The sequence below is a fragment of the Cydia pomonella genome, chromosome 7, assembly GCF_033807575.1.
Source record: "Cydia pomonella isolate Wapato2018A chromosome 7, ilCydPomo1, whole genome shotgun sequence".
Lineage (NCBI taxonomy): Eukaryota > Metazoa > Arthropoda > Insecta > Lepidoptera > Tortricidae > Cydia > Cydia pomonella.
The window spans coordinates 17,826,563-17,946,948 of NC_084709.1; the positions used below are offsets into that span (position 1 = coordinate 17,826,563).

The 120,386-nt window shown below is 36.7% G+C and overlaps 3 protein-coding genes across 4 annotated transcripts; all 3 read right to left on the reverse strand.

Moving 5' to 3' along the window:
• Positions 1-11,337: 11,337 nt before the first annotated feature.
• LOC133520037 (uncharacterized) lies at positions 11,338-17,680 on the reverse strand. The gene is made up of 2 exons (XM_061854297.1): positions 11,689-17,680; positions 11,338-11,393 (listed from the first exon to the last, which is right to left on the reverse strand). The coding sequence occupies exons 1-2, from the start codon at positions 16,369-16,371 to the stop codon at positions 11,349-11,351; spliced, it is 4,728 nt and encodes a 1,575-aa protein (XP_061710281.1). The 5' UTR covers positions 16,372-17,680; the 3' UTR covers positions 11,338-11,348.
• Positions 17,681-23,897: 6,217 nt separating this feature from the next.
• On the reverse strand, positions 23,898-78,635 carry LOC133520038 (uncharacterized). Of its 2 annotated transcripts, XM_061854298.1 has the most exons (54): positions 78,111-78,635; positions 75,267-75,371; positions 72,363-72,550; positions 70,346-70,678; positions 69,676-69,883; positions 69,063-69,236; positions 65,457-65,579; positions 64,065-64,364; positions 63,511-63,684; positions 62,339-62,461; positions 61,757-62,062; positions 61,287-61,460; positions 55,652-55,786; positions 54,794-55,102; positions 54,350-54,523; positions 53,075-53,209; positions 52,450-52,761; positions 52,186-52,356; positions 51,643-51,777; positions 51,258-51,569; positions 50,870-51,043; positions 50,626-50,760; positions 50,130-50,429; positions 49,880-50,053; positions 49,665-49,799; positions 49,269-49,580; positions 48,989-49,162; positions 48,740-48,874; positions 48,352-48,663; positions 48,095-48,268; positions 47,807-47,941; positions 47,419-47,730; positions 47,166-47,339; positions 46,921-47,055; positions 46,533-46,844; positions 46,280-46,453; positions 45,815-45,949; positions 45,300-45,611; positions 45,036-45,209; positions 42,340-42,474; positions 41,949-42,260; positions 41,680-41,853; positions 41,449-41,583; positions 39,711-40,022; positions 39,280-39,450; positions 38,576-38,707; positions 36,107-36,262; positions 30,259-30,402; positions 27,403-27,533; positions 26,522-27,073; positions 25,937-26,131; positions 24,820-25,082; positions 24,553-24,738; positions 23,898-24,473 (listed from the first exon to the last, which is right to left on the reverse strand). In XM_061854298.1, the coding sequence occupies exons 1-54, from the start codon at positions 78,172-78,174 to the stop codon at positions 24,011-24,013; spliced, it is 11,304 nt and encodes a 3,767-aa protein (XP_061710282.1). In that variant the 5' UTR covers positions 78,175-78,635; the 3' UTR covers positions 23,898-24,010. The 2 variants fall into 2 exon arrangements, with proteins under 2 accessions (XP_061710282.1, XP_061710283.1); XM_061854299.1 differs by lacking the exon at positions 55,652-55,786 and having other exon boundaries at positions 78,111-78,633.
• Positions 78,636-82,374: 3,739 nt separating this feature from the next.
• Positions 82,375-117,581, reverse strand: LOC133520039 (carboxypeptidase N subunit 2-like). Its single transcript, XM_061854300.1, has 8 exons — positions 117,529-117,581; positions 96,260-96,421; positions 94,267-94,417; positions 92,182-92,325; positions 90,526-90,982; positions 89,173-89,432; positions 83,904-84,029; positions 82,375-83,464 (listed from the first exon to the last, which is right to left on the reverse strand). The coding sequence occupies exons 1-8, from the start codon at positions 117,575-117,577 to the stop codon at positions 83,212-83,214; spliced, it is 1,602 nt and encodes a 533-aa protein (XP_061710284.1). The 5' UTR covers positions 117,578-117,581; the 3' UTR covers positions 82,375-83,211.
• Between the last annotated feature and the right edge of the window lie 2,805 nt (positions 117,582-120,386).

Consider the following 120,386-nt stretch of genomic DNA (forward strand, 5'->3'; position numbering starts at 1 on the left):
ATTTAGAAAAAAAAAACGTTTTATTTTTTGTCTGTTTTCCCCTTGATGGCGTAAACAATTTAATTTACGTCGCCGGAACACTATGAAATTTTCTAATTATTTGGAATTTTTATTACGTTGTACACGGTTAGTTATCTACGTTAAGTTTCTTTACTCACATAGTTCAGCATCACATAGTTGATTGCTAAATCGACCAAGTATCATCTACATACCAATAAAATTAAATGCGTACTAAGCCTAAAACTTTTACTTTTCACATTTTTGGCACCAATTGGTGTAATTGTTTTTTTATTTATTTTAGAGATTAGAGCGAAGCAGGATGGTAGTGCTTCGCTCTAATTTCTAAAATAAAAAAAAAGCTTGTCTAGAGTCCGTGTAAGCTAAGGTCTCATTTAGACGGATCAAAAACTTGCATGCGGTTTTAGTTACATTGTAGTTTTGGTTGATCGACTGAATTCATTGACTGTATCGAATATTTAATGCAAGTTCTCGTATCGCGTAAATGAGGTTTTACTTTGCTATGGACAGAACAACGTGTGGGACTGTAGATTATAAACGTAATATTTTCAAATTGCCAGACTTTATCATTGCAAAGCAATGCAGAGTTGGGTTGGTCCGACTCCACGTTCTATTCTGTCGCAGTGACGATATAATCAAGTCCCTTTGCGGTGCCTTTGTGTCTAAGGACTACTCGTAGATCGACCGATAAATATACGTTTTGCATGTGAGTTATACAGAATAGGCTGCCAGATGTTCCTTACAGATTTTGCTCATATGTCTTGAATGATTAAATAATAGTTTATTTTAATTCATATACAAGGTATGTACAAAAATATGTAAAAATACAATTAATCTAAATACAGTTTATACAATAATAAAACTACATTAAACTAAACTAAATCTGAAAAAGGCCTCTGCGGCAAGGTCCCGAAGATGCTCGCTGATCTGCCAGACTGATGCGTTGAGCGAGGTAACTGCCAGCTCCCGGTCCCCAGTTGCGTCCCTGAGTCTCTTTGAAAAGTCTCCAAAGAGACTCAGAGCGCCAGGACTCCACGGACCCCAATGACCATACGACATGTCAAAATTGACGTTGATTTCGATCCCGCTGTGATCCCAACAAAATCTATCTACGATATGTATAACTTCAAAGTGACATTGGTTGCCCGAATCGAGCTGCTTCTGTCAATTTTAGAACATACAAACTATATTTAAATGAGAACTTAATTATCTAAACCAGAACTTACCGTTATCGTATCTCATTCTTCGAATCGGGCCGATAGAAAAGTTAAGGAAATCTAAAGCCAATTTTTACGCTGTACCCTTAGAGACAGGATAATTTTTTTCAGTACTGGGGATTCAAATAAATATGACGGTGTAAATGTACCAAAGTCGTTAACTTTTATTGTATTGGCCACAGAAGTGACCTTTTTCCAAAATGTATTTGACCCATAGCTATTTAAACGACGACAGTGTATGTAAGCTTGATAATAAGGTCGTATTTGCTCCCTTCGGAAAAGGCATCGTAAAAACGGATTAAAATTCCTGTATTTAACAAATGTTCTAATTTTGGTCTTTACCAAGAACGTTGATGAGGGAAAGGGCCCTTTTCGCCAACTACGGTCAAAATATTTATGAGAAGTGCCTTTCCCAAAATATCTTAAACAAAGGAAACAAAGAAAAGGGTTTGGGTCGCATGTAGGTAATGTTATTTATTATGCATAACTTTGCATTTACCCAATTTTGTACAACTTTGCACCGAGCACATTGAATCCGGGTCGCAAAGTTTTAAATGTACATTTGATGAGTCATTTTAACCGAAATTTTGCTAGGTACGTTTCGTGAGGTGCATAGTAATATCATGTAATACTTGCTTTAGGTAAGCAAGTATTACATTATATTACTATGCACCTATCTAAATTTAGAGCGTACGTCAAACCAGCAAAATTAAAATAAACTAAAATTACTATTTAGATAAATACAATAGATCTTTAAATTTCATTTTTTCATAAAATGACAATAACCTCAGAATATAACTTAAAAATTACTAATTACTTATTTTGACTAATTTAAGAGCGCTGGTCGCCTAGCGTTAAGAGCATGCGACTTGCAATCCGGAGGTCTCGCGTAGGAGGAATCGCTGGTTCAAAGTTCTAACCCCGGCTCGTACCAATGAGTTTTTCGGAATTCATGTACGAACTATTTTTGATATTAACCAGTCGCTTTTCGTTGAAGGAAACCATCGTGAGGAAACCGGACTCATCCCAATAAGGCCTAGTTTACCCTCTGAGTTAGATTCCGATGTTTAAACAGAAATACCACAATTTTGTAAGGAATAAATAAGCATTAAGACTTTTCTGGTTAAACGATTTCGTGTATTTTATATTCAAAATAAATGTTTAAACATCAATGTATTTAACTGAAATACTGCCACCTTGACCAGTACAACTCCACTGCTATTTTCATTCAACCGATCAACCAAACCTACTAATATTAAGGCCCCGTAGGATGGTGTTCTTCCTCACTCTCACTGAGCGTAAGCGTGAGCGAGATGGATGTGCTCGCTCGGGACCGCGGATATCTTGTTTTTGAATTTTAATTTGTTGTAAGTTTAAAAAAGTAATCAATGAGTTCTCAAAAAAAATGCGAATTTCTGGAAGCCATTTTCATATTTTTATCTTTTGTGCATAATTGCTACAAATTTTTAAATTGTGTTTTAGCCCTATGTTTTTATAGAGCGACTTATGACTTTTTTCTATAGAGCGAAAGTCAAAAAATCAGTATTCGAATCGCTGTAGTCCCTAGAGGAATCCCCAAGATTGCTTATAAAATTTTTGACAATCGTATTGTTATCAAATAAAGCGGTAACCCCGCTTCCACATCGTCGCTGCCACTTCGCATTCGCGATGGGAACGGTCAATCCGTTATTCATTTTATGAAGGAGGCTATCGGTTGCATCGCCCTTATCAACAGCATTATCGTCATTAATGGGACGGGATGGGATGGGACGCCCCATTAGTGTTGTTAAAAGAGTAGTTTTGAAGACTTTGAAACCTTAAAGACTCGCAAACCTTGAAGGTTTAAGCTTTGGTTGAAGATTTGAGCTCTAAAACGGTTCAGAACCTTAACGACTCAAGCTTTTTACGAGCTCTTAAGAGTAAGTTTTTAAGACTAGGGACTCATACAGAGCTCAAGCTTTAAAAACTCGGGCCTATTGAAAGCTCAAGCCCCCCGAACTTCGAAGGCCTGAGTCGAGCGTTAAGAGCTCAAACAATGAGCATTCTAGGGAGAAAGTATTATTGTGTGTTTTTTTTAAATTATTATGAACCTAACTACGTTGTCACTTTGTAGTCATGTCTGGGTGTAGTGATTAACAGATTGCAAAAGACCGATGTCTGTCATAAAATTGATCTGCAGTCGAAATAATTATTTGACTTTAAGTTTAGAGGTATTGTTTATCCACTCTAATTGATATTTTACAAACAAAAATGCGATAAAGTCCAAATATATATTTTCTTTTTTTCCCTATTTCACAAAAATTAATACAATATTTTTTAATTCTAATGACCCCAAGGTCACGCTATTAAATCAAATATGGCATACATTGATCTAACTTTTTAGAAGATTTTAAGACTTAAAGGCTCCAAACCTTATAGACTTAAGTCTATAAGCTTAGGAGGCTTTAAAACTTGAGGCTTAAAGACTCGAGGTTTCTGTGATCGTAAGCAGCAAAGCAAACTTATTAATTTGAGGCTTATGCGGTCGAGGCTTTAAGGTTCAAGGCTTCTAGACTCAGCAGTCGCGACTCGAGTCTTATAGTTTACGCCTCGAAGCTTAAATTCACAACACTAGTCCCCATACGCTGGGACATTTGAAGCTTGCGAAGCAAATTTCGCGAAAACTCCGCTCTCTAAACCTACAACACCTTAACGAATCTGTCTTTGCTATAAAAACACAGATGACATCATGACATACTACTTTACGAGTAACTAACCACCAGCTAGTCCTGATATTGCAAGACAATGGACACTAACTGCAAAATAAACCAACACCATTAACAGTGTCCCAATTAGATAGATATTTTATATGAATAGTACCTACATACATGTCATACATACTGGACTTCCCTCAATTATGTAACGCCTAAACCACAGATTGCTTACTCATTAGATGGTGCGAATAAGTTAGTTTTCAGTCACAGATAGGCGTTCCCAAACTGCTTCAGTTACTTACTTCAGACTACTGTTTTCAGTTGCAATTTTACACATGTACTTAGAAATATCAATAATATCTGCATATAAGCAAATGATGCAGATTGCCTGAGTATGAAAATGACTTTGATATGAAGTAGATTTTCATAGGAATAGACACTTGTTTCGATTTTACCTTATTCGTACCGTATTTCTAAATTACAGGGTATTAGTAATATAAAATATTCACCTTTAGTAGAGTAAACTTCTCAAAATTTACAAATATGAGCTCTTAATTTAGTGCTTCACGCGGTTTTTCGTAAACGACTATCGGAAAAAAAAACATTACTAATTAAATAAGTGCTTTTTCTAATATTTAATACCGTATTCCTAACTATAAGAAGACGCTCGTACTGGAACAAGTAGTCTTTGTTTCTAATAATGAGTGTAAAGTTCTGAATTTCATCGAAGATTATTATACATTTTACATTATTTCGACTTTTCTTGTGAGAGCGCTCTTAAAATGCGGAGTCTATGAGAGTTCGTTTATGCAAACACCAAAACCCAAAACGGAACTGCGCCTATGTCACGTTGTTTACGATTTGGCCGGCCTTGCCAAACCTAATAACCGCGTGTCAATCCAATTAGCAGTACTTCGATATTTCTACATTAAAAATACTTCAACCACATTGCATTGGTTACTGTGCTAATATTTTTTATTATAGCGAGAACGATTGGTTAGAATGGTGTCATTAAATTTAAATTAAATCTGACTAATAGCATGTCACGCGCTGACCACTCATTTGAGGTACAGTCGCCTGCAAATATAAATAAGCGGCCAAGGTGCTCAAAAGTATCTGAAGACCAACGTCTTGAGCCGCCCCGGTATATCTGTACGGTACGCTAGCAAGATCCGTGCATTCCATGCGACCAACATTTTTTCAATAAGTACAATGGTTGATTGCACATTAAAATAAAATATCGTTCAGGTACTTACATTTCTATCACTACATCAATATTTATTACTTATCACTTACATATCTATTACTTATTTCCTACTATCGGCCCGATTCAAAGAATGATTAAGAGTATTAAGACACGTTTAAGATCTTTAAAAGATCGGCAACTAAAGGACATGTTAAAATTGACGTTTATTTCGATTACACTGTGATCCCAATAAGATTTATCTACGATATGTTTAACTTCAAAGTGACATTGGTTGCCCGAATCGAGCTGCTTCTGTCAATTATACGACATACAAACGATATCTAAATGAGAACTTATCTAAACCAGAACTTATCGTTATCGTATTTCATTCTTCGAATCGGGCCGTGTTACTTTTTCTACTTTTACTCCTTCTTACTACTGCTTAAGGTAGGCTGCTTACTACTACTTTTTCTACTTCCTACTAAGTATGTCCTTTATGTTATTATTCTTTGTTTTTATCTAAGAACTTTGTTTTTATTTACTGATATGAGTGATATGACTGATACTTGATCAGGTGGAAAAGAAAATTCTATGAAAATTAAGCGCTAGTAAACCATAAAGCAGTAATTAATCATTCAATACGTCTGCCATCGGTCGAGTTTTTGTAAATTAAGATTTATGTATTCTGGTAGAACAGGAAATACGGGAAACTTTGCAACCTTTAGCGAGGTTGTACAGTCAGCATCAGAAGTAATTGATTTGACTACGCGTCAAAGGTATTCTATCTATCATTTGTATATTATATCTACCACTCTCTGATACCTTAAGAAACAATAAGCCCCCGTTTGCAGAACAATTAGACTGTGACAAATATTTTAGTACGCAAACTGTAGAGATATATCTATATTTGAAACAGAATTCCTGGGCGGTAGATACTTTCGGAGCGTTGTTTCGTCCGCTATTGTTGATGCTGGCTGTACTTGCGTTTTCAGAGAAGTTGGAAATTTGAAGCCCTGCCCTGCCCTAGGCTGTGAATTTTCCCATTTACCATTTTCTAAAAAATTAATTGAGATTTCTTTAGTTAGCGGGAAGGCTGAGTAAAATAATAATAATTCGTGTATATTGTTTTTAACAGATCTAGGAACAGAGGTTTTTTTATTAGCAAATTATATACCTAATATGTATTAAGAAAAAAGAACTTTGATTTTAATCAAGAATAGTTTTCTACTCCTAATTGTGATTCAATATTTCCGTATTATTTCTATATTGAATAAGGTCCAACGATGGCCAGTTAACATTGGGGCGATGGTATAAGAGTGCCTGTCAAATATCAAAAGTGCGACCAAAATCGGAATGATGTCGAGCGTCACCGGAAGTTTTGAATTCAGAAATAATTAATATCTGATTGCGTAAATAAAATATTTGATTTTGTAACAGTATATTCGAAGATATAACCATCGACCGTATCTCCTGAATACAGATTTTCCAGTCCACTAACCCTACGTTTTGGAACATACGAAGCTTAATAGTGGTGACCTTTTTTTTTTTCTTTTTTTAGTGTGCCTCTTTTGCACTCATGCAATGTTCATAAACGTGATGGCTTGTCTTTTGCACACTTAAATTGTTTTTAAGCGTTATTCTGGGTATGTGCTAAAAATGATTATACCAGCATGTATTCAGTGCTAGGCTGAGCCAGAGTCTTTTTACAACTCGTTATCCAACCGTTCGCGTATTTTGTGGCTCATAATTCACTCCCTGTCGGACTATAGGGAAGCCAAATTAATATTATGTTGCCCAACGGATCTTTTACTAAACGAATTCTTACTTTCGATTCATTTTTGATTTTTACCACAACTGCTTGACAGCAGGCTTATGAATTTATGACCGTTTTTAATGATCCTTTAAGCGGCGACAGTTGGCAGCTAAGCGGATATTTCTCAACTGAATATCTTACCTACCTACCTGGGTATCTCTTCCTTACAGAATATATAATAATAAAATGAAATTGTTCATTTTCTATGTAAGAAAATAATACAACTTATTCTACACACAGTTAACCCTCTTATACATTTAGGATCAGCTATCCGCTATATATATAAAAAAAAGCATTAGGCGTTGTTGCAATAATAAAAACGGGTGTTGTTGTTACGTCGATCTCCTTGATACAATGAGTGACGGATAGAATGTTCTACTCACGAAAGTCATGTGTTTACGACAGCAACGGAAATTTATCAAGGAAATTGTATTTCCCGCTGCACTAAAAAGCGTTACTGATGCAGTCTCAATCCGAATGTAGCCTGAGGGTGTAGATGCTGTTTTAAATAAAATAAACCGTTAGCCGGTGGTATCGCGGTGGAAAGACCGTCAGCTATTCACTGTGAACAGGTAAAAAATACGCGTCTTACCTCTTTATGTCCGCAAAGTATGCGTAATGTGTAAATTGCTGACGTCCATGAATGTTCATCATACAAAGCCGTTAACCACTATACGAGTTTTGGCCCGGGAGGCGATTGGTCATGGTAATCTGTTCCTGGCTCGCAGTCTATGAATATATACCTTAGATATTGTGACGATGTCGCTTGCATACGCATTTATTCGTTGATTATAAAAGATGTATAAAGCTATAGTCTGTAAAAAATCGTAATTTATAATTAAGGGAATAATTAAAAAAAGGTAATTTTCTGCCTGAAACACAGGAACTCCTAAGTTCAGGCATTTATAAATCACTTTTCTCTAATACGAATCCTTAGTCTTTAAGAGTTTGATAGCTATAAAAGTGCCGCGATGTTTTGTGGCAACTGAAGAGGGAGTATTACTGCAATGTTCTGCCGCAGAGAGCAGCACTGTCATATCATATAAACCATTTTTTTTTTTTTTTTTTTTTTTTTCTAGGGGGGAAAATGCATTCCGCATACCACCCGGGTGCGGGGGGCGACCCGAGTGGTTATGTGGGACTCCCGTCCAGGCTAATGAGGCCGATGGTATACCCACTAAAAACCCCCCATATGTCACCTCGCCGCCTTATTGGTGGGGTTACGGGAACGCTTGCGCACTCATCCGCGACCCCACCGGCGGCAGCCGCCCGCGAGCGGCTCCCTCGCAAATGCCCGAAGGCCCTTCACGCTAGGCGCGCCAGATGGTTCGACGCGCCTTCCTCCTCGGCTTCCGTCCTGCAGTGTAGCGGACCCCCCCGAGCCCGCCACAAGGAGGCCACGGGCGCCAGAAAACTGCCAGCGCCCGGCGGCAGATGAGGTCCATGGTTCTGCCGCAAACCACAACTCGGCTGCAGAGGACAGGGAGAACGGCACACCGTAATACCGACACTCCTCTTCCTCTGCAGCCCCACCAACGCCGCTACTGCGGAACGGCCCCGCCAAGGTCGCAGGGGATAGGGAGAGTGGCGCATCGTGATACCATCACGCCTCTTCCCCTGCGATCCCACCTCGGCCGTCGAGGATAGGGAGAACGGCTCACCGCAATACCGACACTCCTCTTCCTCGACGGTCCACCTCCAGCGCGTCACAAGCGGGCTCACCAAGCCCACTTGGAGCGTCCTCCTCGGGCCAGCCCGCACCTCAAACAGGCCGGCCCTGGTTGCCTCTTCGCTTCACCGTGGGTGACCAAGCCACGGCTACTAAGCCCCTCCACCACGACAAGGTGGGCAATCCGCGGGGGGATATCATATAAACCATAGAGTAACTTTTTCGTACTGGCCTTAAACAGTTTTTTGAGAAGTTTTTACAATGACATTGATGCATCAAGGCGGTTTGTGAACAGAGGCCTACCGCGAGACGCGAATCGAAATTTCGTTATTGCTCGTATATGCAAGAGTGATAGAGAGGCAGATAAAGATATTTAGATTTTCATGTTTCGTGGTAGGCGCTCAGTATGTGGTAGAGGCGCTCCCTACACAGTTTTTCATAATATCCCCTATTGTCAAACGTACATTTTTGAGAAGCAGTTATCCTATCATCTACGGTGTACGGAGCCGTACAGCGCCATCTACTATAGTTGTCAAAATACAAGCATCAATTTGACTTTAAAGAGGTTTAAATAATGGTAATGTAAACAAATATACATATACAACCTGACATTTTTACTAAAATTGTTTGCACTTAAACATTAATAATTAACATACATTTTAAGTAAAAATTATATACATAAAATATTTAGGTTTATAAACCGTTGATAAGATCATTGTGGTCCTTGAAAAGTGCGAGAGTAAGAAAGTTAGTAAGGGAAATTGGTTTGTTTACATTATTAGCAATTTCAATTTAACTCCACTTTACAGTCTTTACTCATCTGATATAATCAAATCTTTGATCTTGGGAGCATGGCCTTTACATTTTGTGTAACAAATTATCCACACAAGTATTTATACATTTATCTGTAACTGTAGGTAGGTGATTACGGTTTCTTGTCCTTACATCTTGGTCCAAAGGACCCGTAGTTACGGGAATTTAATTACTCGAATTACGGGAATTTAATTGAATTACTAAGGGATTTGGTAACGTTTGACAAAGGAAGAGTGAAGGTTATGCTTGTTCTAAGTTTAGATACTCTAAACTTCAAGCTTGATGGATTCACGATTCATATTTGAAATTACTTGTTAATCCTCGAAGATTGCGGATTAAATTATAAGGATTTGTCTTGATTACACGGCAAACGCGACGCTATATCCTCTTTGCCAAAATTTGCCAGCTTAAATTTAACTCTGTCAAATTGACAAAGTTACAATTTGATTGGTAACTATGTACTCGTTCTATGAATAGAACGCAGGTTGTCGGGAGAATACAGCGACAGAAACATAATGAAAACTATTTTATCTTATAAACAATTGAGAACGTTGGAATTGTGTTCAACTCCAGCGAACACGTTTCATTGAAAACAAAAGGCGAGACTAACCCCCTTATTCATAAACGTATACTAAAGTTACGATGCCGCTAATAATTGTTTGTCCCTTTCCATCATACCTATACGTCGGAAAGGGACAAACGATTATTAGCGGCATCGTAACTTTAGTACACGTTTATGAATAAGGGGGTAAGTAATTATTGTAAGTAATCGTAATATAAGTATAGTGTAGTAATATGGGCTGTGCTCTGAAGAATTGTTTGACATGATGCCAACGGCCGCTTTCTATCACCGCACCGCTCGCCGTCGGCAGGGTGTTCATCCTCACACCCTAGAACCTAAATGGTCGCGTACTGTGCGGTTTAAGAGGAATTTCCTCCCGCGAACGCGTCGGCTGTGGAATGAGCTTCCTGCCGAGGTTTTACAGGGGGCTACAGTATGGGGTTCTTCAAAAAAGGAGTGTACAGGTTTTTAAAGGGTCGGCAACGCGCATGTAATGCCTCTGGTGTTGCAGACGTCCATAGGCTACGGTGACTGCTTACCATCAGGCGGGCCATATGCTTGTTTGCCACCGTCGTGGTATTAAAAAAAAGTACAGTAATCATATATACTGTATTATAAGTATCTAATGTGTATTGCACCTAGGTAATGTATAGTATACCTACGCGTACATACTTGTCTGAAACTACACACACGAGCCATCACGGAATGTTGGAATACATTTAGCCTCGTACAGTAACTCTAACCACTCACGATAATGGCCATGTTTACAGAGTTAATAACGCAACCAGGATACATTGTGCGATATGATATTAGTCATAAATGCTAATAAGTCTAAGTACTGTTTTGTCATAACATAACCCATGGTAACATGCAAAAATAGTGACATACTAGCTTCTGTCCGTGATTTCGCCTGCGTGGAATGATGGTGATGATTAATAACAACTATCGTACATTGAATGTCCTTCCCTGGGCCTGAAACTTTTTCTGTACCAAATTTCATCAAAATTAGGCTTAGAATAAATTTAAAAGTGGAAAAATTACTGTTTTGGGTGAGACTTGAACTCACGGCCTCTGGATCGATACTCCAGCGCTCTGCCATCTGAGCCACCAAGACCTCATCCACAGGCAGCAAATTTTCCACCATATGGGTCTAGGGGACCCTAGCGACACCTACCGTAAGAACGTTAGACTTAGACGGCTACCGGAGTTCCAAGTCATATTGGAAATTCACCAGCAAAGATGTGCTACCCATACTAAATTAATAAGCTAAATAACATTGTTGACGAAGGTTCGTAAATGATGAAGACGACACCAAATTGTACTTTAAAACCGTATATTGGTCTGAGCGATTAAATTACAGAACCATCTCGCCAAGCTTCAGCTGGCCTCCATCCCTGCGCCATTTGTTTCGGACCTGCAGTTCTGAAATGAATTCTTTATAATACCGCTTCCAAAAATGCGCTTTTAGTGCTTCTATTCTCTGATATCTCGTTAGGGTATGTATCGGCGAGTCTTGCACCAAGGGAGCAGGTATCATAGTGAGCGTTCGGCCTATCAAAAAATGCGCAGGGGTGAGAGGAGTAAGATCTGACGGATCAGATGAAATAGGGGTTAAAGGCCTAGAATTAAGCAAAGCTTCAACTTGAACCAAAAATGTAACCATCTCTTCATAATCTAAGTGAGCCATTGAGGTAACTCGTTTTAAATGATGTTTTACCTGCTTAACTGCGCCCTCCGCCAAACCATTAAAATGTGGGCTATAAGCAGGACAAAATTTGAATTCTATTTCCTTTGTAGCTGAATATGACGTTATTTCTTCAGAATTATTTTTAAGGAACTTTGCTAATTCGTTACAAGCCCCTATGAAACAAGTACCATTATCTGACAAAATGGTGGCTGGTTTGCCTCTGCGGGCTATGAATCTATTTAAAGCGGCAATAAAGCCCATGGCTGTCAAATCAGTGACGAGCTCCAAGTGTACCGCCCTCACTGCCAAACAAACAAAAACAACTATATATGCTTTCTTCGTTTGACAACCACGACCCTTTCTGCTCGCTATCAGGATTGGCCCAGCGTAGTCACAGGATGTGTTAGCAAATACATATTCGGACTGTACCCTTTGCAGTGGCAAGTTGCCCATAATTGGCTGATGAGTTTTACCCGAGTATCTTAAACATGTAATGCAGCTTTGTGAAGTCTGTCTGCAAAGGTTACGGCCGTTAATTATCCAGTACCTGTGACGTAATGTTGCTAGCATCAGCTGTGGTCCAGTGTGCATCAACATTCGATGGTAATGGTGTACTAATATTTTAGTGATGTGATGCGATGCATGTAATAAAATAGGGTGTTTTGTGTTATAATCGTAATATGAACTTGCAAGTCTACCGCCTACTCGCATAATTCCGAAAGTATCTACAAATGGATTAAATTTCAACAGAGTATCTTTGTGAGAAAGTGGGCGCTTATTTAGCAAACGCGAGAGTTGCTCGCTAAATTTGTCAGTCTGCACTTGTTTGCACAACATTTGTAAAGACAGATTAAGCTCTGACACCTTCAATGGACCTGTATTTTTGTTTGTTACATTTTTACAGTTATGAACGAATCTATTCATGTATGCTACAATACGTTGCAATTTACAAAAGTTTGAGTATTTAGAGGTAAAATTATCCTCGCATTGTTCAGTTGAAACGTGACATTGTATTTTGACTTCAGGCAAATTTTCTAAAGTTAAGTTTTGAGGTTGAGTAGGCCATTGTATTTCCGTTTCATGAAGGAAGGGCGGTCCTTCCCACCACAAAAGTGAATTTTTGAGGTTTGATGCGCTCTGACCCCTACTACCTATGTCGGCAGGGTTCAAGGTTGTGGGTACATAGTGCCAATCTATGGGGTCAGAGTTGTTACTGATTTCTGTGATCCTATTGTAGACAAATTGTTTTAATTGTTGTTTACATGTTTTTATCCAGCACAGAACTATAGTTGAATCAGACCAAAAATGCTGTGAATCGATATTCAAGCGCAGTGAATTTTTTACCTTTTTTGCTAGTTGTATCGATAAGAGGGCCCCTAGTAATTCTAAGCGTGGGGTACTTAATTTCTGTTTCAGTGGAGCAATTTTGCTTTTGGCTAATGCTAAATGTACACTAACCTGTCCTGTATTGGAAATTGAGCGTAGGTATATGCATGATGCATAAGCTTTATTACTGGCATCGCTGAAAGCATGTAGCTCGACCTTGACGTAAAAATCACATATTATTCTGCGCGGGATACGAATTTCGACTATTTCTGGTATTTGTTTAGCAAAATTGTTCCACTGAGCCTCGATGTCCTCGGGTAATTGACCTTCCCAAGAAATATTTTTAGCCCACAAGGATTGTAAAATTAGTTTAGCTGGTAGCAAACATGGGTTTATTAGTCCCAAAGGATCAAAAATCGTGGCAATGGTGGATAGAATGCTGCGTTTGTTAGTGGGTTTGGGTTTTAGATTTTCAGTTACAGAGAACAGCAGCTCATCAGATTGACATGACCAAAGTAAACCTAAGGTTTTCGAGTGATTTTCTGTGTCCAATTTAAATAGTTCATCGCTACTGTTGTCTGCAACTAAATTATCTAGTAATGATGGTGCATTTGAACGCCACTTTCTTAAATGAAAATGAGCACTTTCTAGTGTTTTAATGACGCCTCTGCATGTTTCTAACAGAGTGGCTTTGTCATCATTTCCTGAGATGTAGTCATCTACATAGAAATCGTGTAAGATTGTTTCACTTACATTTTTTTCTGCGCATTCTTGACCCAACTGCACAAGACATCTGGTGGCAAGATATGGAGCACTGGATGTCCCATAAGTGACAGTATTTAATTTATATTGTTTGATTGGTTGTGAAGTGTCTGAGCGCCAAAGAATTTGCTGCAGACTTCTTTGACTTTCAGTTACATAGATTTGTCTGTACATTTTTTGGACATCTGAAGTGACTACGAATTTATGCTGTCGGAATCGAATTAATATGCTTAGCAAATCGTCTTGTACAGTCGGCCCAACGTATTGTATGTCATTAAATGATTTCCCTGAGCTAGAAACTGCAGAACCATCAAAAACTGTCCGCAAGCGAGAAGTTAGACTGGATTCGCGACAAATTGCATGATGTGGCAAAAAATATGAAGTTTCGTTGGTATGTATGTCAGTGTTTTCTGACATGTGACCTAATCTTAGGTATTCGTCAATAAATTCTATGTATTTTTGTTTGAATTCTGGATTGCGCTTGAATTTACGCTCTAATGCTTGAAATCGAAGTAATGCTTGTGTTTTAGAATCGCCCAAACATTCAGGAGATTCTTTTAATGGTATTGTGACAACAAACTTACCATCTGGGTGGCGGGTTGTTGTTTGTGTAAATATGCGTTCGCATTCACTCTCACCTTTAGTGTGGATTTGTTGAGTGGATGGAACTGATTCTAGTTCAAAAAACTTGTCTAGTTTTGCATCGAGCTCAATGTTATTGATTAGATTGCAATGGACTGTATAGGGTTGCTTTTGTTTAGAATTTTGTGTATGTATAGAACCTGCAACAAGCCATCCGAGTGTTGTTTCAACTAGGACGGGTTTTTTCTTGCCCAGGGATATGTGATTATATGTAATGCACTCCCAAAAGAGTTCTGCACCCAGCAGCATCTGCACCTCGGATGGCTCGTGAAAGTTCGGGTCCGCTAGGTGGATGTGAGGGGGAATAGTGAACGAATCACAATTTAGTTTGGTGAATGGAATCATATCAGTGATCTCTTGGACAACGAAGCAATTGACTTCTGCTGTGTAGTCTTGCGTACGTGAAGTTATGGTTACATCACAATGTTCGGTGATGCTTGATCTTTTCTTTTCTAACCCTGTGACGGATATGCTAGTGGAATAAGTAGGTAATTTTAATTTTGCTTGAAGATCTTTGGTAATGAAACTAGATATACTTCCGTTGTCCAAGAGAACTCTAACTTGGTGTGTGTGGCCATCATAGTCGCTGACGTTGATGACAGCTGTAGATAACGGTACACGATGGCTACCGAACGTGGAGCATAAAGCAGCACTGTTTGTAATTTGTTGTGGAGCTTGTGTATGCTCTTTTAGAGTTGGTGATGCTACACAATCATTAGGTTTGGATGTGGAAGACTTAGGGTCTGCCTTTGCTTGATTGTTTATATGTAGCATGGTATTGTGTCTTTGTGTGCAAAGCCGGCATGAGCTCAGTCTGCAACGTTGTTCGTCATGTCCTGATCGCAAACAATTTGTGCAAAGATTCAATTGATTCACTTTATTAATGCGGGATTCAACTGGCATTGTTTTAAACTTAGTACATTGATAAATTGAGTGATTATTTTTGCAAACAGGACACTTATATTTATACTGAGTCTGATTTTGAGCATGGTTTACAAGAAATGATTTAGGACGATTGTGAGTAATGTCGCTGTGTCGACGTGGTTTATTTAGTGTTTGTGCCTCCTCCATGGTTTCTAGCAAATCTGCGCGATTTCTTAAGAAAGTGGTAAATTCCGTTAATGTTGGTAGTTTTTTAATATTATTGCGCTCGGTTTCCCAATCGCGCAAAATGGCTGAATCGAGTTTGCTAGTTACCATGTGGATTATGAGGATGTCCCAGTGCTCTGTGGGTAAATTAAGAGTCTTCAAAGCCCTGAGATTTTTATTGACTAAATCTATGGTATTTCGTAAGGCCCTTGAAGATTCTTGAAGCACGGGGTTTATGTTAAATAATGCATTTAAGTGATTATTTACCAATATTCTATCGTTTGTGTAACGTTCACAAAGCAAATCCCATGCGACCTTATAGTTATCAGACGAGAACTCTAGTGATTTAATTACGAGTGAAGCACCGTCTTTCAATGAACTTCGCAAATAATGAAATTTGTGGATGATTGGAATTGATTGATTATCGTGTATGAGAGATTTGTAGGTATCATGGTATTCTAACCAGTCCTGATAGCGCCCAGAAAAGGTAGGTAAATGAGTTGTAGGTAATTTAATATTTGGCCCACCTGTGAGTGCAGTAACGACATTGGAACCCGTTACCAGATTGTCCTCAGGCGCCGCAGAAGCAGCACCAGCCGCGGTGTGCCTGCTGAGCAGTTCCTGCGCAGCAGCCAAGGCACCAAAGTAGCTTGTCTCGAAATTTTCCCGTTCTGTGTGCTCGTCACCTGGAATTTCCGTCAAATTTTCTATATCAGTTTGAACTGAATCAAAATCATTGTACATATCTTGGATTTTAATGAATCTGGTATTCAGCTCATGATTTTGCAAATTATTTAGCGTATGGCATGACAAAAGAGGCTCTAAATATGATTTAAATATGGTAAGCTTTGATTTGAAAGAGGCACGTGTTTTTTTGAGATTTTTTAAATCCATTTTGGCAATGCGTGAAGTATTGAAAAAATCAAATTTTTAAAGAAAACAAAAGATTTGTGATAGAAAGTGAAAATTTAGTTAAAAGTTATAGAAATGGCGATAGAATTCAAATTTCCAGCTGCAATAGGAAAATGTGATTAGCAAGTGCTTAAATTAAAAAAAATGTGAAATAATATAGTGTGTGAAGCGATACGTAAATTTTGAAATTTTGCAAATAGCACGTGTGCGAGAGGCAATGGCGTGGCGTGGCGTGGCGGAGGCAGGCAGGCAAGCAAGCGCGAACACTGACGGAAGCAGGTGTACACGTGCACGTGCACGCTGTAGCTCCGGCCCCGGCACGGCTTGGTTACGTGTAGGTACAAATACGAACACGTGTAGATTTCTGAAATATTCCAAGTAAATATTAAAATATAGCAATGATGGCACACGGTTGGCACAAATGGTTGCAATACAATTAATTAGGCCTTGAAATGTGGTTACTAATTTTAAGCTAATTTTACGGAAACTGTAATAAAAATATCCAAAATATGAACGGGAATGTTAACCTTGATAAGAAAGCTTGTAAATTAAAAAGGAATATTAAAAAAATATTACGATTTAACTAAGATGTAGACTGATTAAGAGTTGGGTGACGTGAAACAGGAATGTGATTTTAGTAGCTAGAAGAGAATTAAATTGAAAATTAAAGAAATAAGTACCAAATAAAGGTGGTCAAATTATACCTGCGCAATAAGAAATAAAATAGGAACGACTCACAAATAAACACTGCAAACCCTTTTCCTGGTATGTGGAGCCGTTCTTGGTTTGTGGAACCCTTTTCTGGTTTTGAATGTCTCGTTTCTTTATTCTCGGGCAGGACGATGACTTCACAAATTTCGCTTTATTGTAGTAGTTGTAGCTTAGGTTGGCTCGCGGTGATTCACTCCGATGTTATAAAAATGGCGATTGTAGTCTCGGCCAGGCGCGCTATCTTCTTTGTGTTTGATGGACCTCGTCGAAACGGCGTCTTTAAAGTTGCTTTGCGTCGAATCCGGTTCGAAACTTGTTGACGAAGGTTCGTAAATGATGAAGACGACACCAAATTGTACTTTAAAACCGTATATTGGTCTGAGCGATTAAATTACATAAAAAATAGGTACGTGTATCGCGAGCACTGATTAGCGGTGTGCGCGCGCGCTCTGGCCGAGAGCGCTGGAGGAATGAAATGCCGGCGCGCGATGAGGCGACGGGCCGGCGGTGGCGGCCCGCGGGGAGCGAGCGCGGGAGGCGGGGACCCGATCAGCGAGTCCGCGAGTGGGGCGCGTTAACAAACATCGCTAAGCTTACTGCTTACACTGCTGCATACACGTTTGGGATTGAACCCGGGTCGTCACTGTTTCCACCTGTTTCTAAGCAGCTGTTTGCCAACTGCGCTACTATAGGATATAAGTATCACTGAAATTGGGATACTCAAGTATTTTCGAGAAAGAATTTAAATAAAAGAATATAATAAAATGGGCCGTGAGGGAAAAATCTTACACTTTTTTTCGCCTAGCGTCCGATAAGAAACTTCGTTCCAAAACCAATAATTCTTCTTCTTGAGCGTCTACTCGTTAACAGTCATAATCTATAATCTCGATCACTCTGTGAAGGATCGTAGAAGTTTGAGTGGATAGGTATTAATTCTGATATTCGAATCCAGAGGGATTAGGTAATCATCGTCTCAATGGGTTAAGACTTGATTATGCAACTTGACTGTTAAACTTATTTATTTATTATTATTTATATTATTTATTATTTGACGACCGGTTTGGCCTAGTGGGTAGTGACCCTGCCTACGAAGCTGATGGTCCCGGGTTCAAATCCTGGTAAGGGCAGGTATTTGTGTGATGAGCATGGATATTTGTTCCTGAGTCATGGGTGTTTTCTATGTATTTAAGTATTTATATATTATATATATCGTTGTCTAAGTACCCTCAACACAAGCGTTATTGAGCTTACTGTGGAACTTAGTCAATTTGTGTAATAATGTCCTATAATATTTATTTATTTATAAGAAAACTGAGACATAATTCAGATTCAGATTCATTATTACCCAACATACGATTGCATTACAAATTACATTCATGTCAGAATATATGAATCTGTGTGATCGTCAAAAATAAATTCTAATAATAACATCAGAATCCAGATAGCTTTATGGTAATAATTATAAAATGTTTATTAATAAATACTTACACAATACATAATAAATATACAGGGTGATTCAGGAGACGTGAGCAGGATCAAGCTTGAGCATTCAGTAAGTTATAAGCAACTGTTTAGTACCAGTATTTGTGAGATTAACGTTCTTTTATTTTTTACTGTTAAATGTTTTAATTTATTTACGCCATGTATGGTCACCCTCTTTGTTTTATCCATAACAAGAGACAAATTGAATGTCATCGGAGTCTGGTTACTTTTGAAAAATCGTATCTCACTCAAGTGTGACATTTTGTTTTCTTCATAATCAAACTGCTATCATAACGGTTAAAGAGGTTTTATCTTTCTTAATTAAGTGTTGTAGGGTGTCCATGATTGTAGATTATCAAATTTGTCCTTCCCAAAAAGTTAAATAACAGAAATAAAGCGAGATTATTTTACTTAAATATGATGATGAACGGTTCATTAACATTTACTGATTGTGTAGGCTTAGTCCTGCTCACGTCTCATGAATCACCCTGTATACTCTGAAGCACAGAAGTCGGAACAAATACAGATGGGTGTAGGTAAGTCGGCTAGGTGGAGATCGTTTATTCCTTGAGTAGGTGCAAGTCTAGAGATGGTGATTGTCTAGAGACCATAGCGTTTCGTCTCGTTTTCTGTTCATTTGTCATCTTGGCTAGGCCCCCAGGTCGAACACAGGAAGCACCAATAATTAATTTGAACCGGGTGTCGACCCTACTAATTTAGTGACAGCGATTGATGTTCCTTAATTACCTTGTAGGTACGAGTAATTAATTTTATTAAAAATAGGGGTGTATTTGAATTGATTTAATTAACGAAGTAAAAAAATTGCGGCGAGGTGCGTGTGTCTTTCCAGATCCAAGAATAAAACAAGTAGATAAATGGGCCAAAATACTTTTTGAGCGGAAATATTAGTGATAATTTTCCAATATAAACGTTCTCGACATATTCCTCTGGATTTTGGCCCTAGATGTTTTTTTTTTACGTACGTATAGCTTTTTTTGAAATTCTTGTCCCAATAAATGCGCCGTAAACAGACGCCTAGATACAAATTAGGCAACAATAAACGCAAATCTTCAAACGGTTAGACAGGCAATTTCTTTATTATTCTGTTCCTAAAATTTCAATACGATATGTTAAGTTTTCGAGGAGGGAAATGTCAAGAACAAAACCTCGATTTCTGAGATTTTTACGCAGGATTTTTCGTCTTAGCTGCAGTTGTCCTTATCGCATTCATTTTAGGAGCCGCCTCTGTCAACGCGACGGAGATATTCACCTAAAATTATCAAATAGATTTGAGAAGGGGCTTAGCTGGCAATTCCTCTTAATGTCTAAAATTTTGCCTTTTTCTTATTGAAATCAATATATTACATAAAACACAATAAATTCTCGAAACTTATGAGAAAATGACACTCATTTTCAAATATAATACAATTAACTTATAATGCAATACATAACATTTTAATAAAATTCTATATTTTTCTGTAATTTATCTTTTTTCTTTTTTGGTTTTGGTAAAGTAACGCAGTTGTTGTTGGTAAATCCCATGTTTTTTTTAAATATTGACATTAATAATATAGATATCGTGAAAACTTCGCTGCAGCGTTGATAGTACATTATAGTATAATACATTATAAATATTTTGAATTAAATATAAAAAGTTATAAAATGTTATCTTTTATTAATTCATTTATTTTATGAAACAAAGGTTGTACACAATTTCTATCAGGCATAAAAAGTATTTTGGCCCAAATACCAGTTTATCACTACTTACTCCTTTAAACCACTTGACTACATTGTCAAGCCACGAAGATTTTAAATGGCAAGTAATTTTAGAACGTCAAAATCATCACCGTTATTTATTTATTGTATTCAGTGAATAAACTCACTGAACAACAACAACAAATAAAATTACAATAAATAAATTTATTTTATTGAACAAAGTTTTCAAGGATCGTGGAAAGTTGACTAGGTAGTCAACTTCGATAGCGGTCCATACCAATAAGTAGTAATAACTCGTAGTCTATCCTGAACTCGCTAGGCGGGTTCATATTGAACAGGAATTCGGGAGTTTGTGCTTGTATTTTCGCGTTTCGTATTCACATATTAGTTAGCTGTATATTTATCATATTTGTATACCTGCAGTGGCATTCAAATCTGGTGGTTCTTTATATTTCATGCCTAGTTTGTGTTTCATGCGGTATTCGTTAAAAAGATTTAATTTAGATAGGTACACAAGTTTGCCACTTGGTTGTTTGTTTGGTATGTACCATAAAAATGACTATGAATTTTAATGCAATGTGTTACAACCAGTATTTACTCTGAGGCTATGAAAATGGAATGGGTATATTTAGTTACATGCTAGGCTTTTGTTTAAGGGATTTCATTAGGATAGTTGGTAACGAATTTCCATTGCCTATTCACTAGACTTTTCGGGATGGTTAATGATTTTAGCAGTCTATTGTACCTATATTAAGATATAGGCAAATACTGTTATCTTGATATAGCTATAGGTAAATATGTAGGTATAGCAGATAGGGATATAGCTTCAAAAGAAAAAGAGGAGGGATCACAAAACTGTAGGTAGTCAAGGTGCTTAGCTAACGTGCCAATTTTTAATGCTCCGTAGCGTAGCGTAGTCATCTCCGTCCATAACTCTTGCATTAGCGCGACAGTGACAGTTGCGTTTCGTTCGCTACGGAGCGTTAACGATTGGCACGATGGCAACGCACCCTGGTTAAGATTTTACTTACTTAAATTTTGTTGTTTTGATGTTTGGAGAGTTTGATGCATTAATATTACATAAATAAAAAATTTTAATAGGAATATTTTTACACAAATTGACTAAATCCCATGGTAAAGCTCATGATTGCATGTGTTGTGGGTACTCAGACAACGATATATATGTATAATATACAAATACTTAAATACAATAGAAAACATCCATGACTTAGGAACACATATCTGTGCTCATCACACAAATAAATCCCTTACCGGAATACGAACCCGGGACCATCGAGTTAGTTCACTATCAACTAGGCCAGACTGGTCGTCAAATTTCTAATAAATAATAAAGTATGTGTTTAGATTTAGTAATTCTGTTAATCTTTATTACGACGATTGCGTTAAGAAAAGGCTCCGGTCCGGTATTTCTTTAAGCAACCATAACTAAGCCGCATTTTAACGTTGTTTGTCTTCATTAAATACAAATTCACAAAATGCCCTGCCCTTGAACAAGTTAAGTCCTTAAAAAAATCGACATAATTGCAAAATTTAAACATGTTTCAGATGTTATCAAACGACTGTGACTCGAATAATAATTTAAATGACCATTAAAGCAACCGCCCGAAAGATAACTGTATTCGTCCGGTCATACGGTGTCTAACATACTCGTATTTTGTGAGATAGCGGGCGTGGCTTAAGTGTCATATCCTTAAAATTTATTGAAATAGGATTCGAAAAAACTAAGATAACATTTATATAATCGTAATAATATGCTGTAGCTTCGCCGTTCGATAAAATAAAGATGAGGGTTCTTTTTATAACGTAACAATATAATATTGAAATATCTGTCCCATAAGAAAGGCTTTGTTAGGTCGAGGCCAATCATAGTCACATCCCAAGAGTCTGGACGGGAATGGGGAAACACTCTCGTTTGATTGGGTACGGTTTTATTGTTTGCTTATATCGGTTGGTACCGTGTGTTTTAAATAATCCATGACGTAATACAATAGGTAGGTAGGTTGCTATAACTATAAAACAAGCCAGTCTAAGCTACATACTTACTTACATTGCTGGCGCGATCAGCTAAAATGAGACTTCTTGGCCTCCAACACAAGAGCACGCTACTTTGCTTGGTCCAGAGCGGATTTACGCCAGCTTTCGCCAACGCCAAGCACACTACTCCACTCTATCCGCCCAGCGATATTTAGGATAAACAACAGGACGGGGCGTCCAGTTGGTCGGCCCAAGTAAGCCCTTTTGGCTACCCGATCGTCACCCATCCTAACTAGGTCTAATTATAAAGACTTGGCAAGCAACGAGAGTGAAATTGACACCATAAACGAGGAAATTAAAATACCACATTTATAATGGCACGCTACACTAATTTCGCTAAAAAGTTGCTACAGAGTTACCTTAGACGGACTTTACTATTTTATCGTTTACTCACCAGTACCCCTAGTGTAACTTTGATCGACATCATAACGTGACGAACGCGTTTGCGTTAAGTCTCATTTTGTATAGGATTTTGAGTTTCCAAAACGTCCCGCTTGACGCGCTCTTTCGAAATCCAATACAAAATGAGACTAAACGCAAACGCGTACGTCACGTTTGGAAATCGATTTTATTTACACTAGGGGTACAGTTCACACTGCCTTACGCATGAATTTATTATGAGACGTATTCAGAGGTATATGTACTCCTACGTGGGCCATACTGAAAATTTCTACAATAACCCTCTTAGAGATCACGCAGTGAAAGAAAATGTTTATTTTTGAAGATACAACTCATTGTCTTTTTTGTGGTACAATTTCCAGAATGCCAGCGATTAGGAAATTATATGTCGAGCGTTTTTATCATTTTAATCCGAGAAATTTCTCGTTTCAGAATTTTATACGATTTTCAATGTGCTCTCAGTCGACAACAAAGATAATATATCAGGCTTTACTATTATTTTATAATGAAGCCCATTTCTCGTGCATCTGTTTGTAATAGATTATAATATTATAATTTTAGTCGCTTTTGTATTAATCTTACGGACGATAACCGAGAAGCAAGTCTTTAAAAAACAACGCTCTAATCTCAAACCAAATTCAGATAACCTCAGGTATCATAGTAAAAATAAAACCTACATAGGTACACGTACGTCAGAAAACATGAATCTGAATAAGTATTATAGATACCCCACAACCGCCTGATACAAAAAGTGTCAGAGGAAAAATGGGCCGTCTAATTCATTCATCGTAAACAAAATTTGTGCGCAATATCAGAAAGAGTTCAGAAAAGCGATTACAATACCAAAATGTGCGTATCTACTACAGTTTTTGAGATTATAGGAACTTTCAGTATGACCTAAGTAATAAACAGCATAATAAAATTCACCTTATTTGCCGGCTCATGTCATAATCTTAGTATTAGCTAAATGACGATGTTTGTATTTATAATCTTGTTGACTGAACGAATTATCGATTGAAGTAAGTAAATGATTTAATAAAAATTACAGTGTTTATTGAGATTTAATAAAAGTGATAACATCTGTTAGTCGGTGAGAGGTCGTTGGCTCGAGCTTACTCACGCTTCTGGATTTTAACAAAAGGATGTGCATACTAATGAATTTATTTAAGGAAACAGATTAAACGTTTAAATTATATTATTAAAACATAAAAAGAGTTTAGTAACATTATTTACATGTATTTTTGTATTTAATAGCAGCTCAAAACTTGTATATTTCTAAGTCCGATGAATTATCATCCGGAATGTCTTCTACGTGAATAATTTTTTCCACATTCTCGTTAAAGGTAACTACTGATTTTCTCCGGCTCTTGTTTTTCCTTTCGCCAAATTCATCTTCCTCTCCTGAATGCTCGTCGTCTTTAAGCTTGTCTATGGATTGTATTACTATGGGCAGTGTAACGTCGGTGGCACGTGTCGATGCCATATTTATTACTGTGTCGACTGAATCTTTGGGATCTACTTGCGAGGTTTGGGCTTTCGGTTTAACTTCTTCAACCGGAGCGTCAAGCATTTCTTGAAGCCTCCTTTCACTTCTTTTCAACTCATCTATATTGAGTCTTGGTTTTCTCAAACTGTCAATCTTTTGGGGTGATTCCAACGGTTCATCGCGAGAGGCTAAACTATTAGCGTCACTGAACTGTTCATAATTTCGTGATTTTCTCCTGTAAGCAATGACGTGAAAACGTGATTTAGTTTGAGCTATGATAATACAAGCAAATATGTTAGTAACTGTACTCTTACCATCTGAGGAAGAACCATAAGGCAATAAGCAGCATTAGTATGAAGAGCAGGATGCTCAAGACTATTGTTGCGACTAATAGACCTGTATCACGTCCTCCGCCGTATATCTCGCGGCCTTCTAGATAATCTTCCAGAGATACTGTGCTCGTGACATCAACCCCGGTTATTATATTGTCTGTTATGTCACTGAAATTAAAAGGTATTTTTAATAACGAAAACGTTTTTGGAATAGTGAATCGAATTGATTATTATATCTATATATCTTACTTTGTAAGCCGATCAACGGCCACCGGTTCGCGATCAATTAAGCCGTATACATAAAGCTGCAATGACGCTCCTTCGGTGGTTACTTCTCGTTTGCGTCTTGTATTCGCAGAATCGCTTGGGTCATCGGATATGACCGCGGAGCTGAGGACTTTGACCTCGTACCCCACAGCTGAACTCAGATTTTCCAAAATAGTTTCCTCTTGGTCTAAAAATGCGTTGCGGACAGTGACCACAGCGATATGACTCGTATCTAATAGTTTTACCTAGAATGAGAGAGTTAAATATACTCATAGGTTTTTCCAACCCGTACCTAATGATTGTTTATTGACAAGTGAACATAAATGATTCCATTTATTTTTTCCCAGATGATTAGCTCATAGTGTCAACTAAATCAAACACAAGTTAATATAAAACACAGAGAAATAAGTATATAAGTAAGCTTAGAGTGGTCACTCAATACATGGCTATCCTTACTTGTTAATAATAAGTTGTATGAGATGTATGGTTAAAGTTATTATTAATAAGTCTTGAACTCGAATCTTATCTTATTAGTTTTAGTTTTCGTAAAGCTCGCTTAAAACTTATTAGATATAAATAGGTTTTTATTTATGAAAAGAGTGAGCACTGTAAGCGTACTTATTTATCTATGCTAAAACCTTGCTTTTTAATATAATATGAAGTTATTTAGTTTTTTTTCGTTTGTTCATATTCCACACTAAAAGTGTCACACAATGACAGAGGCGTTTTATGAATGAGCTGGTAAAAGTAACCTATTATTCAGATACTTTAAAACTGTTAATGGGCTTTGGTTTAATAATTAAATATTTAGGGTCTATCTTACACAGATCTACCTAGCTCCAAACTAAGCAAAGCTTATACTATGGTACTAGGCGACGATATACGTATGTACGTATTTAGATAAATACATATGTACTTATATACATAAAAAACACCCATGACTCAGAAACAAATATCTGTGTTCATCACACAAATGAATGTCCTTACAGGGATTCGAACCCGGGACCTTCGGCTTCATAGGCAGGGTCACTACCGAACGACTAGGCCACCGACGAGTTTAACATTAACAATATAGTACCTATATATAAGTAAGAATTACCAAAAGTTCTATAGATGTAGTTAGACCATCTTCCCTCCCGTTAAGATCAGTGACTGACACAATGAGGCGCTGGTCTTGCGACAGGCTGGCTCCATCCCTGAGGTGGACGAAGCCCGTAGTTGACGCAACCGCCAAAACTTCCGACGCACTCCAGAACGACAACGCCGCATTCTCACCCACGTCAGCGTCAGTGGCCTGATGTAATTCAATATCCCATAAAATACATGAACATTCATCCTTGAAACTTGAGATTGGAGTCACGAAATGATGCGTGACTTTTTTGCGGGAGCATTCGCAATAACAGCTTAAACATTAACTCACTGGATTCACATTTGGTATGGAAATTAGTTTTACGCTCAAAGGGTAAATTCAAAGTAGAGATTTAGGTGCGTGCTGATGTCTAAGACGTGGAATCATGTAAATGGCCACCTTTGTATGTTAGGTGCGTATTTTTAATCTCACATTAGGTATTTGTTACCGAAAAAGCTTACCTAAAGTATAAAATTACGTTTACGGTTACGTTAGTATGTAAATCAAACCCAATTTTCATATCAAATATAATTCTAAAATGAAAGTTAACTTTACCTTTAATTCTGCTAAAGCTCGAGGGAGCACAATATCTTCAAGTTCCGGAATAGGATACCCACATATAATGGGCTCGTTTTCATTGCCGACAAATATGGGGTAGTTGTCGTTAATATCGTTAACTATCAAGTTGACGAAGCTTCTTCGTGAGTTATATAAGATTGTGTCAGTAAGTATCCATCTGTTGCTTCCGTATTCGTAGGGTCCGAGCCAGTCTAGTCTGGGGTTTAATGTAGACCGCTTAGCTCGACTCTGTGTGTCACTAGCGCATTCCAATACCAGTTCCACCTGAACTTGCGACAATGCCATGAAAGCTATTCGCGGGTCTTCTCGATCGATTGCTCTTGCATGTAAACCAGTATTGTCAACGTAGAGCCAATCTTGGTCCAGGGGCCAGCGATTGGTCAGCCTGAACTGGCAATCTGCTTGAGCTTCGCTGTCGAGGACGACGAGGTTAGTGTGTGGTTCCTCTTCGTCTCTGTCCAAGATTATGAGTGGCGGGAGCACGTGTTCGTCTCCACAGATTGCAACAGCTTCTACTGTTAGTTGTACCTGCACAGTGACAGTATATTTGTCATACATGCTCAGAAGTGTACAAAAAATAAGATAAAAAAAATAAACAGTCTAATGGACCGGAAAGCAATGACACGAAACATTTTATTGACGTAATGTATAAGTGGTCTGTTTTCGTGGCTATTAAGAGTAGGTATAGATTGAACATCAAAACATTAAACTTGGAACGTGGATGAAGTGTATAATACGAAATAATAAGTTTGTCTTGGCCCCCGATAAAAATGTTGGCACACATTTCGTTTTAGTATCTTATAAATATTTAAGTAATTTTTAGCTAAGCCTTTACTTATTATTAGATATTTTCTTACCGCCGTTGTAGCTTGGACTTGGGTGATAGATGATGTAGCTATCGCTTGGAAGCTATACACGCCAGTATTTGTTGGTGCAGATAAATGTATTTCTCCAACACTGTTAATCAAAACCCGCTCTCGGAGATGAGCTGGAAACAAAGACAATTGAAAATAAGTGTCTTAGTCGTTGCAGATAATGGTTTTAGTGTGAAAAATGCTAACAATTTATTGGCCGCATTAATAACAAAGATAGGGGGATAAGGAAAAATGTTTGAACTTTTTTAAAATAAACTTTCGCGTGAGTCGCTTGACACCTAATGAGCGTGGGAGTTAGGGTCGATGAATTTTGTTGATTTTATTTTCGAGATGCCTGTACTTATTGAATTGTGTATGGGTGGTTTAAAAATATTTTATTAATTCTTCGTTACTGAATCAAAGAGATATATTAAATTGTTAATTGTGAAATATTACTTTTAAGCTGTTTTCATTATTAAGTTAATAATTCGAAGTGCCCTATAAAACCTTGTGTTAATGTTGAACTTGCAATGTTATATGGTGTTGACGACCGGTCTGGCCTAGTGGGTAGTGACTCTGCCTGTGAAGCCGATGGTTCCGTGTTTAAATCCTGGTAAGGGCACTTATTCGTGTGATGAGCATGGATATTTGTTCCTTGTCTTGGGTGTTTTCTATGTATTTAAGTATTTATAAATATTTATATATTATATATATCGTTGTCTAAGTACCTTTATGTCGATTTATTCGTAAACTAATTAGGTAGGTACATGATATACTTGCAACATTCGCTTGATCGGACGTTTTAGCAATGATCAGCGCCACCCGTGGTTGTTTTGAGTAACAGAGAGAACGACGCGCGTGGGGCAGACATTTTTGTATTGAGAATTGCGTGCAGCGAGAAAGACTAGAATAAACTAGGTAATTTTGTCTTGGATAAGTAAGTACCTAGGGTAAACCGTCTATTACTGGCCACCCTCCAATTACTGGCCACCTTATACTGAAATGGCTAAAATAATAATTCCATTTATTTATTTACACAACTCAAGTAAACTAAATAATTATCGTTCTGATGATTCACTTAGATTGTGTGATTATTAAACAGAATCCCTTTTGGTATATGGTGGCCAGTAATAGACGGTTTATTTTATTTACCCTATATGTATTTATTTGAAGGAGTCAAGTTGGAGTCCCTGCGGCTCCATTATATATTAATAGTTCGCACTTGTACTAATCATGGGTATAATTTGGTTGCAATTAGTACGCTAGTGCACAAGAAAAGTCCAACAGGCCAATTCGAATGTACACTGATATCCGAATAATGTTTCATGTTATTTCGTTATCGTGCATTTTGCTCGTACTTGACCGCACATGTATGGGCGCGGGTAAGACGCACGATAAATTAAATAATATGATTAAAATAATCATTCAAATATTAATGTACGTTCGAATTGGCCTGTTAATTGCAACATAATTTTGATATTAGAAATTTTGAAAGTATGAAATAGGGTATCAAAATAGTCTGTACCATCTATACACTAATGTATGTATGATAGATAGATAAAACGTTTATTTGAATGCTGCAGAAACACACAATTTACAAATACATTACGAACAGAATAAAACTAAAGTACCTACACAATTTAATTAACAGAAAAGTTTATATCTATAAATGGATTTGTGTGCATTACAGCAAAAACAAAACGGTTCCGACTCAGCTATTAATGCGCTTCACTCTTTCGAGCAAAGCACTGGATATTCTGCCGAAACTCAGATCACGTTACAGTTGGGCAAATCTAAATATTATGGTAAACAACTAGTACAGAAGTGTAAAAAGGGTGTAGTGGTGTTAATATGTTCCGAAATAAAATATATAAATAAAAAATAAAAAAGCGCCATAAAATAAAAGTGATAATGCATGGAGGTTAACTATATTTCACTAGGCAACATGTTCGCCTAGTAATAGGTAATAAATAACTTTTGTGTGATCTTGCTAATGTGTTACAATCAGGCGCTCAATTTAATCATGCCATTTTGTGTTATAAACAGGTAAGTACTACATTAATTTTATGAACTGAATTTCATTACGATTTGAATTTTCATGTACTTATCGTATGGTTAAACAGGATTACGAATATCGGCTTAATTTATAAGCTGATTAGGGATGGTAATCTGATAACCCAAACGTTTTCAAATAATATATCGTTCGGATTTACACGTTTCACGAGATTATGATTTTATGTTATGCTCGCGAACCTATGTCTGCTTCAATTGTAATAATAATTTAAAGCTTTGCTGCACCGTAGTTCCAAGAATCGAGACAAAAAATAATGCAAATTGTTTTTTTTTTTAGCGGTAAACACGGCCAATATAATAGCAGTTTATTATATTAGATATTAGAGTAACTTGCGTGGGTACCTTAATAGTTTCTAAAAATAGGTTATATTAGGTGATCTTTCGCGATTCCGAATGTCAAAAATTTATTAAAATGGTAATATTGAACAAGGTTTCCCATGGGACCGATATGAAAATCGTGAAAAAAAATCCATACGTTTCGTCTACTTCGGGCCCTTAAGGTGTAAGTACATTAAGTATAATATTAATAGATATTTTTACGCGAATTTGTGGTTAGTTCCATGGAGAAATTTGTTGAGTACGACCATCTTAATTCCGATATGATTGATCTAAAGTTATGGTCTCCCGTGTTTTTTCATTATTCTAATAATTAACATATTGCATATGTACATACAGCTGTAAGATTAAATGAAGATCTCCTTAAAAGACACTCTTTCGAAAATTTGCTTCTATCTGGTCTGCTGGTGGGCGGTCCGATCAATGTTGAATAAGTATATATATATTTACCATCATCGACAGCTAGGGAGTACGTTATACTCTCGCCGTTGCTCGCTGTTGCTTGGACCAGTCCTAGTAGTCCGGTCTGCGCCATGTCCGCGCGCAGCACATATGATGGGGACTCGAACGCTACCGTTGGTAGCTCTGGAGTTTCTGGAAATGTTTGCAATTTGACAAATACTCTCATGACTGTGATGTAAAATAAATAAAAACAGGTGACTTTGTATGGAAACTTGAACAAAAGTGACCTGGCATTTTTGACGAATGTAACAATCTGGACTTCGTTTGTGCCTTCAAGTGAAACACCGGCCAAGAGCATGTCGGGACATGCTCAGTGTGGGGTTCCGTAGTTATCCGTTCGTCACAATATACCTTAAACGGGTGCTATTAGTAAGTATCATGTATATAACAAACAAACGGGAGTACCTTTACAGCGCAGCGCTTTGTACGTCTTTTTCTATGAAGGGAAGACTTTATTGCGATAACTCAAAAACGGCATAACTGATCATGTTCTCTTTAGTTTTAATTGAATATCTATATTAGGCTATTTTTTTACTACGTGGGTGGCAAACAAGCTTTCGGCCCGCCTGATGTAGTGTAGGGACGCCCGGCCGGAAGCAGGCGGGCTGTCGATCACTTCGCGTTCATTCACGGCCCGCCTGATGGTAAACAGTCTCCTTAGCCTATGTACGCCTGCAACTCCAGAGGAGTTACATGCGCATCCCTAACAATCCGCAGTCTCCGCACCCTCGTTGAGCTCTGGCAACCTTACTCACCTATGAGTAGGGTCTAGTGTTATTCTTAATTATCTGCCGTTTTCTGTAAGGTAAGGGACACAATGTTTTTCTTTCGGAGCTATTATTTCAGAAAATATTCACTTCATCAAATAGGTAATATTTGTTGAAGACCCCTATTCGTTTGGAAAGACCTATCCAACGACACCCTACACATACGGTTAAAGCGAGGTCACTTTGTCAGAAGGGGAAGTACCCTACAGGTTTTTTTTTTAATTTTATTTTACCACGTTGTCCGGTTGATTAATTTATAAAGCGTATGGCCTCACAACAAATTTTTGCTTTCTATATAGCACTAACGATCACGGAGCAAAGCCTCGGACAGACAGACAGACATTAGTTGACTACGGAACCTTAAAAAGGATAAATAAGCGCAATTGTAGTTTTTATTCTCATTTAATAGTCATACTCATGAGATCATTTTCCATTACATAATTAAATTGGAAAAAAAAACATTTCAATTTTAAATGTAGATTATATGCCACTTTCCAGGCGGTCATTGCAACGTGGTGTAAAAAAATACAGTAAGATTTAAAAAAAAAAAAACCGGACAAGTGCGAGTCGAACTCGCTCACCGAGGGTTCGGTACTTTTTAGCATTTGTTATTGTAGCGGCAACAGAAATACATCATCTGTGAAAATTTCAACTGTCTAGCTATCACGGTTCATGAGATACAGCCTGCTGACAGACGGACGGACAGCGGAGTCTTAGTCTTCCGTTTTACCCTATGGGTACGGAACCCTAAAAAGGAGAATTGCATTAAAATTGCAAACTTGGTGGTATTTAAAAATAAGACGCTTGACACTTGTAATTAAAACTAAGCCAATTTGCTTAATTTTAGATAGTTTGACAGCGATATTGAATTATTTAGTCTGGCCAAGCCCACCTTTATAAGCCTTTTCAATTTAAGCAAGGGTAGAAGTGTTTGATCTTATTGTTAATTGGTCCCGAAATTTCCATTTGCCTGAGTCCATAGGATTAGTATCGATACTGCAGGTGACCCTCGAATTAATGATTAATGGCAATACCGGGCCCCAAAGCGAGGTTACTGACTGACAGTTTCAGGTTTATTCGTCTTCGATAGGTACTGTAAAAGAGATACGGTCTATCTGAGGTGGGGTGGTATCAGAATCTACCTGGAGCGTTTACATTCCCCACCTCAGATAGACCGTACCTATCTCCTTTACAGTACCTGCTGTAGCAAAATTGCTACATATGTATCGACATCAGTCGATTTATTTTTGAACTTCTCCAATGGCTAGCAGCTTGCTTGCTCAGTTCTCTTTCTGTTGTCTCTCTATGCGGTTTCATAATTCAGGCGTTGATGATTAGATGGCGCTGTATCACATTGGTCGTTTATGAGTTTGTTTTACCTTTTTGGCCTATTTTGAATGTGATTTATGGCAGGCTGAAAATAGAATGTAACTTTTGAGGGGGGCTGATTTTTGAATAGAGAATTGGAAGGTTTTCGAAAGATGGAATTGAGGTTTTTGTTTTGGAAAAAAAGTGAGAGAGAAGGATTTTGAGGAGAAGAGCGAAGTCAAGTTTGTTGATTGTTTGCCATTTTTGGTGTTGTATGAAAAGTATTGGATCATATCTGCTTAAAGTTCCACCGAAATGGTGTGTGTGGCATGACAGTGCTATCCTGTGTTCGTTTTAGTTTACATCTTGAACGCCGGTGTTCCCCTTTTTAACCCAGGCGTTTCACTCAATTCTAGCCACGTGAATTCACCAGCAACAACTTGTGCAATAGCGTGTGGCGTATTTGCCGCCAAGGCTCAGCGGCACGTATTTTTTGGCCCTCCTGTCGATTTCCAAATTCCGGGAGGGCTTCAACGAGACCACCAGCTGAGGACCCGGGCCCGTTTATCACGAGGCTCGCCAGGTGACATCGATTTAACTCATTCGAGACGGATTCAAGTTTTCATCGATATACATTCAATTTTTTTAAAATTCTGATTTAATAATAATATATAATAATCATTCAGCCTATATATACGTCCCACTGCTGGGCACAGGCCTCCTCCCATGCGCGAGAGGGCTTAGGCTATAGTCCCCACGCTAGCCCAATGCCGATTGGGGACTTCACATACACCTTTGAATTTCTTCGCAGATGTATGCAGGTTTCCTCGCGATGTTTTCCTTCACCGAAAAGCTAGTGGTAAATATCAAATGATATTTAGTACATAAGTTCCGAAAAACTCATTGGTACGAGCCAGAATTTGAACCTGCGACCTCCGGATCGAAAGTCGGACGTCATATCCACTCGGCCACCACCGCTTCTGAATTGCCTTCTGAATTCTGAAAAATTCTGATTTGCCTTCTCAAAATTCAAAATTCAAAAAAAATATTTTCTAAATTTCAATACTGCTCCAATAGTCGAGCCATTACATTTTTCGGCGTGAAAGCTAGGTTTCCTTCATACACTTTTTTCAACCATCATTCGCCCCATTTAACATTTTTTTTCCCTCAGCCAATTTTCACCCGACTCCTTTTTTTATTTTATATTTCAATAGCCTTTATGCGGAGAGCAGGGATCATCTTAATATTGTTTAGGATACTGTTTAAATTGTGTTCCGTGTTTTATCTATAGATTTCTCAGTCAAAATATTTGTCAAAATATATAGGGTAAAAGGTTAGTCAATTGACAAGTGTTATATTTTTTGCATAAATGTTTAAAATTAAACGTATTCTGTGAAGTGACCTTGTTTTACTGCACTACCTTTTAAGAGTCCCCGGAAAGCTCGCCCGAATTTCACCTTCCCATACAAACGGAGTATCGTTCTCATTTTAAAACTACGGGTTGGATTGTAATGAAACTTTGCACATATTGAGGTGGCGAATGGTTAAATGTTACATCATCCCAATTCTTATGTATGGTACCTAAAGCTGGACCTTGAAAAATAATTTAGTCAACAAGCTAAGGGCTTTTGAAATGTGGATTTATCGAAGGATGCTCAAAATAAAATGGACTGATAGAATAACTAATATCAGAGTTTTGGAAATCATACAAAAAGATCTAGAAGTAGTATCAACAATTAAGAAAAGAAAAGCAGCGTATTTTGGACATATATATAGGAATAATAAATACAACCTACTGAAATTAATAATTGAAGGAAAAATTGAAGGGAAGCGTGGTCGTGGTAGAAGGCGCACATCATGGACTAAAAATATAAGAGACTGGTTAAAAGTGAAGAGCATAGAATGATGGACTAATTCGCATGACTGAACATAGAGAGACATATAGACATATGGTCACGAACCTCCTGGACGGAGATGGCACGTGAAGAAGAAGACATAATGATTTATAGTCATATACTTTATGTAATTAGTTTATATAGCTCCAGTTTATATAAACAAACCTAATAGAGCAAAAAACTTTTTGTATGAAAAACTTAAATTCGCTGTATTGTTTTACTATGATATCTGAAGCTACATAAACTAATTACAGTAGGGCTAAGATGGTCGGATCTTTATCATTTGTCACCATGCCTGTCACGTTCTAACAAGTATGTGAGTGCGAAAGTGACGGGCATAGTGACAAGTGATAAAAATGGAATCATGCTGCCACCGCAGTCCGGTGATGTCGTTAGCTCTAAGATTTACAATGCTGCTGTAAAGCTACAAAGTGGGTTGATACGTTGCACGGTATCATAGACTAAACGGTTTATTTTTAAATGGTTATTGTCACTTGACTACCATGAGACTGAAAACTTACTTCTAAGGGTAGTTTAAGGTTAACCCTATCTATACTTGTGTTCATTATGAAAGTAGTTTCTGTAAAACTTTAATGTAACGTAGTTTTATTTAGTTGACTACCAAAACAATGTTTGTTTAGGTCACACATATGACATACAAATGCATACTTGGTCTCCTGCTGAACAGTCCTAGCCTAGTGCGGAGACCCCTGGAAACTCCTTTTATGTAACTATGCTATGCACTCATCCGATGTCACACCAATTCTGTATCGATTCTGTATACTGTTTTGTGTGCAATAAACTTATTTTTTATCATTTATCTTTTTATCTTTACCGCAGGACTAGATATACCTTATCCTATTGTAAGTACAAAGTTTCAGAGCAATCTAGCTGGTCGTTTTAAAATGAGAGTGTAACTAACTACGTTTGTATGGACCGTTTATTAACTAAGTTAGGAGTAACGGAGTTCAATATATGAGGAAAATTGAAAAAAAAAAAAATGCTCCTCTGAGCTTTTCACAGATACTTTATATTTCTTTTGGGCGTCGTGCAGGTCCCGTTGGGCGTCGGATTTCTATTAACTCTCAATTTTGGCCATACCTCCCTTATTGATAAAACAGGAGTGTGTTATATTACAACAATTTCATAAACTATTTACTGTCTTCTAATTCTAATCTGATTCCAACTGATTCTTACTCTCTATATTACTGCCTCTTTTTTTTACTGATGTTATGTTACTCTAATGTTATCCTAAGAATTTAAATTCTAATGAATACCCTTTGTATTTGCATACTGTTTAAAACAGTTCGAAAAGGTAAAACGTATTTCTTTTACACTAACACATGTAATTTTTACCCTTTTTCTGCAAATAAATTATTGTTTATTTGTTTGTTTGAGTCCTACTTCTTTATGCCGATAAGGGTTCAATCAGAAAATTAGGCTTTATAGCCATTAATCATAATATAGCTTGGATGCATGCGTCTGATAAGTTAAAGCAAGTAAGTATGAGTTCAAAACTTAAACTGGACTTAGTCCCAAAACCAAGCTTCTTTTTACTAAAAAAACTTTTTACTTTAGCAGCCGCCTGGTAGACCTATAAATGTGCTATGCTGTTATACGCATTTTTATGTTTCATGCTGAAAAATATTCACACAAGCGTTGAAACTGCTGGAAACCACTGGACTTGTGGCCGAAAGGTGAGGTATTTCGGTAGTTCCGTGGCAATCTGCCGAATTCTACCCCAGAACAAAAAATAGTGACGAGATTATTGTATTTATGTTAGTCTGGTATTATATGACCTAAGGTATTATGGGCCTTTGTTGCCTGAGAATAAATGATTGTTTGAATTGATTTGATTGTTCTTACCTGATTGTATAACGTTGAAAATGACAACTGCGCTTGCACTGCCCGCTCGGAATTCGAGCGCGACGTGTGAGACTCCCTCAGGCAGATTCAGAGTGCCAGCCGCTCCGATTAATACAGTATCTCCCGATACAGAAGCTGAGAAAAGCTCCCTGTACACTGCAGGCGAACAAATTTGGAGGTTACATTTATTGCATAAAGTCAGCTTGTAATTTATTAATAACGGACAAGGTTTTCGGAAAATTGTAACGCACCCGCCAATTTTTAGAACGAGCATTTAAAGGACAATTTGGGCTATTTTTTTTTTACTCATGGTCAGAAATAATCGACATGTTACATGTCGCGTTTAGTACGGATCAAACACAGGCCAATGGTATAATACCTATAACCTCCTCCCAACCACCGCCCATGTGGAAATCATACCAAAAAAGAGGTGTTGCCTTACATCAAATGAGGTAGGTCTGTTTTTTTTATATATATTGGTAGTTATGAAATAGTTATGACAAATCCAAGTTTTCCACCTCGAAAGCCCTTCGGATCATTGTGTGTATAATATACAGTATAGCGAGGGAAATCGTTATAACTCGTATCTCTTGTATATCTTTGATGGAATAGGCTTGTGCTTTGGATCCACAGCACTCCTTTTGGGGCCAGCGTGTGTGGTAGCATTTCTTCGTCAACCTGATCAGGCCGGTCGAAATTGTCATGTGATGGTGGATTATCAATGAATGGTTTTTCAATGTCTGCACACATCTCCGGTCCTGTATATTCTCGCAGGATTGACCATTGCTGTAGTTGCAAACAGCTAAGCATTTGAGTCCTGCTTTCCTGCATCCACAAGTGCTGGTACAACCTGTTTTGCAGTAACAGTTGGTTAAATTTTTTGCAAAACTTTGAAAAGCCGTATCTTAGAAACTTTGGCTTACTAAGACTAAATTATAGTCAATTAATTGCAAATATCATCTTCATAAAAGTGTGCATAGTGACTTTTGCCTTAACTCCGCTTAACTAACTTTACAAAAACTGAAAAAAATCCTAAAATTTAATGGATTTTCATGTACTTTACAATGATCCCAAGGGCTTTTGAGGTCGAAAACTTGGATTTGTTATTACCATTTCATCACTATCATCATATTAAAAAAACAGAACTACCTCATTTGATGTTAGGTAAAATGTACCATGTTCCATGGGCTAGAGAGCGTTAACTCTCACGTCTATTCAGGAAAATTTATAGTTTCGAAGAAATCAACGAAAATTAGCTTCATAAATTGATAACCATCATGACAATTTTAAATCAAACCCGGTTAATATATACACACATTTGCAAAAATGCATGGCCAGTGGCCACTTTATGAAAGATTACATTCGTAACGTGCCCATGTAATTTTACAGCTCGTACACAGAGCTGTATAAGTGTGTGGCGACAGATATTTTAATTGTTAATATATTAATAAATAATATATTCAATTAACCATTAAGTGCATACCCAATTATCCATTTTATTAGTGGAATTCATTCATACAGTGGGCATGCCAATCGTTTGCGCTGTAGCGAACGAAACGGTAACGTCACTATCGTTCCTCCTTATAAGAGTTATAAGTGCGACAGTCAGATAGCGTTTCGTGTTGCTACAGCGGCGCAAACGATTGGCATCTTGGTTCCCTTTCTCGTGGCCATTAAATATTTTGTAAAGGCACATAACATTCATATTTTTTAAATAATCTGTTTAAAAATTAAGTTAGCACGGTTTAAGAGGAACAAAAATTGATTTTTTCTCCAAAACCTCATCATCTTATATTTCGCCAACTGCCATGGGGGTCAAACCCTTAGCTCTTAAAAATTATCTTTTATTGGCTTACGTCTGATCAGCACTGAACGCAAGCAAACATTCTACATTGTTATTTCGCAAGCAGAGCCCTCCGCAGTAACTAATACCGAGAGGAAAATTGTACAATAATCTGCATTGCCCGAGTGTGACTGTTCCCTTTTTCCTTAATCATTTTTTTTTCAATATTTTGAACTATTATATTACTTACTATTAGGTAAGTAATATAATAGTTCAAGTGATAAATATTAATTTTTCACATATGGTTGTAATTATAGAGTTAAGTATAAAAAAAAATCAAGTCCCTAAAATAATACCATAGTCATATTCGTAATGTCTATTTTGAACACTTACCGTCACATACAAAAAGGGGTTGTGTAGATTGTTTTACCTATAGGCAGGCACATAAGATTTCACACGCGCATATATAGCATATAAACCGATTATTTACTTAAATATTTTTAGGATATTGGGTCTTTTAAATTTATTTTTTAATTTTATTTCATTTCAAAATTCAACAAAATTAATATTATACGGAAGGTTGTCGTTCGATGGTGTCAGGTTAAGACGAAACAACATAAAACGGACGCAGACATATGTAGACGACACCTGAATCCAAATAAAATACCAAGTACAGCAAAATTTACCTCCAAGTATTTCGATATCGATTCCAGAAGCGTGTCCTGTGATAGTAATCGGTTCATGTTGAACCACGTTGTTATTGATGGTTCCCTCGTACAGGACTTTATCAAATGCCTCATTTATCACGGATCCCGAATCTGTGAAATTGAAAAAAGTTTAAAAGTAACTTATAATTACAACACGGTTTTCCTTATAAACTAAATTAATCCTATATTTAAGAACGAAAACCACAACTATAAATATGTTAAATACGTTGCTGAAAATATGAGATGATTAATGAACAAGAAGGAAAATGATCAACAACAAAGGAAATGCTCCTTAGTAAGAGACAACCATCGATTCATGTGTAATCGAAGATGACGGGCTCGAACATAAATAATGTCAATCCCTCGCTTGATAAGATATCACAAACAAGGTACAAGATAAGGTTGCTATCATTAATGTAGTGGGGAATAATTTATTGTAATCAAACGTTATCAAAAGGAAAGATGTTTTGTGTTAATGGATTATCCATAGCGAGTGCCAGGAAATGAAAAGATGACATGTCATCGATAAAGAAAACAAGCAATCTTTGATCTCCATTCTCTGATTATATCAGCTCTGTTGTGTAAAGTACATCATAATCTTCAAGAGAGAATGTAATTGAATTTCCGATGAAGTATGGATATGGAAATTATTTATAAAATGACAAATTAAAATGATGACTTACCGTCAATTATGGATATGATGATAATTGTGCTCGCAGTGGTCTCTGATTTTGCTGCCGTCACAATCATAATGATCTTTCGAAGATCGATTAATATTGCAGAAGGAATTGGTTCCACCACAACTAGTGTTATCGAATTTCCATTTACAGATAACCCAAACCATTGGGCATTATCTGGAAGAATAATTAACAATCTATGGAATTTTTGTAATTTGTAAACGCATCTTGTGTTCGCTTCAAAATAGATAGGTACATAATTACATAGTATAAATACACAAGAAAAAAAAATCTAAGTCAAATATTCACCTAAAATACTTATGTGCTGGTAAATGAGACACAAAACAAAAGTACTAAGAAATAAGAATCTGCATCCAAGTAAATAGGAAATATCTGGTAAATGAGGGTAAGCTGCAGGATTACTGTTGGAAACTTACCACCCTCCAAGGTAAACGAAACATCTTGGCCGTAGCCAGCGTCCAGCGAGATGGCATTTTCGAATGTGAGGCCGCTGGTTTCGCTGTACTCTCCGGTGTAGTAGGCAGCACTGAAGGCCAATTCTTCTACAACAGCAGCCCGTTGAACCTCGATTACTATAGTCGTCGTAGCAGATACAGATTGGGTCGCTGATGCTTGTAACTCCAATAACAATATGCCGTTGGCAGGTAATGCCTGTTCTGGGATAGTGCTCTGCAAAACGATGTTGACTATGGCACCTTGCTGCTGGAGATTAAAGTATGAGGCCAAATCTGAAAATATTAATTATTGAGGAATATCTGCGAGTGCAGCAAAATACAGTTTATAAATTAATTGCCAAGTCAATCTATTTATTTAAAACATAGAAGATTTTTAATATTAATATGGTCACTATAAGATGTTATTAGGTTAGCTAATTACGTAATGTCCCTTAAGTAAGGACTAAATAAATTAAGGTGTCACATGGATGTCACACCTTTTTAGGGTAGAAAAACTGGTGAGAGTCAGAATGGCGGGTGTACCTAAATAAAATTAAATGAAAACCATACCATATTTTTGTACCCAATTTGTACTATTTAGTACCTCCTTTAAAAAAATTTGTACCTCACGGTACTTAAAGTTATCACCAAAAAACAGGTCACCCGCCATCCTGACAGTCAGAATGGCGGGTGTACTTTATTACGCTATGTTCCCGTGGTTATTGATAAATTCTATAAAAGCCAAATTTTTGTACCTTTTTTGTACCTTCATATTCAATTATAATACGAGTCATTTTATTTTTGGTTTCCAAGTTTTACTCATTTTATATTTTGCTTGCTATTACAATTTTGCAGGCGTTATAATTTTTCAAATTATCGATTTCATTTTTAAGAAAAAACGCTAAGGTACAATGATTTTTATTACGCCAGGATTTAGTACCTTTAATGTTTAATCTGTTAAGTTCAAATAACTCAGTAAATCATGTCTTAAAAAAGGCTAGGCGCCAATTCAAAGAAATCTTCCTAAGAAAAATATTTTTTAAGACATGATTTTCTGAGCTATTAGAACTTAACACATTAAACATTAAAGGTACTAAATCCTGGCGTAATAAAAATAATTGTACCTTAGCGTTAAAAAAGGTTAGGCGCTAATTCAAAGAAATCTTCCTAAGAAAAATCATTTTTAAGACATGATTTTCTGAGTTATTTGAACTTAACAGATTAAACATTAAAGGTACTAAATCCTGGCGTAATAAAAATAATTGTACCTTTGCGTTTTTTCTTAAAAATTAAATCGATAACTTGAAAAATTATAACGCCTGCAAAATTGTAATAGCAAGCAAAATATAAAATGAGTAAAACTTGGAAAGCACAAATAAAATGACTCATATTATAATTGAATATGAAGGTACAAAAATTTGGCTTTTATAGAATTTATCAATAACCACGGGAACATAGCGTAATAAAGTACACCCGCCATTCTGACTGTCAGGATGGCGGGTGACCTGTTTTTTGATCATAACTTTACGTACCGTGAGGTACAATTTTTTTTAAACGAGGTACTAAATAGTACAAATTAGGTACAAAAATATGGTATGCTTTTCATTTGATTTTATTTAGGTACACCCGCGATTCTGACTATCACAAAAACTGAGTTGCGAGACTTTGTTTTTTTTTTACAAGTTATGTTTTTGATGGCATTAGTTATTACCGTACTTACCACCAGATAGAGCAAATGTGACAGCATCTGAATACCCCTCGCTTAGATTAATTGGTTCAATAATTAACGAACTATTTTCAATAGAACCAAGATAGCTTGCTCGTTCGAAACCAAGAATTGTTGCATCCGTGTAGTCTGAAATAATACAGAACACACAATTATAATTTTTAATAAAAAATATACTTCATGAAACGGAAATACATACATTGTAATGTATGATCACATTCTTACCATCAATTAACGATATCACCACGGTTGATATTGCAATGATGCTATTAGGTTTTTGTGCAGTAACACTAAATATCAATTGATGGTTGTTGACTAAAACCGCGGAGGGAATGCTGTTATACAAAGTGAGTGTCGCAGCATTCCCTTCGATTTGCAGAGCAAACCATTGTGCGTGATCTGAAAACAAAAAGAGTCATTGAATATAAATATTTAACTCATTAACTTGTAACACATTTGATCACAAAGTAAGTATATTAAAAACAATTCCATACCTCCTTCCAGGGTGAATTGGATGTTTTGGTCATAGCCAACGTCTAATGAAATGGTGGCACCGAACGCAAGGCCGCTGGTTTCGCTGTACTCTCCTACATAGTAGGCAGAACTGAAGGCCAGTTCTTCTAAAACTGCAGCCCGCTGGGCTTCAATCACTATGGTCGTCGTACCGGGTACAGATTGCAACGCTGATGCTCGCAAATTCAGCAATATTATTCCGTTGGTGGGTAACGCCTGTTCTGGGATAGTACTTTGTAGAACAATGTTTATTGTGGCATCTTGCTGCTGGAGATTGAAGTACGAGGCCAAATCTGAAAATAATTAACATTGAGAAATGTCTTCGAGTACAACATAATAGAGTTATTTAATGCATGCTATCAGCGTACTTACCACCAGATAGAGAAAATGTAACAGCATCCGTGTACCCCTCGTTAAGAACAATTTGTTCTATAATTAAAACATTATTTTCTATGGAACCAAAATAGCTTGCTTGCTCGAACCCGAGTATTGTTGCATCAGTGTAATCTGAAATAGCGAAAAAATAAAGTTTGTGAAAAGGATACAAAATGATGAGAGTGTACTCGATCAATACACATGTTTTACCATCTTATACACGTTTAAGTTTTTTTTATATATATCTGCCACATATAATTTACTTTTCTTAGTTGGTTAAAGAATGTATTTGTAAACTTTTGTTGTATTATTTATTCTATTTGCCATGTCTTTTCAATACATTACATGACTGCAATAATTTTTATGTTCATTTGATGAAGTGGAGCGTTTATTTTAAGATATAAAGGAACAAACAGATGCTTCAATTACTCTTCATGCTCACCATCTACTAAAAAAATCACTATTGTTGTAGACACAATTTTGCTGTTGGGTTTTTGTGCGGTGACAGTGACACTAAATGCGAGTTGATGATTGCTGACTGCTGACTAAGATCAATTTTAAATATTCTTGAAATAGAAGGTAAGGTGTCCTCCCTCTTTATTAATGAAAATGTTCATTTGCAATTGAGTGTTTTATATAATAATTGCTGGTCCTGACGGTATACCTCCCATCATAATTTAAAGTTGCTCCTCTAGCTTAACATTGCCTATAACTTTACTTTTTGAGAAGTCTATCAGGGAGGGGTGTGTACCTTCACTTTGGAAACAGGCATTAGTTACACCAGTACCAAAAGGTGAAGTTAGCTCGGACATAGAGAAATATCGCCCTATATCGAAATTGTGTCAGTTTGGCAAAATTTTCGAGAAGATTGTTAGTGATCAGCTTTCCACTGCGATGCGGCGTCATATCATTCCAAACCAACATGGTTTTCTTAGTGGTCGTAGTGTCGAATCGAATCTTCTATCTTATACAGAAGCCATATTAACTGCGCTAGATAACAACTGTCAAGTAGACGCTGTGTATACCGATTTTGCAAAGGCTTTCGACAAGGTCTGTCATGAGCGCTTACTTATAAAGCTGTGGCATTTTGGTATACACGGGGATCTTTATCGCTGGATAAAATCCTATGTAGAAAACCGTTCGCAGGCCGTAGCTGTAAAGGGGCATATTTCTTATTATAGGTCTATCAGTTCTGGTGTACCGCAGGGTTCCCATTTGGGGCCTTTGTTATTTGTCCTGTATATAAATGATATCACTGAATGTATTAAGAATTCAAACATGCTTTTATACGCCGACGACACGAAAATTTTCAGAGTCATACGAAATCCAGAAGATTGTACTTTACTACAATACGATTTACATAATTTCCAGACTTTTTGTAACACAAATAATCTTTTCTTAAACCCAGAAAAATGTTTTGTCATTAGCTTTAGTAAAAAAAGGACAACTATTAATTTCAAGTATGATCTTTGTAATAAAGAGTTAACTCGTGTGAACCAGATCCGTGACCTCGGCGTAATCATGGACTGAAAGCTTACCTTTGTACCCCACATTGATAATATCTTAAATAAATCTTTTAAGCAGTTGGGATTCATATTGCGCGTAGGTAAAGATTTCAGGAGACCTTCGACGTATAAGATATTATTTAATAGTTATGTCCGTAGTCGATTAGAATTTGCTAGTTCAGTGTGGAACCCGCTATATAAAATTCATAGCGACAGAATAGAGAGAGTGCAAAAGAAGTTTGTAAGAGCAATTGAATATCGCACTGGAAATAAATACATAGATTACACTACCGCTAGGAAAATACATAATATTTTACCCTTGAGCTTGCGTCGCGAACGCACTGATGTTATAATTCTCTATAAAGTCATTAACAACATCATCGACGCACCTGAGTTATTAAAATCTGTTTCATTTAGAGTACCCCGTCGTTGTGAGCGAGCATGTAGAAAGAAGAACCTCTTTTATATTCCTCGTAGTCAAACCGCATATGCGAGAAACGGTTTCACTAGAAGAGCATGCAGGATGTATGATGATAAGTTTCAAAATGTAGATATTTTCCGTGAAAAGTTCGGTAGTTTCAAACAACTTACATTGAAATGTATTAATGGACTTTGGTAGTTAACTTTAATTTAATTGCAATTATTGTTTGTTATTAGTGTTATTGCAATGTACTTCATCTTTGTATTTGGTTTTGTTAGGATGTACGAGCATTATTTGTAACTACGATTTGGCAACTTAGAATTTCAGGTTTATTTTAGTAATTTTATGTAATTAGGTTATATGGTATTCATACTATATTTAAGGAAACTGTAGGTCTATAAGTCTATTACCCTATATTGTAACAATTTATCAATATAATAGACTGTTTGTTTCTAAATAAAGAAAATAAAAATAAAAAATAATAATGCTTACCATCTACTAGCGAAATCACAATTGTCGCTGTAGCAATATTGCTCTTGGGTTTCTGTGCAATAACCCGAAACCAAAAAAAAAATCAGTATTGTTGTAGACACAATTTTGCTGTTGGGTTTTTGTGCGGTGACAGTGACACTAAATACGAGTTGGTGATTGCTGAATGCTGACTAAGATCAATTTTAAATATTCTTGAAATAGAAGGGAAGGTTTCCTCCCTTTTTCTTAATACAAATGTCCATTTGCAATTGACTGTTTTATATAATAATGCTTACCATCTACTAGCGAAACCACAATTGTCGCTGTAGCAATATTGCTGTTGGGTTTCTGTGCAGTAACCCGAAACACGAGTTGGTGATTGTTGACTAAAATTGCAGGTGGAATGGCGCCAGTCATAACAAGCGCGGCAGCGTTGCCTTGAACTTCTAACGAGAACCATTGGGCGTGTTCTGAAAATAAGATTTAATAGATAATACTTGGCATTAATTACTTGCTCAGTACTTGGTTACTAATATTTAATGTCTTTTTGTATTGCATACCTCCTTCCAAGGAGAATTGGACGTTTTGATCGTAGCCTACATCTAGTGCGATAATAGAGTCAAACGCGAGGCCGCTGGTCTCACTGTACTCTCCGATATAGTAAGTAGCACTAAAGGTAAGTTCCTCGACATCGGCAGTTGGCTGGGCTTCGATTACCACAGTTGTCGTGGCGGCTATAGCTTGAGGTGCTGACGCTCTCAACTCGAGTAATAAAATCCCGTTGGTAGGTATCGTCTCTTCTGGAATGGTACTCTGTAGAACGATGTTAACTGTGAACCCTTGGTGTTGTAGATTGAAATATGATGCCAGATCTAGAAACAAAAAATAATCTTACTTTATTTAACGTCTTATATGGAACGTGGCTTCGTGCAGTAAGTGTTGAATTCTAAATAATTACCTATTATGTTAGTAGATATTAGAGCTCAATATCTACTAACGTGGATCCGCGTTCCGGGATTAAAAGGTTAAATATGAGTTCAAATTTATGTATATTATCGTCTACCGATGTACTTACCACCAGAAAGCGTAAACGTAACGGCGTCCGTGTACCCCTCGATAAGGACAATAGGTTCTATAGTTAATACATCATTTTCAATAGAACCAAGATAGTTCGCTCGCTCGAAACCAAGAATAATTGCCTCAGTGTAATCTGAAATAAATAAAGAAGAATAATCAAAATATAGAGGTTTAAGAAATACATACTAGGTAATATGTATGTGTTGAAAATATATTCATTATGTTTCTGAATATCTTCATAAGCAAATATTGTTTAGACACTCATTAGTGCTACGTCTTTCTCTTACCGTCTGTCAATGAAATGATTATGGTTGCTGTTGCAATATTGCTATTGGCTTTCTGTGCAGTAAGATTACATATGTATGGATTGAAAAAATACGTGTATTAATCACATTTATGATGCGATGTATCTTCATAAGCAAATATTTTTTAGATACTCATTAGTGCTTCATCTCCTTCTTACCGTATATTAATGAAATGATTATGGTTGCTGTTGCAATATTGCCACTGGCTTTCTGTGCATTAACAATAAATACTAGCTGATGGTTGTTGACTAAGATCGCCGGCGGAATGGCACCGGACATAGTGAGCGTGACAGTATTGTCTTGGACTTCCAGCGCAAACCACTGTGAATGTTCTGAAAAGAAAATAAAGTTTTCGTTGATTTCGTTTTAGGTTTGCCCTAATAATAAGTTTAAAGTATACAAATCGCGTACCGCCTTCCAATGCGAACTGTACGTTTTCATCGTAGCCTACGTCTAGCGCGATGATAGAGTCAAACGCAAGGCCGCTACTCTCACTGTACTCTCCAATATAGTAAGCAGCACTAAAGGCAAGTTCTACGATATCGGCTGCTTGCTGGGCCTCGATTACCACAGTTGTCGTGGCGGCTATGGCTTGTGGTGCTGACGCTCTTAACTCAAGTAACAATATCCCGTTGGCAGGTATCGTCTCTTCTGGAATGGCACTCTGTAGAACGATGTTAACTGTGGACTCTTGCTGTTGTAGATTGAAATATGAGGCCAAATCTAGAAACGAAAAACATATTTTATGATATCTAAACACGAGTCAAAATTGATTTACACATTTTACCGATGTACTTACCACCAGAAAGCGTAAACGTAACGGCGTCTGTATACCCCTCGTTAAGGATAATTGGTTCTATAGTTAATGCATCATTTTCAATTGAACCAAAATAGTTTGCTCGTTCGAAACCGAGAATAATTGCGTCAGTGTAATCTGAAAAAAAAGAAGAAAAATATAAAGGCGTAATAAATACGTAGGTAATATGTATGGATTCATATGCAAATATCTTTTAAATTCTCATAAGTGCTTCATCTCCTTCTTACCGTCTATTAATGAAATGATTATGGTTGCTGTTGCAATATTGCTACTGGATTTCTGTGCAGTAACAATAAATACTAGCTGATGGTTGTTGACTAAGATCGCCGGCGGAATGGCACCGGACATAGTGAGCGTGACAGCATTGTCTTGAACTTCCAGCGCAAACCACTGTGAATGTTCTGAAAAGAGAATTAAGTTTTAGTTGATTTTGTTTTAGGTTTGCCCTAATAATAATTTTAAAGTATACAAATCACGTACCGCCTTCCAATGCGAACTGCACGTTTTGATCGTAGCCTACGTCTAGCGCGATGATAGAGTCAAACGCGAGGCCGCTGTTCTCACTGTACTCTCCAATATAGTAAGCTTCACTAAAGGCAAGTTGCTCGAGATTGGCAGCTTTCTGGGCCTCTATTACTACAGTCGTCGTAGCGGTTATAGCTTGTGGTGCTGACGCTCTCAACTCAAGTAACAAAATTCCGTTCACAGGTATTGTCTCTTCTGGAATGGCACCCTGTAGAACGATGTTAACTGTGGACCCTTGCTGTTGTAGATTGAAATATGAGGCCAGATCTAGAAACGGAAAAGATTTCTTATAATTTTTAAACTCAAGTCAAAATTGATTTACACATTTTACCGGTGTACTTACCACCAGAAAGCGTAAACGTAACGGCGTCCGTGTACCCCTCGCTAAGGACAATTGGTTCTATAGTTAATACATCATTTTCAATAGAACCAAGATAGTTTGCTCGTTCGAAGCCGAGAATAATTGCGTCAGTGTAATCTGAAATAAATAAAGAAGAAAAATATAAAGGCTTAAGAAATACATAGGTAATAAAATATGTATGTATGGAAAATATGTTATTCATGTTTATGATGCGATGTAACTTCATAAGCAAATATTTTTTAGATTCTCATTAGGTCATCTCCTTCTTACCGTCTATTAATGAAATAATTATGGTTGCTGTTGCAATATTGCTATTGGCTTTCTGTGCAGTAACAATAAATATTAGCTGATGGTTGTTGACTAAGATCGCCGGCGGAATGGCACCGGACATAGTGAGCGTGACAGCATTGCCTTGAACTTCCAGCGCAAACCACTGTGAGTGTTCTGAAGAAAGAATTAAGTTTTAGTTGATTTTGTTTCAGGTTTGCCCTAATAATAATTTTAAAGTAAGTATACAAATCACGTACCGCCTTCCAATGCGAACTGCACATTTTGATCGTAGCCTATGTCTAGCGCGATGACAGAGTCAAACGCGAGGCCGCTGGTCTCACTGTACTCTCCAATATAGTAAGCATCACTAAAGGCAAGTTGTTCGAGATCGGCAGCTTTCTGGGCCTCTATTACTACAGTCGTCGTAGCGGTTATAGCTTGTGGTGCTGACGCTCTCAACTCAAGTAACAAAATTCCGTTCGCAGGTATCGTCTCTTCTGGAATGGCACTCTGTAGAACGATGTTAATTGTAGACCCTTGGTGTTGTAGATTGAAATATGAGGCCAGATCTAGAAACGGAAAAGATTTCTTATTATTTTTAAACTCAAGTCAAAAATGATTTACACATTTTACCGGTGTACTTACCACCAGAAAGCGTAAACGTAACGGCGTCCGTGTACCCCTCGTTAAGGACAATTGGTTCCATAGTTAATGCATCATTTTCAATAGAACCAAGATAGTGTGCTCGCTCGAAGCCAAGAACAATTGCATCAGTGTAATCTGAAATAAATAATGAGAAAATATATAAAAGGCGTCTTGAAAATATAAAATCACATATATATCTTCATAAGAGAATATTTTTAGATATTCATCATTATTTTATCTGCTACTTACCGTCTACTAATGAAATAATTATGGTTGCCGTTGCAATATTACTATTGGGTTTCTGTGCAGTAACAATAAATGCGAGATGATGGTTGTTCACTAAGATCGCCGACGGAATGGCACCGGACATAGTGAGCGTGACAGCATTGCCTTGAACTTCCAGGGCAAACCACTGTGAGTGTTCTGAAAACGGACTAAAGTTATAGCCAATTTCATTACGCGCTTGCATCGTTACAAACTAATTTTAATTATTTTGCTTGTATTGTTACAAACTATGAGAACCAGGTACCTCCTTCCAATATGAATTGAACGTTTTGATCATAGCCCACGTCTAGCGAGATAATGGAGTCAAACGTGAAGCCACTAGTTTCGCTATACTCTCCAACATAATACGCAGCACTAAAAGCTAGTTCCTCCACATAAAAGGTTCTCTGCGTGTCAATAACAACCGTAGTCGTGGCGGTAATGGCAAGTGGTGCTGAAGCTCGTAAATCAAGTAATACTATGCCGTTAGCAGGTAACGTTTGCTCTGGAAGGGCGCTCTGTAGTATGATGTTAATTGTAGACCCTTGCTGTTGTAGATTAAAGTATGAGGCCAGATCTAGAAACGATAAATACTTCGAAACTGTATTCAGTACTTATATTAAAAGTTACACTATTATCCACTTGTTATCAATGAACTTACCACCAGAAAGTGTAAAACTGACGGCTTCCGTGTACCCTTCGTTTAAGACAATTGGTTCTATACTTAATGCATCATTTGCAATAGACCCGAGATAGCTTGTTTGTTCAAAGCTAAGAATGGTCACGACGGTAGATTCTATAATGAACAAAAAAACAAAACTTAAATATTTTATTTGGTCAGTTACGTAATTACAGTTAGGTTCCATAGGTGCTTACCATCAATTAATGATATCACTATGGTTGCTGTGGCAATGTTACTTCTGGGCTTCAGTGCTGTTACACTAAATACCAGTTGATGATTGTCGGCTAAGATCGCAGGCGGAATAGCGCTAGTCATAATGAGGGTGACAGCGTTCCCCTGCACTTGCAGAGCGAACCATTGAGCGTTTTCTGTAAAGAATGTTCAAAGTAACAGTAGTGTGTAATTAAATCACCACTACCCAGATTTGTATGCTAAACTTTATACCTCCTTCCAAGCTGAACTGCACGTCTTGGTCGTAACCCACGTCTAGTGAGATTGTATCGAAAATTAGGCCTTCTGTTTCGATGTATTGTCCAATGTAGTATGCAGCACTGAAACTGAGATCTTCTCCATCGGCTACCTCAAAAACGATAGTAGTAGTTGCGGAAACAGCTTGAACTGCAGTAGCTTGTAATTCAAGAACGATAATACCATTTGCTGGTAATTCTGAAGTGGGGATAGTGCTTTGTAGTACTATGTTTACTGAAGAACCTTGTTGGTTTATTGTGAAATAGTTGGATAGATCTGGAAAAGGCATTTGTGTTTAATTCGCAATCAGATACCGCAATGTATTCAAATCAATACAAAATCAAATATTGTATATTTTTCTAAGGCCTATAACTACACCTTACAATAATACATTTAACTTACAAACACCAATAATAATTATAAAAACAAAAAATGCATTTTGGCGACCCAGTTTTCTGCAGTTATTGTTTACCTCCTTGTAATGTGAAATAAACTTCTGAGCTGTATCCTTGCGTAAGGATTATAGGTTGCAGCGTTGATGTATCACTTTCTATTGTTCCAAGGTAACTACTTCTTTCGAATCCAAGAACAGTTAGTTCAGATAATTCTAGACAAAAAAAATATGGTTATACCTAAAATTGCACTAAACGATAAAGCGTATATTATGTATTCGGTATTTTTGAAACAATAGATATAACTATAAAATATAGTCTTACCTCCTTCTAAAGATACTACTATCGTAGCTAGTGCTGTACTGCCACCAGAGTTGACTGCATTGATGGCAAATATTACTGGCTGGTTGTCAATAAATAGTTCGATTGGCAAAGGAGCAGCTAAACTTATTGTCACCACGCTTTCCGAATGCTGAACGATAAACCAAGCACTGTTTTCTGAAAGGTTTTATAGAATAATGAATAACATTGTTTGAAACTGCGGTGACGCTACGGTGACTGCTTACCATTAGGCGGGCCGTATGCTTGTTTGGCACCAAATTTGTATAAAAAAACTAATGTGCTACTGTTAAACAAAACCTTTAATTAACTTTTTGTACAGATTTATTTTTAGTTTTGGTTTAATTGCATAAATCAACAAAAAAATACCAACCTCCTTGTACAGTTAAGACTATCTCACTATCATATCCAGTAACGATCCGCAGCTGTATATCTGCCATAACACCAGTTGTTGCAGAATAAGAGCCAAGATAGTAAGCTTCATCAAAAGATAGGGCCTCAATTACTTCATTACTTTTAACCAGTTCTACAATAACTGTGGTATGGGCCCTTCCAGTGTCTCCATTTGCTTCAAGAGTATATACCAACATAGTACGTGCTTCAATTATTTCATTTGGAACGTTAGATATTAGCTGCAATGTGTATGTGCCGTCCTGTCCGACCAACTGGAAATATTCCACATAGTCTAAAAGAAACTAGATATTGCACTCCCGAACTAATAAAAGAGTATAGTTTTAAATAATTTAGTCAAACTTTACCTCCACTTAACGTGAGATAGACATCCGAACCGTAACCTTCTACGATACTGATTGCTTCCATGGTCAAAACATTGTCTTCCAGTGATCCCGTGTAGTGATTACGAGAAAAGCTAATAGTTCTAGCTGTGGAGGAATCTAAGAATATTGTATAGAATAATAAAATGCAAGGTTCCATTGCAACAGGTTACGCTTCCGCTGAAGCATAGGTATCGCGTTAATTATTATGTTTGACCGTAGCTTGGGTAGCAAAAAAGCAACGGTAAAAACATAATAACGTTTTAAACAATCGTGCAAATTGTCATCAATATAAAATGAATTTGAAGTAGAATTTTTTTTCTTATTTTATGAATTTTATGATATATTCTTTCCATGGATTAACTTGTAATATAATAATTAATAACTCATTTATCTACTAAAAAAAATAACTACTTCTTACAATGTCGATTTGTGATTTTCGTTCTACTTCTTATGTTATTGTTATTCCTACTTACCTAGCTGGTACCTTATTTGCTTAGGACAGAATAATTCAGATAAAGTTCTTACCCGTATTATGAATGACAATAGCCGCTTGGCCTGAAACACTTCCAGCTTTGCTAGCCACAACAGAAAAAACAAAATGGCTAATGTTTTCTATCCCTTCTAATTCTCCTTGACTGATAGACAGCGATAAACTATTCTGCCCAGTTTGCGTAAGGATAAACCTCTCAGACCCATCTATAATAACATAAAATAACAGTGTATCGTGTATCTTACACATAATAACGAAGTCTTGTCAATAAATTTAGATACCGGCAATGACCCACTCACCTCCGCTGAGAGTAAATGTAACAGATTCATCAAATCCCTGGATCAATCGCATCGTATGCTCAAAGAGTAATTCGCCTTGCTCTGAGATTTCACCAGTATAGTAAGCTTGATCGAAAACAGGTGTTACGATAATGGGTTCTTTGACTATACTTAGAACGAGAGCTGTGTAACCGCTTACAGCATCTGTTTTTGAAGCAATTATATCAAGTACTATGAACTCATTGTTGGTTATTACTTCTGAAGGCAGTTCATTTACAAGCTCAATATGAACGGTGTTTGAATCAAGGGTTACAGTGAAATAAGTTGCGTAAGCTGTAAAAAAATATTTGTTATGCAACTAAGTGTTAAAAGAAGGTGTTGTTATTTTATTTCAATGGGACTTAAATTTCGGTACTTAACTACAGAACATGATTATGATTTAAAAAGCTGGTAACTATGAAAGAATTTTAATTTTTTCTAAAAGGCTACGCACACAAAAAGCACCATTAGCATAATGGTTTTGAATTATAAATAATTTTATATTGTTATCTAAAGTAGGTACTTAGTTATGAAAGTGAAATAAAAGTAATTTTCCTGCAGAATTAAAAGTTTGCTAAGAAGCCTTAATTAAAAATGCACGACTTACCTCCTGACAGTGACACTATCACGTTCTCCGTAATTTCGTTGCTCAGCGTAATTGTCGGCACTTGCAACTGGGATCCGTCTAACTGGCCCTCGTAACTGCTTTGGGCGAAGCGTAGTACTTCTTGTTCTAATAAATCTGCCATGATAAAAAAGTGATAATACTACATTTTTAAAAAATATCCCCGTAAATGAAAAGTAAGTGCCCGATATCTGACTGAAATATACTTCTTATATACGCATGTATCACTTCCGACGAAGTTTGAAATAGTACAAGTATTCTAAATAAATGATTCCAATTGAAAGCTTAAATTAGTGAAGAGGGAAGTATACCACGTGAGTCCATAGAAAAAGAGAAAACGATTTTCTACTTTTAAATATTTCTCATTCTCTATGATTTTTTAATGTTACTGACACAATGAAAAACTAACTTTATGGGTTTTCCTTCTTTTTTTTCAAAATTTGTGATACAAAAAAACATTTTTTTAAACGAAACCTATTTACCTAGAATATATTATCCTGTAGCGATCGACATCAAAATTATGGTAAGTTGTTGAGATTTAGTTACTGAAAAACGTTTTCTTCCAAAATGGAATTTAATAGAAAAAGTATCGTTATTTCGCTTGGATCGCAAAGCTATTCTTGTCTCTTAATAATCGCTTCTATTTATAAGAAAAATGTTGCCTTTGTTAGTAAAGTTTAATATTTATTGCATTAAATAAAAATACTAATTCTTTATTCAATAATCGAATAACAAAAACAATACAACGTGAATCAGAAATAAACTTAATTTTGATTTAACTCTCCAGGCCTGCTTGCGAATCAGAACCTATAAGTGTATTTCAAATAAATAAATTAATTACCACGAATTTAATTCATGGTACAAAGTATGTAAGCCATTACAGACATTTTTATGTATTAGTTGGAATATTTTATATTTTTTGAGGACCGGTGTGGCATAGTTAGTAGTGACTCTGCCTATGAAGCTGATGGTTCCGGGTTCGAATCCCGGTAAGGCCATTTATTTGTGTGACAAACACAGATATTTGTTCCTGAGTCATGGATGTTTTCTATGCATAAGTATGTATTTATCATAGTACAAGCTTTGCTTAGTTTGGGGCTAGGTCGATCTGTGTGAGATTGTCCCCAAATATTTATTTATTTTAAAGGCATACTAAAAGATTATTAAACTTTATCGACAAGGATAGTTATTTAAATATTATAGGTATTATTAATATCGATTTTAATCAGCCTTGTGTAAGCTGGATGAGTCAGTCACCTTTAGGTAATTCGATAGAAATAGCAGCGCGTCCATTGATGGAGTTAGGCTTGTATGCGATCACACCGAAGAGAAGCTGGTGCTGGCTGTCCAGTACATCCTGTGGCAGGGGAGCTGTACTCACTACAGTAACGGAATTTCCATTCCATTCCACCCCAAACCACGCTGCAGATTCTAAAAGAAATAACAAAAGCTTATGTTCCGTCTAAAAACTGTAAAACGCACCACGAAATTGAAAATAAAAACACCGCTTGCCGTAAACACAGGGCTGATATTATCCTATTAAAAGCGGAGATTGTTTCATAAACATTGTACTGAAGTATACTTTGAACATTTTTAATGGGACCTCTTTTTATTTCCGCAAAGAAATTATGCAGGATGAATCTTGACTGTCGGTTGATATCCCGTTGAGTAATGAAATGACTAAAACAATACCATGCTTACCCCCTTCCAACCCAAAAGTAACGGTTTCGTCAAAACCTTGTATCAGAGTAATAGTATCTTGGAACTGCAAAGCATTTTCTTCTGTATACATTCCGCTGTAATATGCTTGGCTGAACACAGGCGCTATAATTTCTGTTTCAACTATTTCAATAACAATTCCAGCGACGACTGACATCGCCCTGTCTCTACGTGCTTCTAATTCTAAAATTATAAATCTGTTATTTTCTAGAACTTCGGCAGGGAGTTCACTTGTCATTGAAACAGTTACTGTGTTGGCTGTGACTGTGTGCGTGAATGATGCTGCATAGTCTGTAAAAAACATTAATAATTCATGGTGATATTTTTAAGAACGTTTTTATTTACTTCGTTCAAAATAACGTAAAAAATTCCAAAGTGAAACATGGATATGTCACAATGAGTTTAATTAATTATGTATCATTTCTCATGCTTTGAAAATGGGTCGTCGTTGTTGTTCTAAAAACTTTGAAAATAATACGTTTCTGCTCTAGAGTACTCTACTTTCAAAGTAGGTTTTTTCTTTTTCTTCGATAAACAATTAAAATTTTGGTTTTAACGGGATTTGTTGTAAAATTTGTTTCTGATAATTAACTCCCCAATTCATAAATAACCATATTTTTTACCTTAATTGTTAATTGAAAATAGCACTGAGATTTATGCTTAGCCGTGTTTTTTAAATGCACGTACTTACTTATATTTTTCTTTCCTCGTATTCCAAATAAAAAGTAGTATTTAACTCCGGTGAAAGGCACCGTTTCAGTTTTGGACTAAACTACCTCGACAGAAATGAGTGCCTTTCATCCCTTGGTTAATAATCTATTATTAACAATATTAACATACCTCCAGAAAGATAAAACTGTGTGCCAACAGCGAACCCTGTCTCGAGAACGATGTTTTCCAGCGCCAATTCGTTATTTTCTAAGCTTCCAACATAAGTATTTTTAGCAAACTGCATAACAGTAGACTCTATTAGGTCTGAAACATAAAAGGTTGAGCTCAATGATATCCAATCATGTTGGATCTAGTAAACTTGAAAAACAAACATGTGAACCTCTTTAATGTACATGTCACAAAAAGTTTAAATCTACCGCGTGTTGTCAATGGCACCCCGTACCAAGACATACCTCGTACCAAGTGACCAGGCGACGATATCGCGACGGAAAAATACATGACCTACAATTTCTAATTTTGTAGGCTATTTTCTCCAAAATTATGGACTTTGGAATATTAGATTCTGGTAATAGTTACTAGAAATGATCTAAAGAATCTCCATTTATTTTTTTCGCCCCGGTTTCGGGCCACACACTGTATATTGAGATTGCCTGGGTATTTCAGAAAGGAAGGGCAATTTATTAATCACATTTATTAATAACCGGCCAAGAGCATGTCGGGCCACGCTCAGTGTAGGGTTCCGTAGTTACTCTTCCGTCACATTAAGCTAAACTGGAGCTTAAAGTATACTAAATTGTTAACCAAGGGATGAAACGGTACCTTTCACCCGAGTTAAACAAATAGGCAAATTTGCATAATCAGTACCTAATTAAAGTAAGTCTTTTTACTATGAAGGAAAAACTTTTTGCGATAACTCAAAAACAGCTAAACTGATCATGTCCGCTATAGTTTTCATTTAATGTCTTTCTTAAGCTCTACTTCCACGATTTTTTCCATATTTTTTGGACCTATGGTTCAAAAGTTAGAGGGGGGGGGACACATTTTTTTATTCTTTCGGAGCGATTATCTCCGAATATATTCACTTTATCAAAAAATGTTTCTTGAAAACCCATATTAGTTTTGAAAGACCTTTCCAACGATACCCCACACTCTAGGGTTGAAGCGAAAAAAATAATTCACCCCCACTTTACGTGTAGGGGAGGTACCCTAAAAAAAATTAAATTTTTAGATTTTATTGTACGACTTTGTCGGGTTTATTGATTTATATATCCATGCCAAATTTCAGCTTTCTAGCACTAACGACCACGGAGCAAAGCCTCGGACAGACAGACAGACAGACAGACAGACAGACAGACAGACGGACATGGCGAAACTATAAGGGTTCCGTTTTATGCCATTTGGCTACGGAACCCTAAAAAAGGCATATGCACCGTGTTTTTTTTATTTCCGTCAATTTCAAGGATGAATTCTTGAGCTTTTAACTTTCTGAAAGAACCGGTATTCCAATTAACTTTATTTCGAAGATAACAATAATAATTTATTTTTGTCTTATAAGGCCCTCACGAGCGTATACACTCGCCTTAGGGCCTGTTTACTTATTGATTAGTATTTGTTACGAGTGTGTAGATTTGCTACTAAACGTAAGTACTATACTCGTATCGGATGATTGATGTTCGAAATGACATTGTTATGTCATAGTTTTCAATTATTTGGTAGAATTAGATGTAATGTCCGTGTTACAACAACGCTATATGCAACATTTAATTACTTTTTATTTTAACCTTTGGGTCCCATTTTAACCTTTGGGTACGGAATCCTAAAAAGGTGATTGTCTAATGAACTGAATAGTACGGTCGCCAAATCTCAAAAGCCCTCTAGAAACACGATTTAATTGACTCTGCTCGGCCTTACCCACAACCGGTATCAATGTGTTCGGACAGTTCTCCTGATCACCGTACATGCGGTAGTAAAGCGGAAAAATGGTGGAGAGGATAGTAATGACGTCACAAAGATGGCGGCCGGACCTATTCTTTTCGGCGGTGTATCTCGAAAACCACTTAACCGATTTTAATCATCGAGGTATCAAATAATAGCTTATATTATGGAGATTATTTCCTTTTCTACAAACATTTACGTGAAACCTATAGGAAAAAAAATAATCACAAAAAACAGTTTTTTTTATAAAATTATTTTTTTTTATTTTGTAAAAATCTCCGTAAATATTAGCATTTCGCAAATTTTGTTTAATATAAAACATATTGCTTCATTATCAAGGAATATAATGAGCCTTAAAACATACAGATCGAGTAATAAACAATGAAGCTACACTCATTTATTTGCGCATGGGTAACGATAACTGGCTTTTACCGGTCGAAACTGTGGTGACTGTTACGATACGTATTGAATGGAATTTATAGAGTATCGGTTTTAATTACTGAAATTATAATGACAATTATAAAAACCAGACACAATAATGTTACCTTACTTCGACGTTTAGTCTCTTTTTTCGTCTTAATCATAGGTAGGTACATATTTCTTTTTACTTAAAAATTTTATACAGGGTGAACTTTTAACCACCAGTCATACTCTGCGCAGCGACTTTATAGGTCATACTGAACAACTTTTACTATTAGTAGTCCCCAAGCCGCTCCGAGGCCAGATTTAATTGACTCAGCTCGGCCTTACCCACAACCGGTATCAATGTGTTCGGGCGTTTCTCCTGATCACCGTACATGCGGTAGTAAAGCGGAAAAATGGTGGGAGGGGATAGTAATGACGTCACAAAGATGGCGTCCGGACATATTCTTTTTGGCGGTGTATCTCGAAAACCACTTAACCGATTCTATTCATCGAGGTGTCAACTAATAGCTTATATTATGGAGATTATTTCCTTTTTACAAACATTTACGTGAAACCTATAGGAAAGTAATAATCACAAAAAACATTTTTTTTTATACATTTGGTTGGTAGGTTTGTCTTATGTTTTAAAGCAGTAAAATCTTTCAAGTCGAAACACAGTATAAATATACATTTTGTTGTCTAATCTAAAAGTATGATGTTCATTGTGTCGAATATAGGTATAAGATGAAATTTTAACCACCAGCCATACTCTGCGCAGTGACTTTACAGGTCATACTGAACAACTTTTATTATGGGACCAATGCCGAATCACGCAAGAAAATTTGGATCTGGAATGACACCCACTGGCTGTGCCCTACCACACAAAGCGAGATGACATTCACAATGCCCATACCTCTCTTTTGGACGTAGTTTAAGGACGTACTAGGGTCCATGACGCATGCTCGCCACACCGCTGCTTAAAATAAGCTGACGCACCGTAAATTGAACTGCGTAAAAATCGCAAAAAATATTACACGGAGATCTTATGGCAGACACCGTACCGGTGACGTAAAAGACGCAACTGTTTTGCGAACAAAAAAGATTCGCGTGAAGCACGTCACTGCGATTCCGTACCGTCACCGTTTCTTAAACAGCGGTGTGGGGAGCATGCGTCAAAAACGGTACGCATACGACGCGTCACTGCGATTCCGTATCGTGACCGTTTTTTAAGCTGCGGTCTGGTCGCACCTTGTATTGTATTGTATTGTATTGTATTCGGGCGATTTTTCCGCAACTCGACGACTTGCGCCTATTTTGCGTGATATGTTGGGGGTGGGCTAGTCCTGCCAGCCCAGCTCCTCGAGGAATCCTATCAAACCTTTGATGTTGAGTAGGACCTCGGGGACGTCTCTCGGAGATCCGAGATGTTTAGCCCTGTATGGAGTCACTCCGCTGCATTCCAGCACCACGTGAGAGGCTGTTTCTTCTATCTCCATTCAACCTCGGCACAGGGGACTGTCTGTGACACCTGTTGTGAAAAGATGTTTGTTAAATAGTCCATGACCTGTTATGACACTGGTTACCATACTCAGTCGGACCTTCCCTAGTTGCAGGAGCGCCCTTGTGAGTTTTCCGTTGATGCCAGGCATGGCTTCTTTTGTCTGTCTGCATCCAGTCTGGTTCAGCCAGTGTTATGTGTGTAGTTTCCCTGTACGTGCCAGCAGCATTGAGCGTACCTTGCTAAATGGTATCGGAAGAATCGGTTCCGGACCAATCGCCCCCGCATTCGATCCTTGCCTGGCAAGCTCGTCCGCAGCATCGTTACCTCGGGATCCACTGTGTCCCTTGATCCATTATAGGGTGATCTTGTTATTATGACATACCTCCATTAGTCGTTCGTGGCATTCGTGTATAAGTTTGGATGTAACTATATGGCTATTTAGAGCCATTAAGACTGCTCTACTGTCGGAGAGTATGCGGATGGAGGATCCTACTACCTTCCTTGCAGTGATGGCAGCCGCCGCGTTTATGATGCCCATGCACTCAGCTTGGAATACCGAGTTATGGGCTTCTAGCGGAGTGGTGATCGACATGTTCAGGTCTTCTGAGAAGGTTCCAGAGCCCGATCCGCTGTCTGTTTTGGACCCATCAGTGAAGATTCTCAGCTCCCGGGGATTGAGTCCTTCATGATTGTCGTCCTCAGGTCAGGTTTAGCATGACCTCCATGGCTGCAGTCGGGGTAGACCTCGTGCAGCCAGTGGTGGCCGCGCATGCGAGCCTTTGAAGTCTTTGTAGTTTGTCTCGTACGTTGCCTAGGTTTGTTCTTGGCCACCAAACCAGAGCACCGTAACAGACTAAGGGGCGGATTATCGTCTTATAGAGCCAGAGGGAAATTTTCGGGTTGAGTCCCCACCTCTTACCAATCATCCTTCTGCACTGCCAGAAGACAACTCCCGCCTTGTCTATCCGTTTGTTGATGTGGTTGTTCCAATTGAGTTTATTGTCGAGAGTTAGTCCTAAGTACTTAACTTCATCGGACAGCTGTAGCTCAGTTTGGAAAAGTGTTGGTCTGGTAAAGTTGGTCGCACCTTTATATGGGACAGTCAAAATTTTTTTCGCGATTTCGGAATTGGTCCCATAGTAAAAGTTGTTAAGTATGACCTATAAAGTCGCTGCGCAGAGTATGACTGGTGGTTAAAAGTTCACCCTGTATAAAATTTTTAAGTAAAAAGAAATATGTACCTACCTATGATTAAGACGAAAAAAGAGACTAAACGTCGAAGTAAGGTAACATTATTGTGTCTGGTTTTTATAATTTTAATTATAATTTCAGTAATTAAAACCGATACTCTATAAATTCCATTCAATACGTATCGTAACAGTCACCACAGTTTCGACCGGTAAAAGCCAGTTATCGTTACCCATGCGCAAATAAATGAGTGTAGCTTCATTGTTTATTACTCGATCTGTATGTTTTAAGGCTTATTATATTCCTTGATAATGAAGCAATATGTTTTATATTAAACAAAATTTGCGAAATGCTAATATTTACGGAGATTTTTACAAAATAAAAAATAATAATTTTATAAAAAAACTGTTTTTTGTGATTATTTTTTTTCCTATAGGTTTCACGTAAATGTTTGTAGAAAAGGAAATAATCTCCATAATATAAGCTATTATTTGACACCTCGATGATTAAAATCGGTTAAGTGGTTTTCGAGATACACCGCCAAAAAGAATAGGTCCGGCCGCCATCTTTGTGACGTCATTACTATCCCCTCCACCATTTTTCCGCTTTACTACCGCATGTACGGTGATCAGGAGAACTGTCCGAACACATTGATACCGGTTGTGGGTAAGGCCGAGCTGAGTCAATTAAATCTGGCCTCTGAGCGGCTTGGCGACCGTACTAGAACGGTTATAACAATAACTTATATGTAATAAAACATCAACATGGACCAACCTTCTGAGAATCTTACGACGATGGCAGCATTAGCGCCTACTGTCAGTGGTTTTTCGGCGAATATGTTGAAAACAAATGTCTTTTCTTGGAATATTACCTCTTCAGGAATACTTGATTGGACAGTCAACGTTACACTATTTAGGTTTTGAGTAATAGAAAAATATTCAGAGTTTTCTGTAAATAAAAAAAAAATATTGGTGTCGGTCTCTATAAAAATACTGCAAAATAAGTGACTTGCAAAGTTAAACAATGTACTGTAAAAAGTTGTACGATACGCGTGCAAGTAGGTAATTCGCAACTTGTGTCGATTTAAAACACTACCTTCGGTCGTGTTTTAATTTATTGCCACTCGTTGCGAATTTCCTACTTTCCGCACCTGTATAATAACTGCTTATGGGAGTAGTATAGGCTCAGCACGGTGTACCGTAAGTCATCGTGTATAATAAATTATTTTATGTTATTTTAAGTACCTCCTTGAATCCTGAACGTCACGCTGCTGTCGTATCCTTGTATTAGGTTTATATTCTCCAAGACAATACCTAATGAACCAAAGTAAGTGCCATCATAAATGGGCTGGCTAAACACAGGCGTCGTTGCGTCAACTTTGATAATCTCAAGTAACACAGCAGTGGTAGTCGGCAGCGCGTTCAGTCCTTCAGCCGACAGCGTCAACATTACGAAATTGTTTTCTGAAATAACCTCTTGAGGAAGCTGTGCTGGCATATTTATTGTCACTTGATTTTGCACGTTCGATACAGCGAATGAGGTTGAGTAATCTGGAACGGCGCCAAGATTAGTTGGGTAGAATTGAAGTCAATAACTGAAAGTCGACAAATATTGAATGATACTGATCTTTATGGGAATCCGCCCGTTTATGAGGCCATTGCCTTGACAATAAAATATCAAGACTACTTAGAAGATAGGTGTATGTTTTGGAGTTTAATAAAGCTTAAAATGCTCATCATGTTTTTAATCCAACTTGAAATATCGTGCCAACTATACTTTGACTAAAAGTTTCTACTTAAAATTGTATTAAAGCAAAGTTTACTTACCACCGGAGAGCGAAAAAGTCACGTCTTCTTCGTAACCGACACTTAAAATGATCGTGTCTAGTGTCAGTATATTATCTTGTATCGCTCCTTTGTATGACTGAGCTTCAAAATGCATTTCCCTTGCTAAAAAGGATTAGCGAAGAAAAGAAAAGGAAAGTCTTAGACTAGAGAAGTTTGCAAGAAAAAAGTATGGAAACAAAAATTTGTGTTAAATAATAAATTCCTGCAGTCTTTGACAGACGTTTTGTGGTTCTCGTTCTTAATGTATAAATTGTTATATATATACAGCGTGTATTTTTGATAAGCTCACATATTCGAAGGGTAGTTAGTATAGGCCCAAATTATTTCACTTTCATTATGGTTTCATCATCATCATCATCATATCAGCCTTTTATCGCCCACTGCTGAGCATAGGCCTCTCTTCCAGTACGCCACTTGTCCCGATTCTGAGCTATTCGCATCCAGCACATTATGGTTTACTAAACATTAATGACTTTATTTTTTCCTTATAAAACAATTCCGAACACTATGTATCATTAGCTTGTTTTTATTAAAAAACGTCGCACTTACTAACGCGACATCACAACTCTCACAAATGATGATTATGTAGGTAGGTACGCAATACAATGCTGCTCGAAAAAACATAAAAAAATAATTATTATAGTCCGTTAGTTAAGGCTAAATCATTTTTTTTTTAAATTGCAATTTGCGTTTGTATTAAAAATACATGCTGTATAGTCTTACAATCTGTAACGTCTTACGAGTATATTAGGTAAGGTGGAGTAAGATTATTACCGGGGCAAGACAAACACTTGTATGGTATCCTCATACTGTTTATCTTGCCCCAACCAAATATGTATACTATGTTCGTCTTACCCCACCTTACCTTATTCATAAAAAACACTGTGAAGTCTTTGTAAATTGATGTAGTTATTATTCTTTGATCCCGATAAAATAGCTAATATTCAGCAATCGATGCAGTGTGAACATGCGATCTGTCCAGTTTCATATCACAGAAACGGATCCGCAAAGTATGATAAAGAATTAAACTTTGGAACATCTGTTTCCTGGATTTATTTCAGCTTCCACAATCGGACTCTGAAAGTTCGAATCAAAAAGGCGGATAGAATGGAAGTTGGTTAACTTTCTAGCATTTAAAATACATATGTCACCTCCGGGTAAAGTGATGGCCACAACAGCGCTCGCGCCGACGGTGCGCGGTTTTGTGGCCTCGACGGAGAGGTGGAGGTGGGTCTGGCTTAAGATATGCGAGGGCAGACCGTCGCCGACCACCCGGAGCGTTAACGAGGGCCCGTCCTGAGTCAACTCGAAGTAACTTTCGTATTCTGAAATGTTTTATTGTGCCAAATTAGGCATAACTGTCTAAGAAGTAAACTTCACAAAATTTTTGCATTTTTCGACATCTTTTATGAACGTATCAGGCCGCAAAGCCAACGTGCAAATCGCTTACGCTCCGTAGCGATGTAAACGCAACTGTCACTATCGCTCTAATATGGAAGAGTGATAGAGAGACACAGCGAAGCGATTGCGATTGTCACCTTGGCTAGGCCGGTAGGCTTGAACTTAATATCTTTTTATGTTACATGAAGTACTTTACTACCATGTGGAGGTAAATTAAACGATGACAGTATTAAGCAAATGTAAAAACATTTGATGGTGTTAAAACATGGAAGCATATTAAGCATTTGCACGTCGTCAGTCTTACCTCCAGAAAGGGTTACAGTGACGGTTTCATCATATCCCCGCGCCAACAAAATTGGTTCCACCGCCAGACCAGCGGCTGGATCGTAAGTTCCCGTATACAAACTCTGATCGAATACTGGAGTTGTGACGTCATCTTTCACGATCTCTAACGTGACTATAGTTGTAGCAGAGCTATAGCCAGTAGAAGCGGTGACTCTCAAATTTATATAATTATTTTCTTGAATAATGTTATCGTCCAAGGGAGTCATCGACAGGGTTATTGTGTTTCCAACGACCGCGTAGGAGAAAAACGAGGAGTAATCTGGAAAAATGTTACTTAATTTAAGATAAAGTTCCTTTGAACACAAAGAAGACAATGAAGCGCATCAAAATGTTTTATTTTCTTGCTATCAGCCTTGTGTGTTGTCGCGTGTTTAGCTATCGTTAAAGCTCGTGAAATTGCCGTAATTTTTAGCGAATTATCGTGTGTACAGAATTCAGAAATTAAAACAATTCCCTATCTTTCTAAAATTATTTAAATTAGAAACCATAATTAATAGTAAAAAACAGATTATTGTTGTAGTTCGCTGCAATTTCACATAAAATTTGCGGATTTTTTGATGGAGGCTACAGCTCATGGACGTGTTATATAGTATGCAAGAGTAGGTAGAGGTACAACAATAAAATGAAATATTTGTTGGAAAATAAATCCACTGAATATCCAATCTTGGCTCACGGATATGGCTGGCTAAATGGTATATACATAGAAGAAAACATACAAGAATCTAAGTAAAATAGTGTTCGTAAAGACTCGAGTCATTTGAGTCCTCTGCTTTAAGACTCGACTGTGCTTTTCACTAATATAAATAAGTCGAAACTCGAGTTCTCTTCAACTTGAAAAGAGATTGTAAAATCCTACTTGAATAAATTACTTTTTACTTTTTTTTTACTTGTTAGAGACCCGAGTCTTCTGTAGACACGTCAGTAATTTTCAGAGAATTTTAGTATTTTATAACAATATGCATTGTTTTCATGTAAAATTCATGGGTTAAGGACAACATACAATAACGCTTATATTATTTACTGCTATTTATATTTATACCTACAAAGATGTTGACAAAGTTTTTATTCGGAGGCTCGAGTTCTTATCAGTTGCGCTTAAAAAAGACTTAATGAAAAGATTCGACTCGTGACTTTAAATACTGAAATTTTATTGGCACAATCTCGTAAAAACGTTGAGTTCTTCAAATTTAAACTCAAAAGACTCGTCGTCTTATTAACACTAAAGTTAATAATATATGTACTTATATTAGAGACTTTTTTTTATAGCGATACAGATTTTTTGCAATCATTTTAACATAAAACAATGCAAATGGGACTTTCACGAGCTGGCACTGCCATTTTTACTTATTACCTTCTACAGTCACAGTCACATCAGATCCTTGGTATCCTTGACTTAAAACTAGTGGCGTTAACTGCAGAGTATTGTCCACGATCTCTCCCTCGTAATGAGGACGTTCAAATTCCAGGTGCTCAACTGAAAATTAAGGTTAGGGCTATTAATCAAAGCTGTTGAAAGCTGACATAAGTTAAGAGGAAAAGGAACAGACGCTTCTCCAAACAAACGTAGTCCCCTTTTCCTCTCTGAATATTGACATTATAAAAAAGAATTACACAATTTGATGTAAATTAACCATAGTTATGCCTAGGGGCATGTAGTTTGTTTTTTTTCTTTATTCGATTATTGTAAAGATTTCATACAATTTTTAAATGCTCATAACTCTTGTAATGATTAGAAATTCGAAAAAAACGTATACCATAGCTGTGATTGACACTGTGATAACAAATTGTGTCAAAATATTTTCAATAATGCGAATATCCAGAGAGGAAAATGAGGACTACGTTTGTATGAAAAGGCGTTTTTGCGCGGGTCCTCCACTTTCGTCCTAAAAATATATACCCGGGGTCACCAATTAGATTCTTCGCGGTCCTTTTCTACTTGAGTTTATTAAATTAGTAAAAAAATAATATAGGTCGGCGGTCCAGACCCGAACCGGGGTTCGAAATTTGGTGACCCCAGATATATAAAGCCTATTAAATCCTTAAATAAAATCCGTGACGAGGAGACGGGATGGTGAAGGGCCTCTCGTCACAAAGTATAAGTTATTAGTGTCGTAATTGTTACAAAGACGATTTCCATTTCTTCGTCATTGTTGTAGATGGTGCCACCGTGCATAAGAAAAATCATTCACCGGTTAATTAAGCCATATTGTAAATTGTCTGAGTTCAAATAGATGGCATTACGGTATCAAGCAGAAGTAAAACACGTTAAAAGATTTTAGGAAACATAGGTCTCATCGATGTGACGTCATCTATGACAATAATGCAAAAGCAACTTTTTTAGCGATGATCAGTCTTTAATAAAAGCTCGTCTGCGTCAGCGATACAACAAAACCTCCTAACAACAATATGTTAAAACATTTTTTCTGGAAAACAATATACAGCACTCGTGATCACAAATTACGATGCGAACGGGGTAGCTGAGACAAAACACATATTTCGTCCTAACAAAATTACATAACTTGGCCTGGGAAGTTGAACCGCGTGGCCTCGAATGTAGTCATAAATTCATAACAATTGACAGTGGCAAAACCATTTGTACGGGCTTACTCGTGTCACTTTGTTCGTACATTGCTCTTTATATTGATCGTACAGTCGCAAAATTATCTTGAAAAAAACGAAAGATCCAATAATATATGAACGCTTTTACGGCTTCACAAGTAAGACTGTCAGGAGGCCTACCTCCAAAACTGAAATTCGAAAATTGCGGGCATCTTTCTCTTTTACTCTCAATAAGACGTAATTACAGTGACAGAGAAGAATGCCCGCAATTGACGAACTTCGATTTTCGCGGTTATAGCCCAGTTGTTTTGGCGCGATTCGTTAATACAACATAATATTGCAAGTGGCTGTACGTGTAGGCAAGTAAACATAATATTTTGAATGAAATCTGAATTTAAAAGGCTCCATGTAAGCTATACCTCTATACACACAGCTAGACCTCTAACAGTATATCAGTTTATTATATGACAGTTTATTTTTACATGGAGTAGCTGACACGTAAAATGTTTGTAGATATTTTTTGGAAAGCTTCCATATTTTTTTTAAGTAAGTAATAAAAATACGGTAAAACATTAAGCTTAGAATAAAAATAAAAGTGGAAAGATTACTGTCTTAATAGCATCGTTCGCAGACGTTTCTGCTTGTTTAATATAAATTTACGGTAAAAACATTTATTTTATTTTATTAGGTACAACCATAAAAACCTTGAAGGAGCTTTCACAGGGGCCATCAGTGGAAGCGAGAGGTATTTATATGTATATTAATAATAGTTTCTAGCGACCAACCAGACAAGATCAATTGAAATTAGGATCGAATTTGTGTCGTTTCAAAATCGAACCAAGCAAAACCAATTCAACTAAAAATTATTTAAACTTATGTAGTAGGTCGCTGGTAGACGGGTTAAAGAACTAAACTACTAATTAACCTACTCAAATACTTAACTTTGTGTTGAAAATTTCATTTCCGTATTATTTACTGCTCAATTCTTAACTAAGTATTTACTTATTAAACAATTTGAATTAGTTCAAACGATTCCATGAAATTATAAGATTAAATGCAGAAACTTTCTGTCTTCATCATTAATCACAGATCACCTCAACCAGAGGTCATCATCTGCGGATTTCCATACAAAGGCGCTCCCGTATTGATTTGGTATTGGAGCCGCCATCACTTATTTCAGTAGCGTTGCGTTTTATAAAGATATAAGTAACAATTTAATAAATCTAAAGCAGAAAGACAGACTAAAACTACCCTTACTATTGGTATGCACGGCGTTTTGTACCTTGTACCTAAATTCTAAAGTTTCATAAAATGGGGTCCATCAGGTACTCATGTAAATTAAACATATCTCCAAAAAATTGGTTCTAGAATGAATATTATTAGCTGGTGTGAGTTACATAATAAGCAATGCTGCTTCAATGGTGACCTCATTCTTCTGTTACTATAAACAGTAAGTAGATATTATTAAATTGCAATGAAGGGTAATAACAAGAAGCGACTTTCACGTTTAAGACTATTTACAATATTATCATATAATTTATTCAGACGTACAGGGAGTACTTCAGCCATTAGCGCCTATTATAAAGATAAAGATAGTTTACAGTACATATGGTGCTACTTTACCGCACTAGTGCGAAAATTAGCATATTACGTTACTGTGTCGAACATTTAAAGGGCCATATGTACTGTAAAACTTTGTACGATACATGTGCGAATAAGTAATTCGCAACTCGTGTCGATTTAAAACACTCCATTCGGTCGTGTTTTAATTTATCGCCACTCGTTTCGAATTTCCTATTTTTCGCACTTGTATCGTAATGTACTATTATTATTCAAGTAGGCATATTACAATGCGCTTATGAACGTCAAATAAAGCTACACCGGTTCTAACCCTACACCTCTGACCCGAGAAGATTTAAATCCCCCCTCAATTGGAGGAGGGTATACCAATATGGACCGGCAAGAAACTCGGTGGGACACATATTTTCAAAACATTACATCTTATAATTAACATGCATTAAATAAGAAAAAATACAATTTAGATTACTATAGAAATCATGCAATTACATGCATACAGTAGGTAGCTACTTTTCATTATAGAATTTGATAAAAAAAAAATGTCATATCAATTCATACAAATACGTAGCTCTCTCAAAAAATATATCGAATTCTTACAACGGGAAAAGAAAAATAAAATTAATAAAGAAATGAGAATATACATTATATAAATCTGACAGATTGCTATACCTACAAAAAGATGTATTTATTTATTTATTATACCCTCTTGCGTACTACCTGGGTTACGGCGTTTGACTCGATTTTCTACGGTAACAGAATTAGAAAAATGGTGGTTTCCCAAAAATAGGTGTAGGCGCTAATGGGTTAAAAGAGGTCTAACCTTCAGGTAGCTCTATGATGATGGTGGCGGATGCTCCGCTGGTGTACTCCCGAGAAGCATGTACCACTAAGTAAATCCGTCCTTCTTGCAACGCTGCTGCGGGTAGCGCATTTGTGACTGACAGAGTCACAAGATTGCCGTTGACGGTAATGGTGAAATGATCGGCAGCGTAATCTGTCAAAAATAAATATAAAATTCAATTAGGGTTATGAGTCAGCTTTTAGTAAGGGTTAAAATTCTCTACATGTCGGGATGCAAACAAAATAAAATACTTAGTAAAGGTTTAAATTGTTGTAACGAATATGTCAATAATTTGCTTGGTTACTTTTAAAAGCCATGATCAGATTCGGTGGTGCTAATTTAGCTATCTTATTTGGGGGTATCAAAGAACATTTTAAATTTTGTTACTATTTGGCGACTGCTTCCATATTTTAAACGTTAATAGAGATCAAATTAAAACGACCAACAAATAAGTTGAGAGACAAGCGTAAAAAAATCAACAACAAGCTAGTCTTTGTAACATTGTGGATAAGATTTAGTTTCCCTTGATATTTGCAAAGGTCTCTGCATGTCTGTGTAGAGTTAGCAGAACAATGTTAACAAGATATCATACCTCCTTCCAAACTGAACTGTACAAGTTCATCATAGCCTTGCTCCAACGTGATCGATTGTTCCACAGTAACTTGGTTGTTTTCGGTATAACTTGCTAAGTAGAACGCCTGACTGAAAATCGGCTCGAGGGGCAGCTCGAAATCGGAACTACCATGTATGGTAACTGTTGTGCTTCTTGTTATAGGAGGGTCTCCAGTTTGGTCAACGTCCTGTAAAAGTTTTTTAAAGCATGTAGATGTCGCTGCGGGCGCCTCTCAATGGCGTTGTACACACAGGTGCAAATGTAGATACGAACTTTCTGAGTGGAATTCACTCATAAAGTGTGAATATAATTTTAAAATGTATGCACTTTTGCAGCGCGCCATACGAGCACAAACTAGAGTAGAGTATTGAAAGATTTGTGGCGTATTCCCGATAGCGCAATAAATTGACTGGGAGCTGGGTTACATTAAGGGTTTGGGTTCAAGGACTGAGAGCAAATAAAATATGTTACCTATAGAACATTCGAAACCGAGTATCATTAGTTGTCGGATTTAGCTTCGTTAGATCAATAAAATGCTATCAATTAACCATTAAAAGCATAACACATGCAAAAGTCTATTATTGAAGATGAAAAACCCTACTTAACCTAATTTCTTCATCAATCGATGCGATGTATGTTTGATACTCACCGTAGCACTGATTGTTAGAATAATCGGCTCAGGAATAGATCTTATAAACGCAGTGCTCTTCAATACGGCTTTAAACTCTTTAGCATCGGTCAAGGCCGCCTCGTCATACTCGATACCAATATACGGATTGTCCTCGATACTGAAATCGATTCTGTATGTAGTGAGATCGATATCTCTAACGATTATATCGCTGACGCAGTTGGTGATGAGGAAACCGGGCGGCACGGGCGTAGCGATGGTGAAATCGTATGCGGTGGTTTCTGATGCGACAGTGTCTGGCGTCTTCCACAGCGGTGGATTGTTGTTATTGTCGTTTATTTCTATACGGATCGTCTGTCATACAATAAAAATATATTATTATTAATATCTAACTGGCCGAATAATGTATGTCTATAAACTGGGTCAAACACAGTCATTTTGGAAAAAAGGTTTTTTCTGTGGACAAAACAATAAAAGTTAATGACCCGGGTACATACATAGGTATCACGTTTTTTCTTATTTGAGTCTCAAATACTGAAAAATGTATTCCACGTAAAAATTTGCTTTTGATTCCCTTAACTTTTCTATGTCTACAGGAAAGACGTGAACGAGTTAAGCATAGAACAAAATGTGTATGACCCAAATACAGTCGTTGGGCGGTGATTTTATGATTTTTTGAAAAAGATGATCTAGTCTACCGTAAGTTAAATCAAAAATGTCACAGCAGTTTTTAGTACAAACATTGCTCGTACTCGTATCTTAATCTATAGAGGATATGTTGCAGTCTGCTTCCTACCCTTTCCTTAATACTTAGGTACAGTCTCCTCTGAAAATATCGATACGGATCAAGTGCCAAAAATATGTATTCACTACCTTATTATGTGGGCAATAAGGTCGTGTATACATATTTTTGGCACTTTGTCCGTATCGATATTTTCAGACGTGACTGTACTAGAGATAACTAGATTCAAATATATCTCCTAAACTTATTTAAAATAATAGGAAATATGTTGGGCCAATACAGTACCATTCCCCAATCATTGATGAATATCAATTCTGATGATACGAAGGAAATCAAAATCATGCAATGTGCAGTCAGCATAAAGAGCTGCCTGGAGATTTCTAAAATTGCAAAATTATTACGTGGACAATATTTCGGAAAATTCTCAATTTGTTCTATAGAAAGTTTTCATTTCCAAAATGATTACATTAGATGGTTTATTTCATAAAAGACAATTACATAATACATTTGCATTGATGTCAAAAATCAGACATTTCTAGCATGATCGTTAAAACAAAATAAAAATAATAAACATACTAATAAAATAAAATTATAGCTCCAATAAGGATTGTCAATACAATTAGAATAACAGTAGGTAGGTACATACTTACAAAATCCAAAATATAAATTTAAAATATCAAAACTAATACAAGAATAATAAAAATAAAAACGATAAATAAAAAGTCAATTAATCTCCAATAGGAACAGTCCGTTACATTGTTATATTTACATAGAGTAGGTATAAAATAACACAAATAATATCTCCCAATAAGAATCGTCAACATGCAATAATATAATAAACAATGAAATAGTATCTCCCAATAAGGATCGTCTGTATGGTAAACAAAATAATGTCAATAAAAAACAATAAGAATAAAACAATTTCTGAATCAAAATGTCATTTCCATGAACTCATTTACTGATACTGAGTACAGAGGGTTTTCCTACAAAAATGAGTTTCCTTTGTTTCCTGTGAAAATACCGAGTATATTTTCGCCTTTTTGAAAACTTTCCGCAACTTGCACATCTGATCTTCTGAGATTACACTCTATCTATGTACTATCATCTAACATACATACATATATACAAACGTCTCAAACTGAGAAACACCTTTTTTTGAAGGCGGTTACAAAACTTTTTCACCGTGTTTTGGACCATCTTGTAATAAATAAACACAGGTTATGTTACGCAACCAGGAAGTTTAAGGTTGCATAAAGAGGCAAAATTCCTTGCTTTGAAGTTCACTCGGATACTTACAAGAGGAGATGACGGAGTCTGTCCGTTCGTACATGTGAAGGCGTACGTCAAACTAATAAGGTCGGCGGTCTCGTGTTCCTCAAACAATCTGTATGCGTCGTTTGTACGAAGGACAAAGGCGGAATTTTCGATTGATGCAACGATGTAAGGACCTTGGTTAAGATCACTAGACGATGTGAGGGTGAAACCTGAAATAATTTTTATCGATTATTTATGGTTTGCCGCGGGAATTGAAAATTAAGGCCGACTACGCTTGTCCGTAGCCAATAATAGTTCGAAAAGTGGAATCTTGAGCATTGTGAGGTACGAGATGCAAACAAACTGCTGCCTATAGATCAAAACTGTTTGGCACCGCCGTTAGGCTAGATATTCTATACAGGAAATCCGTCTAGCCGTTTGAACGATATTGACGGTTGCGATACAAAATCCCGTATACGATGCGGGAAAAGTTTACGCCGTGTGAACCTAGCCTTAGTCTTTAGCCGTTTTGTCGTCTGAATAGTGTTTATTTTTAAGTTTATAATTATAATGTATGTTAGTCAATGAGGTATTTGTATTAAATGCATTGTGGTCTGATTACATTTTAAATTAATAAATAACAACTATAGAATAACACTAGACCCTACTCATAGTTTGGTTCTTGCCGGTGAGTAAGGTTGTAAGAGCTCAACGAGGGTGTGGAGAGTTAGGGTCGGCAACGCGCATGTAGTAGCAGTCTCCGTAGCCTAAGTACGCCTGCAACTCCAGAGGAGTTACATGCGCGTTGCCGACCCTAACACTCCGCACTCTCTTTGAGCACTGGCGACCTTACTCACCGGCAGGAACACAACACTATGAGTAGGGCTTACCATCAGGCGGGCCGTATGCTTGTTTGCCACCGACGTAGTATAAAACAAATAAAACAATTTTATAACTTAAACGACCTATCAGCTTTTTTATTATTCAATTCAATTCAATACATTTATTTCAGGTCAAATAGGCCCATATAGTTTGTTAGTAATTACATTATACTATATTAAATTACACATTTACATTAATTAGTCTTCCTACAACTAAGGTTAGTAAACACATGACATAACATACTATTTCTACATACAGTATATTGGCTTGCCTGTCAGTACATGCATCATATGGCAATGGTTCATGTACTGACAGTCAAACCTTGACGCAAATGCCCTCAGGATGATGTTAGAGCTGTCCCGCACCCTACGCGACAGGGATGTGCACCGCTTCCGCATTGTGGTGTAGAAACAGTCTACCCTAGCTTCAGCAAACATCCCCGATGCGCTGCAGTAGCGAGGCAGCCCCATCATCATCCTGAAGGCATTGTTGTACTGTACACGGAGAGCGTTGTACCGTTTCTGGGTATAATAAGAGATCCACAGGCTGCTCGTGTAAAAAGTTGTGCAAAAGGCTCTAAATAGAGTTACCTTAACTTCGGCAGAGCAACGAGCAAACTTGCGGGCCACCATATTTGCCCTAACAGACAACGCCCTCCGTTCTCGCTCTATATCGGCATCATCTTTGAAGTCAGAGGTTACCACATGGCCAAGATACTTAAAAGATTCTACCCTATCCAAAGGAGTACCATATAAGCGAATAGGCGGCACAGGTGGCAGGTGCTTACCTCTGACTTGAAAGACCATGCATTCGCTCTTTTTTACATTATATATTAGGCCATGGCTGCTAGCAAATTGCTCACAGATGCCAAGCAGCTGCCCAAGGCCACACGGAGAGGCACTCAACAGCACCATGTCGTCAGCGTAGCTTAAGTTGTTGAGACATACGTCATCAATGTGGCAGCCGACATGAGTGCTGCTGAGCTCCTCTATTAATGCATTTATATACAGGTTGCAGAGCTTGGGTGAGGAGACACCCCCTTATTATTTAGACTTTTATTTCCACTAGAACAAGATACATACATGCACGAATAATTATAAAAAGCATTTAAAACTATTTACGTTTTTCCTTAATCCTCATAATCTAATTAAATTATATTATTTTGTAATTATTGCGATTTTTTTATATATAAATAAAATTAAATATTGCGAAATAATTTATAACAATTTAAATTCTATTGGATGTCCTTTTATGGACATAGGCCTCCTCCATACTATGCCGTTGTTCCCGAGCTATCAGCTACCGTGGGAAAACAAACAAAATACGCGTTCAATTCCTTTGAAGAATTGTGGATAAAATTGACATTTGATTGAACTCAAAGAACAAGGAACGCTTTTTGGAGCTAGTGAGGTGTTAATCATTTTCCATTGACACGGAAATAACGAAACTAAAGGCCTGATGGATTCATCAAAGTGATTCGTGTGAGATGTGTGTGTGTCCATTTTTCAACACATTTCACCGCTGAGTTACGGTCGTAAGCGCTACGTCGTAGCCGATAACATGGGTTTCCCTGTCGGAGGTGGATTTTCATAGAAAATTTTGTAGCCACAGTAAATTTACTGTCATCTTTCGCTACATGATAAAAATTTTAGAACACCATTTGACTTTGATCCTTATTCTTTCACTGACATGTGTTAAATTTGTTAAATATCAAAAAGTGGCGCCATCTTACCGGGCATCGACTAAAGGTTATGGCGTCATAGCTCGAATACGCCATACCTTTGGCCTTGATTTATTCTCTCTCTAATCTCTAAAAGTTTAATCATGTGTCGAAAGATAGCAGTAAATTTGCTGTGGTATATTTACAAAGTTTTCTTTGACAATCCACCTCTATTTCAAATTTCTTTGCCGGTACGTAACGGAAATGTTTCGTAGAGGCAAAATGACAACGTGTCGTGACTAGTGCTGAATGATTTAAACATTTAGTTATAGAAATGATTTTTTTTTTACGTGTGCGCCGTAAGCCATATATTAATCCACTGTCAATTATAACTACAATCTCACCTCCAATATCGGTAACAGTTCGTTGTAAAACAATGCCGTCATGATAATCCTCGATGCGAACGGTGATCGGTAGCTGCCAAGTCGTGACACCTTCCATTGTGCAACCTGAAATTTATGAATACGTATTTGGTGAAATTTACCTAGTTTTTTTTAATACCACATCGGCGGCTAACAAATAAATACAGTTGTTAATGTTTATTTAATCACCTGAGATACACTTTTACTATGGGACCAACCCCGAAATCGCGAAAAAAATGTTACTCTCCCATACAAAATGTCAAGGTCAGACAGCCAAAATGTATGAAACAGCCAATTTTTTTATGTGAATTCGGGGTTGGTCCCATAGTACAAGTTGCTTAGTATGACCTATATATGAAGATATAGGTAAATATTTGTAGGTGACTAAATAAACACCTTGTATGTATATGGCTCGCCTGATGATAAACGGTCGCCGCAGCCTGCGACCTGGTGCCAGCCCTGGGGGTGCCTGCAACTTCAGGGCTGTCACATATTATAAGCCATGCATTGTGACCGACCCTTTAAAAACATGTACACCCCTTTTTTGATGAACTCCATACTGTACCTTACTTTGCCAAGCTTGTAATATGACCAATGACCCACCACGCAATACTAATGGTCTAAGATACGTTGTAAGGAATATCTACTTTACTTTTTACTTCTATCTACTTTACTTTTTTTTTTGTTTCTTTAATCGTATGATATATCAAATGAAAGGTTACTTTATATGTAATATAACTGTAATAGGTTTTCTTTTAAAAAATGTTGGTCCAGTTTATGGTTGCCTAGATTTTATATACAAATCAATTAATCTAGGCATTTAGTAAAAACAAATCTGTCTTTACGCAATTTTACTATGCAACCTGCTTGCAATGTGTCAATGTGTATTATCTATCATTTATTTCTTATCACAATAAATAACAGATGAAGGTAGATATTCCTTATTAACGTATCTCCTACTATAACATAAACTCATTCAATTATATGTGTAACAGTGAGCACTAGCAAGAATAGGCTACGATTTCTCTTATTTCACCAAGTAAAGGGTAACTTTACTAGGGCGATCGTCGAGTCAAGAGTCTTATAGCAGGAGCTTAGCTACTGTATTTACTTAACCCCTTACTGACCCCAGAAGACAAATACCAAGTCTTTAAGATTTAAGAGGTTTGATATTTTAGCTTTGTAGCCTTTCACAGTGCCCAATACTCTACTTGATTTGTAGGCTTCTACCCTGAAAAAATAGATGCTTACCTTCATTGAATAACAATGAGCCTAAGAATTTGCTCCGAAAGCTATGAATTGTTCAAATAGTTACCCCACTGTTCAAATATTTCGGTTGTTATAGTAAACGCCAGGCAACCTTTGGGAATATTTATTTAGTCAATACTTACATTGGGTTAAGTACTAGGATTATATTACCGTAAAATGGGCCTACTTTGCTTCAAATTTTGATGCGAAATTCGACAGTTTTATACTTTATATGTCTGTCCGACAGTTAAAAACTTCGAAGTTGGCACCTTTTATTCGAAAATGAGGAAAAATACTACCTTCTTCTGAAAATGTCCTCTCCCCGCAATACAGGTATGGTAATTAAATATTGGTTATTCAGCGTAGAATTCGAAATATTTCTCAATACTTTTGTATACAATTTAATATTTCATCTAGATTACTGATTTTGTTCTGCTTCCGATACTTTCCCGCCAGTAAACGTTACATTTTCGGAATGGTGCCGGCGCCCCCTAAATGCCAACGTATTCAACGACTATAATGAAAAACACAGAAGTCCATTTTAAATAAACTCAATTTACTTTAATTACTTATAGTTCGATGTAAAAATATTCATATTATCGTATAACATTTCAGTAATTGAACTATTTGTGTTTACATTCGTCTTAAAACGTATAAATCATAAGTTATGATAAGTATTATGTTGATTTACCAAGTATTGGGACCGTGCGAAGTGCATGGTGGGGGTAAGTAAAGCGATCCCAGCGCATAAGGTGGTAAAAATTTGAACTAACTGCGGATAGCGTCTTTAACATTTCGTACAATTATATGGCTCGAAATGAAACTTTGATTTACGATTACTCCTGAAATATTCATCTAAATTGTATGGTGTAAGGGACCATTGTAATCTGTATGAAATGCGTAATATAACTAACGTATTTATTTTGATAATAGTTAATAATGTATCCATGTAAATAGCTTTGCAAATGCCACATATTACGTGATCTTTTTCTAGAAGTTAAGAATGGATATAGTAAGTTATCCTTAAAAGATAGACATTTAACATCGCGGACTTTTTTGTAGACCTATGAATGAGAAACAACCCCACCATACATTGTGTTGTTATAGCTCAAACGTATTAGGCAGCGTTTTCGATTAAAGCTCCTAGCCAGCGTGATTCTTTCCGAAAACATCGTTATATTTCAAACAATTTACACAAAACCTTAACAAGTTATATACTTAAGCCTTCCTCAAGAATCACTCTATTGATAGATGAAAGTCGTATGAAAATCCGTTCAGTAGTTTTTAGTTTTGGAGTAGTTTTATAAGATGTAGTGAATTGACGTTTTCCCCTAGACTTGCGGACACTAGGTTGCGTGACAGTCGTGCACGCTCCCAATACCATCACTACGATCATATTGTCATATTAAAATGTGGTTGTGTTATAGTTTTTCTATATGAAAAAATATGTTGGAGCACAATTACCTAGTACTAGAATAAAGTAGGCACATTAAAAGGTAAAAAAATAAAAATCAGTCGTTTAGCTTGTTACGGCCTCTTGTACTGATGCTATAAAATATAAATAAAATCAATACTTACCATTACTGCTATATATCGATGCCACAAGGCACCCGATGAATAAATAATTCATCCTAAATCCCATTTTGTTTGGATGACCATTATTTGGAAATCACTTTCAATAAAATTACACAAAACTTGCCACTCGTAGGTCGTAGGGAAAATACTGTTTAATTCATTGGTAATGATTATATAAATCTTTCACTTTTTTTGTATACAGTTTTATTAATTAAATAGGCACTATTTATTGCACAATTTTAGCTCTTACAATATATCCTGTTTTGTTTTACGTCAACGTGTACAAAAATGTATATGGAACTAACTCCGTGTATGATAATCATTATTATCAATCGATTGATATCATTTAAGAGGAAGTTGAGCGATAGTAAAGTGATAACATTGGAAATGCGACAAATGTGATAATTAAGTATTTATTTTTGAATGATATGCGATAAAATCACACTTATGATATCGCATAATGGTTTTCGACGTAAGTAATGCTTTTTAGTGTACCTATTATAAAATACCAATATTTATTCATATTATTTGATGGAACATTTATACAGGTGTATGGAATATATAAGAACAAACGAATAAATAGCCATTTCATACCTACCAGGCGATTCTCAATCAAAGCCATTTAAGTTGGTAAAATACCTACAAGTAGGTAGGTAAGGTAAGCACAGTCATCAATAAATAAATCATCATAACATAAAGGATTGGCTTTCTGCAGGTATATTGTAAATCTTCTGCGGCCGAAATGCTTAAAGCCCGTCAAACACGGTGCGATAATATACCAAAAGATATCTTATAGCAAGGCATCTTACGATATAGTTTACTTACCATTTGGCAGAGTCCACACACAAAGCGCTAATATATATTTTGGTATCTTACAGCAAGGCATCTTAAGATACCCTGCGATATACAGCTCGGTAATATACGATATATTTTGGCATCGTTGGCGTCTGTAGTGCTTAGCTATGCTATAAGATATCTGTCGGTTTCTGTCGGTATCTTATGGTATATTAATATATATTATCGCTCCGTCTGTGACGACCTTAAGGCAGAACAACAGTTCTATACATAAAGTCTTGTATTTTTGTCTGTCCCTTGTTATTGTACTGTAGGTAGGTACTTAGGCATTACCCAAGTATGCTAGTTTTCACTCTATTTGTTTAGTTGTTTCTGGGACGCTACTGCAACTTATGACTTTTATAAAGAATACATTTCGGTATTTAAATAGTAGATTCTTAACCAAAGGATAGAATTACGCCTTTCGAGGAAAGTAAAATATAAATAAGTTTTAAAGAAACATACATTTTTATAGTATAGTATTTCTTGAGGGTACTTTCAATTGACAATTTAGGTAAAACTATCTTTATTTATGGACTGAAAAGTTAATTATTAGAAAGAAATTTTTACAACAAATCAATTTAAAACCAAATTTTAATTAATTATCATAAAAAATGTTCTAGAGCATAAACGTATCACTTTCTGCATACTTCAGAACAGAACAGCAATGACCCACTTTCAGAGCATGACAAATGAAAAGGATTATAATAATCAGCCAGCATTAATTCATAAAGTATACCAGGCAACAAACCTCTTTCAATAATCTACTGATAATAATCTCTTCAATACTGCATTTACCTGAAGATTATTCTAAAAATCACCATTATTGCAAAATGATTCCTCTATTAGTCATGAACAGAATAATATATAGTTATGAATAGAACGTTAATTTCAAAAGCAACAAATAAGTAGTTTTTAAAATATTTTGAAAAGTAAAAGAAACTTTAAAGAGATATTTCACGAAAACTGTCAATAATTACAAAATAAAAATTGGAAGATTAATAACTACCATTACGACCAATATACATAGGAATATTGATTGGATATTATGTTCAGGGGAATTTTTTGTTCTTTAACACGGCTATAGCCTTTAGTCTTTCGTTTTTTAGCCCTACATTTTTCAAGTTGAATTAAGACATTATTATATTAACAATTTTTTACGAAAATTCTTTGATAATTACGCGGTGTGACATACGTGATAGGAATTTAAAAGTCAATTAGCTTTGTTATTACTGATATCGGTGTAATTGATTTATGCAAAAATGCCGCTTGATATGATACTATCAAAAACTTTATCTAAAGCAGCTTCTGCTGATAATGAATAAAGACTGTACTCAATGACCTCAGGTAATTTTAGGGGAAAAACCTTTAATAAAAAAAGACTAAAATGTTGAATAAAATGCATAATAAAATTAATTATAACATTAACGCGTACAGATGTGACAGCCCCATAACCTACTGGTTCATTAGTGCAATCAGTCAACGCAGTGCAGCTTGTGGCGAGCTGTTGGGGAGTAGCAACCTCACGTACCCGAGGGTTCTTGGGGAGATCTGTCACCCGAAGGAGGGTGGGTGGTCCAGGATTCTCTGCCTCTGGCTTACTTTTAACCAGCCGGCTCACAAGATTTCATCAAAATCGTTTGGGGAATGCGACCTCCAGAGAACGTCCGGACAATCAGAAATGGAGACCTTTGCTAACGCTCTGTCAAAAAACGGAACTAGTGGCTCTGTGAGCTATATACCTCGCAATTAACTTGAAAAATGTTATAAGAAAAAAATAATCATTTTGTCGAGTCATTATCACGGCCAACTCACAATAGTCGTAAGTGCTCCTGCGGGCTAAGCACGATCGCATTTTTATCGCCTGTCACGTTCTAACAGATATGTAAGTGCGAAAGTGACAGGCATAGTGACAAATGATAAAAATGCAACCATGCTGCCACCGCTAGTCCTTCAGTTATTTATGTATATGAATTTGAATATTTCTTATTTATTTGCCTAAAGATTATAGGAAAATCTATAAAGAAGTGAAATGTGAGTCTTGTGGTTTTAAGATATACCTAATTTTATAATTTTAGGATACTTTTTGCTCATTGATATTTTACCTAAATACCTACCTACTCTTTGTACCTAAGATGGACTAATTACCTACCTAACATTTATACCTATGAACTGCTGTAAAAAGTAACGAAATAAACGTATTTGTATTTCCTTTTTTCTGCGCATGCTTATTTTGGATGGCATTCTTATATAAAACCTGCCACTTACTATTTTAATCATGTTTTGAATGTTGTCTGGGTTATAAATAAATTTAAACGAGGTAATAATTATTTCTGTACTAATTTCTACTGTACTAATTAATAAGTAATAATTTCTGCACTTTTCGACAAGGCTGATAAATGTATAGAATACTACGTGAAATTACGTATAGTATGATTTATTATATTATTAGTGAATATTCAAGGAAAATGTAACGGATAAAGCTTGGGTAAAAATATCTTCAAAAGCTAACTGGACAGGTAAGTAATACGATATAATATTTTTAAAGAAAATTAATTATAAACAATACTGCCAATGTCACGGAAGAGTATTAGGACACCATGATTTCAACTAATGAGATTTCACTTACAAAACGATTCGCTTACGCGACGCTTCCTGTGCAGAACTCTTCGCGTCTTGTACTCGTTGCGTTTTTACGATACGTTTACGAGACGCCTACGCTTAGCTCCATGCGCTGAGGGCCTTACTCTCCTCTTTGTAAAAGAATCAGGGGTTATTACGTACAGCTACGGGGCCTACCATTTTCTAGACGATCACATCACTTTTATGGCCAATAAGTTTAAATGCAGGACAGAGATCAATAACAGCTAAGTTCGCTTTTAGGGTTCTTACGATTTGGGTTAACTATTGAAGTCCATGGGTTGTTGGGCTTTAATTATTTGGGGTAGCCGGTTATTTGAGTTGAGGAATAGTAGAGTTTTAGGCTATTAAATTTGGGGATGTTGGGCTGTGTTATTTTTAACCGTCATTACAGAGAACCTTTATAATTTGTCGTCATTTTAGTTTTTAATTTTGATGTAGCTAAATTATCGCCTATTTATTATAAAAGCAGCAAAATGATAACTATATGATAGCCATGATAAACTGTGCAATTATCTCGAGTAGGAGCATAATATATTATCAGACTAATTACCAAAATCAAATTAACATTCAAATTAGGTATGTAAGCTACCGTAAAACTCATATAGTACGTGTCATCTACGATGACCGATGACGCTCAAATTTGTCAAGTATTACCTTTAATAACGTAACAAGACAAGTAAAGGCACGCGCCGTCGTGAATGACACGATCTAAAGATATATACCAAAAACTCTTAAAAACTACGGTCCAAAATTAGCAGTGTTACATAGTGACACAAGGAAAAAAACAGAATAAATAAATAATTATATTGGATTGATAGAAATACATTTTTAATTCATTTTATTAGGATGATTCAATTTAATTTAATTTTAAGACTAATTGTTTTCCAGACAATCATTTGGATGTTTATTGGATGACTTTTTTATTTTTGTATTTCCTTGCCCTGTCTAATACAACTCATTTCTACATTATAATTTATTTAAATAACGTATGAAACCTATATTTATACATTTTGTCATGAATTTCAAAACTCCAAACCCTCGTAGGTATGTACTCGCCAAATAAGGGTTATCAAACCGACACTGTAGCTTCTTGTAATACGTATATAAACAGGTTAGAAACAAAAATCGTTATAGGCTTTGAAACAAACAAGGCCATATAGTTTATCGCCTGTAAACAGCCTGTATTTTACAGCCACAGTGCTAAATAAAATAACATATAGTCTTAAGCCGTCTTGCTGACCAATTCCAACAATATAATGTAATACTGATCTAACACGGATCTGACATCATTTCAATATTAGATGGTTCCTGTAGATGACGTCACTTTTGACACTGACAGATCAGTTTGGAATGAGATCTAATAAATAAAGTCTGTCAAACAACTTTGTTAGTAGAAAAAGGCGCGTAATTCAAATTTTCTATGAAACGATAAGCCTTCGCGCCTACATTTTTTAAATTCGCCGCTTATTTCTACTGACAGAAATGGCCTGACAGACTATGAAACTCGAATACAAAAACGTCATTTTTGACAATGATAAATCAGTATTAGATCAATATCATATTGGAATGAGATTGAATAACTAAAACTCGAATTCGCCTGCTGGACAAATGTAACGTAGAGGTCGTTTCAATGCCAAGGATCAATAGTGGTGACGTCATGATTCTGTTCCATGCTTTCCTGCGGTTTCCTGTTAACTGTGACATTGAGGGAGAGGAGTTGTTGTATCGGCAGGCGAGGCGACAGGTTGACCATGCTAGCCCATTGGCCTGAGCACAGCTCGGGAAACTTTAGCTTCCTCAGGAAATGGCCCTCCAAATACCAGGGCGACACGCATGTCGGAGAGTAGTCCCATATTTTCATCTCATTTAGCCGCACCCATCTGTAACGTAGGCAACGGAGGCTAACAAATGTACGTGGTCTTAATTAAGGTGGTGTGGGTTTCATCAAAATGAAGCTGCATGTGTACGAAATTGCGCACATTGAGTAATTATTTTTATCTACATTCATTATGCAGTCATATGTAGTACACCGAGAAAGCGTCGCGTCGTGAATTTTGGCACTTTACTAAGATACAAGTACTTACATAAAACAAGAAATAACTAACCACAATATACCAAAAAGGACGATAAGTTAATACAATTAGGTACTATTTAGAGTTGTTAGTAAGGATTGGGATTTAATATGATTTTTGAGAACTTTTATTGTTTTGCCTGCGATTATTAGGTACTATAAACATTATCTTGCAGCATTTATTGTAATGTGTTTTCTGTAGTACTATTTTAAACTTATTTAAAACATAGAAAAAATTAGATACTTACGCCGATATATAGAGCGTGTGGCAGTCGCAATGCCAAGGGTTGCCCGAAAGTTTCACGATTGCTAACTTGGGCATATAGTCCAAAGTGCGGGATGGCAGAGATGGGAACATGTTTCCGTCTAAGTATCTGGACATAATAAAATAGAAAAACTTTATTATCTAACCTCAGTAAAAGGAAACGAGACAAACAGGCCACGATTACTTACGAATAAACTTTAAATCGTAAATGAACGATGATAAATGAAACTTATTTAAAAATGAAAGTCATAAATGACCTATCTTGTCTACTGGATAGTGACCCTGCCTATGAAGCCAATGGTCCCGGGTTCAAATCCTGGTAAGGACATTTATTCGTGTGACGAGCATGGATATGTGTTCCTGAGTCATGGATGTTTTCTATGTATTTAAGTATTTATGAATATGTATATATTATATATATCGTTGTATAAGTACCCGACAAGCCTTTTTGAGCTTACCGTGGGACTTAGTCTATTTGTGTAATAATGTCCTATAATATTTATTTATTTATTTATTTATTTATAGAGGTACATTTAATGTTCGTGCTTAGAAGTATTCGCGTAGTCAGAGCTCATGTTAATAAACATAAGTGAACTTAATACGCAAGTAAGTTTCTAATCATTTGTTTGATTTGAAGTATAAAGATTAAATATTTATTCATCTGAGTTTTCAAAGTTTATTTTAATAAGCGAAATCATTCTACTTGTAACATGCTTTTGTTAAATTGTCGAAATTAAGTCGTAATATAGGTATAACGCTAATACGAAGGCCAAACTGAAAGTTTTTAGAATAGAAAAAACTGTAATAAATAGGCCGTCACTCTTTATTTTAATGCGTGCTTTAAGTTTTTCTGGTCACGCGTTTAAATCACCCTGAGACGCACACGGCTTATTCTCCCAATGCCCTTTGTGTATGGCTCTTTTAGGTCTTTAACCTTTTAAACGGGAGTTTGGCGTTTCAGTGATGTTTGTGTTTATGTTATAAAGCGTTCAAAAGGTTAAAGGTTTTGTTTGAAATTGAAGAGTTGTATCCAAATTAAAATTTTGTCGATTTTTTTACTGATGTGATAAGAATACTGGGGGATGTCAGAGACTGCTGATATGCAACTCTTTTGTCTATTTTATTAACCGCACGAATAATTGAGATGTTAAATTATGACGTCGTCATTGAAAGAAATGTTTCTTTATGATCATCCGTTAAATAAATACCCCTTCGCGTGGCAAATTCCCACAGCGAGACAGAAAAATAATTCGATGGCTCGCGGGGCATATTATGGTATTAAATTGTCGAAAATCAGTCTGTCATTTATTTGAAAAATCCAAAACAGGGAAAAAAAAAACAAATTTCCCGTTTTTTTGGACAAAAAATTGAGTTGAGTTAAGTTGTTAATATTTATCAGATCGTATTCGTAGGGGGCGTAATTCGAATATATTTCTGTAGGCACATATGCGGTCGCCATGTGGGCAATGCGAGGTCCAATGAACGTATATACTTACATATTATTAATCACAGTTTATTGTAATTGCATGTAGTTTAGTTATATCATGCGATCGCAATGTAATCATAAAAAAAGGAATTATATTTCACGAACGAGCAGATGGCTGAACTAGATATTATTTATAGTACTTTTAATTTTTTTATGTTAATTTCGAATGTTTTCCGATAGTTGCGAGAAGCGCGAAATCTGTAAATTTTATCAAGGCAAAATACGCTATTAGATTCTATTCAGATAACTATTATGTTTATAGTGTAAAAATAAAAGAACATTGGGCATGTTCGTCAACTTTGTCGTGATGCCGATATCGTCCTGTTACAAGAGACCTGGCTCCTGGGACACGACCTGAGCCTTGTGCACAACATCGACGAGAAATTTAGCGGCTGTGCTACTACCTCCGTGGACACGTCGACCGGGGTGCTGCGCGGACGGCCCTACGGCGGCCTGGCTATATTATGGCGAACGTCGGTTTTCTCCAACGTAATAAGAATAGAGTGCGACAACGATAGGATATTGGCAATTAAAATTGATTATAGTAGTATAAGTTTTAGTATTTTTAATGTGTATATGCCCTGCGACAGTCCTGATAACTTAATGGATTTTACGTGCTGCTTAGCCAATGTAAGTGCAGCCATCGAGGAGAGTGATGTTGCGGCTGCTTATATCATAGGCGATTTCAACGCTCATCCCAGTGCTGCCTTTGGACAAGAGTTAAGCGACTTTTGTTCTGAGCAGCAATGGGAATGTGCGGACATAAATATCCTAGGTATCAACTCTGATACCTATACCTATTTAAGCGAAGCGAATGGCTCTCGACGGTGGTTGGACCATTGCGTAACCACTAAGGCCGCATGGAGAACGATACAATCTGTTTGGGTAGGTAATGATGTCTCCTGGTCAGATCATTTTCCGTTATTCATTCGCCTAAACTTAAAGGTTATATGTAACACTGCGGCGGCTAAACATAATGTAAATGCATTAAAAAATGTATTGTGGGGTCAAAGGGATATAGAACAAATAAATAAATATGGTGAATATTGTTATGAACATTTAAAACGCATTGACTATTATAAAAATGGACAGAATTTAGATAGTAAATTAATGGTTTCCGAATTATATAACAATATTATCGATATTATGCAGACTGCTGCATCCATGAGCTACTGTTTGCGTCCAGGTGCACGAAAAAAGGGCAGACAGGTCGCTGGCTGGAACTACCACGTCAAACAGAGCCATCTTATCGCTAGAATGTATTTTAATCAATGGGTAGATTGCGGGAAACCGCGCTCGGGTGGCGTTTATAATAGCATGGTAGAAAGTAGGAAAGTTTTCAAATATAAATTAAAATGGTGCCAGGATAATGAAGAGTCAATTAAAATGAATATTTTAGCTTTAAATAGAAAATGTAACAATTTTTCAAAATTTTGGAAAAATACTAAAGCTTTAGATTATAGATCAAAACTAACTTTAAGTATAAATAAAATCATTGACCCTAAAGAAATAGCCAACCAGTTTGCGCATCATTTCAAAGTAGACCCGCCAGCCGACGTCGGCAATGCGCCCGCTCCCCCCCGCCCTGTCCAGGGGAACTCCCCTGTTCCAAGCGAGATGAGTCAGTTTACTCCAAAGGATGTCGCGGATGTTGTAAAACGTATGAAGAGGGGCAAGTCTCCGGGACACGACGGGTTAAGCGTGGAGCACATACTATATGCTAGCGATGAGATGCCGCGAGTACTGGCTATTTTATTTAATCTATGTATCCAGTTTAGCTACCTACCTGAAGCATTAATGAAAACTATAGTTGTCCCTATAGTCAAAAATAAAAGCGGTGATCTGTCTGACCTAAAAAACTATAGGCCAATATCCCTGGGCACAATTATTGGTAAAGTGTTTGAGAGGTTGTTGCAGCCCGAACTGACGAAAAACATAAGGTTGAATGACGCGCAGTTTGGTTTTCGTACCGGCCTATCGACCGAGTCCGCGATACTTAGTCTCAAAACAATAGTTAACTATTATATCAGTAAACATACATCTGTGTATGCATGTTTTCTAGATTTGAGCCGTGCCTTCGACCTAGTAAATTACAAACTACTGTGGACTAAGCTCTTGGAATCAAACGTGCCGGTAGACACGGTCAATGTCCTAAGGTATTGGTACGAAAACCAAACAAACAACGTGAAATGGGGCGACACCCTCTCTAACGATTATAGGCTAGAGTGTGGTGTACGTCAAGGGGGCATAACTTCTCCGGACCTATTTTGCCTCTACGTCAATGGTCTGATTGAGGAGCTGAGAGGTACCAGGACGGGTTGCCATGTTGCTAATATATGCGTTAACAACCTGAGCTATGCCGATGATATGGTGCTTCTCAGCCCCTCAAGCCAGGGTATCCAACAATTGCTTACTATTTGCGAAACATTCTCGAAACAGCATTATCTAAAATATAATATTTTAAAAACAGAAATGCTCGTTTTCCGATACGGCAAGGGTCCGGAGGTAGTTCCGCCAGTTTATTTGAATGGTTCGCCGGTTCGGGTCGTAACATCTTTCAAGTACTTAGGCCATTTTCTAACGGAGAACCTTCGCGACGACATGGACATGGAGCGAGAGCGCCGTGCGCTCGCGGTTCGCTGTAACATGCTGTCGCGAAGATTCTCCAAGTGCACCACGGACGTAAAAACAACTCTATTTAGGGCATTCTGCCAGTGCTTTTATACATGCTCACTATGGTGTAACTACACCAAACGCTCATATAACGCGCTCAGGGTTCAGTATAACGATGCGTTCAGAATACTCATGAAACAACCTCGCTACTGCAGTGCTAAGACCATGTTTGCTGATGCGGGAGTACCTGATTTTTATGCAATCATGCGGTCACGCATAGCTTCGGTCTGGGCAAACGTATGGCAAAATTCGCAGCAAAATGATATTCTGGCGCTGTTTACTGTCAACCCGAGCAATAAGATCCTAAAGCACTGGACAGCCGTGCACCTGGACGAAAATGGTAAATAATATATAAATGTATATAACAAAGGATCTGTCTACAGCATCTGCTTCAATTTATGTTTAATTTTATGTTATTGTTTTATTTATTTAATTGTATTGTATGAGTTTTTAAACTTGAAATAAAGAATTTATTATTATATTATTATTATTATTCCACGTTAAACAGATATATAGACTATCCCAATTTCCCGTTAAAACTTCTAAAATAACACAATTTTTCTTTCAATTTTGCATTTCATCTACAATATTATATACACTTTCAAAAAAATGAGTAAGAAAACACACCCCTCCATAAAAAAATTTACACACACAAAAATCGGTCCTTAAGGGAGGCGCCGGCGCCGATCGCAGCGGGAATTTGCCTCATACTCGTACCTATTCAGAAATGTGCAAAATTGCGGCCACCCCGCGAAGCAATTAAATTTTAATTATAAATGTAAACCGTCGTACGTGAACTAGGTTTCATTACAAAACTATAACTGAAGCCTTTTATAACTCTGTTGTTGGTTAAGCCTACACTGAAAACCGTATAAAATTATTACACCAAACATTTCTCAGGTCAAAGTTGGAATAACGCTCGACATACAATTTTCAAAATGACATACACCTCCCTCAAAAAAAATATTAAGGGTTATATTTTCATAAATTATATGCCTCTTTTTGTTATATGATATCTAAGTGGCCCTCTCTAAGAACTTTCAGTGTTGCCTATGTAATTGAAATTTGTAAATGCTTAATAAAAATGACTTACAATGTTGTGAGATTCTTTAACATCGAGAAAGTTTTGAAGTGTACTTCGTACAGTTTGTTCTCCGAAAGCATAAGGGAGCCCAGGTTGTCTAACCCGTGAAAGCTTGTGATATTTAAAAAGCGCATCTTGTTTTTAGATAGATCGAGCTTTTCAAGTTTAGAGCAATTAGAAAATGTGTAGTCTGGCAGAACTGTCAAAGAATTGCCTTTCAAATCCAAGTTTCTTAAATGCTTTAGATTTTCAAATTCCACACCTGTTAGCTGAAACAATATTTAATAACATTCTTAAGCGCACGAGTAATTGTATAATTCGTACGTAAAATTTAGTCAAATTATCTTTGGTATATGTCTATTGTATCGCGTTTAATTATCTCTTGAGAACTCTCAAATTAACATTTAACAAAATGTACTATTATTAAGTATATCAGAGTATGATACAGGTCTTGTTGTCGAAATTGGAATATCATTATTTTCAAAATCTACACAATTACATTTACTAGGACCGATTCAGTAAAGATTTTATAGGAAAAGTAACCAAATTAGTAACTAGCAACCAAAGTACTTTAAATAACCGGCCAAGAGCATGTCGGGCCACGCTCAGTGTAGGGTTCCGTAGTTACTCTTCCGTCACAATAAGCTAAACTGGAGCTTAAAGTATAGTAAATTGTTAACCAAGGGATGAAACGGTATCTTTCACCCGAGTTAAACAAATAGGCAAATTTGCATAATCAGTACCTAATTAAAGTAAGTCTTTTTACTATGAAGGGGAAACTTTTTGCGATAACTCAAAAACAGGTAAACTGATCATATCCGCTATAGTTTTCATTTAATGTCTTTCTTAAGCTCTACTTCCAAGATTTTTTTCATATTTTTTGAACCTATGGTTCAAAAGTTAGAGGGGGGGGGACACATTTATTTTTTCCTTCGGAGCAATTATCTCCGAATATATTCACTTTATCAAGAAATGTTTGTTGAAGACCCCTATTAGTTTTGAAATACCTTTCCAACGATATCCCACACTGTAGGGTTGAAGCAAAAAAAAATGTTCACCCCCACTTTACGTGTAGGGTAGGTACCCTAAAAAAAAATTAATTTTTAGATTTTATTGTACGACTTTGTCGGCTTTATTGATTTATATATCCATGCCAAATTTCAGCTTTCTAGCACTAACGACCACGGAGCAAAGCCTCGGACAGACAGACAGACAGACAGACAGACAGACAGACAGACAGACAGACAGACAGACAGACAGACGGACATGGCGAAACTATAAGGGTTCCGTTTTATGCCATTTGGCTACGGAACCCTAAAAAGAGATAAATAATAAATATATAATTATAAAAAAGTATCTTACGCTTTGTAAGTTATTATCCGACAAATCCAAGTAAATGAGACAGCCGAGCTTGCTAAACAACCGCTCTGGAATGTTCTCAAGATTGTTTTTATCCAGTAGCAATGTCTCTAATGAAATGAGACTTTCAAAAGCATTCTCGGTTATATTAACGATCCGGTTTTCTGACAATTTCAAAATTACTAAGGTCCTCAGCAAAAACGTGCCGTTTTGGATTTGTTGTATTTTGTTATTAGATAAATCTAAAATGCGTAGAGATTCCAATCCTATAAAGCTGTCTGACGGTATATAAACGACTTGATTATTTGAGATATCGATGGTTTCTAGATATGAGTTATTGGCAAATAATTTTTCAGGCAGCGTGTAGAGGAAGTTGTTAGATAGATCTACATGGAATAGTTTCTTAGTGGCTCGGAAAGTTTCGCTGTCAATTTCCTCTAGAAAATTTCTTTGAAGTCGTCTGAAAAAAAAAATAACAATTATAAATTAAGTATTAAGTACTTCATGATGATTTGATGATTGAAATAAATGATTTCGATCTTTTTTTATTCGTGGCGTATGACCTGGGTTTTGGCCTAGGTGGGTCTGCTCCAATGAAAGAAATATTAAAATGAAGTAACCTGTTTTATGACCCTTATTTAATATAGTTTTTATTTAAAAAAAAATATCTGAATATAATATTACTATTTATATCGGTGATCGAATTTGTTACATACTTACTTACATACTTATACATAAACGAATATAGCTTATGAAGTAATTTTAAGGGACCGCTAGGATCGCGGAATGGAAATCATTATTAGCAGAAAATTGTACTGAAAAGGATTATTCATGGGTCATTTTGTACGAAAAAGGATTCAACAAAATAGCCTCAATATTTTCATGAATTTACAGTTACAAATTATATTTGTTACTATTCATTTTTACAGTAGGTAGGATTTGTATATAAATGTATTTTCCAAATAGTTTAATTAACATTGTTTCCACCGACTTGGGACATTAATTACCGGAGCCTTGTACTTTCTTGGTTATACGATGTTAAGTATTTATTTACTAATTTTAAAATCGTTGTTCGCCGATAAATGTTGTAACAAAAGTGTTCACTTAGAATTGATCTTTTTGGTAGCAGTAGCATATTTCATTAATCGTGATTGCATTTTTAGATCGTCTTCATCATCATATCAGCCTTTTATCGACCACTGCTGAGCATAAATAGGCGTCTCTTCGATTACGGCACACGTCCCGGTCCTGAGCTAATCTAATTCAGAAGTGACCCGCAATCTTCCAAATGCCGTTCACCTAACGAGTTTACGCATGCGACTCGTTCCTCCTTTCATCCGAAAGCGGCCACCATTATTACAATTACCCAAGTGATAGGTAAAATACAACTGATTTTTCTGTTTCAGATAGTATCTCAGTTGTAGGGCAAACCTTGGCTGTTGGGTGATAAAAAATTTGGGTCATTTTTGATAATAATTGCCAATCGATATTGCTGACTGTACCTACTTATACATATACATTGATATGGTATTTTCACACAGGGTGTAATTAAGGACAATTTTTTCAATAATGGGTGATAATTGCACCTATATAATTCATACTTAATATTAATATAAAATAAGATCACTGCTGTTGATTGAGCCCATACTCATTACTCACAGTATCCTCAGACTGACGAGGGAGTCAAAAATGCCGGCCGGCAGGTATTCCACGTGGTTATCAAACATGTCCAGTTCACTCAGCGACCTCATGCCTTTGAACGTTGTCTTGTGAAGTGTGCGCAGCTTATTCGTGCCCAGATCGCTGTAATGTCATAATAAATAAATCATTAATATTCATTATAGGACATTATACAAATTGACTCAGCCCAACAGTAGGCTCAATAAGGCTTGTCTTGTGGGTTAGACAACGATATATATAATTTATAAATACTGAAATATTTACTTAGTAAACATGACTTGGGGAAAAATGTCCTTACCGGGATTTGAACCCACAATTGTAAACCAACTTTTGAAGTTAGTTTGATTTTATTAATAATTATGTGGGCAATATTTTTCTTAACATCTGTATATACATATAAAGAATTCAATGGTGTGATGTCTCCGATTTACATTTACATTCGGCTAGTTTGATCATATTCTGAACTTTTGTATACAGTCAAATGCAGAGAACGGTGACCCCCCCCCCCCCCTGCATAGACTGATTGTATGCCACCTCTTTCTGCAGCTGACTGTATCATACGAGATAAAGGCCTATGCACTATAAGCTTCGGACTAACAGACGCACAGACAAACTATGGTACATGACTCATAGCATAGCATTAAAATTCACTTTTTGTATGATAATATTGTACTTCATGCAACAAAGTTAAAATATATTAACTCGGAAAACATATAATAACTCAAAAATGCGCGTTTTCCCAGAGATAAGACTTAACTAGATCGATTTTTCGCTCCCGAATAACAACCTCCATATAACAAATTTCATCGAAATAGAGCTGTTTCCGAGATCCCCGAAATGTATGTATATTAGTGAATAAGTCTGTATATATAGGTATTATTTATAGATTACTTACGTTTATTGTACGTACATACTTATCTTTTTTTTTTCAATATGAATTATATTACATACAAGAATTGCTCGGTTAAAGGTACAAGATATAATACAGTCAAGGTATTAAATATGGATACGGACAAAGTGCTAAAACATGTAACCACGACCTTATTGCTCATACATTAAGGTAGTGTTTACATAGTTTTGGCACTTTGTCCGGGTCGATATTTAGTACCTTGACTGTACCTGTCGTTTCAAGATTCCCTTCGAATCAAGTTCAATTTATATGATTATTAATTAAGTTACATTAATGTATGAAACTTTAATTTAGCCCTACAGTGTAGTATCCAATATCTCATTTACAAGTACATAATTACATTACATCGGATGTACAGTTAAGGTATTAAATACCGCCACGGACAAAGTGCCAAAAATATGTTCAGGTTCACATTACCTTTAATATATGGGCAGTAAGAACGTGCAACAATATATTTTTTTGTTTAAAAGTAAATATGTAGTTCCAGATTGGTCCCATTTTTGTCGAATACGTCTTTTGATGGGATCAATGAGGAATTGAGGGAACTCCTCAAACTATATAGCGATATTTGTGTTTTCATCAATAAACCAAGCATTTGCATTTAAAAAAGTGCCCTTGATGAAGTGGAACTACTGATCAAGACCTGAAGGGAACTCTTCAACGACGCCAATTTTTGTGTATAGTTCGAGTCATCAACGATGACGCGCAGATTTGTCAAATCTAACCTTTAATAACATGAACATACGAGTCAAGGCACGCATCGTCATGAATGATACGATCTATAGTGAATTCTTTTTTTAGTTTGTCAAGTATTTTTTTAAGGAACATTTCAATTCTGATGATGGGTTCCACGAGGAATCGAGAGGACTCCTCAAATCATAATGGATTTAGATTCAGACCTTGCATCTTGAAACATACTCAAGGCGCGATTTTTTTAGTCACATGACTACTTGGCCATGCAGTAACGAGTCCTGCTGGATGCTGCGTCACTCATAACAAAAGCTTAAAACTTAAAATTTAAATAAAACTTTAATATGGGCTAGTAGTTGGGGAAGTAAGTGCAGAAATATATGGAGCAGTATGCGCTTTTGTCTCAGGCGACACCTCTTGACACGATTAACGACGCTCTATCTGCAACTTAATTATCTACTTACATATTGACAAGGTCCGATGGGACCAGAAGGTCACTTGAGAGAGTGGTGAGGCCAGCACGCCAGCAGTTGAGCGACCGCCGAGCCACATCGCAACGGCACACGCTTTTCCCGCACTGTCGCCAGCGCGATTGAGACACACTAACCGTCCATGCTGTAAATAGTTAGAGAAAGTGAAAAGACTCTAGAATAAATAACTTTGATTTAAAGTATAAATAAACTCATTACTAGTAAACGTACTAGCGCTCGTCACGACCCCAGTACATGTCATCTTGAAACTTAAGTCATTGTTAATAGAGGTTGTCTGCTGTCGCAGGGTGTCATCTATTGCGCATTACCATAGTACGTTTACCTTACCTACAGTTTTATAGATACCTTTTTCTTTAGCAAAAGAATTCTTGATTCGGAAGGTCTAAGATAAATCTAACAAGGGATCAATCGTATTTTAGAGTTGGAAGCAAAACTACATATTCCTGACAGCTACAAAACAGCATATGGAATATACATAATATAATGTAAGGATGTAACGCAATTAACGCAAGTAGTTATACACATGCCATTAGATAGCCATCTTTAACTTTAAAAAGTTTTTGTCCATGTACAAAAATACTAACAGAGAATAATAGATAATTTTGAGTGAAACTCTTTTATTATTATTTTTTTACTTTATTAGATCCCTAATAAAGGTAAGTCTGCGTAACGAGCAAGAACATATTTTCAACCAACGAAAAAAACGGAGGAGGTTCTCGAGTCGACGCTTTTTTTATATAGTTGTTAACCTTTTCGCCGGCATTGACTTGATATTAAAGTCAGTACATTTCGTGCCCCACACGACACGACTTGATATGTTTATGTACAATTTGTGACTTGGCGTTGATGACACTTAATTGCTTCATTGACGTGGCGGCGAAAAGGTTAAGGTTCAGGTCACGCTCTAAATGGTCTTATCTTGTTATATTTGTCAATCACTAGTTTCTGCCCGCGACTGCGTTTGCGTTGGATGATGATGATAGTTTATAGAAATTGTCCTTTGTCCTTCCTTGGGCTTTAAACAACCTCCATATTAAATTTCATCTAAATCAGTTCAGCGGTCGTGAAGAGGTAACAAACATTACAGACAAACGACATACAGATATACTTTCGCATTTCTAATACTAGTAGGGATTACATATTTCTTAGTTATCTTAATTAGATTAATTAGATCGATAGTGTTGGGTAACTATTGTCATCAACAACACGTGTAGGTACAAAAATAAATGCTAATCGCATAATATAATACATTATTGATAATACAAAGATCACTCAAACGCCGAGCTCCCGGGCGTAGGCGGGTTAATGTAAACCTTACTTGAAAGTAGGAAGGTTACTTTGGCAGCGTCCGCCATAACACCTATAGTTGTCCTTGGGCAGGACTATTAACGACGACTTTAGTTGTTTTTGGCGTTCCAAAAGTTAAGCTAAGCTAACTTTGTACTGACTATATTAGAATAAAGTGTCGTTGTAAACGTTAATTTTCTTTAAAAGAACCGGACAAGTGCGAGTTGGACTCGCCCACTGACGGTTTCGTTTTTTTTTTACAAATGTATTGTTTTTAAAATTTTCCCTGTAATTGTAGTATAAGACTATATTACTTGCCAAAATTTTCATTCCCTTGTGAGAAAAAAATCCGTTTTTTGCGGCATTTTACGTTAACTTACATGTTTGATTTTTATGCAGCTTAAAGGGACTATAGACCTGACTATATTCTTTTAATTTCAACATCCTTTTACTTCCACGCGTTACCGAGATAAAGGGTCTTGACAGACAGACAAACGGACGGACGGACACACGGACGTACAACAAAGTGAGCCATTTTTTCCTTTGAGGTACGGAACCCTAAAAATTTACATTGATAATGACCTTACCACACTTTGTCATTACAAATGGCATGCAGAGTTAGCCTGGTCTATGTATATGCTTCATGCATTAAATATATAAATAATGAGAAGTCTCTAACTCGACTGTTCAATAGCGCGTAGTCGGCGGTCCAGTTGTCTCCACTGCAGATCTTCGACGCAATTTCCAGGGCTTTTAGGATCCTGGCCCTGGATACCTCGAGACACCATGTCCAGCACTTCGCAGGCCGTTAAGGAGCATTGGGCGTGAGTAAGCTGTAATACTGAATAAATTTAACGTTAAAAAAACTAGTTGCTACTGTTGCCAGGTTTTTTTTTTAAATATTATATGTCAAGATTCTAGGTAGGCCAAATATGTTTCTGATATTAGGGTATTTCCCTATGGCATTTATTTGTGGCAGTATTGTCATCTTGTCATTACACAATATGGAAGCGTTTAAATGTGATGTTTTGTGTTTAAATGTGTTTTTCTTCAAATCACTCCAATTAAAAAAAAAGCTTCTTCTTCTTCTTCTTCTTCACTGGCTCAGTGACCCAAACAGGATCTTGGGCTCTGACACAAGAGAGCGCCACTCTGCCCTATCCTGCGCCACTTCACGCCAGTTGGGTATTCCGAGGGCGAACAGGTCTTTTAGGACTTCGTCGCTCCAGCGGTATCTGGGACGCCCAGACGGACGTTTTCCACCCGGGTGCCCCACATACGCTCTTCTCACGGCACGATCCTCTCCCATCCTCTCTAGGTGACCGAGCCAGCGGAGTCGTGTGGCCTTGATTTCGCCAATTATAAAAAAAAAGCTAATAAAGCTCAATTTAAAAAGAGTTAAGCGTCTACCACTTATCTCAGGCGGTTGGTGAAGCAGATGTTATAGTAGAAGGTAACTGAGTTTTGGGACGAAAACTAGTTTATATAAGTATACGTGTAAGTTCGTGTCCTTCTTCCAATCTCACTGAGCATAAACGAGATGGAATTGCGTGCCTGGGAGGTCCGCGTTTTTAGAATATATTTTTTTTGCCTTTTTAAAAAATAAAAATCGCTGAGTTCGCTCAAGCATACTATTGCTCATTTTTCAAAATAATTTTCATGTATAGCTTTTGTATAAAATTTAAAATTATTTTTCAAAGTGCATTTTGGACCTATGTTTGTATTTTTTTCTATCGCGCGTAAGTCAAAAACTCAGGATTCAAATCACTGAAGTCCACAGAGAAGGGCCTCAAGATTGCTAATTAAATTTATGTCAGCCGTATTGTGATCCAATTATTTTAAATTCCATTTTCTGAACCTTTTTATCTACCATTTTATCTCTAGCGTAATACAAATCATGCAACTAAGCCTTCAACTAGTCCGTGGTCCGCTGACCATAATAACTTTTCACTTACTGCCGCACTAACGGCAAGCCTAAAGATAAAATATAAGTGTTTAAGATATGTTTTTACAAAAATCCACTGTGAAGTGACTGTGAAATATTAACGATGAAAGATAGCTTTTTGTTGGTCACCTAACGGCGGTGCTCCATAGGAAAGTGACTGAGCATTTTCTATTCAATATAAAAGGTTGCTTGAAATGTATTAATTTGGGACATGATAGCCTTAAACGAAAGGATAAGCTGTCACTCACGCTGAATAATGATGTTTAAAACTACCCTCTAAGAAACATAACACCTAAAAAGTGATCAGTAGGTACCTAACTACTGTCCACTTTCTATGTCTATTTTATATACACTATCTATGTATATTGTCTATGTAGGTACCTAACCACAAATGTAGTTTAGTTTATTTATCTCTCAATACAATGTTCAAAGTTAGTGTAAGAGGATACATAAGCAATTACTTATCGTATAGTGATCGTCGGATACAATGTGAAATTTAATATTATTACAATACAATATAATATATGTTATAGAGGTAGTTATATACAATGGTATATATATCTATTATATAATATTTGCCATATCAAAATGTCAAAAATAATTAATAGGAATAAAGAAAAAAAAACTGAGATTGTACCATGATACTACAGAGTACCTATCAATGAATAATTTAACTTATTCAAACAATGTCAAGTAGAAAATAAAAAAGAATGTCAACTGAAAACAAAAACCTTAAAATAAATAACAATAACAATATACATATTAGAAATTACAATCTACATGTAGTTGGTCAGATTCAGTCTATTTTGAAAGATATTCCTTAACTGAGTAGAGAGATTTCTTTAGTAAAAAAAATCTTAGTTTGCGCCTGAATGTTGCATCACATGTCTCATTTTTTATTTGATTAGGCAAGTGCTCGTAGAAAGTCGGACCTATTACTCGCGGGTTTTTTGCATGCAATACTGTGCGACGCGGAACAGTCCGAAGTTTTCCCGTGCTCTGGAGGCATTTGCCCACGGCCTCCACTCGCTTAAATTGAGACAGGTGTTTACGCGTGAACATTATGACCTCAAAAATGTACTCCGAATTGTGGGTCATAATCTGATGCTCAGCAAATAACGCTTTACAGGACTGCCTCTGCTGTAGACCGAGTATAGTCCTCAGCGCCCTTTTTTGCATAAGCAACATCCTGTTGGCGTCGGTCGAGTTACCCCACAAGATCACGCCGTAGACCATAAGCGAGTGGAAGTATGCGTAGTACGCCTGCCTTAACGCAGCACTTGAAACCAATGGCTTCACTTTGCAGTGGATGTTTATTAAAATTGTAAACTGGAGTCACCTAATGTTTTGCAGTTTTGGTCATGCTATGCATGCATGTTGCCCTGAACACAATATACATACTTTAATCATCATCATAACTTAAGAGTTTTGCTTTTGTCGGTGGAGTAATTGCCAATCCTTGCTTTCCTGGGCCAATCTTTTGATTTCCTAGTACGACGCATTATTTTTCACTTGGCTGACAAATGTGATTCAAGTTTTTCTTCTGCCTCTCGTCTTTCCAATCCTGCCTTCCTGAATATTTAAGAGAAAGTTGTCATGCCGTATCACATATTCTAATATTTCTTCCATTTGATATTTGTAGAATGATTGAGAAAATCGTTCCCTAACAGTACATAGACTGAAATCGATTTTATATTTAAGACTTCTAATAGCAAGTTTTACACAAGTAACTCCCCGGTGATTTTTTCGTTTGACGCTTTATTAAATAAGCAAACCAACGACAAGTTTGCGTCTTTTTTAACGAACGGGACTTGAGTTACATAAAAGTTCAACAAAGTTTATCATGGCTTGAGGCAAAAGGTAGCAAATAAAACAAAGTATGGCATTCCTCGATTGCAAGTTGTTTAGTAGATTAAAGATAAAGTTTGAGTTATATTTTTGGCTTGATTTTTTACTATTAGGTTCATTTTCAGTATACAAAGATTAATGAATAAGATTCATTTTCACGTCATTAATTTTCATTTACTTTATCTTTCCTTTGCTACGTTTTCCGATGAATATCAATTCGATTTGAAAAGGGGGAATAATAATTAAAGGTCGTAGGTATTTGGCAGTAACATTTATCGAATCTAAATTTAATATATTGAAATGGCTCGATCGTGAAGCCAACTTGGTCGGATTCAATGCCACCAAAACACAGGCGTATCTTTTCACCGTAAAAGGGAGTCAGTTCACCTTGGCTCCCACTTGCCGAAATGTGTCCCTTCCCGTGACTAGCACTTTAGAGCTTCTTGGTCTAAGTTTAAAATCAAACTGTAACTTCGGGTTGACTCTTGACTATTGAGTCCAGGGCTAAAACTGCTGCCAAAAAACTTGGTGTCCTATTTAAGGTGAAGCAGTATTTCACGCCGAATCAGCTTCTCTCCCTAGGACTGCTCCGCACTGCTCCGCTCGTGCATGGAATACTGCTGCCACCTGTGGGTCGGTTTCGCCAAAAATCAGCTGGCAGCCCTTGACTCGATAGAGCGCCGGGCTCATAGACTCTTTGGCGATGACCCATCTATCAAGTCAAAATTATAGAGCCTTGAGCATCGCCGTCGAGTCGCTAGCCTATCGGTGTTCTATCGGATACATTTCGGGGAGTGCGCAAAGGAACTGCACGACCTGATCCCACCTTCTCCTTACCATCATCGGACATCCAGGCGTGGAAGCAAATGCACCCGTTCGTGGTAAAATGGAAATGGTTGTCCTCCTCTTTTTTGGTACGGACGGCACAAAAATCGAATGCGCTTCCGCCATCTGTTTTCCCTGTTAAATATGACCTCGGCCTCTTTACCTTATTTGAATTTTAATTTAATATAGTATATTGTTATTTAACTTTTAGGATGCTATTTAATTTAATTTTATTTTATTTTAATTTAATTTAATTATTTATGTAATGTAATTGTATGATGTGTAAATGTATAATGTATATGGAAATAATTTTCTAGATTAAATTTCATTCATTCATTCATTCATTTAGCAAGAGTGAATAGGCTACTACTGAACCGGTGAGTTCCATCTTAGGCCCTGTCTTCACTTTTCATCAGGTGTGACTAGGGCCAATCCCCGATCAGTTTTTAACAAAAAAAAACTTGTAGGTATTTATTTCTACAGGTTGACTTTGTTATCTTTAACCAATTTTTTTCTAGGCACTAGGTGTCGTTAAAGACTATAAATCTGGGAGAACGAGCTTTGCTCGGAAAACATAAAAACTTAATTCGCTCGATTTTTCGCCCCCGAAAACTCCCACATAACAAATTTTATCGAAATCGTTAAAGCTGTTTGCGCGATCCCCGAAATATATATACAAGAATTGCTCGTTTAAAGGTATTCGCTATGTGCACGACTGTCAGGCAACCTAGCGTCCATCCTCAAGTCTAGGGGAAAACGCCAATGCACTTCATGTAATAAAACTACTCCAAAACTAAAAACTACTGAATAAATTTTCATACGACTTTCATCTATTAATAGAGTGATTCTTGAGGAAGGTTTAGGTATATAACTTGTTAAGGATTTGTGTAAATTGTTGAAATATAACAATGTTGTCGGAAAAAAAAACACGCTGGCTAGGAGCTTTAATCGAAAACGCTGCCTAATCTGTTTGAGCGGATTATACGAGGTTTGTGCCATTATTGTTTTTGCCTATTCGCGATTCTGCACAATATGAATTCCACACAACTGAGTTTGATCACATGCGTAATGCTTCACAGTCATTATTTTTACGCAATCTTGTTTTTGTCTATTCGCTATTCTGCACAATATGAATTCCACGCAACTTAGTTTGTATGAATTGTATGGTGGGGTTGTCTCTCTTTCATGGGTCTACAAAAAAGTCCGCGATGTTGAATGTCTATCTTTTAAAGATAACTTACTATACCCATTCTTAACTTCTAGAAAAAGATCACGTAGTATGTGGCATTTTTAAAGCTATTTACACGGACACAGAATTAATAATTATCAAATTAAATACGTTAGTTATATTGAGCCTTTCATACAGATTACAATGGTCCCTTAAAACATACAATTTAAAAGCCATATAACTTGTACGAAATGTTAAAGACGCTATCCGCAGTTAGTTCTAATTTTTACCACCTTATGCGCTGGGATCGCTTTACTTACCCCCACCATTTACTTTGCACGGTCCCAATAAGATTTCCGAAAAATTAGGCAGCTTTTCGCTTTTTTGAGGGAGCCCATCTTGTGGGGGCGAGTCACCGTCTGCTGGAAATAAAATTTTATACCGTTTCCCACCTAATGAGACGACACTGACTGGTGTGCGCGAATGCTATCAATGCTATCACATATAGCACTATAACAGATTGCTAAATCAGAATCGGTCTCCAGATACTCTATATAGACGTTATCTGCATAAATAGACACATTGGTTGATATAGTGCTGTGTTAATTTATACCATGACGGTGGCAAACAAGCATACGACTCGCCTGATGGTAAAAAGTCACCGTAGCTTATGGAAGCCTACAACTCCATTACAAATGGACTTCCAACTACAAATGGAAATGCGTCTATTATAATTATAGATGAAACCTTGCAATATAATTCAGCTATAAAGATGTCAAAAATGATGATTCTTAAAAATACTGTACTGTGTTTCATTATATTTTCCCGTTTTTTTACCATTATTTTTGAGTTTGTTAACTGATCTTGATATTTACTTGGAATTAATTAGATTTGGTAAATGGAAATGAAAGCGAACAAACCAACTGAGATTGTTTCAAATGCCAAACGATTACGATTTTAATCATACCAGAAGGTTTTGGACGGAATTTCACGGAATGAATAACGTAGCACTGTTGTTGGTCCTAAAATAATTTGACATTGAAAACGTTAATAGGATTTTAAGTTGATTGCTTGTTTGCCAGCATAATATTTGACGACCGATTTGGCCTAGTGGGTAGTGACCCTGCCTACGAAGCTGATGGTCCCGGGTTCAAATCCTGGTAAGGGCATTTATTCGTGTGATGAGCATGGATATTTGTTCCTGAGTCATGGGTGTTTTCTATGTATTTAAGTATTGATAAATATTTATATATTATATATATCGTTGTCTAAGTACCCTCAACACAAGCCTTATTGAGCTTACTGTGGGACTTAGTCAATTTGTGTAATAATGTCGTATAATATTTATTTATTATTTATAATATTTCAGTAAAAATGCGCTTAGTCGCTTAGTGACTTGTGAAGTAAACAATAAAAAATCAACCAAGAGCATGTCGTGCCATGCTTAGTGTAGGGTTTCGTAGTTACTAATTAGTAAGTATCATGTACATTACAACATAGTACATTTAAATGAAATTTGACACACACTCTGTATACATACAATTTATAGCGTTAGAATATGATATAAGGCTTAATTTATATCTTCCTATTTTTTGGACCTATAGTTCAAAACTTAGAGGGGGACATATATTATATTATTATTTTATTTCGGAGCGTTTATTTCCCTAAATATTAACTTTATAAAAAAATGGGTGTTAAAGACCCGTATTTGTTTTAAAAGACCTATCCGAGGATATCCCACACTATTGGGTCAAAGCAACAAAAAAAAAACATTTTGTATGGGAAAGTACCCTAAAAACTTTATTTTATTTTTTTATTTTATCGTTTTGTTGCCATGCATGATTTATGTATCCATGCCAAATTACAGCTTTCTCGCACTAGCGATCACGGAGCAAAGCCGCGAACGGACGGACAGACGGACATGGCGAACCTAACTACGTTAATGTAGATTAGTTAAGAATATATATATTTTTGGAATTTAATTTTCTGAAATTTTTTAAACAAGTATTGATATGTTATTTGTAAATAAATTACAGTTCCCAATACGAGTGTATATTCATTATAATTTGATTAATAGGATCTGGCGTTAATTTTCTGAAATCCACATTAATCAAAACAAAAGTAAAACACACGCACAGTAAGCAGATTAATGCATGCAAAAATACGCAAGTAAGTACGTATAACGGGTTAGCACTAGGTAATTGACTAGCACGTTAATATTTCGCGGATTAGAAAAGTAATACTTTTGTTTAGATTAATTATATTATCGCGTTAAGGTAGAAATATACAGTGTGTCAATAGCCATTGGACAAAGTCGAAATGTACATATGCATTATGGTATTTAGAACCAGTGTACAAAGTATCATAATAACCGGTGTAGCGGTTTCGAAGAAATTAACAAATTACCATTTTTTACTTTGGAGCGGCCTGTATGTGTTAGTAGCTCCTAAGGTAATATCCTCAAAGAATGAGAACATTCAAACGAAAACTCCCAAAACAATAACAACAAATTAGCCTCATTAACAGCGTTTAAATTTGGAGTTCTGATTATTTCTGCAATTAAACTGGATTAAACAGAATGTTTATTCGATTCAGTACGATTAAAGATTTGGCTTGAATTCTGAAAAGTAAAAGGAAGATTTATGTGTCGTTTTGTTTAATAAGATGCGTCGTTATTACCTTCGTTTATCGAGCGCATTGCTTCGGGGAAATAGAAATGATTTTATGATCCATACGTACCTACTTAATCTTCTCCCTATTATCTATAGCTTCAGTTATTATATCGGGAAATCGCATTTGAAAAATTGCTGATCTTTGTTCAGTCTTTTTGTTTTTTTTTTTTTGCAATTAGTGATAAGTTGATTAGTGTTGTAGTGGTAAGTTGTGTTTATATATTACAGCCCCTGCACGCTATCCAACTTTCGAGTCATACAGTAAAATTATGCTCATATTAAAAGCTTTCATACGAGATAAGTTTTAACTTTTAACTACATTACAATATGCCCGTTCTCCTTTACATGGTGAATAAGTATATATAACCAAGTTTTTTTTTGTTAGCCTACTTTAGTGTCCCACTACTGGGCAAAGGCCTCTCCTCGTTATCTCCACTCGACCCTGCCATCGGCATTTTCTCACCATTTTGGATAGAATGCGTCCAAGTCGTCCCGCCATCTCCTTTTCGGTATGCCTGCACCCCGTCCTGCACCGTCAATGGTGTTCCGTGGGTCCCATTCAGTAACCATTTTGGCTCATCATCTTTCCGGGTGCATGCGGCGGACACGTCCAGCGAAGAGCCACTAGAGTTTGGCGATTTTGACGCCTACATCTACAACTCGAGTTCTGGAACGTAGTTTCGTGTTTCTTTCTGATTCGATCAGTTCTACGAACACCTACGCTCCATCGCTCGCTGGCAAACCTTAAGTTTCGATTTTAGAGTCTCAGTTAATGACCAAGTTTGAACACCGTAGGTTAGGATAGGCAGGATGCACATGTCGAGGAGTTTGCGCTTCAGATACAAAGGAAGGTCGCTCTTCATTAGCGCTTTCATGGACCAGAAGCTCTTCCAGGCGTTCTCGATACGTCTATCGATTTCTATGGACTGCCTGTTCTCGAAGGATGCTATCTGGCTCAAGTAAGTGTACTCATCGATTACGATACCAAGTTTAGTCTAATTCGTGTATTCTCGTTACAGCTTGCTACTGTGGCTACTGGCTATAGTTACATATAATTCATTTAGAATATCTTTGTATACGAGTGACATGTACGTGTACCGGCGGATGAGAAAAATATTATATTAATTAGATTTAATTTTGAAATCAAATGTAAGTTTGAATTGGCCTCCTTGTTGGGATTAGCTCGATATCTCGACATGCTTTCAGTGACATTTAGCGGCGACATGAGCTTAAGTACAAAACTGGGGTACAGTGGGTAATTGGGTACAGTGGTTACGCCTATTACGTGTCTATATCACACAGCGTCTACTTATCGTCAGGAACATGATTCCAATTAACAACCGGTCTGACCTATTGGGTAGTAACCCTGCCTATGAAGCTGATGGTCCTGGGTTCGAATCCCCGTAAGGGCATTTATTTGTGTGATGAGCACAGATATTTGTTCCTGAGTCATGGTTGTTTTCTATGTATTAAGTATTTATATATTACATATGACGTTGCTGAGTATACTCAATACAAGCCTTCTTGAGCTTACCGTGGGGCTTAGTCAATTTGTGTAAAAATATGTCCTATACTAATATTTATTTATTATAATTATTAAAACTTATTATTCATGGTATTATTTTGTTACGACCTTGAAGATAGTTCACGCTGATTGGTGCATGCGAACTTCGTGCGTGAGATTCACGCCAATCACCAAATCAATACGATCGTCAAGTTCATGTCAAAACCAGTTCAATACAAGCGGTGATTTTGATAGCCTAGTCTGTGCATGTGTTACGTTAACGTCATAATTTCATAGAAGTTTGACGTTTAAAATAACACTTGCACTGTGTTGTCAAAATTGCTGTCAACTTATCTTGGTCTGACTATAGGGCGAACGCTTGAAAGTTTAAAATGATTTCTACCCCAGATTATTCGATTTCCGTAACTCAAATACGATAGGTACGCTTAAATCGTTCTCTTGCCAGGAGTTTTTTGCGGCCGTGGTCGTTAGCGTTTGCGAAAGTAACTCGCAATGCATCTCACTGGCACTGGGTGCGTGCCAAGATGCCGTTAACGCTCAATAGCGAACGAAACGCAGCTGTCTCTGTGGCACTAATATCGAAGCGTGATAGAGAGAGATAACTACGCTACGCTATGGAGCGTGAATGATTGACATCTTGTCTACGCATCCTGATCTGCTCGAATTAGTGCGAGCGAGATGCACTGCAAGTGGGTAATCCTATGGTAAGCGTATAAAGATCATGTAAACGAGATCACAATTGAGTCGATGCTCTCGATAACGATGGGATTTAATGATCTGCGTTCTTTGATTGATGACGCTAATGTCGAAGTCAGAGGGAGTATATCATGTACTCCGATCGTCGTAAGCCTACCTAATTTTCACTCAATACCGTATTAACTTTTATTTTGTTCATATGAATATTTAGTAATATTAAGTAGTAACTTACTACACTGTTGTCTCAAAAAAAAAAACTAGCGTCTACTATAAACGGCACATTTACAATTTTACACCGACCTCGCTGTTATGATGGAGTTACGACCAGATTTTCAGTCTATTACGTTTTACGACAAAAATATTATTAAACTTAACGGCTCCCGTAAACAGTGAACAGCTTTTATTGAATCGTGAAATCGTATCGCTATTGAATGTAAATAATTTTATGTTGGGGAAAAAAGTGCCGGGGGTAAATTGTTCCTATAAGAATAGGAACGTTAATAAACAGTGGAGCGATTCGTATATTTGTAGTAAGGAAAGGAATTGGAAACAACTAAAACGGATCCTGCAACTATGTCGTTGCAGGATCCGTTTTAGTTGTTTCCAATAGTAGTGACGAAAAAAAAAATTACAGCAACACGCACTGATTTAAAAAAATCGCCACTCGTTAGTATTTCCCAATTTTTGCACTTGTATACCGTAATGTTAATACATTACGAATATAATAGTTTACAGTACATAATTATGTTGCTATTTTACCGCACTAGTGCGACATATGGCATATTATGTGACTGTGTCGAAAATTCAAAGGGCCATATGTAAATCTTTGTACAATACATTTGCGAATAGGTAATTTGCAACGAGTGGCGATTAATTTTTTTTTTCATTTTTCACCTTACGCCGTCACATGGTAGCAAAACGGCTAAGCCACATTATATAGACTACTACTAATAAAATCTCAAAGTAATTTCGCTTAATGAGGTGAGCATGTACACGTACTGGTATTGTATATAAAAAAAAAAAGTGTAAGTTACTCAGTTTAGCAATTTACTGACCTAATTTCGTTTGTCAAGGGTAGGTTTCGTGTAAAATTACATCCCATTCACGTTTTCATTAATTGTTATAGTCGCCATTATGACCACCCAGCGGAAATGAGAAACAATCCCAAAGGTTTTTTTCCAAAATAATAAAAAAACTTTAAGGCCGTGGGTAAAAAGGAAACGATGAGTTCGATCGTTCGTTCATTTTAGAAGCAATGTTCCTTTTTTTCGCTTTTGTGCAAAAATTGTTACAATTGTATATGTGTGGTTTACTAGACCTATGTTCGGGATTTTTTCCTGTCGAATTGTAGTTGCATCTGTACGGTAAATTATACGGCTATTGCTGAACCAAAGATTTCCTTTGGTAGAATTGGTCCTTAAGGCCCAAGGATGGATTTAAGAAGTGGAGCCACCACGATTTTTGATGTTAGTTTTTTGAGGTTTTGGCAGCTTCTGCTCTGGAGGAAAATAGAATCTCAATCTGTATAGAGGCATTAATTGTGCTACTATTCTGTTTGGTACCATATTCGTATGACTTAATGATGGCAAATTCATTTTAGGACTAATATTTGCACGATAAAGATGTTAAACTACGTAAAATAAATAAAAAATAAGTAAACATTACAGTATTTATTTTTAAAAAATCGAACGCAAAAAAAAAGTTGTCACGATTATTCCTAGCCCACGTCCTCCAATAAATCTGGATCCAATCCTATATAATCTTCGATGAGTGCTTCGCTCCATTAAACTGTAACAAAATGTAAAACAATGATTACCCAAAAAAGTCGGACCAAACAAGCAAGAAAACTAAAACCGAAAGTTATTCAAACATAAATGTACCTGGAATTATCGCAATTGCCATTACAGGTCTTGTTTAGTAGTGTGCTAGCATTCCTTCTCGCCCACAAAGACAACGGCCTCTACAGCTGTTCTTACATCCACATTTTATCAGCTCTCGATCCCGATCTCCGATCCCAGATATTGTGCTGGTTTGTCCATATTGGCTGCCATTGTCCTTCTTTTTCAGTCCATCCCCAGTTTGATGGGGAGGGAATGCGGGTGAGGAGTCAAAAGCCTGTCCCCATTGCCTGTCAACTGCTTGGTAGGCTGCCTAAGTGTATGCATTTTAAGAGCATCTCTTGTGGGGGGGATATTCTGTAAAGCCTTATTCTTTGTGAACAAAAACTTGCGAGCTTCATTCACCGAAACTAATTCACCGTCACCACAGTAAAGCTTGATGACATACTTTTTCAAGCTAATCACTATGTCATCTGTCAGTTCATTTAAAGGATTAGAAAGGGCTTTAAAAGTTGATGTGTCACTGCTGTCATGCGTTCCAGGTTAGTGTTTTCCCTTTTGAGTAGAACGCAGAAACGGTGGCACAACCTGTGATTGCATGATAGCCTCTCGTGGCTTCTGCTTTCTCTTCATCCAGATGATGTGCCAAATCATGCGCAGCTATATAGCTTTGACAAATACAACACCTCGATCAATCTATACTGCTGGACTCTCCGGTTTGGGACTGTGGGTCAGCAACCACTAGCAATTTTTCTCGTTTTGCCATTTTGAAAAAAAAAAAACAATTTAAATAGTTGCGCGCGAGAGTCGCGACCCATGTCAACCGATTGAGGGCAAACGAACGCGAGCTCACGCAGCAAACGCGGGCCGCGGGGTGAGGTATGAGGCGAGTGAGGGGGGAGAGATGGCTGCGCGGGCGGCACTGCAAAGCCCAATCAGTGCGAGTGCGAGGCAATTTGGTATATACCTACATACCTAAATAGAGTTACGTATTATTTGAAATTCATATTACAATTTTTTTAATGAAATCCATTTTTACTATATATTGACCTAAATATTATTCCAGAACTGACAATAAGACATTCGTATGATTCAAAAATGATACCTAACTCGATTATATACCTAAACCCTACGCAGTTCTTAACCTCAGCCTTTGTTAAGGCTAAATCCCCCCTCCCCCCACCTGCATGAAAAATTCAGGTGGCTCCACTTCGTAAACCCATCTTAGTGATCCAAAGATCAATCCTGCCAAAGGAAATCTTTGGTTCAGCAAAAGCCGTATTCTTCGTTTTTTTGTATTGTACGACTGCAACTATTGATGAAGTTACTAGAGAAAAGCCTAAAGATTGCTAATTATTTTCCTTTTTACTAACCGTATTCTGCCAAGCGCAATACGCACCACACATTTTTAGATTTTTGTGTCTTTACGCCGCGTTACGCTTGATCGCTATTTAAATTTTATTTATTAGGACACATTATTATAATATCAAATTCATATTATTTTACCATTCTGAAGAAACAACTAAAACCTTAAAAATTAACGGTGTTTCTATATATGCAAAAAAAACTGCCCCAATCCCATACGGTTTACCAACGCTAAGTTACGATAAAAAAATGTTTCGTACTTCCCAAAGAGTGAACAAAAATAAACTGAGAATATATCGGGTATAAGGCCCCGTGGATACCGATTCTTCTTTCAATCTCTCTGGGCGACGTGGCTGTGTGTGCCTGGGATCGCGGATATCATGATAAAGATAGTACGTCTTTCAAGTAGGTCTATTAGTATTACAATGCGCTTATGAACGACAAATAAAGCTACGCCGACTCTAACCCTACACTACACCTCTGACCCGAGAAATTGTAGTACCCTCCTATAATCCCAATGTGGGACCGGCAAGAAACTCTGAGGGACACATCTTTTTAAAACATTACATCGTATAAGTAACATGTATTAAACAAAAAAATACAATTTAAATTAATATTGAATTAAAAAAAATTACTTTACATAATGATTTTTAATTTTAATTTTTTCGCAGTTTTAACAAAAATTATAAACAAGCGCATTTTTAGAAGCATTTTTAGGTTCAGTTTCAATTGTTAACATTTTTTTAAGGTGTGTTTTACAGAGGTCAGGTATTCTATCGCGCAAAAGTCAAGAAATCAGGTTTCGGGTCGATGCACGATTTCTATATATATTTATAAGGCTTCATGATTGTTACTTATGGCCCAGTACGTTCGTGTTCTTGCGGCAGATATCATGCTTTTGAATTATATTATACATAATATATGTGTTTTAATAATAAAAAAGCGGCCAAGAGCATGTCGGGCCATGCTCAGAGTAGGGTTCCGTAGTTACTCTTCCGTCACAATAAGCTAAACTGGAGCTTAAAGTATGGTAGATTGTTAACCAAGGGATGAACTGTGGGTGTACGTCTTTTTACTATGAAGGGGAAACTTTTTGCGATAACTCAAAAATAGCTAAACTGATCAAATCCGCTATAGTTTTCATTTAATGTCTTTCTTAAGCTCTACTTCCAAGATTTTTTTCATATTTTTTGGACCTATGGGGACACATTTTTTTTTTCTTTCGGAGCAATTATATCCGAATATATTCACTTTATCAAGAAATATTTGTTGAAGACCCCTATTAGTTTTGAAAGACCTTTCCAACGATACCCCACACTGTAGGGTTGAAGCATAAAAAAAATCACCCCCAATTTACGTGTAGGGGAGGTACCCTAAAAAAATTAAATTTTTAGATTTTATTGTACGACTTTGTCGGCTTTATTGATTTATATATCTATGCCAAATTTCAGCTTTCTAGCACTAACGACCACGGAGCAAAGCCTCGGACAGACAGACAGACAGACAGACAGACGGACATGGCGAAACTATAAGGGTTCCTAGTTGACTACGGAATCCTAAAAAGCAATCGGCAACAGTATTGTGATCTAAAAAACCGCGACAATTTTAAAATACTCTGATGGCTGAACCTACGGCACCTTAAAGGAAATGTGGAGCACAAGCATCATAGCGTTACGAGCTACATGTCGCAAGCCAATACGTTTTTCCTGTATGCCGGCCTACATTTTACGAGGGATGAAGTACTCTCCTGGGAAAACGAAAAATCTCACACGTTGCCTCAGGATAAAAGATTAATGTTGGTATAATCGTATTGTACCTCTCTTTTATTCTCGATCGGTCTTATCAAGAAAGGAATTAAGAGACCTAATTGATGTGTTGTTAGGGAATTAAGTACTCTGTTTACTTTGGGAAATTTGGCGAATATGTATTAGTATTCGACCTGTATTAGTATTCGACCTAAATAAACTTTGCATGATGTATTTCTACCGCCATGATATTGAGTTTGGGAAGTACCTACGTTAGAACACATTAAGTACTTTATTATAGATCGTGTCATTCACGAAGACGCGTGCCTTGACTCGTAATGTCATAATCGGTGCGCCACACGACACATAAACTAATGACACTCATGAAGGAATTGCTAGGTTTGTAATAAATAGTTATTCGCGTTATGGATATAGGTATACAGAATCATAATAGTAGTTTTTGTGACTACTACATAATTAAATTAAAATACGAGTGTGAGTTTATGAAACGAATGAAATGAGTTTCATAAAAGTATCACACGAGTATTTTAATGCCTAATTATGTACAACTACATACACTGCTTTATTTATCTACATACATTTCAGAAGCTTCAACAAAACAAACTAATTTTATGCTTACAAACGAAACTAAACGTCACATGACGATAAGTGGAACCTTTTCCGCTCATGTCAAGTCAAGCATCCGTAGTTTTTTTTTAATTCAGAGACAGAGAGTCGGGGGCCGACTGCCATATCATTCGATACCAAGGAACATGCGAGATTTGTCAAAATTGTTTGCAAATGACACTTCACTTTAAATAAAACATCATCTCGACTGGTATTAGAATATAGGTCGAATGAAATTGCTTCGTATCTCAGAGACGTTCTTAATTTGAGTTTAATTAAAGTATCGGTTATCGATAATATAAAGTAAACTTTACGTAGCCACCACAGGTACATGTTTATTAATATAGGGTGTTAGCTTATCGTTTCGGAATATGTTATAGGGAGGTTATGGTATTGATAGGGTTGCCACCTTTTTTCTACAAAAAAATGTATTAGTAATTATTGGGAAAATGGAATAATATGGGGCACCTTTTTGAAGCAAATAGCGACGTTTAAAAATCCAAGTCGCATACGATGCGATATCGATGACATTTGTATACCCCTTTCTTTATAGTGATGAACATATAGTATTTTTCGTACTATATTGTTTTTACATAATTTATAGTAAAAATGACTAAAATATAGTAAAATACGATATATTGTACGGGTGGCAACCCTAGGTACGGATGTTGATAAAACTGTTTTTGATTTATCAATCACAAGGATCGAACCAAGCCATCACTGCACAGACTTTGAGGTGTGGAAGTCTCAGCATAAACGTCAAATTCCACACTTTATCACTCCAAAAGCCTGTGCTATCTACCGTCTCAATACAAACTGTATAACATCCCAACTAGCAAATCTGTGTGTTATAAAAGTTGAGAGCACGTTTTTATTTTCGCTTTTTGATGCTATTAACAATATAACAACACTCTAATAAAAGTCCTGTAAACGTTTACTCGACGCGAAAAAGACGCACTTTATACAGACTAGAGTGTTATAAAACTAGAATATATGCTGTATAAGAAGCTAATCGGTGCTGTAAGATTTGAGTTAAAGTGATGTGAGTTTGAGTATAAACACTTAGTGTTTTAATAGCAACGATAGCGCTTTAATTCGATTATTTGTTCTATAAACATCAGCAATTTGCTATTACTCCGTAAAAGTGTTCTATAAAAGCAGCTGCACTGTTTTTTTTTGGCAAGTATGTTACGTAAAAGCTGCCAAATTTGCTTTTACTCGGCATTTTAAATGTGTAAGAGTGAAGGAAATGCTGTTATTCAACTAATATATGCTAAAAACATGCCTCATCGTCTTCACGTTGTTTAAAGAAAAAGTAAAGTAATTATTTTTTACTGATGTCGTCTATGACGTTTTTTACCGCCAATATGTACATAAGTTTTACCGTCCGTAAGTACACGTAGTACAGTAAAATTAGTGCGAAAAATACTTTATTTTAAAAACCAAAGGCAAGGCAAGTTCATATATATGCATGGGCCGCCTATTTTCTAGGTTTATAAAGCAGATTTCAATAATAAAATATTAATTAAAATGAGTAAAAATTTGCTTACACGATCTAGTTTCTGTTATATCTCATTTATTAGATTATAAGCCGAGTAACTGTGTTTACTGCTACATTTATAGCACACGATGCGGCCATGTTAATGGATTTAGGGTTCCTTAAGTCGAGGAACCAAATTTATTGAGTTCTTCGTGTTTTTTATTTATTTAAAGGAAGGAATCCATAATATATTTTCCACTTATTCCTATCCATTTTATTAGCAGAATTACCACGTGTAATTTTAAGTGAACAACATAATGCCTGACTTGTGCTGTTAATGTAGTTCAAAACTCTTTAAAAGTACTTAACGCTGAGCAAATTTTGTATAAAACTTGTAAATACACTTCAGCTCCTATAAGAGCGGTTTGAATCCCATTACACGAATTAAAATATAAGCGTGCAGTTACAGCAGTATTGATGCCAAATAGTTATTGGATTGCTATTACTAGGTTTTTATAGCAATAGAGAAGAGAGTTGGGTAACCAGTTGTATTAAAACGCCATATTCAGGAAATTAGCTATTGTATAGCTGTTATATGATTTCTATACAATAATTATGCTGAATATAAGTGATTTAGTTGTGTTAACTCAGCATTTGTTAAAAGGTGGAATAAAAGTGCTATTAGACAGTGCTCTAAACGTTTATAGGTACGACATGATTATAACACAAATTAGCGAAAATCACTAAATAGTCGTGATAACCCCTATTATACGATAAAGTGATGTTTCAATAACCGTAATTCGGCTGTTATACGATTACAGGCTGAGTAAATCAATTCTTATAGGACTGTTTTGCTAGTTGGGATACTACATTACTATACTAACCTAACTTAACCTTAAAACGCAAAATATTATTGAAAGCATGCTCGTTCGGATGCCCCGCTCGTAATCCCGCAAGATGCGGGAATGAAAAAAAGCGCGGGTTCCTGGAATACTGAGATATCAGATTACCGGGATTGGAGGCCCTATCAGATAGCTGCATTCAGTATTTGTCGATATAAAAAAAAACATGGGATAACGATCTGTAAATAAGTTCCTTCCAATTAAAATGTTAATTACACATTTCGTCACGTAGAACACAGGCCTATTAATCATGTTATGTAAATTATTACTACTAGAATATATGTCACTTATATATATATTATATATTTGTATGTTAATTATTGAATGTTGCCGTAATAAAAAATGTACAAATTGCTGCGCCGGATTCTTGTTTCGTTGGACTCTTGTTTCGCCGGCATTTTTCAATTACGGGAAATCAAACAAAACTATAGAAATATCGCGGCTTTACCTATATCTATATCTATTCAATAAAATTACCCGTTGAAAATATGAATCGAACCGATTTCTAGGTAATTGTAGTTATGTCCTATTGTGTAACTAAAAAAAAACAATAATCATAAATTATAACAACACGCTTTCTTTACCAAAAAGGATTTTATTGCATAGTAATATTTCTGACAAAACAAGAATCTGGCGAAACAAGAATTCGGCGAATCGGGTACTAACCAGACACTGTACCTAAGTAATTCGCATTTCCCAAATATTTCGACTTATTTATAGCTGTCTGTTTATAGTAAATGTTTTTGTAGTACCTATACAATGAATTTGTTTGCAAAATAATCAATTTACAAGAAAATTATTCTAAAATAGCTTATTGAGTGTTTAGCGCAAAAGTTCTCCATTTCAGCTTTCGACAAAAATGCTTTTACATGTCTGTCCGGCTGTCGACTGGTTTTCCTTTACTTAGCAGTCTTTCTCAACAAAGCGATGGGGGGTCGCGAGGTCTATGCAACTCACCAAACCACTAATTATAGCATGTGGCTGTGAACATTTGGATATACATCTATATTTTTTATGATATATGAGCAAACGAGTAGACGCAATGCCTAGGGTGTGTAATGAATAATATATTTTCTCCCGATATAACAACATTTTATACAATTTCAAGGGTATAATCACTTATTGTATATAATATAGATTTTGTATAATTTTTAAATGTTTATTTTATATAATTATCCTTTGGTATAAAACTTATTTATAACGATTATATAGTATAATGCACATTTTGTAGCCAAGTTTTATTATATTATTATTAATCGGTATAATGTAGGTATTTTATGACCACATATGTGGAATTGTAACGCCTGACACTTTAAACAAATGCCTAAGCCTACCTAAAGAAAATCAAACCCAACGGAACCCACTTTTATGGAAGCGGTTCGTTTTGTGTAAGGGTCGCAGTTCTAACTCAACCTAACCTACTTTTTTGGTAGCGGTTCGTTTTGTGTAGCGATTGCAGTTTTAACATAACTTAACCAAATTCCCTGGTTTAAACAGTTCGTTTGTGTAGAGGTCGCAGTTCCAACCTAACCTAATCTACTTTTCTCGTATCTGTTTGTTTTGTGTAAGGGTCGCAGTTGTAACCTTTTTTTTTTTTTTTTTCTTTTTTTTTTCTTTTTTTTTTTCTAGGGGGGAAAATGCATTCCGCGTACCACCCGGGTGCGGGGGGTGACCCGAGTGGTTATGTGGGACTCCCGTCTAGGCTAATGAGGCCCACGGTATACCCACTAAAAACCCCCCATATGCCACCTCGCCGCCTTATTGGTGGGGTTACGGGAACACTTGCGTACTCATCCGCGACCCCACCGGCGGCAGCCGCCCGCGAGCGGCTCCTTCGCGGATGCCCGAAGGCCCTTCACGCGAGGCGCGCCAGATGGTTCGACGCGCCTTCCTCCTCGGCCTCCGTCCTGCAGTGTAGCGGACCCCCCCGAGCCCACCACAAGGAGGCCACGGGCGCCAGAAAACTCCCCAGCGCCCGGCGGCAGATGAGGTCCATGGTTCTGCCGCAAACCACAACTCGGCTGCAGAGGACAGGGAGAACGGCACACCGTAACACCGACACTCCTCTTCCTCTGCAGCCCCACCAACGCCGCTACAGCGGAACGGCCCCGCCAAGGTCGCAGGGGATAGGGAGAGTGGCGCATCGTGATACCATCACGCCTCTTCCCCTGCGATCCCACCTCGGCCGTCGAGGATAGGGAGAACGGCTCACCGCAATACCGACACTCCTCTTCCTCGACGGTCCACCTCCAACGCGTCACAAGCGGGCTTGCCAAGCCCACTTGGAGCGTCCTCCTCGGGCCAGCCAGCACCTCAAACAGGCCGGCCCTGGTTGCCTCTTCGCTTCACCGTGGGAGACCAAGCCACGGCTACTAAGCCCCTCCACCACGACAAGGTGGGCAACCCTCGGGGGGCGCAGTTGTAACCTAACCTAACCTACTTTTCTAGTCGTGGTTCATTTTGTGTATGGGTTACAAATTTAAACTAACCTAACCTACATTTCTGGTTGCAGTTTTTTGTGTAAGGGGCGCAGTGTGTATGTATCTAATACATTATATCAACAAAGTTTATATCAATCCTATTTTCCATCAAATGAACGTTATATCATAAGATCGGTATAGGAAATATGCATTATACTTCAAGAACGTTATGCTAAATATTATTAGGTTCATTATTCATTTTGTAAATATATAAAGTCTTGGTATGCCATTCAATAATTATATCAAATGAGCGTTATTGCGACTGATATTATAACAAAAATATTTATAGCCATCGATACGCACCCGCCCATAGTCAACCGAAACACCAGAGGGGTTTTAACTATGTTGGCAGCTTTGAGATGAGAGTACGTTTTTTTCTTGAAGGTTTGAAGGTTGTATTGTCCCAAAATACCGTAAGCGATAGTTCATTCCACAGTATACTTAGTAGGTATATAATTATATGCGGTTAAACAGATTTGGCTACACGCAGCTTATAAACCAATAAAATTTTAACCGTCATTTTATTTTCGTTGTTTAAATTATAGTACCAAACCAAAACAAAGAAACAGGTACAGTCAGCATCAAAAGTAGCGGAACATTCTGTAACAGCTAAACAAGAAATTATGTCTTTAATGTAGAACAACTGAGACTGTAAAAGATATACTTTGGAACGGGAATTTTAGAAATTTATCTATATTTAGAAAAGTTATCTGAGATGTCAGATACTTTTGGTGCATTGTTTCATCCGCTACTATTGATGCTGACTGTACTACCAAATCAAAATAGGGTGACCTATTCAAAATATATATATGATTATTTGTTAACTATTTACCTTCAACAAACACGAAGTAAAAAACAAAAAATACTACACGTTGTTTCATTATATCTGCACTGCACTGACCACATAATAATACCTACCATTCCCTTTGCCGACATTCGTTATGTGGACACTATGCAACAATGAACCATTTTAATTATTTTATATTAAGAATAATAAACACACAATATTGTTATTTTGTAAACGTTTAGTTTACAAAATATGTTTTTAAACGTTAACGCAAACGGTCAAGGACAAGTAAACTATATTCAACAACATACAAGAGGCTAGGTACTTCTTTTTTAATCTACTTATCCCGTTTCATACAGCTTGAAAATATCGTTTTCAATAACCTTTTTTTTTATTATTCGGGAAAAATGCAAATTGAGAAATATAATATTACATAAAAGTATATACGACATTATAATATATGACCAGGAAGTGGCTAATTTGTTTTTTTTTTTTTGCCATTGCCTCATAATATAAGTGCTAATCATTGATGAAATAAATATTGTCTTTACTCATTGAGGGAAAACAAATATATATATATATATATATATATATATATAGTCTGAGAAAAAGGTTCGTTTTTCGTAAATATAAAAGTGTATCTCTATTTAGTACTTAATCTTCTCAACAAATTTTGTTCTACGTAAGAAACCCGATATAAATGAGAGCCATTCAATCAATTAAAAGTTTTAAGATGCTTAGGTACAACTTAGAAATACTTACCAAGGATGGTAGTTTGTTTTGGAATTTGGAGCAGCTGATTTAGTGAAAATGCTTTGGTTTATAGCGTTGTTTGTTATCTGTTTGACATTTAAAAAGTACCTTTTTTTTCTCATTGCTTACGTTTGAGTACTTTTATATTGTTTTATTGGTGTTGGTGGACAAACTCACCAGAGAGAGACAGAGGATGGACGCATTCGAAATGTGGTGCTGGAGGCGAATGCATAGGATACCCTGGACGGCCAGGCGCACAAATGCGTCAATTCTCTCACAGCTGGGCATCAAAACAAGTCTGTCCACCATATGCCAACATCGATTGCTATCCTACTTTGCCCATGTTATGCGTAAAGGTGATGAAAGTTTGGAGAAAGTGGTCGTGCTCGCAAAAGTGGAAGACCAAGTTAAGAAGGCCACAGGAAAACTCCATCTAGCAGTGAGAGATCGAGACCGATGGAGACAAATCATAGGAGCTGCAAAGCCAAGTGATCACGATCCTTAGTAATGAGGGACCGACAGAGAAGAGATTTGTGTTTTATTCACGCTACTTGGTTTTTGTTAATTCTTGCTTTTACCAGTATTCATTTCTACCCTCCCTTTACCTACTCGTATGTATATCTATGTTTTCCGTAAATCATCTTTAAACAGAATAAATGTACAAGATTGTGACGAGACGTGTTGAAAAAAACCTTGGAAGTATCACCGGTCACAAGTCATTTATATGAATATTATACGTATACATGTGGAATGTTTACCTGTAATATTCTCTACTACACTATTTCCTTACTAAATTTAATGAAATTGCGGCTCTATATTATATAAGGCCATCTACAATCGATTGATGTACAATTAACCAGTTAACCAAATGGATAACGTCCGCCACTCAACAGATAGCCGAATGGGCGTTGGGGGGTGCCGGCCCTTGTATGCCAACCGAATCGTCGACAATTATTATACTATATAACTTATGTTATTTATATTACAGTCAAAAATAATCCGATTTGCATGGGCTACATTTCTATCTCGATATTTTCACGGCAAAAACAGTGCAACATCCTTAGGTCATGTCTCTATCTAGATACGTGGAAGCGTGCCCAGCCAAGTTCAAAGAAAAAGGAACTGGCGACGCAACCGTGTGTAAATATTACACGAACCAATTTGAGCTACTTTTGACCCATTCACAACTTGAAACTTATTAAACTACACATTAAATTTTGCATAATTATTCAAGACTCTTTGCTTGACTAAAATACAAAATTTTATATAACTGAGATCCGTAACCCACTCAAATAAAGGGTTTCAACTCGGAATGAGAGATAATAAGCTGGAAACTTGTATAGGCCTTCATTATGGCGTTATAAAAGATATCAATTTGCAGTGAGTTTCCAGTTTATCGCATTCCGAGGTTGAGCCCTTTATTAGGTTAAAGGGTAACTGTACTATCACACATAAGCGGAGTTGCTCAAGTCATGACAAATAAATGTACAATCAGCATCAATAGTAGTGGAAACACTGCCACCCTCTAATACTTTTCCAAATTCAGCTGCTGTAGCACGATCGCATTTTTATCAACTGTCACCATGCCTGTCACGTTCTAACAAGTATGTCAGTGCGAAATTGACAGACAGTCACAAGTGATAAACATGCAACCATGCTTGGTAGCATGCTGCTGCTCTACAGTTCTCGATTACAATAAAATTGTCTGCTACAATGTAAATGGTTCTACTCGAACAGACACTTTTGGCGCGTTGTTTCATCCGCTACTATTGATGCTGAATAGTAGCGGATGAAACAACGCGCCAAAAGTATCTGATATTCCGGATAATTTTTCCAAATATAGATCAATCTATAAAATTCACGATCAAAAGTATATCGTTTACAGTCTTAATGGTTCTACGTACAGAACCATCACTTTTTGTAAGCTGTTACAGAAACTTTTGAAACGTTGTTTGATCCGTTACTTTTGATGCTGACTGTACATGTAGATACAACTCTTTTTCTTAAGCTATTTTGATTCGTTACTTTGATGTTAACTGTGATTTTAAAATATTTTTTTTTAATGTCCATCACTTTGATATGAAACATAATATGCTAAAGTAATAAAAAGCATTTATTTCAACAAATATGAATTGTAAGTGTCAAGAAAG

Bases quoted from the DNA above. Each gene is read 5' to 3' on its own strand.
- LOC133520038 (XM_061854298.1), bottom strand. From the start codon at position 78,174: ATGGGATTTAGGATGAATTATTTATTCATCGGGTGCCTTGTGGCATCG. The intron at 55,103-55,651 runs GTATGTTAATAT...TGTTTTTTACAG, and splicing joins ACAGTTTTATCTTTCTGGAG to ACTATGCAGCATCATTCACG. The intron at 45,950-46,279 runs GTAAGAAGGAGA...TATTTATTTCAG, and splicing joins AATCATTTCATTAATATACG to ATTACACTGAGGCAATTATT.
- LOC133520039 (XM_061854300.1), bottom strand. From the start codon at position 117,577: ATGAAACAACGTGTAGTATTTTTTGTTTTTTACTTCGTGTTTGTTGAA. The intron at 96,422-117,528 runs GTAAATAGTTAA...AAATTTATTCAG, and splicing joins TTACTTCGTGTTTGTTGAAG to TATTACAGCTTACTCACGCC. The intron at 83,465-83,903 runs GTAAGTATCTAA...CCTACGTTACAG, and splicing joins CACACGCTCTATATATCGGC to ATGGGTGCGGCTAAATGAGA.
- LOC133520037 (XM_061854297.1), bottom strand. From the start codon at position 16,371: ATGGATTTAAAAAATCTCAAAAAAACACGTGCCTCTTTCAAATCAAAG. The intron at 11,394-11,688 runs GTAAAACATCAT...AATTCATTTCAG, and splicing joins CGGAGGGCGCAGTTAAGCAG to AACTGCAGGTCCGAAACAAA.